General features: G+C 40.4%; 9 protein-coding genes and 2 long non-coding RNA genes across 14 annotated transcripts; 8 read left to right on the top strand and 3 right to left on the bottom strand.

Annotated features, from left to right (window-relative positions):
- The first annotated feature begins 6,362 nt into the window (after positions 1-6,362).
- LOC108008271 (uncharacterized) lies at positions 6,363-6,803 on the top strand. The gene has a single exon (XM_017072060.2). It carries the CDS (start codon positions 6,363-6,365, stop codon positions 6,801-6,803), a length of 441 nt encoding a protein of 146 aa, XP_016927549.2.
- A 662-nt stretch (positions 6,804-7,465) lies between these two features.
- LOC118876941 (uncharacterized) lies at positions 7,466-8,092 on the top strand. Its single transcript, XM_036813425.3, has 2 exons — positions 7,466-7,616; positions 7,675-8,092. The coding sequence occupies exon 2, from the start codon at positions 7,730-7,732 to the stop codon at positions 7,973-7,975; it is 246 nt and encodes an 81-aa protein (XP_036669320.2). The 5' UTR covers positions 7,466-7,616; positions 7,675-7,729; the 3' UTR covers positions 7,976-8,092.
- Positions 8,031-9,624, bottom strand: LOC108008742 (serine protease inhibitor 42Dd-like). The gene is made up of 3 exons (XM_017072640.4): positions 9,432-9,624; positions 8,302-9,264; positions 8,031-8,243 (listed from the first exon to the last, which is right to left on the bottom strand). Exons 1-3 carry the CDS (start codon positions 9,622-9,624, stop codon positions 8,125-8,127), a joined length of 1,275 nt encoding a protein of 424 aa, XP_016928129.3. The 3' UTR covers positions 8,031-8,124.
- A 709-nt stretch (positions 9,625-10,333) lies between these two features.
- LOC108008899 (uncharacterized) lies at positions 10,334-11,469 on the bottom strand. Its single transcript, XM_017072804.4, has 2 exons — positions 11,327-11,469; positions 10,334-11,196 (listed from the first exon to the last, which is right to left on the bottom strand). The coding sequence occupies exons 1-2, from the start codon at positions 11,366-11,368 to the stop codon at positions 10,645-10,647; spliced, it is 594 nt and encodes a 197-aa protein (XP_016928293.2). The 5' UTR covers positions 11,369-11,469; the 3' UTR covers positions 10,334-10,644.
- A 6,096-nt stretch (positions 11,470-17,565) lies between these two features.
- Fili (Fish-lips) lies at positions 17,566-111,185 on the bottom strand. The gene is made up of 5 exons (XM_017074057.4): positions 110,556-111,185; positions 48,127-48,193; positions 38,344-39,300; positions 33,691-33,851; positions 17,566-20,314 (listed from the first exon to the last, which is right to left on the bottom strand). Exons 3-5 carry the CDS (start codon positions 39,178-39,180, stop codon positions 19,087-19,089), a joined length of 2,226 nt encoding a protein of 741 aa, XP_016929546.2. The 5' UTR covers positions 39,181-39,300; positions 48,127-48,193; positions 110,556-111,185; the 3' UTR covers positions 17,566-19,086.
- On the top strand, positions 25,042-26,198 carry LOC139352481 (uncharacterized). 2 transcript variants are annotated; one of them, XR_011603690.1, is made up of 4 exons: positions 25,042-25,418; positions 25,656-25,826; positions 25,893-25,972; positions 26,027-26,198. It is a non-coding gene; the product is annotated as an uncharacterized lncRNA (long non-coding RNA). The 2 variants fall into 2 exon arrangements; XR_011603689.1 differs by having other exon boundaries at positions 25,042-25,826.
- LOC108009588 (uncharacterized) lies at positions 29,294-31,225 on the top strand. Its single transcript, XM_017074060.4, has 7 exons — positions 29,294-29,538; positions 29,594-29,639; positions 29,699-29,859; positions 29,915-30,403; positions 30,468-30,516; positions 30,594-30,721; positions 30,777-31,225. The coding sequence occupies exons 1-7, from the start codon at positions 29,331-29,333 to the stop codon at positions 31,142-31,144; spliced, it is 1,449 nt and encodes a 482-aa protein (XP_016929549.2). The 5' UTR covers positions 29,294-29,330; the 3' UTR covers positions 31,145-31,225.
- LOC118876929 (uncharacterized) lies at positions 31,361-33,430 on the top strand. Of its 2 annotated transcripts, XM_036813256.3 has the most exons (7): positions 31,362-31,599; positions 31,654-31,699; positions 31,759-31,919; positions 32,148-32,621; positions 32,686-32,734; positions 32,807-32,937; positions 33,000-33,430. In XM_036813256.3, exons 1-7 carry the CDS (start codon positions 31,398-31,400, stop codon positions 33,359-33,361), a joined length of 1,425 nt encoding a protein of 474 aa, XP_036669151.2. In that variant the 5' UTR covers positions 31,362-31,397; the 3' UTR covers positions 33,362-33,430. The 2 variants fall into 2 exon arrangements, with proteins under 2 accessions (XP_065719821.2, XP_036669151.2); XM_065863749.2 differs by lacking the exon at positions 31,759-31,919 and having other exon boundaries at positions 31,361-31,599.
- LOC108008270 (CD109 antigen-like) lies at positions 54,216-59,156 on the top strand. The gene is made up of 8 exons (XM_017072059.4): positions 54,216-54,362; positions 54,425-55,615; positions 55,679-55,940; positions 56,004-56,232; positions 56,290-56,370; positions 56,487-56,586; positions 56,643-57,738; positions 57,852-59,156. The coding sequence occupies exons 1-8, from the start codon at positions 54,301-54,303 to the stop codon at positions 58,905-58,907; spliced, it is 4,077 nt and encodes a 1,358-aa protein (XP_016927548.2). The 5' UTR covers positions 54,216-54,300; the 3' UTR covers positions 58,908-59,156.
- LOC139352480 (uncharacterized) lies at positions 62,342-63,505 on the top strand. Of its 2 annotated transcripts, XR_011603688.1 has the most exons (4): positions 62,342-62,725; positions 62,963-63,133; positions 63,200-63,279; positions 63,334-63,505. It is a non-coding gene; the product is annotated as an uncharacterized lncRNA (long non-coding RNA). The 2 variants fall into 2 exon arrangements; XR_011603687.1 differs by having other exon boundaries at positions 62,344-63,133.
- On the top strand, positions 99,476-100,673 carry PpN58A (Protein phosphatase N at 58A). The gene has a single exon (XM_017074061.4). The coding sequence runs from the start codon at positions 99,629-99,631 to the stop codon at positions 100,577-100,579; it is 951 nt and encodes a 316-aa protein (XP_016929550.1). The 5' UTR covers positions 99,476-99,628; the 3' UTR covers positions 100,580-100,673.
- Positions 111,186-115,475: the final 4,290 nt, after the last annotated feature.

Below are 115,475 nucleotides of genomic sequence, written 5' to 3'. Positions count from 1 at the left end.
AGTTTGTTGGGTAATCGTGGTCAGATAACTTTTCAAGCTGGAAATTTAACAGATTTAAAGGGTGCTTTCTAAATGAGCTTAGGCTTTTAATGGTTTCTAAAATATTTGAAGTTCAGATAAGCTAACTTAAAAATTTGGACCAACCTAAAACCAATTACGGAACTTAGTCATAATACCTAAATATATTATTATTAATTATAACTTTCTATAAGCAAAATATGATGCTTGCTGTTTTGATGTCTTGCCGACAGAGAAAAACATTTAATGAGCATATCTACTTCTACCACTTTTAAGCACACCAGAGTAAATACCATTTAAAGGTTATTTATGACACTCTCATGAATCACAGCCCCAGTTCTTACTCTCCGGGCGATAATCCAATCAATTTGATAACGCTAAATTAATCATATCCCTGCAGTCGATGGAAGCTGCCCCCGCACATAATTTCAACCGAAGAGCTCAACCACCCACTCCATTCAGCGATGTTTCAACATTTGGGTTCGATAATGGGGCAAACACACAAAGTTGGACCATTAGGGTGATCCCGCCCGTTCTTTGATTTTGCATTCAAGTTGCTTTCCCCGGGATGAATCAAAATCGAAGCTTCTCCGCACTGCAGCTGTATAAATTTTACATTTGTTTCCTTTCAATTTAACAATGTGTACTTTTGGTATTGTTTTGCTTTTTAGCGTGTAGAAAGTGTGGAGTGGTTCGGGGCTTTCCCTTGCTAGCCATTTCTCTTTTCGTTCGGTTTTTTCGCCTGATTTCGCAATATTTATGATTAGCAATTTATTATTCATCATTTTCGAGTGTGCAAACAGAGGAAAGAGGGCGGTGAGTGGAGGAGTGTAGCAATGATGGGCGCAATAACTCTTGTGAAAAGTATCTGGGGTTGGGGGCGGGCTTTGCTCCACCATTAACTTGCACTTAATTTGATTAACAAAAGCCGATGTTTACATGCGCCGAATGCGATGGAAATCTATCATAGCTCAACTCAATGGAAATTCTCAGGATTTCACGGGGCAGTATATTTATCGAGTTGTGTGCGGGCATTTTATGAGCGAGCTTAGTTTGCTAGATTTGTGTGCTTTATTTTTGGGGCTCTACAAGGAAAAAATTGGATTACTATAATATTTTTTGAAGCAGTTAGATGGAATAAATAACAAAAATTCTGTATCACAGATTTTTAAAATCAAAGAAAAAAGATCTTATAAATTTGCCTTTTTCTCGAGTGAAATTCATGCGAAATCCTTCTTCAGATCCCAAAAAACTGCAAACTGACAGATGCAAATGTCTCCGAAGTAGGAAAATGAGTAATACGAAAACTGGCTAAAAGAATCTGAAAGAGGGAAATCTGAATGACAGGAGTGGGAGTGGAACAAATCGCAGCACATGTTGGCATTAGCTTCGAATTACGCACAAGTGCAACAGCGGCACACCAGGACATCAGGACATTCAGACACCAGGACAAACGGGACGAACAGGACACCCAGCACATCCTGGCTAAGAAGTCCAGCCAGGGGCGGACTCTGGCAAACAGAGGCAACATTTTATTGATGTTAATTTAATGCAGAAGAAATAAAAAAGCCAACGGCGACGGCGGCCATGCAACGGAAATAAGAAATGAAACGGAGGCAACAGCGAAATAAAAGATTTGCATATAAACAGTTACTCACACACTCTCATATACGAGGGCAGATTTATGCAGAGAGAGAAATTAAGGGTACTTACGTAATTACGGAAAAAGAAAGAAATGATTTACAATTATTTAATGAGCATACAATGACTTATTGGAGTTTCATATTGTATTTCATGGGTTGCCTACATTGTTTATGTTCTTGGCTACTACTACTGTAAATCCTATGTTAATTATAATATTATATATTAATTAATTAATTATTTACAATTCGATTAACATAGTTTATTGAGCTTCTTTCCATGGAACTCACCCTTTTCTCCCAGTGCCCACATATTTATATGTAAAGATATTTGCATAACAGACGTAGACCGGATCGGAGCCCAAAAACTGTCATTGCCAAGGTTTTTACATCCGCTTGCCGCAATCATCGTCTGTTGCTGTTGTTGCACCAGAAGGGGCGGACCCTTGAGCAGCGGAATGGAGCGAAATACTGCGGGGGGCTGGAACAATTCAATAATATTTATAGCGTCGTCTCATTCTCGAAATGTCCGCGGCAACATATGCAAGTGGATATTGCTCTATTTTCAAGTGGGATTCCATTATAATATTGTTGTAAGTAGCGGAAAGAAAGGGCCTGCCATATAAAGTGAAAAGGGGATATGCGAATATATGCAAATCGGGGGGCTCGGCCGCGTTGACACTTTGTGCCTCGAAATTTATTGGCATGTGCGAGCAGACAGGGCCCGAGTGCAAGGATACTTTCGCAGACACCACCCACTCAGCAGCCTGAGATCCGAAATCGAAATCCACACATGGCCAAACATTTAAATGTAATTGCAAATATTTAAATCCAATGGGTCCCGTGCCAAAATATTGGAGCTCTCAATTTATTACCGCCGACGCCCGATTGGCAGCACAAAAATGGGGGAACGGCCGATTGATGGGCTCTTATGGGCGCTGTTTGGAATCCATTTAATAGATCCTAAAAGGGGCTAATTATTTAGCCACATAAATCAGGACGAACTTTTGGAGGAATTGGTCGGGGGAAAGGCAATCATTTCGAGTTAGCAGAGGGGAAAAATAAATTAAATCATTTGTAGTAGGGCTTCAGTAATGCATTCAGAAATTGTTTATTCATATCATTAAGATCCAGCCAAACTACTTTCATTTCCAGCAACTTCACTCTGTTTATAGGATATATCTTGTATATACCATACTACAACATTTTTGTAAGGGGGAATAATTGTACCAATTTTAAAAAAGTAAATATTTTATTTTTTTTTTACTTAAGCTTTACTGCATTGATTACTAATAATAATTCTTAATGGGAAGACAGCCATTCCTATATATTCAAAATATATGCGTGGTGAAGCTTGACCGTTTATATTAAGTGAATCCAGGATCTTAAATATGAGACTGTAACATCAGCTTCTTATCGATTCCAGCTGAAGAAACCCCTAGATCCTGTCTGGCCGGCAAACAAATAAAAATGGTCATGCAATATTAATATTTATGCACAAATATTTGTAAGAGAGGAAAGGGAGTACGAGTTTGCTTTATCTAAGTGAAATGCTGAAAGATTGATGACTTCGGCGCTGGGGTTTCCCTGTGTGTGTTTCTGCCACGCTTATAAGAATTTATGGCAATCGTGGGCAAGGCAAACGCTGCGTATACGCAATATTTATATTTATGTATTATGAATCAATGCGAAAGGGCAGCCAAGGCAATAAGAACAGGAGCAAAAAAATAGAAACGAGTATAAAAGATGCGCACTAAAACAAAAGGATAACAATAACTTTTCGCAGGATTCGTAAGGCGGAGAGCAGGGAAAAGTAAAGGAAAATAGGAAAAAAGCCAAAAGATTCTGGTTAGGGGAAGAGTAAATGGTTTTGCAGCCTTGCAGAGAAAGGTCCATTGGGGCGGATTATGAGTGAGATTCTCTCGACTCGCCCCCAAATAAAAAAAACAAAGTAAAGAACAGCGAATAGAGCCAGGTCATAAAAATTGCATGAAAACGGGGGCAGGAATTTCGGCCGCCTTCGTCCACTGACTCATACGTGCGGGGATTATCCTTGGATGGGATATCCTGGGTGCCCACCCCTTGTCTTGTTTATTTGTTTGGCTTTTACGCCAAAAATTATACTATTACAATCAAGTTTACGATTGCAATTCGCTGCCTCCGTTGAGTGCCAATGAATGCGATGATGGCCAAACACAAACATGATCATAGCCTCTGCGTTTATTCCCGATGATGATGATGATTGGTTGGGAATATACATAAATTCAGTGGGGAACGATTGCCTCGGGGACGTAGATCTGACCGGTTGAGACTTCTCGCCTTTTCGATTCCTTTCAGAATAATAATTTTGTTTAAATAAAATTTACTAAGGATTTCCCGAAAATGCTTAAATGTAAATTCCGTTTGTTTAATTTTATAAGTCTCCCATATTACATTTATGAAAAATAAAGAAAGGACCATACGTACTCCTACCTTACTTACATTGAATAAAAGAAAATACAGTCCTTTTTTTATTGACATATAAAATTATTAAACAAAATATATCAACCATTGAATATAGTTTTTTTTATCTTGATGAAAGTATTTTGATAAAATATCAAACAATATAAGTGTTTCGTGTTTATTATAAGGTTTTTTTATATGTAATCTAAATTTAATTTATTTTTAATTTTAATTCAATAGAGACTTTTTTATCAGTGTTGTCCTTTTGCCTTCCAAGCCAGCGTGTTTGCTGTGCCTAATTTCCCTCGAACTCATCTCTCGTCGAATTCTAATGTGCAAGTTGACTTTGTGCATTCGCGCATTGCTGCCACGCATTTACCCCTCAGCCCCAAGCCTTAACCCCCTAAAGCCCCACAGCCCTTGGAGGGATGCAACTACAGCCACCGCAGCAACAACAAGGACAACGGCAACGCCAACGACAGGATGTGGCAAGTGGGCAACTTTGGAGCATGCGAGTTTAAATTGCCAGGGCTAAAAGGGTTGCCAACAACAACGCCGGGGAAAACGCAACTTTTTTCTGGTTTTTCCCCTATGATTTTCTCCGCTTTTTTCTTTTTCTGAAAACATCGACAAGCGGCTCTTTTGACTGCCATTACCCCCCAAATGCCACCCCTCGCAACCTGTTTTTTGTGGCACAAAACTTTGCACTTTGACATGCAGCCACGTGTGGCATGATGCTAAGGGTTAAGGTGTGTGTGTGGGTGTGCGAATGAATGTCTGAGTGTGGGTGACAGCGCGATTGTGTGCGTGTGAGGCAGTGAATTGAATGAGCTTTCAATGCTGCCTGCCAATTGGCTGACAAACGTGTCTAATAGTTCCCAATCGCAATCAATGATTTGTGATTGAAAAAGAGAAGTGGATTGATGCCATCTTGGGAGCGTTTTATAAAGTTTTGACTTGGGAGCTCAAGTAACTGAGCTTCGAAGAAAGCTAGGACTGTAAGATTTGGTATGCTGCATTATAAGGTTTTTTAAGTCTGGATTTTCATACATTCGTTCTTGTATAAAGATTTTATTCAGTAATGTACTTCTGGTAAAAGATAAGAAGGTGAAATTTGGTATTCCCCCTACTAAGGTTCTTTAAATTGTAATATTATTGTCAAAGTATATTTAATATACCGAAATATATATCACACAAATGCTTCCCCTTTTTATTCGCGTTTTAGTTGTTGACTCATTGTCTTAATTTTCTCTGTGGAGTAATCAGCACACAAAATACAGTCATTATAATCAACGACCTCTTGGTACAGTAAACACCCCCGTGTAACGAACCCACGCGCACACGTGTGCACACTTGAAAAAAATCTTTCTACTCGCATGAATATTTTAAGGCTCGCATCACATTCAAATTATGATAATGATGACGAGAGGGGAGAGTGGGTTTTTGCATATGAGTTTCGGGGCGGGGAAGTACCCGAGTGGGTGTGTGTGGAGCGCTAACGAGCGCAGGTACACTCAGGGGCTCAGGGACAGGGACCCCAGATCCCCGCTCGAGGACTACCCCTCTCGCAAGCCCATTTTCCACCCCACCACTGCCCAGCCCCTCCGAACGCTTTCGTTAATGCATTTCATTAATTTTTATACAATTCGAAATCGCATTGTGAGTGCGAGGGTGTGTGTGGGTTTAATGAGCACTTTTGTGCGGAGCATTTTGAATGGGGAGGATCGTTAGAAGTCACTTAATGTGGCAATCCCCAGAGGAGTGACGAATGCACTTCTGGCCTTGAGCTGCCTAACTTTTGAAATTCAAGGGTGAGGTATTTAGATGAAGAAAATCGATTGAATTTGTATATTTTGTGTATTGGGAAACGCCTCTAAAATGTTTGATATTTTAAATAATACATGTTTGAGTTGTATAAGGTAACCCAGTTAAGAAAGACGCAGTTAAGAAAAAACGCAGAGACAAACGGTGGCGTGTAAAAATTCGTAATAGAATCTTACAATGATAAAAATAAGAAATACATCATGAATAAGAAATACATGATAAGAAATACATCCACATATGTATATATATATCACCATTATAGAACCCTCTGTTAGTTTAACTATGGGATGGCATTAGATAATAACAACAACCATAATGCTACATACAAGTATTGAGGTAAATTTGACATTTGTACAAAAACCTAGGTTCTGTGGGAGGCTTTGTTTCAAAGCACAAAATGTATTATTTGCTTTCCACTAATATAATCTCTGAGCAATAATGGAGGACACACTAGCACCAGAGGATTCTTCAGAACCAACGACCGTAGCCCCAGTCTATGTAGTCGACTGGGGGTCCTACTCGTGGAGCACCACCGTGGCCACCACCACCACAACCGCCGCCAGCAAGGGGTCCTCGGGCCCCATGGGTGTGGGGATCATCGTCCTGATCGTGTTCGTGGTGCTTCTGTGCTGCCTGTTCATCATCTGCCTGCCGCTCCTCTGCCTGTGCGGCTGCTGCGGACTGGCCTGCTCCGCCTGCTTCACCTGCGGCGATGGATGTTGTGGCGATGGGGGCGAGGGAGGAGGCGGTGATGGGTGCTGCGGCGATGGATGTGGCGATGATTGTTGCGGAGATGATTGCTGCGGCGACAAGGGCGGTGGCGGCGGGGGGGAGGAATGTTGCGATGGCTGCGGGGACTGCAACGTAGACGATGATTAATCAGTCAGAAAATCAATTTCCAAATTGTATGTACTAGTCCCATGTACGTTCGCAAGAAACCGCAATAAATTTAATATGTATAATGATAATTATAATTGCTTATAACAAGACTTTGAACTACATTTAACATCTTTCCTATCCACAGAATTTTTAACGATCACTTATTGAAAAAAAATTTTTATTTTTATAAATCTATAATTTTCTGGGTATATAAAATAAAAATATTGAATATATTCTAATCTTTATATTTATGTATAGATATAATTCAGAAAAACAGTTTTCAATGCAGACCCATTTCTGACGTTAATGTGTACAATACATATATGCATATTTCGTTAGGGAGTCCACGTAACCTTATAAGCCACAGTGCATGATGCACGTAAGTTATGATGATACTCAAAAACTCCAGGTGGTCGTTCATGAAAATATATACGGAGAATACCTATCAATCAAACCATTACGCTCAAATCTAACGTAATTTAATGAACCCAATCGAGACTTTGCTTCTCCCCTTTCTTCTCTTTAATATCTAAGTTTTTTACTTCCATCTTTACGGCCAAAATGGTGTACTAAATTAGGAATTCATTAAAAATTCAATTCACTTTGCACATAAAAAACCATGGTGAATCTAAAAAGAAACTAAATTCCTGATAATACAATGTGCGATTTAGTAAGCTGCGACTGACCTCTTAAAAATTCAAATAATTTTAAGAATCTCTGAATGTTTTACATAAAACTTTCCAACAACGGGCTGTCCGAAATTCATAATCTGCTATGCGAGAAACCAGAAGACGTCATGAATTGAAAATTGCAGTAAGCTGTGGTTCTTTAATATAAATCTATTTTCATACCACAATTTTCCATTTTTTAGAGGTGTCAATCTGGAACCGGAAATACCAAAATTGTCCAGTTACATCCCATAAGCTATGGACGAGTCGACGGCGATAACGATTATAGACTACGAAGATTTAGAAAGCAATGTAACAGTTGCGGCGATAAAAACGACCACTTATACACCGGCAACTACCATTGGCCTGTGGGGACTTTTGTTCGTATTCGTCATAATAATCCTCTTCATTGCCCTGTGTTGTACATGCATGGGACTTCTGGTCCTCTTCGGGTGTATTAAATCCTTTCTCTGTTTTCGCTGTCGACGTCGAGATGAACAGTAAAGGGAAAGAGGTCCCTGAAAAAGACTTGAGATTCCTGTAATACGCTCATCGAAACTCTGATTTGTGCTAATAAAATTATATTTTGTGTGTAATATCTTAAAGATTATATGTGGATAAAAGATAAAATTGTAAAATATTTTATAATACATTCATGTAACCTTCGGCACAGCCACATGACCAATGAAATAAATATGATTCGGGTTCTTGACGGCAAAGATAAATGGACGATTGGCCCAGAATTGAATGGGTTCTCCTCTGCCTTTAAATTCTGAAATTAAAGGTTAGGTAGATCCCTAAAAATGCATTAGCTAGTACTTAGTATATACCTATTTTTTCTGACTGACTGTCGAACTCGCTGATTTCGATAAAGCTACTGTGCAGCATAGTGTTGATTTTGTAGCTTTTGTCCTTCTCCCCAGTCAGGCCAATCAAATTGGGGTTCATAAAAAGGCTCCTAACCCCCAGTGGCTTGAGAATGGATTCCAAAGCGATTCTTGAGTGCACTCGAAACTTGGGAAGTAGCAGGTGTATCATTCTTTGCTCCAAATTCCTGGCCACCTTCATGAGATCCGTATTGTTGATGAGGTTGCTTAGTTCGGGAAGACCCTTCTCGGAATCGCGGGGCATAAGAATAAGCATTGAAAGCTGGTTGTTCTGGTAAGGCACTTCGACCACTTCCGCATCCAGATCTGAACTTTCACCCCAGAGGAATGTGCCAAACGTTTCCATGGTGTCCACAGGGATGTCAAAACCATTTCCCTGGTAAAATGGTCGTTTTCTGGTATTACTTATCGAAAAGACACTGGCCCACTTGCCGTGGAAATGCGCCGAATTGGCCACCACCATCTTGGTATTTTTCTTAATTCGCGTGTGATGGAAGAGATTATCCATTTTGTGGTTGGTTGTCAGGCGTATAAAATCATTGATCGCATCGCTGGCTCCTTGGGGATCTCCAAAGTGCACCCTATCCGCATTCCACTTGTTGATCTCGGCTGTTTTTTTCTGGTAGCCGCTAAGCAGCGGCACATCCCTATCGACAAAAATTCGATTGACCATGGTCACATCGTCTAGGAATATGTCTCCATGAGCCACCTGTTCCATCACAGCCTGCAACTCCTTGCAGTGTTTCATTCCGAAGTAAACGGAGCCCAAAGCCAAGTTGGTGGAAGCTGGGGATAGCACAATATTCCTGTGGAGGTTCTTTCTCGAGGCCTGGTGGTACAATTGGCTGGCAAATTTATTTGATCGACCCAGCTGAACTAGTAAAACTACAGTAGTCGAAAGGTAAACTGCAAAGGTGGGTGTTTAAAATTATTCCAGATTTCAATGGTATTTGAACCATTAAAAATTAAACTACCATATATATATATGAACGTTATTTATATTTCTTAATACAAATTCCAATTGATTTCTGTTCTCTTGAGGCCTGTTATAAGGAGGCACAGACACGACTCACCAAGTTTCTGAACAACTTGCATCTTTCTGCGAGCGTCTTTGGTCTGCAACTGGGATGTGTTTACTAAATCTTTGCCAGAGTGCCAGTGTGACAAATGTAAACCGATTAGCCACAGCTGGGCCCGATTATCAGATGGCTCAAAGAAAATACCCCAGGCCACATGGAAAATGCCCCAGGGCAGGAATTTGCCCATTTTCCTCTGAGGACTGAGTGCATAAATTCCGGGCAGCTCCTGCAGCTGCAGGAAAGACACAAGTCCAAGTCCAAGTCGTAAATGCACTCAGCACTTTGTCAGCTCTCAGACAGGAAATGCAGTTGCCATTTTTCTTTTATCCCTGCAAATCCCGCTCGCCCCTCCCCGGAAAGTCGTTCTCCAACTGTCTACATTTTTCACTTGCCATCCATAAAAAGTATCAGTTTTAGTTTCAGTTTTAGTTCTCTCATGGCTACGAGTCTCGTACGTCTTCTGCCTGTCCTGTTGGATCTGTTGTTTTGCTGTCTCAATTTCGCCGGCGCTTCCATATTCAGTTTCATAATTTTTCCCCAAGTTTATCATCCTTTTTGCGAGGCATGACAAAGTTTTCATTGCCGTCGACACAGGGGCTGGAAAAAAGTTTTCTCCAGCTGTGAAGTGCATTAAACAAAGCCCTCATACATGATCTGAATGTGGGTGGTGTGGAAGGGAGCGTGTTATGGAAAAATTGCATTTACCAGGGGGAAGTAAGTGGGGGGCAAGTAGATAATGCACTCACTTTTCGCAAGGAGCTGTACATATTAAATTTATATATCAATATTGTTTCGAATATAATCATAAAAGAAAGTCTGTGTTTATTTAAGTATTGCAATATATATATATTTTTTTATTTTATTTATATTTTGTTTATGAATGTTCTATAAAATATTGTAATCATATTCATTTTTTCCCTGGCGATATTGTTTTTAATGAAAGTAATACTGATACACATAAATGTGCTCTTACATTTCTTTATCTCCGTTTTTTATTAGGTAAAGATAATGGTTAGATTTCATAAGAAATTTACTTTTGCACAAAAGTAGTTTGCTGCCTAGGCTCGAGGTCATGGTCGGTTATAATTATACCACGAATATTTTATTTGGTTCACCCACCCATATGCAATGCTTATACAAAACTCTTCTTATCACTTAATGGCCTATCTTAAAGTCTAAAGAGTCGTTCACTTGGGATCGTCAGTCGCTAGTCTCTGAAATTGCCCAGCCATTTGACGAACTCCCTAAGCTTCTGCAATCTTCGGGGTCCCCCACGAGTTAAGATCCTTCTCCACCTGCGCTCCACAGCCAAACGATCCTCTTTATCTATGGATTCCAGGTGTTTCTTCAGCTTTCTGTATATCAACTTCTGAAGTTGGGCAGTTCGAGTTTGAACAGTTCGCTTCCATCGATCGAATCCATTGCGCTGCAGGCAAAGGGCAACCAACTGAGTCTCAATGCTGGAAGTTCTCAGGGGATCTCCTGAGTCTAGATAGTCCCCTACCACGTCATAAAAGGCATTCAGTTTTTCCTCTGTATAATTCGCATTAACGGCTGTAAAGGCATCGAAACGGTCCAAATAACCCAGGAGAACCGAGTTCTGGGAGTCCACGACAAGGAGATCTTCTACTACATAATCCACCAGTTCAATTGCCTGGGTAACCAGCTGACTGCTTATAGTTTGCAAAGCCTGATCCGATTGTAAAAACAATCTATAGTGACTTTGATCTCCATAAGCTTTTATCTTTGAAGGAGCAAGCTGAAACGATATTAAATTCCGAAAGTTTCAATGTTTATAATTTAAGAATAACTGTTTTATGGGTATATTTTTAAACCAAGCTATAAATAAATAAATTTAAAATTTTTATATCGTACTTCTCTCCACTTACCAATGCCAAGATCAAAATTCCTAGGTACTTCTGAAAGCTCATGGTGATCTTGCCCTGCCAAAAGTTGATCGTCAACTGAAAACCCTCTACTCAACTCAAAAAACTCGGAAGCATGGCAAATCGTAGATAGTCTTATCTCTCTGAAATTTCCATGTCGAATCGGCGCTTGTCCCAATGATAGAATTTATTAATATATTTAAAAAGATGATGGATGACGTCATCAAGTCAATGACGTTTCTTGGGTGACGAACCCTTAGATAAGAGATAGGCAAAGGTTTAAGGGGTTAAAATTTATGAATGGAGGCCCGACCGATATAACAATGATTGTGATTCAGAAAAGTTTCAGTGGCTCTTTATCTTACACAGAGAACAAATAACCCATCAAAAGCCGTGAGATATGTGGCCAAATCTAAATCGCTTAGCAACTGAGATGGGCAGCAGAAAAAGCCAAAAGCTCGACGGCGAAACTATTCATTGCGTATACGCCGCATGGGCCGTAATAATAGTGAAATAAAAGTCCACTTAGTCAGCAGTCAGTGGGGAAATGGAGGAAATGGGGAGGGGAATGGTATAGGATGGGATACGAGGAGGTCAGTCATTCATTGTGCTCGGGTTAGACCCTCAGGACAGTCGCCTGTATCTGTTTTTTTCTGTGTGTGCCGTTGTGATAAATGTCTGAACTGGGTCAGTGGCGTACGATGATGAAACTCGGCGGCAAAAAGCGGCAAATAAGACGCCGATTGCTCGTATCAGAGTTTCAAATGAAATCCCTTATCCCCACTATCCCCACTATAAATGCCTGGCATTCGGAGTTGAGTTTTCGAGTGGCCGACAAATCCCCAATGTGCGCTGCAATTTCAACTTTGATAAGCGAAGTTTAGTGGCAAAAACCCCAACAAAAAATAAAAATCATTTTCTCCCCCGCCATATGACAATGTTATTAGCGTAGTTTTTGCGATTTTCAGGGATTTGAACCGTTTTTTATGCCCTTTTTTGTGCGGTTAGCGTTGCGATGGCAACTTTTGAGTGCCGCATCCGAATCCTGATGGATGCGAAAGCGTTGAACCGGGCTAAAGCCTAATTGGGTATCTGCATTCGAAAGAGAATCACAGGGAATGTTTCAAATTCCGCAGCCAAAAATCAGGGAACATAATCAAACCGAAAGACTACCAAACAATTACGTCCTCTGGGGCTGGGAAGTCCCTTACATTTTATATGGCGAAACAATAACCGAGAAGTTTGCCCTCAGCAGAACAGCCCCCCAGAACACAAGTGCTATAAATTGCCTCAACAACGCCTGCTGTTCCTCCACATCCAGCCCTCCATTTACATTCCCCTTTATCACCCGCCCCTTTGCATGCAAATTTCAATAACTTGTATTCGGTAACCCTTTTTCGAGCAACTGACACTGAATATCAAATATGAGTTGGAGCCAAAAATTATTTGCATACTTTCGGGGATGCTTTCCACCACACCAAAAAACACGCAGAGCGAAACAAAAAAGGAACTGAAAAAATGAGATTGTATCTAGAATGGTTTTGACGAAGTTTCAAATACCCTGGGTCTTCATCTACAAAATATTTAAAGTGTATGTTATAACGAAATGTTTTTAAAATATTCTGTAAACATTCTTACCTATTCATTAAATTGCCAATGGAACAAAGATTTGTATAGGGTTTTTTAGCGTTTATTAAATCAGTCCTTTTTACAACAGGCCTATTTCTCTACTGAACCTAAAAATAGAATATTATTATGTTTATTTTTAAAATATTAAAAATGTAGTTTATACCAAAACATTGTTTAAAGTAATCTAAAAACATTTTTATTAGTCAAATTCTAGATAGATTTTTAGTCGGTTTTCAAACATTTTATTAAATTAGTCCTCTTCACAACAGATCCCTCTGAATCCATGATGTACGATTTTATGATTCGGTATTACAAATAATGCAGAAAAAATAATGTCAGAATAAGAAGGAATCTTTTTAGATATATCTTCCCGTTTAAAAGTAGTCAAGTTCTTAAATATGTTTAAAACTCCATAGAACTTATTTCTATAGAGTAACCCAGCCAGAAGAGTAGGAACCCACAGGAACTACAAGCAGACTCGCACATGTGGCGCGCTTTTGGTTTTTCCGGGGGGAGGGGAGTGAAAAACCTAAACAGGAGCCAGAAAAGGAATACGGAAACACAAAAAAAGGGGAAACGCTACATGCCTCTGAAAGGGGGTGTAAACGGCAAAAGCAAAACCCCTTTCTTTTTTTTACACCGAAACGAGTTATTTATTGCATTTGCAAATTTTACACAACATTTTGCAGTTACCTCAGTGCCGTAAAATCCCCGGCTCCTTCCACTTTTCTCCGCAGAAGGTGTAGCCGGAGTTTATCGCGGTAAAAATTGATTCAGTTTATACATATTTGCATGTGTATCGGGGTGGCAGACTTCTCCCCGGGCTCTTTGTAATGCCAAGCTGCAAGTTCAATGAAGCCAAAAGGTGTTGGCTCCCCGTTCCTCAAGCAGTAAAATTGATGTGCAAATATTTTCATAAATTTGTATGCCAAAGTTTCAGGTGTCATGTTTGAAAACATCCCGGAGAAACCCCGAATTTTCCATAAAAAGGAGAAAAATGCTGCTCCTCGCACTTTTCAAGTTCTGTAAATTTGATTTTTGCGGTGGCAATGAATTTTTGATTTGAAAAATTGCTGCGATAATTTTTGATAGAGCTGTAAATTTTTGTTGGATTTGCTCGAAGTACCTAGATTGTTAAATTGGAAATGTAATTTATTGAGTCGCATAAGTATCTTTGAGTTATTTTTGACATTTGGCTGAGTGGAAACGAAATTGGAGCAGTTAATATTATAGGAGCTGACGAAAAATATTTAAAAATAAATATTCTTTCACGTGGGTTATATATAGAATACTCTTATTTTTAGTCCTTGGCTTTCGCTTTCTCTGTTGTGCAACTCTTACTTTCTGAACCCTTCCCAAAAGCATAACTAATTCGCATGTCCTTCCGCTTGCCACTTATCTCAGCTGCTGTTATTCGGTGAAATATGGGGGATGTCATGCCAAATAAAGGCGACCAATAAAAAGTGTGGCCGAGATAAGCAAAGTGGCGCAGACAAAGCCCGCAAAATAGGAACCGGGAAAAAAGGCAACAGCAACCAGGTTGAAAAACCGAACAAAGCTGGCTATGATTTAAGTTTTCTTTTTCCTCCCTTTCGCTGGCCAAATTGATCAAGATATATAGGTGTATTTTGCGGGGTAACCTGGTTAAGTGCACAGTCCAGCTGTCAAGATAAGTTCCTTGTTTTAGGTTTTGGTCTCTGCACTTTAAGCCCCTTAATATGTGTGCCCAACTTTTGTTTAACTTTTGTGCGGATTTCTTTGACTATACAGGTTAGCATTTCTCCCTTTTCCCTTCGTTATTCTGTAAGATGAATGCGTTTGCTTATCTGGTGGTCAGTTTCCTCTGTCTGAGGATTCAATGTTGGGGATTCCTGTTCCAGGATTTGCGGTTCCCGGCTTTCGTTGCCTGTCAAACGGAGTTTTAGTGCCGGTTACGGGATACTCCTGTGTCTGCCCGATTATCTCCTAGACTCGCCCCTTTTTATCCCCGCTTTATGCCCGTGCTGAAAGCGATGTGTCTTGCCCTCGAGCCCGGGATATCTCCGGCTTGACAGCATCTTAACTAATATAATGCCCAATTTTCTGTGGTTTATGGCTTACAACTGTCAATGCCTCGTCCGACCATCCATCTAAGCATTTCCCTCAGCTTTTTACGGGACTTTTCAGGCCATTGAAAGGTCGTTATTTAAATGGATATAAATGATATGTCCTCTTTTTCGCAGGACCTCTGTTTGGTCAGTCCTTTGACATTGTGCATTCTGGGCTGTAAGTGAATTTCAAATCGACATCAACGCTAAGTGACTTTGATTTATCATGGTGCATGAGTTATTTGCCCACACGTTTGTGTCTCGACCATTATTTGAGCAATTCTCCTTGTCCCAAAGTGCAAACAAAGTGTCCTGTGTATAAACAACTGTTGGACCCGCATTCTCAAAGTGCACCACGCAAACAATTAGCTGAAGTGGGTTCCCGAATTTGGCCACTCACCCACACTCTTTTCAATCACATTAAAGCCACCATCGTCTCAGGGACATTTTATTGGGCAGTTTGCGCATCTTTTAACAAATTGCAGGACATTAAGTTTTTATGTTCGCAGGCACTTGGCCGCGTTGTGTCGAGTGTTTATCTCTGGATCTTAATGGCTTCTCTATATCTTTATAAGGAAATTTCATTTCGCCCGGGCAATTAAAATGCCACCGAAATCGCTATTCAGATGGCTAGCTGCATTTAATGGAACCCACTCATTCTTCGATTTCCTGCACTTTATGACTTATGCGCAAGTTTTTCCGAAACATTTTCCGAGCTAATTAAACCAGAGAGCGTACAATGTAGCTTCCTTGCCTCCTTCAGAAGAATAATGTCGAAATATTAATTACTTGCCATTATTTACACGCCTACATCTGGGAGGCTCTCGAGACGCAGACTCAGGTGTTTCTTTATTCCAGGGGATTTTCAGGTGGACCGGGGGTTCAGTGGGTGGTTCGGTGGTTGTTGCCCGGCTATATTTCATCCCACAACAAATGCCCCACAATCATTCAAACGCAGACACGGGGGATTTGTCGCCTTCTAAGCCGCGCGTTGAGTTGAACAACTCAATGAGTGGCGGGGACCCAGTTTAAATGAAAGTGAGCTATATCCATGTTAATTATTTAGAAAGCATTCAGATTTATTTACCTAATTCTTTTGTCCTTTTGTTTCTCTTTTTGTTTGCCACCCTGTTGTTCCACATTTTTTATTTGTTCTTGCAGGTGGGTTGGCCATTGTTTTATCACAGGGGTAACTATGGAACTGCTAGAGAGAACTGCAGCAAATGGTTGTAAATAAAACTAATTTATTAAATCAGGAAACTTTAAGATTAAACTGTGTTTAGATATTACATTATCTTCTAACTATGATTTTCTACATAAAAATATAAAGAATAGATAGATAGCTAGTTTCATTCTTAGGATACTCATCGTGACTATACCTCACTTATTACATAATGAGAAAGCATCTTCTGAAAAACTCGCTAGTTTACCAGAAAAATAGATATATCGAAACCGGCCTTTTAATTCCGCAGTTCATTGAACTAGCATTAGATGTTTTTGCATTTCTAGAGTCTGCAATTTCAGGAGTTGCATTTTCCACAACTTTTAGTTTTTCTCAGGATTGGAATTTTCCTGAGAAAATTCAAATTGTATCCCTCAACTGAATTTAACAGCTTTAGTGGAGGCCAACAATCCAGCACAATTGACTGGGCAGTAAATATTTTACTTACTTTGGTTTACTGAGCCACATATTTGCTATTTTTTTGCCTCTGCCTGCTGTAGGCGTTTTGGGTTACTTACTTATGTGGGCGGTGTGTTTGTCGAGCACTTGTTTCGGCACTAGATTTATGCCATTTCTCCACTGGGGCCACTCCCTTTGCCAGGATGTACAAGTATTTTATTTGTTTTACATGGATTTCAGCTTTGCTTCGTTTGCTGCCCAGCAGATTTGTCGTATTTTACCAGTTGATGGGGAAAAAAGCAAAGGAAACAAAGAGCGAGTTCATCTAGGTAAATCCTTAATTTATTACGGGCTGCACACAAATTTGCTGGTTCTGTTGGCACTTTGTTGCCTTCATTTGCAGTTGATTAGAGTGAAAAAGCGTTTTTAATTTCATGTTTCTTTTATTTTCCATCATCATTTTCTTCAGTCTTCGTATAAGAAATAACATTTTTTGTTGTTGCTGTGGGTGTGTCTATCATTTAATTAAATATTTTGCGTATATCATATTATTAGATTTAAACTTACGGTTGCCTGGCTTCTATTTGCCTTTCCCTTGCTCTTGTTTTTGCTCCTTTTATACACAAACCGGTTTTTATATTTATGTTCAGAGTTTATTTTCTGTTTTTTCAGCTTTCCTAAATGCATTTCGTGTGCACTGCATTGCTTGTCTGCCTTTTGATTTTGCTTATTTAGTATACTTTTATTTTCGAAATATTTTTACACTCGCTTTTTGTGTGCTCTGTGTGGCTATTTTATGCAAATACCGGCTAGTTTTGCCATTCGCTATTTGCCATGCTGTTGTCGCATTTAATTAAATTATTATTCGCAAATCAGACTCAACCGAAAAATAACAACAAACGAGCTTTGATTCTGAGTTATTGCTTTTGGAAATCATTTATTCTTAAATCAATAATCTATGCACTTGACTAATGTTTTTAAATGCATTCCATAAATTATTTACACATAAACGCAGAAGCACTTCGCAAAGTGCTCCATCATAGGGGGATATATATATTTACAAATTATATTTATCGTTTCGTCAACTTTGAGTTCGGGCTCACTAAGATACATATAAGTTAGTATAGGTGTTTCATATAATTTAATTTTTTAGTTTTCCTCTTAATTTTTGTATATTGTCATTCGAGATGTTTTTGCTAAAGTTAGGAAATATGGTTGGGAATACGGTTCAGCGGGCCAACGGATGGGAAAAGGACCTCTTTGGCAGCTGGATTCATTCAGTTAGTTCTAGGCTGGACTGGACTATTTGGTCCCCATTAGGTTATTTGTCTGCCAAAGTCTGTGTCTTTTCCAAATATAACCCAAGTGCTGAAGACATATTCGGTAATTTCGAGAACCAAATCAGGAAAACCCATAAACTCCTTTAGCTTGCTCTCCTCTCCGTAGTTAAACCTAATATATACTCATATATATATTTAAATTCACTTGTAAGCTTACTCACTAAATGCTATCTAGAGTATTCGAATGCTAAATGCCATTTTAACTATGAGTGGGAGAGAAAGATAGTGATTTGAGATTTTTAATGCAGCTTAGCTTAGTCGGGGGCCAGCAAAAAGGTTTCTTTGAAATCGTATTCGTCCTTAGTCTAGCGGTTAGTGTACATATCTAATATATCTGTTATCTGTTATCCGTAGGTCATTAAGAATATTTGTATGCTTGCTATACACGTAGACATATCCCTTGTTTCATTTGACGCTTGTTAAACTTTGTTGTATTTTAATCGAAAAAAAGTAATCCAACCTAAATCACTATGATGGTGTTTTAGCAGAGAATTTCGATGAGTGAGCAGTTTGCTTTCTACACAAAATAATTCTTTTAACATCCTGTTTTCAGTGATACTTGATTGGCCTTAAATGTTGTTCATAAAGTCCTAGTTAATTTTAATCCTAATCCAATCTAGGTTTTATTCACAAAATCTGACACCAGTCAAGGATTGCGATTTCAGAGCATTAAAATAAACTGTTAGTTAGGACCGATTTCTCAATGTCATGTTAACGGTTGTCATTTATCTTTATCTGACTGAAAGCTCTTAACTGACAGACTGTATAGATTTTTAGATCGTATTGTTTTTCTTTTAAATAAGATTTCAAATACCAACTCATCGAAATTCACCCCCAAAGGTCCAATTTTTAGTGGCTCTATCCTCCCTTAATCTCGTCTTAGCCTAACCTCTCACTTTCCCTGTTTTTGCTTGAGTAAACCCCCTCGATTTAGCCCGCTCAGAACTGACCACTGGCCTTGGCGCTCTGTACACAGCCCCTGTAGTTGTTATTGTTATTGTGGTTGGGGTAACCATGGTGGTTCAGTCCGACCATCTCGATATCCGTACCCTTGTGGGACACCCTTTCGCCCTTGCCACGCCCACGTCATACGTAGACCACGTGTGGCTTTCCCGAGGAGGGTGGCACGGGGGAGGGGCCGCCGGAGGAGGTGGTGGTGGAGTGGTTCAAGGCCGCTGCCTGCTTCAGCTTGCTCATGGTGTGGGTGTCCGGATACTCGTAGTGATCGAACCGCTCGTACAGATGCTCCGGCTCGTCATCCGCCTCCTTGACGGGAAGTTCCCAGGGTTTCAAGGCCCGGTACTCATTGGCTATGGTCTGGGCCGCCAGGTAGCGCTCCAGTTCCAGTTTGTCCAGTTGTGGCAGAGTCGTCTGCTGGTAGTCATGGTTGTTACCATGGGACCCCTGCAAGGGCATGGCCTGGTGGTAGTGGTGGTGGGCCTGCAGGGTCTGGGCGTGATGGGGGTAGTTGAGGGTCATTCCCAATCCATTGACGTGGTTGCCGCCGCCCAGGGTCATGCTCATGCCCATTCCCAGGCTGGCATTGTGACCCTGCAGGATGCGGTCGTGCACGTTGATGATGCTCTTGCTGGTCCTCAAAGGACCCCTTTCGTGGAGCAGCTTCCTCCGACGCTTCACGAACCTCAGGTAGTAGAGCACACTGACCCCGATCATGGTCACCAGGAGGCAGGTGATCACCGCGCAGACCACGGTCACAATGTGGGCGGGGCAGGTGATCTCGCCCTCGCTCATGGCGAGCAGTTGCCGCCTCGTCCTGACCTTGTCCCGCCAGATGTCGCAGCCGATCTGCTGGCGGTCCATCCGCAGGATGCCCGAGTTCCGGTTGGAGGAGGAGGTGGCCAGCTCGTAGGCACTGGGCTCGGTGGTGTGGAGGGCATTCACTATGTGCTGCTCAGCAATGTAGGCAGCCAGAGCCGCTACTCCGTCGTCGGTGGAGGCCACGGCGGTTGCCTCATCCGCCTGCTCCTCCTCGTCATCCGCCTCCTTGGCCAGGGCGGCCACTGCTCCGCCGGCTGCGTGCTCCATTCCCGGGTCCACTCCCTCGAAGTTCCCGGTCACCAATCGCCAGAGCCACAGCAGCGAGCAGTTGCACTGCAGCGGATTGTCCCCCAGATAGAGCTTCTGCAGCTGGTCCACTGGGAACTGGGCGGAGTACAGGGTCTGCAGGCTGTTGCTCTGCATGTACACCTCCAGGATGTTGGGGTTGCCCTGGAACAGGCGCATCGGTATGTCGCCCAGCTGGGGATTGTTGTTCAGGTGCAGCGTCTGCAGGTGGGTGTTGTCCACAAAGGCTCTAGAAAGACGGAAAAGAGGGAGTGTTTCAATTAATGGGAAACAGTTTAGAGTAGTATATACAAAGTTTTATCAATATCAGTTACCCTGAGACTTTGATTAAACTGATTTAAGCTTACTACCCAATCCACTTACTAATATGATTCCTAAAGATTATACCAGTCTGCTCATCAACTTGTTTCGCAACCCAAATTTACTAAAAGGTTACGGCTTTCTCGTCCGCATGCTAATCAAAAAAAAGGTGGCTCGCTACTTGCGCTTATTTCTCAATCTCATGTCAACTTTTGTAATTGAGTTAAATTGCTGCTATGGAAAATATAGTTTCCCAATACCATTTTACGTGTTCTTCGACTTCATGTTAGATCTTAAAACGTACTTTGGACATGCACTCAAGAAAATTGGTCTTTAAAAAATGAAAGCTGTGTCCAAGACGCTATGTAACTCTATGGTTCCCTGATGGACTTAACTCTTTTTAGAATATATACATAACACGTGTGTTATAAAAATTCAAAATTTATTTTAGTATTTTATTTATTTTTCCTAATTAAGGAATGCGGAGGAAACCTTCCCCAGTGACGGCTTTAATTAGCCCGACAGACTATCTTTCTGCGCCATTCGTCCAGCCTTTTTTACTGTTTTTCCCGGCTGCAGTGCACTGTTCGTTTTAATTATGCACACTGCACGATGCATCAGCGTTCAACTTAAATGCCAGGCAATGAAATACATGAATAACATACATACGCTCAGCAGTTTTCCCGGCATTTTCCGGCGACACACACACAGTCGCACTCACATGACAGCTCCGGAGCTTCGACTTAAGCGACATGGATTTATTTAGCCTGCGTCTATTTCAACTTAATAAAAGAGGAGGTGGATGGATGGGGGGGAGTACGAAGCACGAAGGACGAAGGACGAGGCTGACAAGGCTCCATGTTATTCGAGCTCCGTGGAGCGTTGTCGTAAATCCCTGCCAAGTTAAGTCAACGCGCTAAGTCGCCGACTCGGAGGAAAGGACGAAGGATGCAGGGCTGCCAGGATGCAGGGATGCAGGGAGTCTGGGACCCGAGGATGTGTGTGTGCTGAGTGGAGCAGTGCATTACCCGGTACCTAAGACCTCCAGATCCTGGCAGACAGCCTCAGATGTGACTGCAGCTGAATGAAACGAAATAAGTGCAACGTGGCGTATGAGCAACATTCGCCGACTTGACTTACTCCGCTGACACAAAGCGAATTTGTCGCTTTTAAGCGTCCCGCAGAAGGCCACATTTCATTTCAATACTTGCAGCTTACAGCTTGCGTCTTGCAGTCCATGTCAAATGAACGCATTTATTGCACAAGCTGCAGTTTGCAGTTGCAGTTGCAGTTGCCTTTCCCGAGCTCCCAAGGAGCCACATTGATTTGACAAGTGGCCACATTTTGTAAAATCCTTCGAGGCCATAAGTTTGCTGCGAACTCATTCGACTGCAACGGGTGATGAATTCGAATGGCAATGGCAATGAGAACGAAAACTGTTTGTCAGCTCTAAAGGGTGGAATTCATTAGGTTGACTGATGTCCTGGGGGACTTGGGGCTGGTCCTTCTCAGCGGGAATCTCAACAAACCATTTCTCTATTGATAATAAATATGGCTTAATTTAATATATATTTCGTATTGAAAAAAATCCCAGAACTCGGATATTTAAGATGTTTCTAAGTTTCTACTTAAGGCTACATGACACTAGGTTGTATATAAATATAATCAACAAAATAAAATATTGTTGAACTGTATTCTCTTTATTCATTAGGTATTTATAACTTATTAAAATAGCAATATGGCCATAGAAAATATTTGAGTAATTGAAGATGTTTTTGGTTGCTTGTTTTATAAGTTCATAAGATACTCAGACACTTTGTCAACTTCCCAGAATAATCTCTAACACACCCTTTTACCCCTGCTAAATCTTCAAAATCTACAGACCCAGCCAGACACACTTATCAGGCCCATTCAATTCCCACCAATTCGCAACCCTATTTACCTGAACTCCACAACTATCTTTCCACCTCTTGCACATTCAATTTCATGGCAAGTTTAACATTTAACTACGGTATGAAAAAACTTTGGAAAAACCTCAATTGCAGGCGATCAGCGTGGAAAAAATGGGTCTTTGCATTACCAAAACAAACTCTGTCTGCATACGACATAAGCCGAAATTTACCCAAAACAATTTAGCGGGTAGCGCACAAGCCGCACGAGCAAAAAATAAATTCAATTATTTGTGCAAATATTATGCAAATATCCCGGAGAAGGCGAACGTGACATCTAAGGCACTCTTTGGGGGCCCGGAACTCCACAGGTTGATGATTTTACCTCATCGACCTGTTGTTGTTACCTATCCCCGAAAATGCAACTGCCTAAAAAACCAAGTGACAGGACAAACAAAATGGCGGGAAAGGGTGCGGGAAGGATCCACCTTTTCCCTGTTTGGCTTTGGTTTCGGGTCTGTTTCCCGCGATTCAAACTTCATTTTGCATGTTCCATGTTTTCGACGGGGGCTTCCACCTCCCCGAACTTTGGGCTTCCTTTTTTCTCGACTATTTTGTCTGCGTTTGCCAACGTCAAACGTGCGGAAACGGAAATGGCTGCCATGTGTGAGTGTGTTTGTGTGTGTGTGAGGCATAAATGTTTGCCTTGTTCCGATCCTTCTTTTTCCCTTTTATGCAAATTGCTCGTGTGTGTGCGTGTGTCTGTGCGAATCTGAATTGGAATTGCTCGAAATCCGATTGAAATGTTTGCTGTCCATGTTCGCTGGGTTCAGTCACGACTCCCAGGACTTTACAGGGAATCAGAGTTCAGTCACATCGTCAGCTCGTTGCCGGGATGTGTGTCCGTGTGTCTGTGTGCCTGGCCAGTCAATCAGGCAGTCTGTCAAACAGTTTGTCAGTCAGTCATTCCCTTTTTGATATAGTTTTGAATGGCAGTCAATCCCTCGGTCGCCCGACCCCGCAAATCCCCTGTTCTCTCTATTCACTTGATTGACGTTTTAACTACATCAAAATGTGAAAGGATAGGCACTCGATAAGCTCGGAGGATCCCAACTCCTGAGTTCATTGAGCTCGCCGACAGTGGGCCTTACCTATTGAAATACCTTGCTATCCCTATCCCGAACCGATAATCAACTCATGCTTGGAGACACATTATCAAACGGTATGGCCGCGCAATTTGTTAATGACATTTTAAACGTTTTTAAATTACGTATACGCCCCATAAGGTTCTTTCTTTTCCACCCATGCGATACTCAAGTGGGCGTTGTAACAAGGAAGTGATGCATAGAAAATTATTAAACAGGTTCTCCTTTCGCCCCTTTAATTTAACATAATTGTAGTTTATTTGCAAACAATATTTCTTGGTCAACAAGTTCAGGGAAAATATTTAAGTTTTATTTAGGTACCTTCCTTATAGGAAGTACATTTAGAACAAAGCAATATTTTTCACTAGCAGTATAAATATTTGTTTAACTTTTTCAGAACACTACTCAATCGCTATAAATATTATTCATTCATGTATTATTAAATTACCAATGATTTCAATGCACGTAATCCCGTAAAAAACCACTGAGCCTTAAAGCTTCTCTGCCTGCTAATGATGGCAATTTGTCAGTGTTTTTTCCGCCTTATGAATATGTTATCTAATTATGTCACATAGAAAAATGTGTGGAGAGCTAATTAAGCTCGTACATCAAACGAGGACATTTATGGCCCACACACTGGGGTATTTCCCCGGTTGGTTTTTATTGCCGGCGACATTTGCCATGTTTCCCATTGAAAGACAAGAGGTCAACGAGTGGCCATTAAATGGAGCTCTCAATGCGATTATCAACCGCCAAGTCAATGACTGCCATTTGCAGGAGTTCCCTTTTTTGCATTTTGCACTGCCCTGATTAAACGGAACGTTGATAAGAAATATGTCAGCCTAATGAGCCAACAACAGAGGGAGAATCTCTATAAACAAGAGACGGGTAAATACAAACAGAGGGACGAGTCAAAAAGTTGGGACTTTTGTGAGCAAAAGAATGCAATGCATATTTTCCCAGGGACACTGAGTGTGCTAACAAAAAAGTGCAAACAACAGAAAGCCGGAGAAAAGACGAAGAAATGAAGGCAGGATGAAATTACGGAAACAGGAAAACATAAACATGTTGCGACCCCAGCCATATTTCTCCATAAATTATGAGCTGCGAAGTATTTCAAGGCGGCAGCCCAAGACCCGAGTAGCTATTATGCGTATTTACCATCCAGAGAAGGACGTCTAAGCCAGTCTGTTTATGCATATGCATGTTCCACCCCCTTAACCCACTGGTGCACTCGAATTGGCCAGGCCAAAACGGCGAGAATTTGAATTCAAATAAACATAAACTTCTGCATAATGAGCCAGCACTCGCTACAGGTGAGAACGATGATGGCTGAAAGGTGGGTGGGAGCTCCAGCTCCAGAGTAACCAACTTAATTAGCAGTGTTTTTTAAGTGATTCCGCTTAAATGAAAAACAAGACGAGTGGCAATTACCCAGAAATTAGACGGAAAACATTATGAGATGCAGAAAAGTAGCTAATGAAGAAGATGATTGAAGCTGCTTGGGGAAATAAATTATGTATATTTATGCAGGTCAACGAACAAACACCTCTTAATATTATTTCTAGTGTATTACCGTTTGTGTATTTGGCATAATGAGAAGAAGTTTCCCTAAATCCCCTTCAGTTCTGCAGTAGGGACGCGGTGACATGGCTCAAGGCAAAAAGCTTTTTTTGTGCCTAAAACGCTGTGCCGCTGTTGACGTCAGCAGAGCAGTCGGCGCAGCGTAGAAGACTGCCCACGAAAACGATCGTGCAACAAAGAGAGGCAGATATTCGGATATTTCCCTCTCTTTCTTGTCTTATAATCTGCTGCACTCCGCGCTCGCAGAGACAAATTTCGGCTGGTCCGTTATTTTTTTTTGCGTCTCTCCGTTATGTTCGGCTAGCGACTAATATTTCGGCGGAAAAATTTTCGTGGAGAAGCGACATGTGAATGCCCTAATATTTAAGGAGCATTATTGTGTATAGAAAAAAACAACTAATATTGTTTTATAAAAGTAAACTATTTGATTATAGTAAAATTTAGAAAATTGAATTTACTTATAATGTTATATTGTATTTACTTATTATACATTCTTATTACAATATAATTTTATAGTTAAGTTATAGAAATTTAGTCCGTTAAAATTGATTTAAGTATTTAAAACATTTAAGTATTAACATTTAAAAAAAAATCGTATTGTATTTTTTACTCAAGAAGTAAAAACTATATAGTCGGATATATTTCACTTTAGAAAGGGTATAGGTGCAGTGGCACGCGCCAACAGCGAAGAGAAAACAAAAGAAATCTAGTAAAGGGGTGAGAAGACTTGGTGCATTCTGTTTGAGTGATTGAAAGGGAAGCATCCATTTTAATGGTGCGCAGCAGAGTTACTTTAATCGTTTAGTTAATATAATAAACACAGGTAAGTGCTACATTAAGTTTAAGATGTTGTGCATTGATCTTAGTTTAAAGTACGTAAATTTTGAAGGTATTCAATGGGTTCCGTTAGCCGAAAGTGGATGACGAAATGTTTTGTGCCAATAAAAATTCTGCAACAAGCTATAAAAGGTAAATATACAATTAAACAAATAAAACGCATTTTTTAAACATATGTTTTTTCAGGAGCGTTGGCCAAGGATTCAGAGGACCCGGACAAAGGTTTAAGAACGGCGATGTCTAACGTTAAAAATAAGCTTACGAAGCAAAAAAACAGAAACAATAATTGTACAATTTTTGAAAATCTAAATAGTACCATATAATTAAAATGAATTAAAATAAAATGAATTAAATTCTATATTTTTTTAATTGAAAACTCAAGGAAAAATTCTGATTTTCACAAGTGATTCACTTGGGACGGGTCCCTTGCAAGTGATTTCACAAGTGAAAACTCAAGGAAAAATTCTGATTTTCCCAAGTGTTTCACTTGGGACGTGTCCCTTGCAAGTGATTTCACAAGTGAAAACTCAAGGAAAAATTCTGATTTTCCCAAGTGATTCACTTGGGACGAGTCACCGGCACGTGACAGGCCATACGAAAAATAAGTATAAGGAACAAGTGAAATCCCGTAGGACTTCGAAAAATTTTCATTTGAATTTTCACTTGTGAAAATGCGGACATCCCATACAATTTTCTATATGGAGCGTCACTTGTTCTTCACTTGTGCAAGAGGACATGTCCCACGGGATTCACAAGGTGATTCACAAGTGAAACTTTTTTTTTGGAACTGAAGGGTCGTGACCCATGTCCTTAATCCTTTATCCCTTCAAAGACTTTATTTCTAGCCCATTGCAGAGAGCACAGTCCATTACACTCAAATTTAATTCCCAATTGTCGCATTCAACTGCGGCATCCATCCTCATCAGAATTCCGAGCGCAGACAAGGCCCCAAAAATGGGGGGCAGCAACCCCAAAGCAGCCACAAAACAAATGTCACACATGACCCCCCGAACCCCCTCCGCGTAAATTTTAAAACAATTAGTTTCAATTTTGAAATCCACAACCCAATAAACCGGGCAACACCTACCGTCCTTTTTCCCGAATGACTTTCTGCTATTAAGTCGTGTTCACTTTCGCATTCCCTTTGAAATCCTGAAACTCCTGTTTCTGAGGGTTGTTTGTTTTGCGAAAGGGAGTGAAAGGGGTAAAGGGCGGTGAAAGTGGGTGGACAACGTGCTGCTGCCTAATGAATTTTGCAAGGACTCGCGCTGATTGTTTAGGTGTAAGGATTCCATAATGAGCAGCGATTCGAGGGTTTTTGGGAACGGGGAAAGGGAAAGCACACACGGTCTTTTTGGAAAATGTATCCTGTCGCCCCACAAAACACGACTATCAACGTGTCGCCATCGCTGGGAGTCCTTTTCCTTTCCCATTTTCCCTTTCCTTCGCCAACCTGTCCACATTTCAGATTTCCATTAACGCATTTGCATAAATATTTACATGTATGTCTGTCTCTCTATCTCTGTCTTTGGGGGTTCCTCTGTCTATCTCTCTTAAATTTAGAATGTTTTGGCTTTTCCTTGAGGGTAAATTGGTGGGGGTAAGGTAACAATTTGTCTGGCAACCCCTTTAATAATTTGCATTCACATACTCCTCTCTATCAACTAAAAAAATACACATGCATATCATTATCAGCGTGGAAAAATAAAAGGATAACATGGAATACCTTTGAAGACTTTAGTTACCTTTGGTTAGTAGTAAATATTATGTAGCCTCTTTTTATAGGATTAAAATATACACTTTTTATCGTTTTTAAATAAATCTTTAAGGGAAAATCATAAATTGTAAACCTAGCATACTTTTTAAGCCTTATATAACTTTAGTTTTAAAACGTTACCAATCCAGAAATTCCAAAACAATATAAGTTCTTGAGTAATTTTGTAGTGTATCCTTTTTTGATAGTTTCTAAATATCCCCCGCAAATTATTCCATTTCGGCAGGCACACTAAAATAGTAGAGAATTAGCATAAGAAAGCGGTATCCAGCGGATTGCAGTCATCTTTTGTTCCGTCAGTCAGTCAGTCGAGGCAAAGAGGAATCGAGTTTGCAAATCAGTCAACGCAGACAGACACACCATGTAGTATGTATAGGCAGGGCCATATGTAAATGTGTTTGTGCAGATTGAGCAACAATTTCAACAGTCTGCAAACAATGTGGAGGGAAAAGTTTGCACAAGACTGAGACAGGGGCCAAACAAAAGCCGAACAAAAGCAAAAGCAATTACAAAGGCCAACAAACGGGGTGGTGGATGGAAAGTGGGCGGAAATGGAAAGCGGCAACTGGGGGTGGTGCCGGGCGGTGGGCGGTGGATAAGCCTCAGCCAAACTTGGGCCAAGAAAATCAAACGAAAATTCCAAATTAAACTCATTTAAATGGCATACGATGCTGTCTGCTTTCCCTTTCCTCCGGGGGGAACCCCAGCCCCCGAAGCCCCCTCTCATCGCTTGTCATGTAAGTCATGTTAATGTCATTGTAAGGCGGCATGTCGCCCAGGGGGCGTGGCATGTGGCTGGATATATATCTGCCACATAGGAGCACAGAGCTACCTCTTCCACTGGCGGTGGTTGATTGACGTGGCCTCAACTCAAAGGAAGACGAGTCGTCGACGAGACTCGCTCATTGATTTGATATGAAAATTGCCCGGAATTATTGAATTAACATATGCTCGAGTTGAGCCCAGGCATTTCCCCTGCCACGCCCCCTCATCGGGCCGCCCCTTTCGTTGAGAGGGCTTGTATGTGGTGGCATCCCATTACCAAAAGCGTATTAGGCATGATTGATTGCATTGAGCAATAATGATTTGTCTGCCGCTTAGTTCCGCAGCTGAGTACACGAGGAAATTAATTCACCAAAATTGATTCAAAACTCGGACTTAGACGTTTAAAATGGGGACTGCAACTGTAGTCAGACTTTATGTAGTCACTAACAATACAAAAAATGTATTGCTTATAAGCATATCATCTAAACTTGAATACAATCACACACAATCAAACATAAAATTAGTAATTTTTTGAAACTCCTCTAAGAAAACATGGAATTATCTCGGATTCAGCCTTGAAATAATATTGGATTGGTATGTAGGAACGAATAACTTATATAAATATTAAATAAATCCGCTTAAGGTCTTTTTTGTAGTCTTTATGATGAGTTCTATAATCGTTCTGAAAAAAATAAGGCAGATAATCAGTTTTTCTTAAGTTTTCGCTTTTGAGGTTCACAGAGATGAGTCTTATCAAGTGCTTAGTTTTTAAGATCTCTCTCTCTCTCTCATTTAAAATATGTATGTTCTTGTGCTGAATGGGATGGTACACCTTATTATAAATGATCTAAGTGATTGGTAAAAGCTTTCGTGTGTTCTCGTCAATTCAGTTTTTAGGAAGAGAACAGGGCTCTATCAACTTAGTCAGTGATTATCAGTGGAAGGGAAACGATGTGCGGCTTCGCTTCGTTAGTCCTTATCGCTTTGGTGCTCTTTCAAGATGGGCACTCGCAGCTTCTCGACGATAATTGCGGTGGTCCGAAAATGATAACTTTTAGAATAGTAGGAGGGAGGATTGCCCCAATAAATACCGCTCCGTTTATGGCTAGTCTATACAATGGTACCGAACTTTTTTGCGGCGGATCGCTCATACACAAAAGTAAGGAAAGCAGAATTCAAATTGGGGATTTATATTAACTAATTGTTTTTTTCAGGACACGTTCTTACAGCTGCTCACTGTGTATATGGACTGAAAGAAGTGTAAGTACAATTTTGACGTTCTCTAGACGAAGTATAGATTGTTTTTCCAACTGTCATAGGACCCTCCGCTTGGGAGAACATGACCGATCATGTTCGCCAGTGAAGTGCCCACATGTGCAGCGTTACACTGCCAAGATTATAATGCACCCCGGTTATAAGAACAATATCCTCTTTGATGATGTGGCTCTGTTGAGACTGGACCGTGAAGTAACTTACAATGGTAAGATAATTGTGTAAGAAACAACTCATAAATGAAATTCATTTTGCGTTTGCAGAAAATATCCGGCCGGTTTGCATCATTTTGGATGAGGACGTAACTTCAGATGAGGTGTACAAATTTTCGGCCTTCGGCTGGGGTGCAACGGAACATAATGTTTCAAGCCAAGTACTGAAAACAGTCTATCTTTACCGATTGCCCCCAGACCAATGCTATGTAAGCCCCAACAAAATTTGTGCTGGCAGCGACTTGGGCGATACCTGTGGTGGGGACTCTGGAGCTCCGTTAGGATCGAATACCACATATCGGGGAAGAGACTTGTACGTCCAGTACGGGGTACTAAGCTACGGTTACACTCATTGCGACGGCAATGGCGTCTATACAGATGTCAATACGTACAGATTATGGATAGCCAATACGGTGCTGGAAACCGAAAAGAGGCTTTTGACTGAGAAATGCAAAAGTGATTGGGGTGGTAATGTTCTCGTCCGCCTATGGGAGATGTCACTGTTTGAGCACAATTTTGCTGGCGCCCTAATCACAACACGTAAGTAGAACTAGTAACCCAATATCACTTAGATCTCTGATTTATATCTCCTTAAATTTACAAGAGTTTGTCCTGACTGTTGCCAGTGCTTTCCCCTCAAATATCACTAAAATGTAAGTTCCAGCTTTCACAATGTATTTTCATTTCCCTAATAAATGTTAATGTATTTTTCTGTAATTGTGTTGTGCAGAACAGTGGAATCTAAATATCTTAACACCTATGATATAGAATGGTTTCACATACATCCCAGCTTCACATCTTCGCCAATACAGAATAATATAGCTGTGATAAAGCTGGATAGGAAACTGCCAATCTCAGGTATAAAATAAAAATATAAGAATGAGCTCTTCATTAAAATAACAAACTTCTTCAGTTAAAGATCTCGAAGCACCGATCTGCATGGGTCTGAATTTGAGTCCTCCAAAGACCTGGAACGCCTACCTCTATAGTCTCGACGCTAGTTTTTTGGGCACTAAAAGTGTGGATCTGAAGGGAATCGATAATTGCTCCACCAAAATTAAGCTGCCCGTAGAACGGGATCAGTTCTGCGTTGAGAAACCTGATCAACTAATGTATGCACCTTATGAAACACCTGGTTCTGTAATAGGCACCAAACAAACCTTTAGAGGCAGCGAAAAATATCTTATTGCTGCCTTAATAAGCCATACTCAGGGTAATGTCATTGTGCTCACAAACATTCAAGACCACCAAAAATGGATTACGGATGAGTTGAAAGGTTGATTACTGCTTATTATAATGATTATACTCAATAAGCATTTTGATGAAAATTTTACTGAATAAATGAGTCGGATGCGTATTCAATTTTTAACTTTTCTCTAATCAGTCTTAAGTAGATCAGTTTTCTTTGCAAGAGAAGCTTTGAAGATCTTGCACATGAGAGTAGAACGGAGAGGTAAAAGCTTTCGTGCTCTCCTCGGATTCTTTCGGGTCCCTAATAGCAACTTAGTCAGTGATTACTAGTTGATGGGAAACGATGTACGGCTACGTCTCGTTATTTCTTATCGCAGTGCTTCTCTTTCAGGATGGGTTTTCTCAGCTTCTGGATGATGCATGTGGTGGCCCACGGCAGTTGGTATATAGAATAAGAGGAGGTAGATTCGTAGATACTGCTCCATTTATGGCAGCCATTTACTATGGTACTGACTTTCTGTGTGGTGGAACCCTTATACACAACCGTGAGGAAAGGATAATTAAACTTATAAATGTGTATTAAATTATTCTTTTCTAAGGTTACATTTTATCGGCTGCACACTGTTTTACTGATTATAAAAATGTGTAAGTACCACTCTGAAGTTGTTAGGATTACGTCTAGATTAATGTTCAAACTGCATTAGAACCGTATACTTGGGAATGATTGACCGATCGTGCTCGAAACCGAATTGCCCACACGTCCAGTATCGCAATGTTGAAATTATCAGTCATCCCGGGTTTCAACCACCTGTCGTTGATGATGATATAGCTCTGCTGAAACTGGACCGTGATGTGATTTTTAATGGTAAGCTTATGAAAGTTCAAGTTCAAATGCCTTGCAGTGCTCAAAAAGTATTCAAAATATGAAGGTATTACTAAATGTGATGAGATCATGCAATTTTGTTAGTGCTTACAATAAAAACAAAGCAGTATTTAGCAAATAGCTTCTCATTTTCCGGGTGACTTAAAACTTTTGAAAGTGAAATCCCTTATCTCCCATTACACATCTCCGATTCTATTTATCTGACTTCAGACAACATTTATCCGATTTGCATTATCTTGGATGAGGAGGTAACATCAGATCCAATCAACACCTTTTCGGCCTACGGATGGGGAATAACGGAGAACGAAACGTTTAGTAGAGTGCTGAAAACCGTCACTCTCAACCGATTGGAATGCCCGATGTCCAATATTTGCGCGGGGGATAACTCGAAGGACACCTCAAGAGGCGATTCAGGAGGCCCCCTGGCAGCGAGCACCCCGTACAGGGGTAGAGCTAGGTTCGTTCAGTATGGTGTAGTAAGCCACGGAGATCCGGACAAGAGCGACTGGGGCGTCTATACAGATGTGAATAGGTTCAAACTATGGATAGCCAATACCGTGCTGGAACCCGAACAGAGGCTTCTGACTGAGAACTGCAAAAGTGATTGGGGTGGTAACGTCCTCGTCCGCCTATGGGAGATGTCACTGTTTGAGCACAATTTCGCTGGAGCCCTAATCACAAATCGTAAGTAGAATATATAAAATTAATATGAGCAGATTACTGAGTAATATTTTCTTACATTTACAAGAATTCGTCCTGACTGTTGCAAGTGCTTTTCCAGAAAAATTCAATGGAATGTAAGTAACTTTTACAGGGGTTAGTGCTCTAAAACTAATTTTACTACATCTCTCTACTTTTGTTGCACGCAGGAAAGTAGAATCCAAATACTCGTATATGTATGAAGTGGATTGGTTTTACCTGCACCCCGAATTCACAGCTTATCCATCTATAAAGAATAATATAGCTGTGATTAAGCTAAGAAGGAAACTGCCAAAGTCAGGTAAAAAAGTGTTTCCGAGAACTTTGTCGTAATACCTTCAAAATCAAATATTTTACTTCAAGATCTCGAAACACCGATCTGCATGGGCCTAAATTTGAGTCCTCCGAGGACGTGGAACGCCTACCTATATGGGAACGATGCTAATGTGTTGGGCGTTCAAAGTGTGGATCTGAAGGTAATCGATGATTGCTCCGCGAAAACTAAATTACCTGTAGAACGAGATCAGTTCTGTATCGAGAAACCTGATCAATTAATGTATGCACCCTATGAAACACCTGGTTCTGTAATAGGCACAAAACAAATCTTTAAGGGCACCGAAAAATATCTTATTGCTGCCCTAATAAGTCATACTCAGGGCAATGTCATTGTGCTCACTAACATTCAAGACCACCAAAAATGGATTGCGAATGTTTTAAAAAACTAAAGAATGATTTTTTTAATTGCCAAATAATTGCTATAATAAGCTAATACAATAAACTTAAATCCTTTCCTATTTTTGGAGTTTAAATTACAAAGAGGTTAGTTGACTGGAGGCGGAAGACAATATGTTGTAAATGGCTTTCTTTGTTCTTAGCTGCAAACTCCTAAAGGATCCCAAACTTTCCGACAGCTTGACAGCATCTAACGCTGGTGTCTTGTTTATTGTTAGCTCGTCCTAAAACAAAATAGTTTCGTTTTCATCTGACCCACTTTCACTCGTACTTGGGATCACCGAATTGAATTGTTGGGGGAAAGTTTTTGGCGAGAACTTACCTCGAATCGATGCGCTGCAAATAGTCCAGTCGACTCAAATGCAATTCGCGCAAATGAAACAAGTTGAGGAAGGCGACGGCGGGCAGCTGGGAAAAGCGATTTCCACCCAGGTTCAGATAGGTGAGGTTCGAAAGTTTCGAGAGCTGCTGTGTGGGCACCATCTGCAATAAAAAAGGAACATTTCATTTAGAGAGCATTCAAAACAAGAATGAAAAGTTTGGCCCAGCTAGAGCCAATCGAATATTAATGCAGGCCACTCAACTTTGAAAACGTTTTGTGGCTTGTAGGGAAGGCTGTCCTTCAACCCGAAAAAATGAGCACTAAACAGGAAAAAAGGGGAAATCAAAAGAAAAGCGTTGCTTAAGCGACTGCAGCGGAAACGGAAACGCGCGTCATGTACTTCCCCTTTTTCCCTGTTTTTCCTTTTTTTGCTTTGCTGGCCAGCAAATTCGTCTGTGTTTTTTCCCTTTTTAGGGGCAATAAAATCAATCTTGCAACGAATTTGTTACAACCACTGAGACAGCTTCGAGGAGAGTGTGGCATGCATAAAAGAAGAGGTTTCCTTCTTTTCGGAGGAAGGAGAGGGCCAAAAGCTTTTGGCTGTAATTTTGGCTGCCACTTATGTTCACCTTCCGCTCACCCTTGGCTCGTCATTCGTCTGCCTTTCTCCCTGCTTTCTCCTTTCTTCGCTTTCCCAGCTTTCCCCGAAATTTCCTCCCCTAGCGTGTCGGAAGCTACGTGCCAGGCGTCCGGACACGAACACACTCCGCGATAACGTAATGAACTTCGGGGTGGGGAGGGGTGGAAAGCCCCGGGAAAGCGGGAAAAATAAAGAAAAATTGGGGAACTGAGTGGAGGGGTGCACCAAGTGTGTGGCAAATGAATTCAAATGCTGGCCAAAAGCTCATAAGGCAGCTAAAAAGGGCTGAAAATTAAAAGGCATTACGCATACGCAATGTAGGCCAAGCCGGGCAATTGTTTAACCGAATGGCAACACTTTTTTAGCCCCCATTATTTATACTGCGACCCCCCCCCCCCCCCGCTTTTTTCCCTTTCTCCCCATGGATGTTTTCATGTTGGCACTGCACTCAAAGGAAAACCGGCGACTGCTGGACTAATTAAAAGGCTTTTCCTCTCCAGCTCCCAGTTTTCCAGCATTTTCTGGACCCACAGCAGCGTGGAAAAGGGTGTGAGTGCAAACTGTGAAAAAAGTAAAGGGTTGCACAGGACCCGGAAAGAAAGTGAAATTATATTGACTTTGATTTTTTCAATTTAATTTCCTTTCCTCTCACTTGCGAATGGCAAGCAAGTATTGGAAATGTGAAAATGAAAGCTAATTGCCAAGAAATTGGAAGGGGAATCGGTAAATCAATGGGCAAGCAAAATATTATTTGAAGAACACTGAAAAATTTACGTTTTTTGCAACCCACACCTGTTACATTTCTCAGTCAGCAAAACTATTTTGCAGTTGTTCATCCGTACGCAAAATTTATGCAACAAAACACAACAAAAGTGAGTGGGAAATGCAAATAAATAAATTCAGATACAACAAAAATTCGCTACAAAAATAAAAGGAAAATATTGTTTTTATTGAAGCTTTATGCGAATTCGTTTTTGAATATTTTTGCAATTATTCCTTTTAATCTGAGAGTTGAGTGCCATAATGTTTTTGTATATTTATGCACTTAATGCAAAATCAAAACCCACAACAGAAAGTACAAACAGACACATCCCCCTCTCTCCATTCATCGGCAAATATTTTTGTTGAAATATGAAAATATAAAATGGTTCATAAGTTATTTCAACGTGTGTTATTGAAATAAAATTAATTTGTTTGCGCAGAAGAAGGGGAGAGGAAAATATAGCTGAACAAATGAAAATGGGATATGCAAATGATTTTAGGAAGCACAGAATAAATGGAATTTTTAGAATGATCAGTCAATTGTGCGAAACATTTACATTTACTGATAATTTCGTTTTAAATTTTTCCTTTATGTGTTGGAAATTGAGCAAAATAATTGAGAGACTAGTTGGGTAATAATATATTTTATCGTTTAGCTGGGCAAAATCTAAGCTTGATAGTGAAATTGAGTGAGCTATATTTATATTGCCTTGTTAGGAGAAAACCCCTTTCCCCCGTTTAAACTGGCAACTGAACGCACTTCATAAATCATATTCAACCTTTGCATTTTACATGCTTCCCAAAACGTTCCTCCAGACTCCATACACTCTGCCCTTCGACCCCGTCGGTTTTCCGGAAAACTATGCAGATGCAGACAACAATTTCATGCACTAGCCGCATGCCAAAATGGGGCAGAATGTCCGACGATGGATATATATCCTCTGTGCATAATAAAACAACAATCTGTCCAATAGCAAAAAGAATGCCATTTGAAAATACCGGAAGAGGTTTGCAGCGGGGGATTTGGCTTCCCGGGAATAAAGGGCTGTGGGTGGCAGACCGACCGACCGACCGACCGTATTTCAACTACAAAATGCCAAAAGGTATTTTAAGTAGTTTCGAACTGATTCCGAGCGCCATAAATTCCTCCGCACCGTCAGTTGCCGTTGACTACGCGAGGCTGCCTTTGCCTTTGCCGGTGCTGCTGCACCTGCTTAGAAAGTCCTTTTTAGCCATCAGACAGGACACACACGCACACTTTATCCCCTCCTAACGACCAAAAGTATATACAGGTGGAATATGGCTGGGTTCCCGGCCAGGGGGACCGAAAGGGGGCGATCCGGAGGCCAGGACTCGGCTGCATTGCATCCATCAGTTTGCATAAACGGGTCCTGCTGCTGCAACTACAGATAGAAATATTTCCCTTTACCATTTTGTATTTAATTTTTACAAGGGGAAGCCTATTTTTGGAAATTTCAAAACGGATTTATGGTAAAAGAAAAAAAAAGATATTATTTACATAAATTTATATTATTTATTTCTGTTAAAAATTCTACAGAACTACAGTGAGAAATAACATCCCTGTACCATTTTGTATTTCTTTTTCACAAGGGTAATTTTAGTCTGGGAATTATACTAACAGAACAAAATAATATATACGTACATATAAATACAAATTTCATTGAAGAACCCTTTTTTATTTCATAAAATTTCATTTCCTAAAACATATATATCACAAAACTAACCAAATTGTTTCTCTCTGTCCACAGACTATCTGTGATTACGTAAAAACGCATTTCTGGAGACTGTTTTTCATCCCCGTTTCCATTCTCTGAATGTGGGATACCAACCAGGACTTGCAATTCCACCTTTGAGCAGGGATTTGCACAACTCAACTGAATGTTCCGCTCCCGTGGCAAACTCACACCCAAACTGCGTGTCCTAATGATTTGGTTTGGTCAATTTAAAGACGAAGTGAGGGCTTGAAATGAACCACTGCCTGGGTGAGTTTTGATTGCCAATATGGGGAAACAAAATTAAAAGGATTTCCTTGACAGTTATTTTGGGGGATAAACTATAGTAATCCGAGGATCCTTTTTTGTTTTTCATATTTGTCTTCCTTAAAATGCATGAAGAATTTTCATGTTGATAAATCAAACAGCAACTCTTAAAGTGATTACTTTACTTTCTTTAATTCTCAATTTACGTGTCTCTCAGTTAGCTTTAATTTTTCGAACTTCGAATCAATTTTCTAAGTAGCTGCAATGTGAAGAATTTACTATACCATTTATACATATAACATTTTTCTCTATTTTATCTTAATCTACAAGTCTTTCGCAATTTAAGCACTTGAGTTCAGGACTACATCCATTTTGCTCTTCTTTCCTTCGATTTCACGTCTTTGCCTCGGCTTTATCTTGACCTGGCTCAATTTAGGTTCACAATTTTTGCACAATTGTCTGCTCGTAAAGTTTTAAGCAGCTTTAAGCTGGCTCAGTTGCTGGGAAACGGCTATAAGTTTGGGTTCTGGGGGAAAGTGGGCAAAGCTGAAAGGCAGGCGGCATTTAACAAAACCCGGAGAAACGCTGGCCAAATGGCCGAGGGCCTAAGCAAAGAGTGCGGAGGCGGCAAAAATCAGGCAACACGGACATGTTTGCATGCATAAATAGCAGAAAGGACATGGCCGGCAGCAAGGACTCCTCGGGTGCCGAGTGCGTGGTGTATCCTTGGTCTATCCCCACACTCACATGGGTGTGTGCGACCGGACAGCAACAACGAGTTATGGTTATTAATTTTGCGTATGCAAAATTCAGCTAAACTCCAGGAAGGACGAACTTAGACGGGGTCCTTCGGGGAAGGATGGGAAGGGTGGGAAATCCGCTTTGGCAAAGTGTTGCTCACAGGATTTAGTCCTGCAAAGTGTCTAAATTTATGAGACCAGCAACGCTGGTTCCCCGTGGCCATGGTGCGAAAATGCTTGTCTAGGTTCACACTTAGCATTCGCTTAGAAAAGTGATTTTTTAGACTTTTCAAAAGTGGATTTATTTAACGCAGAAATGTTTGTAGTGCGGGAATAACTTAAATTGTTTTTAAACAGTTTAATAATATTGTTTTAAAAATGAGAACTAGTTTTCAAGTATACTTAGTTTTAAGATAGTTTTAGCTATCGATACAGGTTACTATCGATATTATCGATACTTTCAAAAATAAGGTACATTATAAAAACATGTCTCATAAAGTAAATCGCTCACCGTTAAATTATTATCCGAAAGATCCAGATGCTTTAAGGATATGAGTCCCTCAAAGGCACTCAGGTCCAGTTCGCTCATCACATTGCCCTGCAGGCTGAGGGCCAAAAGCTCCTTTAACCCCTCGAAGCTGTCGTTCCGCACAAACTCTACCAGGTTTAGGGACATATCGAGGCTCTTGAGGGCGTGCAGATGCCACAGATTGCTGGCCGGAACGTCGAGCAACCGGTTGTTCCGGAACACGAGGACCTCCAGGGTGTTCATACCCTTGAAGGAGTTGTCCTCTAGGCTGACGATATTGTTGTTCGTGAGATCCAGTTCCACCAGGGCGACCAGATCACTGAGGGCGGTGGGATGCACCGTCTCGATGCGATTGAAGCTGAGATCGAGGAGCAGCAGGTTGGTCAGGCCCTTGAAGGCGTGCTTGTGCAGGGAGCTGACCAGATTCCTGCTCAGGTTCAGGGTTCTCAGTTCCGACTGGTACTCGAAGTTCTTGGAGCCCAGCGTTTCGATGATGTTCTGTGAGAGATCGAGGATCTCCAGCTTCATGTAGAAGGGCAGCGAGAACTCCAGGTTGCGTATCCGGTTCACCGTGAGGTTGATGTACTTCGTCTCCGGATTCAGCTGGATGGGCACATCCTCCAGAGCGGCGTCCACACACAGAGCTCTACTGTTGGCCTCGCCCCCCAGACACTGGCACTTTGAGGGGCAGAAGGCGGAGGACTCCAGGGGCAGGATCACGAGAGCCAGGAGGAGGAGCAGCACTGGGATGGAGCCACCTCCACTCCGCCACGGCCTCCTCCGCCTTGTTGTTGTGGTCACTCCTGTGTGCTCGGCCATTTTGTGTTTGCTTCTTGTGGGCTCAACCTCGTCTCGTCTCGGTAATTATTTGTTGACCAGTTTGCGGTGCGAAGATGTTACCACCATTTGATGTCCGACATCTTGGCAACTGAAGAGGCTCTGCAAAAAGATAGGATGCAAAAAAACAGGCTTAATATTTTAAACAGTTTAAATCACAGCTGCTAGCGCTGCAAGAATTTCCTTAAATAAATAATGGCATATGGTTAAAATTCTGCAGTTCGATTACGGAAATTAATTTTGTTGTTCATGTCCATTAATTGAGTAAATGCATAATTAATAAAGCAATGCGTTATCTCTGAAAGGAAACTGTTTAAAAAAATTTCCTATGAAATTTTAAATCAATTAAAATAATACCACTCATATATTATATTCAATGAAATTTTCGTAACATAACAAGAAAATCATAACTATACTGTGCTGTGAAAACATGTTTAAATATAAATTTAAGAGCTCCAAGGATACCTTTACATGCCTAACAAAAACCACAACGAATATCTCATTCCGACTGCCAACAGCCAAAGTAACTTGAGATCTTGCAGGCAAATTAGCGTTTATTTTAATGAAGATACTTTGCATTTTTGAAATGCGATATTTAAAAGGACTCAGCGAGTGCTCCATTCTTTTCACACCTTTTTTGGGAGGTGCTCATTCTTTGGTATTATATTTTTTTGGGAAATTCACGAAAAACTTTTGCGGCAAAAGAGTCTCTCTACGACACTGCAAGATTTATGTGCATAAGTTGGTAGCTAATATTTCATAAAAGTCGAGACGCAGACAGAGAAATAAAGTGAGAGAGAGTTAGGTCTCCTGGCGTTAACTTTTTTTGTGCTGACAACTTTGCATTCGAAACTTGCTGACTTACCAGACAGGATCGCAAGGACGAGGGGTTTCCAGGGGCTAGGCCCAGTCGGCTGCATTTTATGGTTTATAAGTTTTGCATAATGCAGTCGGACCGTCTAATAGTTATGCCCATGATGAGCTGCCACCCCAGCCAACAAAAAATAATGGAATTCTAACTGCATATTCATGAAAATTTGCAGCCAAGAACTCTGGTTTAAATTCACAAAAAAATACATTTCAAATTTAAAGTAGAAAAAGATGGAAAATAAATTCATCTTAATCCAATAAAAAATCAAACATTTTAAGAAAAACGAGTGGTATATTTATTATTCTTATTGCACAGCCAAAAAGCTGGATGAAATACATAAAAACCCAAATACACTTTAAGCTGAATATAAAATCATCTTACAAAACCAAATAACACAATATTTTAAGAAACACAGATCCGAATATCTAATATTCTTATTGAAGAAATTAAACAGACTTATTTTCCTTATGGTATAGCTCGGATTAAACGAAGCAAAAATCAAGTGAGACTAAAATTATGATCCAAAACAGCTGATATAAATGAAACTGAATTTAAGCTTAAGTTTCAAAATGTAAGACAAATTGCTGCATCCACATATCAAGACCAAAATGCCAACCTAGTACAGATAATCTGGTAATAGTGTTTGAGCAAACATTTTTGGTAGCCCACAAATTCGGAATTCTCCCCACTCTCAACTAATCGCATATGGCCGACTTAAATTACATATTTGCCCAGTGGCAACACTCAATTAAGTAATTAACAAATTACGGGAATGTAGAAGGGGCAGCCATTCAATTCCACTTGTGAGTGTTTGTCTGTGCAACTCTGATTTGCATACAAAGCACAGACAATGGACCGAGAAGAAGCAGGGAAGTAGAGCCCCCCTTAACTCATTTTACCCCTCTAAAAAACACACACACTGGCAACAATAACCTTAACTAGCTGTAAAACAAATAATAAAGAGCAAAACGCAAACTTTTGAGGTTTCATAATGTCAACAAAAGTTAAAAGCTCACAGAGAACTCAAACCGCCCCCCTTCTCCACATCCTTTCATTCACTCATTCATTCATTCATTCATTCAGCTTGTGGTTCTGGTTCATATTTTACGCTTCAATAAAATTGGCAAAAAAGCCCCAACCCCGCGGTGGAAAAAGTGAAAATTGTGAAAAATTCACTCCCGTGTGAATTATTAAGTTTCACATGGCAGTTGCTCTTGTTGTTTTCTTCCTTTTGGCAAAAAGAAAAACCTGGTTTGTGTGTGCTAGTGAGTGTTTGTGTTTGTTTGCAAAAAGCACACAAAGTTTTTAATAAACTTTCGCACGCCAAGCGAACTCAACTTTGAACCCCTGCCAACCCCCACTTTTGCCATAAAAAAGTGTTTGAGCCAGGGGCGGAGGCCTATAAGTGGAAAGGGGGGTGGGGGTAGGTTCCACACACAAACAGGCATGATTTCATTGTGGCAAATATTTTGAAAGCAAACTTGGGGCCGGGGGTACAGTTGATTGTTGGAAATGCTTTTTGGGGCCTGTCAAAGGCCAACAAGTCGAAAGTTGTGGCCTGCACTTTGGATGCTCGCTTTTCACTGGAAGCCAAAGAGATCGAAGCGGGCTGCCTTTAATGGGTTAATTAAATGAGGGCTAACTAACCCTTGCAGGGAACTAACGAAAAGTGCAAGGGATATCGATTGTTTTTAAGAGTGTTCCATATTATTATTATAACATATAAGAATTCTAGTAAGCTTTTTCTTCAATTTTCTGTTACTGGTGCTTATTAATAAATTAATTAAATATCAATTCTACAAATTTAAGTATAGTCGCTTTAAGAACTTTCCTCCTACATGGCTATATACATTATAGTACTAACAAAAAATATCATATTTTTTATCAATTAATCTCTAACCCCATAAGAACAGTATTTTCAGGGATTACAGCCTTAAGCTCATCTCATTTAGGCCTGTCTTTCTCCCGGCCTTTTTCTCCCACTTTCCATTCAGTTTATGACTGCAGCTAAACCAAAAATCCAATCAACAAAGTTGTATGTGCTCCCCAGGACAGTTGCCACCTCCCCAGAATTTCGCCCTCCTCTTCAGTTTTATAAGCTTCATTTAATTATATTGACATTGTTGGAGTCTGCTTTACTTTTTTTGGCTCAGGTGGGCAAGCTTGTTTCCTGGGAAAATTTTCAGGCAGTGACACCCGAATCGGGGTGTCTTGTCCTTATCCCACGTTCCTCATTTGAACTTAAATGCCATAAAAATGGCAAAATAATGTGGAAGCGGAAAGAGGATCCCCAGCAACAAATGCTGATAATAGAAATAGCGAGAGTTCCCCCAGAAAAAGGAAAAGCAAAGGACCCTGTGCGCCACGCATAAAGTTTGCACATAAATTTTCCACGAAAAGAACCGCTGAGCATGCCATTGACTTTAAAGGCCACAAATGGCAATCGGGGTCGCGGGGTCCTGGGAATCTGGGGTGGATTTGAGGTGAGGTCAGGGTTCAGCGCAAGTAAGGAAATACAGCAGGCAAGTCGGGAAGCTGAAAAGCTGGGTGGCGACTCGAGCAATCAAAGGTGAAAAACTTTTGTGAACTATGCGGGGAGCACACAAAGTCAATATTAATATTCACTTACTCGGGAAAAGGGGCGTCGGGGGGCGGGGCAATCTGACTGACAATGGCCAGGGAAAAGGCAAATGCCAAGCAAATTGAAAATGCGACGAAAACGTGAGATGCCGTCTAGGCACTCCTCGCAGCCCCCTTACACTGGGAAAAAAAGTAAGTGGAAAAACATTGATGACAATGTTCACATAATCTTTATTGAAGAAAAACTGCTTGAAAAAATACTGAAGTAGCTTAGTTTGCTTGTAACCTCTTGAAAATATTTTAAATTTGATTCTGCATTTCTTGAATTTTTAAGAGATGGTTACTTTGTAATCCTATAATAAAGAAAAACAATACAAAATCCGTTTAATTTTTGACAGATAGTAAGAGAGTTTAAAAAAATATTAACAAAAAAAGCTGTAACACTTAAAATTAGATTGTTAGATCTTATCAAAATTATATGCAAGACATTATTCTTTAGAGTTGCATTTCCAATAATCATAATTTTTGTAAAGCTTAAATCCACATAAGAATTCATGAAAAGAATTAATGTTTTATTACAATTAAGTAAAGACATATTATAGTTAAAATGTATTACTTTCTTTTACCATTAATTTTGTTAACATATTTAAGATGGTACTGAAAAAGTTAAAGTTCAGAAATATAATTTCCAATTTCTCCCCGTGTAGCAACGTGCCCGAGTGCGTTTATTTATATCAAGATTAGCATTTGCTCCTCTTCACGGACTGGGCCTCTCCTGGTCGGATCCCCATTTCCATTCCCATTCCCGTTCCCGACCTCCTCTAGAGACTTATTGGATAGGCAAACACTCGGCGATGGCAAAACAAAGAAATGAATTCCCAGATTTTGCACGCACAAATTGTCTCCTGGGCCTGGGTGTTCATGAGATTTGCCGGCATCGCCATCAAAGATGAATTGCTGTTGTCGCCACAGTGCAGTGTTCCAATCCCCTTCCCCGATTTTCCCCCCTTTCCACCTTTTGGCAGCAGTTTTCCGACGTTTTCCGTCCGCATTTTCACTCCCAAAAAGATTTCACTGCACGCATAATTAATGCAATTGTTGGTCGCTTGGCAGGCAAATAAGAGTTTTGTTGTGTTTAGTTTTTTTGGCCAGTGGAGGGTAAAGTGAGTGGTCTTAGTTTGTTCAATTAGTGGCTGCCAAAGAACCGACAGAAATAAATGCAAAATGTGTCCTGACAAAGTAGTGCTTTCAAGAGGGGATGTTTAAAATCCCATTTTGTTGAACATTGTTGTTAAATAATTAAGGGGAACTCTTTTCAAATATTTTACTATATATGCACAATCTTTAAACCAACAACTTTTTAGATAGAAAGGAGCTGTGCAAATGCTGTCCTGGGAAAATGAAAAACTTTGCGCACATGTGATATGGCTCTCCGCTGGCCAAGAATTTTAATTTAATTTCGTTTTTTAACACTCTGCTTGATTTTGCAACAAAAAGAGGGGAATGAAAATGGCTTAATAACCAAGAGACCCGAGGCAGTTGCCAAACAAGCGGAGCCGAGCACACACACAGCATTATTTTATACGAGGGAACAGAAAACTCCCCTGTTGGCCCCTATTTGCCCCTATTTTCCCCCTTTCCACTGAATTTGCAGACGCCGTGGCAGACGCCAGACGAGACGCCATGCGGCAAAATAAAAACCAAAATACAGCAAAACCGAGAAAAACCGAGAAAAACCGAGAAAAACCACCAAAAAAAAACACTCTAGTGAGGTATTTAAAAATATATATATTCCTACCCATATATATAGGATCTGTCGCTGGGTATATATCATTTCGCAGAGTGTTTCGCCAAGTGGCCGGAGAAGCAGGGGAAATAATGCGACAATTGCATTAAGTCTACAAATGCTGGAAAAAAGAAAGCATGGTGAAAGGAAGAGGGGCTGGCAAATGAAATATTTTATCTTTATATGCAGCTCCTCTTTTTTTAACGCTGCGGTGCACTAAATGTTTAAAATGGTTTAGAGATCCTTAACTCGTTTTTATTGTGCCGTGTTATGGCCCGGATAAAGTTGAGTCAGTGGGAAGTGGGGCAAGAGCCGGAAGTGCAGGAAAAGCAACTTTATGCTCCTGAGTGTGTGGCCATCCGCTTAAGCTTCAGATGATATAGCAGCCGTTGCAGCACTCAAGACCCCAGATCTTTATGGCTGCGGAGATGGGGTGGAAAATCAAGCCGGCGCTGGGAAAAGTCCACGAAAATGAGGGGTGCCTGTCAAGCTCAAAGTAGAACCAGTGGAATAACTAATCTAAGTTAAGACCTTTTGGAAAGCCATATTAGAAGTTAGTATTCAATAAGGGGCTCATGAAAGGCATTGTTTATTATTATTAGTTAAATTGATTATAATTACAACTTAACGATTTCAAAAAACAGGAGTATTTGAAAAGGTGTAGTGATAAAACTAAAGCTGAACAAATTAAATTAAAAACCCGATAACATTTTTTCATAGGTTCCTACACCTTTAAATACCCAACCAATCACCTCTAGTTTCTATACGCCTCGTTGGACATTCAAAAAATCGATATTTTTTGGACAGTCAGCTCCCGAAATATATATGTGGGCCTAAAGGAAAAGAGTACAACGCACTTTCCGTTTTGGCTGCTGCCCCAAACTGGCCGAAAAAAAGCAGGAAACAAATGAGGCAGTTGAAATAAAAAAAGGGGCCAAAAAAGAGGGAACTTTAGGCCACTGGCACAATAATTTGGCACGCAAACCTTTTTTTCCCACTTGGGGAAGGGGCTTCCACACATATACACATAAATAAAAAATGAAGTGAAATACATTTTGGGAGCCAGAGTTCCGAGCCCCGCACATTAAAAAATGGCCAAAGTCAACTCGGAACGGGACTTTGGGGATATAGTACACACAAAAAGTCCTGAAAAAACAGATATATATCTAGATTTGGGGCAGGTCTTTCGCTTCTTAATGCGGTCATAGTTTGCTGTGCGGATAAACATATAACAATTAGAGACCCGTTTCGCACAGTTCCTTTGTTTTGTTGGATTGCCCACTTGGGGCTGCCTTTCTCACAGGACGGCATGAATGGGTTAAGGGTCACCCATATGACTTTCCATGCTCAGTTAAATATTTGAGTAGTTTTCATATTTAATTCACTTTAAGGGAGTACGTTTTTTTGGGAGCGAAGGACTATGCAAATGAGCTCCAAAATTTGGGTCAAAGTTCAGGGAGTGGGTGTGTCCTGGGTGAATATTTATGGGGCCGTATGTGAGCCCCTCTTTTCAAGTTGGTCTCCAGATAACGTGTGGGTCAGGTCGGGAAAATAAAATGGAAAAGGAAGCATCGCTAGTGGAAAATGTCGAGTTTAATGTGGCATAAAATTAAGTTTTAAACTAATAGCTTTTAGTACGAAATTATTTCTTAAGAAGTGACGTGCCCAACTTTTTTTACTTGCTCAACAGTTGTCATTAAGTTCTTGTCACAAATATACAAAATTCCCATTTTTCAAAAGGGTTAAGTGAGTTTACCCCTGCCTTCAATGCCCACGCAAAATATGTTGTAAAAATTTCACAGTCAACAAACATAAATTAATTTAACAAATGAACAGAACTTTACAAACACCGAAATACGACAAAAAAGAATCCCAGGAATTTAACCTGAGCACATAAATTTTGTTCATCCCCAAACATTTTCAGCCAAAGAAAACAAATGTTCATTAATATGCCAGACACATCTAGGGCAACTCAGCAGGGGGAAAATGGAAAATAAAGGGACGTGGAATTTTCGAAAAATTTATTAATTGGCAGCTAAATGAGAGGCAAGAATTAACATGCTCATAATTTTATTAGGCACTAAGAAAGGGGTTGGGAAATCAATTTCTAGCAAGAAATGTGGCAATAATTTGGTCAAAAATATGTAAAACGCCCTTTAAAAATGCACATCAAAAACAAAGGAACATTTTGCAAATTCCCCTAACCATTTAAATCAATAAATTACTTTAAGGGAGCCCAAAAAAACTGAAACTGACAACGCTTAAAGCCAGCTGTTGGCATACAATTTCGCCTAAGTGTTCCTCACTTTCCAAGGCAGTCGACAGCTGGCCACGCCCCCTGTCTGCCGCAAAGTGGGCGGAAAAGAGGGGGGATTTGGGGGAGTGAAAGATCTGAATTCATTGCCTTTTAATTGCAGCTGGCAGCGAGAAACGAGAGATTTTTCGGATGTCTGCCCATCGGTTTTGGGGACTTTTCCAACTGTTTTCCCCGCTGTTACACATATAAATTCAATTGTTAATTGAATGCTGGCCAACTTGAAAAATGGGGTTGACTGCGGCAACCTGTTGAGGCGGCTCGAGTGATTTATGGTTAAGAACTGGAGCCCCGAAAAGTTAATTTAAGCATGAAAGTCAACTTTTAAAATATTTCAGAGCTGGGAAATGGTATATTTCCTATTTACCTATCGATTCACGTCCATAAATACGAGCGTTTTCATCAGGCCTTTTCTCCTTATTTTCGGTAAAAATAAATCAAAAGCAAAATCAATGAAATTCAATGAACTGACTCCGGCAGGCCCGAAATGTTCGAGCAATTTATTTATAACAAGGGGCTGGAACCACAAAGAGGTTCCCTTGAAAAGGAAAGAAGGGAAAGTCGGGAAGGGGAGGAGAAAGATCCCCAAACGCACATGTGTGGTGCCTATAATTGAATTATTTTTACGCATAAAATTTATTTATTCATGATGCCCCCTATGTGATTCGCCTTGAATGCCGGAGAACGCCAAGGGAAGCACGTAAATGCAATTTAAATTTATTTAGTCAAACCAGTATTACCAAGGCAACAGGCATATTCTTTGTGGTGTAATATTTACCGACTGCAGAATTAAACTTTCTTTCACACAAATCGGCTTATTTCTGTTTAGTTTTCAGTTGGCTAGAAAACTGAAAACATTTCTGAGCGACTTGTTGCTTTTCGCGGCCCTTTTGACATTGAAGCACACGCACTTTCCCCCGGTTATTTTTCAGTCCATGTCCTGACTTTGACACGGATTTAATTAAATTTTTGTCAAAACTTTTGCCAAAGAACTAGAAAGAGGGAGAAAGCCAGGCAGTGGCAACAAACTGTTGACTGGAGTTTTTCCCCAAAGCGTTTTGGTCTTGGACTTTTACTTTTGCTTTTGCCTGGGTCCCTCAGCCATTTCCCCACTTTCCCATTTCCCTATTTACCTTGCGCCACCCCCTCCCCGTTGCTTTGCATTTTTTGCGGAAATGAAGAGAGCTTTTGGCAAATTTCAGAGCTCCGTTCCGGCATTTCCGTGTTGCATTAAAGAGTCCTGCTCCAGGAAATGTGATGGAAACTTCTTTAAACCTGCTCGCAGGCAGTGCGAAAAACTTCAACAGGTGCGAGGGCCACAAAATTGGTTTTATATGGCATTTCCCCGGTCCTGGGGAATGGGTAATTGGAACTCACCTGGCTGTAGATGAAGTGTCCTCCAGTGGGAGTCGTCCGTCTGCCTGATGGCAATTATAGCATCGTTCTGAAAGGAAAACATGGGAAAATCTAGGTCAGGTAATGTGTGGAAAAGTTGCATGGTGCATGAAAAACTCAGACTTGTCTGAGGGAAAATCGAAAAGAGTTGAGTTCCATGAAAATCCTAACCGTAAAGTTGGGCCTGATAGCCGATAACTTTATCGATGGCCCACTTGGTCGTGGCTTTTTAAACCCTGCCGTTGAGTTACCAATTTTCCTGGCAACTTTCCTTGGGGCTGTCAGCAAAGTTTTCATCACTGTCAGCGGGGCTAACAACTTAACTTAAGTCAGATCGGACATGAAGTTGCTGTTGCACATGCAACACGGTGTTGCACATCAACAACATGTGGCTACGTGGCGTCTTAAAATGCACGCATGCTTGGTTTTACAGGGCGGAAAATATAGAACTATTTTTGAATAAGGTATACCCCTAAGAAAATGCACCAAAACACATTTAACACTTGCTATAAAAGTCAAAAAATAATAATTCTAAAAATGTTTTATTTGTGTGTTTTGCTGATAAATGATTATGAGCCTTAAGTAAATAATCTTAGAAAATAATCAATGTATAGATGTGCTATAAAAAAACATTTAGTTGACTGAATCATATGTTCATTTAATGATATAAGAAACCATTTTATAAACGAAACATAAACTAATATTTCAAGCAAATTTAAATTTCTGTTGAGTGGATCTTTTTAAAGAATACCTTAAAATGCATTTCTCCACCCCTGCTTTCTACCCACAAAAAAGAAAACCCAGAGAGGCCTTTAGAGGCACAACCACAGCAAACAGGACACAATCAGGACACGAACTAATCGCCACATCAGGATGTCAGGTGGCATGTTATGGATTTCCCTGTGTTCCCCGTACTTGCAACACTTTTTGCTCTAAGCAGCAACATGACGTACATACTAGGTACACATGACCCTTTTGTCAGGGGAAAAACTTGGTTTGCTCTGCTGTCGGCTGTCTTTCCGCCTTGGAAAACGTTAGCAAAACACTGTGTGCCAATGCGATGGGGGCATGCAACATTAATGAGCAGCATATTCTCGCTCTGCCGCCAAATCAAAGTTACGACGTATTCGCCGGCGAGGCGACGTTGCGTATACTTGATCTTGTTACACGCACAGCTAAATGTCAATTTATTTGCCACACTCCAAAACACTAAGCCGACAACCATGGCCACATCCTCCCTCTCTTTCCCGGAAGAGCCACCCATCTCTTTCTCCGCCTGATGAGATGTAATCGATGAGCTCTGCGGTCCTTGACTGACTTACAGACTTACAGGCTTGCCGACTGACAGACGATGTCTGCGAAACTCTCTGGGCAATTTGATTAAAACTCATCGGGGCAATCGAATTATGGTGCAAATTTATGCGCTTGAGCGAAACTTTTTAATGATTTTAATCATCATTTATTCTAATTACATAAGTCCTTGTAATGAGCGGCAATTGAAAATGTAAGCACTTCAGAGTTGTTGGAATTGAAATGGGTTGATTTGAGGGTTTACTTTTTAGCACTATCATTATATTATAATCCAAAATGTAATCAGCCATTTCCTAGAAATAAATAATCACTACAGATAATGTGGAAATAATTTAAATAAACCTAGTTCAAGTGAAAAAACTGATTAGGGTAGCAATAATAAAAATGATTTTTGCTGAAATGAAACTGAAACCAAACACATTTAACCTTGCCCTCTATATTTTTTAATTACCTGTATTCAGGAGTGAGATTAGGTTTCGAGAATGAAATGGAATTCCCTGGAATTAATATTGCTCTGCTATGTACCAATACACAACCAACAAGCGATGATAAGGAAATGTCAATAAAGGCTTTTCATTGACCACAAAGCAATTTTTCATTTAACCTCGCTGTTATGTTCTTTTTTCTGTTTCACCTCCACTTTCATCTGTTAAAAAAGAGAACCCTCGAGCCCATTTATAGAGCCCATTGTCTGCAGTTCAGGTGCATTTTACACCCTGTTTATGGGGAGCCTTCTGAAAAGGGCAGCAAGAAATCCCCGTAAATTGAAAACGAAAGTTGAAATGCAAACACAAATGGAACGAGACACAAATGGGGGAAAAGCCAGTAAGCGAGGAATATTATTTTTATGTAACCTTCTATTTTCCTGGGGAAACCGCAGACGATGGGCTGCTCCTTCGTTTCCTTTCTATATTTTTTCCCTGCTGGCCGCAGCTGACGATGAGGGCCCCAAAGTCAATAATGCCGATAGACGGCAAATAAAAATTCCCTTTTTTATTGGGTGGCAGGTTGGGGACTAAGAGCACGTTTTTCGAATTCATTGCTTTGTTGTTATTGTTTTGGGTCAGACAAAAGGCGTCTGGGGCTACGAAATGAATGCCAAAAGCAGCCACGCTGCAGAAATTTTGATCCAAGGGCCGCCAGCCTTCCTTTTGGCTATTAATAAAATACCAACGATGGCTAAAATCCCTTTTCACCATTTGCCAGTCGCCAATTCACTCCTTTTGGCCAGTTTTGCCCAGCCAGATTTGCCAATTTCTCGCCTGGCTTTGACTTTGACTTTGGCTTTGGCATTGTGGCTTTGTTTTCATTTCAATGCCAGACACCGTATCCCAACAGTAACAGTTCCATCCCGAGTGGCCGTTGAAAAGTTGAAGTCGGTGGAACCGGAAACGGAAATCGCTGGACACTAACAAGCAGCGCGAACAATTGTCAAATCTCCTTCCCCAAAAGCGGAAAGTCAAAGTCGCCACGGCAGACGGAGTGGAGTCCCCAGCTCTTTGATTGTTTGATGTCTCGTCTGCATTGTCTTTTTGGCCATTCTTTTTCAGCGACCAATTGGCAATTATTTTAGACAAATAATTGCTCTAGCCAGAAATTGTTTGGGGAACGTGGCTCAACTCCCAAAGCCAGTTAACTGTGTCTATAAGTTGCGAGAAACTCCCATTTTCCCAGACTGATTTGTCAGAAAAAAAGCAAGCAGTGTTATTAATTTGGAATATATACCGACGGTATTCTAGAATAAATATTTCTTTTACAGAAGACGTTTAAAATTGCTTAGTACTAGAAATGATTTAAAGATAAATACTACCGAAAACAAAGATTTAAAATATGCCAAGGAATATACTTCTTTTTGATAATCAATACCTCACTAAGCATATTTCACATTACCTATTTAAACTCAAGGTAGGTAACATGAGATACTCTTTCGCACTCGCCAAAGTATTCGGTTACCCCGAGAAGTGAGTGTTTGTTATGTCGGAAGCCGCTCAACTTAATTCAAAGTTCAGTTCAATGCGGCGGCTAACTGGTTCGACTTGGGGGTCTGGTTCAGAGACCGGGATCCCTCGGTCATATGAGACACTTGAGAAAGAATCCGCTGCTCCCAGTCTTTCAACATGGGAACTTAACACCCGGCGTGGGTGGAATGGGCTTCTAGAGGGGATGGGGATGGGGCAAAGACGGGGGACTCTAAGTACACAGAGCTCGTATTTTCAGCTTCATTTGTGGGTCATTTGCTGTGATTGCTGTTGGCCAAAGCTGATGCTAAGCGGATTTTAAATGCCTCTCAAGTGGCTGGCTGCTTTGTTGATTTTAGATGAGTTATGAATGGCTAATTGCCCGATGAAAGCTTGGCATTAGGTGGAGAAATGGGTGCTAAACGAAAGGAGATTACGCAAGGAGCAGTACGTTACTTAATCTAGATTAAGAATAAATGATTCATAGTATAACTTAAGCTTAAACAGGTGGTATCTTCAGTTAGAAATTCAATTCTATTCCAATAATCCTTTACGAATAGGGTGTAAAGCTACATCTTCCACATTCTTTCCGTGGTGTAGATTTGTGCTAGGAATAAATATTTGATCCATTTGTATCTTCTGTATGAAAGTAAATTCAAAAAACGCAACTCCTTCCGCAGACATCTCTCGACTGACAATGGCTGAAGGGCTTTCTGGCTGCCATTAAAGATACAATATATCTGGCAAGGAGTATTCAATCTTTGGGCGGAGAATTCTGGATGCTGACAGTTGATTGAACACTTTTTGAAATGACAAAAACGCCCCACGGGTGACATTTCTCAAAACACTTTACTGCGTCTGCACCGGGTTCGCTTTTCCACCTTTTCCCCGCCCAGGGTTTTCCCCCGGGTTGGTTAGGTGTTGCAATCTTGATTTACGAGTCAGTTTGGGGAGGTGGTTGAGCTGGGCGTTGGGGACTTCGGGGAGTACAGAGAGTTAAGGGAACCAGAGAGCTGGAGGATACCATTTGCATAGCGTCGGTCCAACGGAAAGGAGCCAGCGGCCAATCATTAAAACGTCGGCATGATGAGTTCTCCCCGAGATCTCCTGCGCTGCCCTATCTGCCAAGTGTCCTGAGGCTTCTCTCGCGGTTTTAAATTACCATTTTAATGTTGCCCAGTGCCGTTGATTGATGTGGTATGATGCTGATGCGGATACTGTTTTCAGGGGCAGCAGCAGTCAAAATGTAAATGCTTCCTCGTGAAGTGAAGCGTTTTCCTGCTAACAAGCTTTTGGCATTTTGTCTACCGTTTTCGCTTTAAAGCCATAAAATAGGGAAAAGATTTTTTAATGCTGACCATAAAAGTGAGGCTTCTACGGCAGACATACCGAACCATATATATGTTTCTGTCTGAGAGACAGGCTCACCTATTAACAGATACTTTGGGACACTTCATTTGGACCCTGCTGCCGGATGATTTGAGTTATGAGTTTCCCCCGCCCCCTTTCAGCATAGACACATTCACAGGGACCCACCCACGCAAAAGTCCCCATTCTCCATAAGAATTTCTACCCGCTGATTGAGCACAAGTGCCTCGCTGACTGACAGACTGACACTTTGGGCTTTTAAATGCCTCAAAAATCCACTTATTTTCGGATTGGCTTTTAAGCAGCTCCCGATAGATGCACTTCCCCACCTTGAATTTCATTTTTTTGTCCCGGAGTGTGTTAATATGCTGTTGGCAAGACAGAAAGTAAAGTTGAAGTTGCTTTTAAGGACCTAAAAATAGTCTCATTAGCGCTGATTATTTGCAGTAGGCAACAAAGTAATTTACTATTTCGATTTTGGAAATGTTCATTGACTTGAATTAACCTCGGAAGCTTATCAACTTCCTCTGATTCATAATTCCAAATGAGACACAATCACGAATCCACACCAGGCCCATCACATGATCTAAAAGATTTTATTTTAAAAAATTCCCTTAAAAATCTCTTGGTTCTTCAAATTTAATGCAGTCACATCACATGTGTCACCTTAAAGGGGAATTCCCTCTGCAGCTGAGACATTTCACGCCCCCAGGCAGCCGACAAACAGGCATGAAACTTGTCTCCTCTTATTTCACTCACAAAAAATAAAGGAAATGTAAAAAAATAATTTTAATGGCGCCAAATACTTGTAAGTAAGGGACGATGGAGGTGGCAAGTTGACACTAAAGTGAAGTTGGGCCAAATGCATTTCCTGCTGGAATAGGAGACTCACACTTGTTCTTCCACTCGACTTCCGTTTCGATTTCGTGTTTTGCGGACTGCGTAGGTGTGATGTGAATTTTGTTCCTTGTGGCAAAATTACCCCCATTTCCTCCTCAAAGACTCCATGCACAGGAGGAAATCATCCTCACTATACTTCACACTTTGTGAGGGGGCCAAGGGCCATGTCTTTTTATATTTCTCTTGGCGTTGACATGATTGCTTATAAATGCAATTTTATACATCATATCAATCCCGAGAGAAGCAAAATTGGGGGCCCACCAGCTGAGGTTGTTGCTTTTGACGATTATTATTACAAACAGATTTTGGGTCTGCATGCACTTTTTGCATACCATACGTACTTTGCCCAGGGCTGACATGGATGCTTTTTACTATGGTGTCTGCTATGGGATTATCATTGAAATTTTCGTAGAATCAATGACAACGCCACTTGGTTTTTTTAAGTACACACAATAAAAATACAAATCATCTATTGATAAGGCAAATATTTTGTTTTGTGTTCTAAAATTCTTCTACATAAGAGGCTGCGTTCCCAACTCGCAACCTCATTTAGAATTGTCTTATTAGCAGAAGCGGTCCAGACTGCGAGTAAGCTGCGCTGGATAGATAAGTATTCACGATGTTGTGGTTATTTCTGTGGACATTTATTTTTCAATATATATTAGTAACAAATGCAGGCGGGTGAGTTGAATCTTGAATTATTTTTTTTTGGCAAACATAATATATTATCTGTTATTTTTCAGAATATATTCTGTTTCGGCGCCTGACACCATACGGTCATATATGAACTATAATGTGGCCGTTACCCTGCACAGTGCAGTTGGACGTTGCAGAATCAGGGTGACCCTTGATGGACCCTCGTTTACAAGGGCCGAGGAGGTCTATCTTGAGCCCATGTCCACGAATACGCTCTCTTTCGGTATCCCGAAAATCTCCAATGGAGATTACCACCTCACGGCCGAGGGTTTTTCGGGTATTATATTCAAGGAGACCTCCAAACTTTCCTTCTCAGAGGACAAGCCCTCTATCTACATTCAAACGGACAAGGCCACTTACAAGCCCGGCGACCTCGTGCAGTTCAGAGTTCTCTTTCTGGACAGGCACACTCTCCCAGCCAGGATAGACAAGCCCATATCTATCCGAATACACGATGGACAGAAGAACCAGATTAAAGAGTGGAAAGAAGTAACGCCCACCAGGGGAGTGTTTTCGGGAGAACTCCTCCTATCCAGTCGTCCGGTTCTGGGAAATTGGACCATTGCAGTCGCAATTGAAGGGGAGAGCCAGGAGACCAAGGTCATAGCGGTGGACAAGTACGTTTTGCCCAAGTTCGAGGTCCGGGTTGAAACGCCTCCGAATGTGGTGGCCACCGATGGCAAGATCACGGCCACCATTCAAGCCAAGTACACCTTTGGAAAGCCCGTCAAGGGAAAGGCCACCATCTCAATTGAGGGTGGTAGGACGGAGAAGACCGTGGACATCGATGGGACTGTCAATGTGGAGCTTCCCTACGAGGCCACCCTAAAATCACCCCTGAAAGTTCTAGCCACCGTTACTGAGGGGCTGACGGACCTCAAGCACAATGGCTCTGCCTATGTGACCCTTCATCAGAATCGTTATATCATGGCATCCGTCGATTGGCCCCAGAACTACAAGGCAGGAAAGGAGCACTCCTTCCTGGTGGCGATCACCAATGTCGATGGTTCTCCGGTCACGAACTCTAGGAGCAGTGTCAAATTTAATTTCATTTGTGGTCAGAATGGCAGAACTAAACAAGTTCCCCTAAAGGACAGTTTGGCCCTGGGCACAGTAATGTTTCCGGATAATACCTGCAAGAGATGCGAGGTGACTGCCTCATTCGAGGGCTCAGCCAACATAACTCAATCCATATTCAAGCTGCAAAGCACACTTAGGATCGAGGTCAATGCCAGAGAGTGAGTTCTATCAGTGGCATATATTTTAGTACATCTTCTCTGATCACGATTTATCCTACACAGGCACGACATAAAGAAACCCGTTGAGTTCGATGTGGTATCCACCGAGGTCCTGCCCTACTTCATGTTCACGATCGTCGCTCGTGGTAATATCATACTGAGTAAGTATGTTCAAGTCCCTACAGGAGTGAAAAGCCAGAGGATCTCCTTCACACCCAACTTCGATATGGTGCCCCAGGCCACGCTTTTTGTGAGCTACGTGGTGAACGGAGAAATGCGATCCGATGAGGAAACAATCGTTTTCCAGAAGGACTTCGCCAATTCGGTATGTGCAAACTCCATTAAAAAACAACTCAAACTTAATATATAGCTTCTTACTTAATTTCAGATTGAAGTCGCTGCACCTGCAACTGCAGAACCTGGGGATGTGGTTAGCTTATCAGTTAAGACCGATCCGCATTCCTTCGTGGGACTTCTGGGAGTCGATCAGAGTGTTCAGCTCTTAAGATCTGGTAATGACCTCAATCATGAACACATCCTTGATAATCTGAGCAGTTTTTCATCAAACGAACTAATGACCCTTACCAATGCCAACATAAACACCGATGAAAGCTTGGGTGAGTTGAATACTATGTATAAAACTTTATATCTGGCTAATACATATATACACCCAGGGGTAGGTAAAATTGGTTCTATGGATACGTGCAGTCCCACCGTTCTTTCTGTGGAAAAACCAGATCATTCTCCGAAAGCGGGTAAGTTGCATTTAATTTTAACTGTGTTGTGTTTTTGTTGAAAGCAATTGTTGTGTAAGATGATTGAAATCTTAAAATCTTGGTTCCATTAAAGACTTAATTATTGTTAAATCTAGGCAAATTATCACCCCTTTCAAAGTCGACCAGTCCCATAGATGCACACCCACCAATTCGTCAGAAGTTCCCTGAAACCTGGCTATTTGAGAATATAGTCGAGTAAGTGTCGTGCAATATTCCCGAAATTTAACCTATATCCTAAATTTTACCCCCAGCGTTGGAGAAAATGGTGCTGTACTCCGCAAGAAGATACCCGATACCATCACCTCCTGGGTAATCACTGGCTTCTCCCTGAACCTCAACTCCGGGTTTGCCATGACCAAGAATCCCTCCGCAGTCCGTGTCTTCCGACCGTTCTTCATATCTACCAACCTGCCGTATTCCGTAAAATGGGGAGAGATTTTAGCCATTCCGGTGGTGGTTTTTAATTACCTGGATAGACAGGTGGAGGCTTCGGTTTGGATGGATAACTCAGACCAGGAGTACGATTTCTCTGAGGTCATAAGCGAAAAGGTGGCGAGGAATCTGCAACAGGGTCGGCGTTATAAGCGAATTACCATACCGGCTCAAAGTGGAGGAAGCATCTCGTTCATGATCCGCACCAAGAAGGTGGGACTGACCTCGCTGAAGATCACCGCCCAGTGTCCATGGGCTCAGGACTCCATCCACGAAAGACTGCGAGTGGAGGCCGACGGTGTGACCAAGTACGTGAACAAAGCCATTCTGGTGAAGGTTACTGATAGAAACCGTCGAAGTCTGGGGGAGCCGGAAAAGTACATCACGGTGGAGCGTCCCCCAAATGCTGTCCCAGGTTCCGAGCACTCGGTGATATCAGTGGGTGGTGACATGCAGGCGTCCACTTTAACGAACATTGAGGACCTAGTTCGCCTGCCCCATGGATGCGGCGAGCAAAATATGATCGACTTTGTGCCCAACATTCTGGTGCTCCGATATCTGGAAGGCACCAACCGCAGAGATCCTGCCATTGAGCAGAAGGCCAAGGGCTTCCTGGCCACTGGCTACCAGACCGAGCTGACCTACAAGCACAGTGATGGATCCTACAGCACTTGGGGACCAACACGATACTATTCCCGCAGTAGCACTTGGCTAACAGCCTATGTGATCCGCTCTTTCCTCATGGCCAAAAGATATACACATATAGACCCCAGTGTCTTGAGGGATGGACTAAGCTTCCTGGCATCAAAACAAAATGGAAATGGGAGGTTCCTGTTGAATGGCGTCTATTACAGTGCGATGAAGAATTCCCTGGCCTTTAGCTCCTATGTGCTGCTTACCTTCCTTGAAAACGAGGTAAGTTTGTGGTCCCAATAAGCATGGGGAGTACCTGTGCTCGCTCTCCGCCGCCACACGTACAGTGTTTTTTATGGTAATGATAAAACTTTGCTAAATTGTTTACCTTCCAGGAGTACCTACGGGAATACCAGCGCGTGGTCGAAAAAGGAATTCGGTATGTGGCCAGCCATGTGGACGATTGCAATGATCAGTTCTCCTTGGCTGTTGCCGCCCTGGCTTTAGCCCAAGCCAAAAGTCCAAAGGCCGACCAGGTCTTGAGCCGACTGGACGGGATGGCCAGACGCAAGGATGACCTTAAGTGGTGGTCCAGCAATCCCGATACCATCGCTAACAGCGACGTGGAGCTCACCTCCTATGTGCTCCTCGCCATGTTGGAGAACGATTTCATAGAAGAGCCCATGCCCGTTGTGAAGTGGCTAAATGGCCAGAGGAACAGCCACGGAGGCTTCGGATCCACTCAGGATACGGTGGTGGGACTGCAGGCCCTGACCGAGTTTGCAGTGGAAGTTTACCAGCAACCGGGGGATATGGACATTGATTACAGTCTCACGAAGGACGGAGAAAGAAATAGCATCAAGGTCACCCCAGGGCAATGGACCCAAATGGTGTACCATGAGCTACCGCGGAAAACGAATAAGGTATATGTCTCGGGCCACGGCAGCGGAGTCTCCCTTGTCCAGCTTTCGTACCGCTACAATGTGGCCTCCGAGGAAGAGAAGCCCAGCTTTGAGGTGACCACCGCGGTTAAGGATGCTCCGAAGAACCGTCTCAAGCTGGAATTCTGCGCCGAGTACACCCCCATCGAGGCGGCTGATAGGGGAAAGCGCTCGAACATGGCCCTCATGGAGATCCAACTGCCCTCTGGCTTCGCTCTCACCGCCGAGGATCTGGACAAGATCCGCTCTTTTGCCGGCGTGAAGCTCGTCGAGGCCAAGAAGGAGGACTCCATGGTGGTGATCTACTTCGACAGCCTGAGTAAGGGTCATCCCAAGTGCGTGACCGTGACCGCAGCCCGCGCCCACGCCGTGGCCATGCAGAGACCCTCCTACGTCCTCGTCTACGACTACTACGTCAAGGAGCGCCGGGCCTCCCAGTTCTACCAGGTGGGCTCCTCCCTGTGCGACATCTGCGACGACTGCGACACCCAATGCTCAGGGACTCGATGAGGGATTACAGCTTGAGTATGAGGACCCTAACTAAGCAGATCCCAGCACTTTGTACATTGTATATACTGGGTTTTATAAGAAAATAACAATTTAAATAACTAAAGATAATTTTATATTGCTTAAACAAGCTACCACACTTCCTAATACTCCAAAAATCATTATGCATATATTTCTTAAGGCAGGAAAGTTCCAAATACGATATTCACATTCGATTTAAATAAATAAATTCTTTAAAGCTTTATTCCTTTATTTTATAAAGCTTACAAATTCTTGAAGCTCAGGCCCTCCGCTTTAGCGTTTTGCCAGCCCCAAATGCTAATGACCCACATAAGTCATTAACTTGGCCCCAATAAACGTTAAATAAAGGCTGGAAAAAAGTTGTGAGAATTTCCGCATCAAGGCGAGAAGAAAATTCCAAGGGGCAAAAAAGAAGGGCCAGGAGGATGGAACGGTTAGCAGCGTCGTAAACTTTTCACAGGACATCATCATCATCATCAGCAGACACATGCCGCCCCCACTTTTCCTCCCCGGATTTCGGCGGGGGAGGGAACGGCTGTCAGTTGCTCATCAAATTGCGTGCCGCCTGCAGGAAATTAAATAATTTTGTGTAATGAAAAAAGACCAGCGGGAAAAGGAAAAAGAGCGGCAGCATTAATGTTAATGCATTTTTTCCCTATCCACCCAGCGCCAAAACAAACACTTAAAATGATTGTTGTGTGTGTGCCACGCCCTCTGGCAAAACGCACATAAAACAAACAAATTATAGCATAAATTCTCAGTTGTTGGCTGGGTTTCATTGCAAATGTGGGCACATTTTCCAATTGAAATGCCAAACACGAAAAGCGAAAATTTCGCAGCTCCCATTTGTTGTTGCTACCTGATGGGCGATACAAGTACATATATTTGAACATCCATATAAAGGTGGCAACTGCAGAAGCCGAGTGTTCTGCCTCTGTCGCCTTTTTGATTTATGTAGGTAGGTGCCACCATTTTGCACTGGCTGGGTATTATTGGTATTGCCCATAGGCAGAGACACGCGAATAAACAAAGGAGGTCTCCTTAAACAATTGGGAACTGTGTGAGTTAAATACAGTATTTTGGGAAGACAGGCCAATCCATTTATTCAACTTAAAAGAATCTTTATAATTTATAATAATTTTCATAAAATCATTCTTTTTTTTAGGTTAAGATCTGTTTTAAGATCTGTAATATTTGATTCCGTTTTGTTTTGGCTTGCAACTACTTTCAATAGAGACTCTAATATCAAATTATTACTTGTGTATAATATTATATCTATTATCTTTTTGATATAAGACAAAATGTTAAAAAGGAAATGTATTGCTAGTTCATCTGAGTAATTATTGGTATATTATGTTCGAGGCTTCTTTAACCGTACCTTTAATATGAATTTCTGTTCCTTTGATATTGTTATCCAATTTTATTGGACTTAAATCCACTGCAAACGTTCCCATCACAATTTCGCAACTCAAATTAATTTTGACAGCCGACGCACCCAGACCATTTAACGCTTTTCCAGAAGGGCAACCCGCACCCCCCACTTTCCATTTTCCGGGGTCCACCGAGGGGGAAAAACCAACAAGAGCTGACCATTTGAAGGGCGAAAAACACGCGAGGAGTAGGGGAGATGGACACACACCTAAATTATGGCCCCAAATGATTTGAAAATAGCAGCTGTAATTTGTTTGCCAACACACAGACACGCACTCAAACCCACACGCAAGGTCCCCAGAATTTTTCCCCATTTGGAAAATCCTCCAGCTCTGGCAGAAAAACCCCCGGCAAGTCCTCTCCACTCCACTGAAAAGGCGCAACATATGCGAGCATTTTTCCATGCACTCCGAGACCTTGGGGACTGCATTATTATGATGGTGGGTGGTTTTTTTGGGTGGCGGAGCGACAATTAGACAAAAGCCGGGGACACGCAGACATAGCTTCAATTTCATGACATTGTCAGGTTTTCAGAACAGGATAAAGTACAAAACAGCGGGGGAAATGGAAAAACTGGAGCGGGTGCGGCAGCTTTTCATTATTATTTTGAAATTAAAATTCCCCACTCGAAAGTAAAGTCCTCGGGAGCACTGCACATGTGCATTTGGGACTTTGACATCTCATCCTGCGTTTTGGAGGACATTCCCCGATTTTTATGAGCGAGTCCAAGGGTGGGACAAAAAATATGTGCACGTACACACCATTTTTTAATTGATTAAATATGAAACAAGCAAAAAGCATATGCAGATGGGAAAATACAAGAGGGAAATCAGAAGCTGGTGCCATGAATATTAAAGCAAAGTGCATAGCATTAAAAAATAATATTTAAATTCTAAGGGGAAATACAAGGGAGTATTTAAGCTTTATTTTAAACCCTTGGAAGAGAAATTCTTTTAAAAAATCTTAAAATAAATAAATTACCTTCCCCGTTTCATATAAGCTGACTATTTTGTCGAAACTGACATGTACCTAAACCAATGTTCAGCTAAAATAAAGTAGAAATAACAAATGTGTAATTTTAACTGATAAATGCAGAGCATTTCAGTGCAGCCAGGAAATGTTTACCTAAAATATCAAAGTTTATTCAGCTGGAGTTGTAAAGTGATTGGGGCGGGAACTAACTCCCCTGACTAACCTACTCCATCGCTCGCTCAATCACCAACCCTTTTCGATCCCCGACTTCCGGATGGAGTGACAAATTTGCACTTAGTCCTGGCTTTTTGGCTCTGCACTTGTTGAGAATCGTGAGCTGCATTTATCTGCTATTGAATTTCAACCGAGAAAGGGCCATAAAAAATATCCGAATTTATAGCTTAGATTTGCCTTCCTCGTTTTTTCCCTGCTCACTTGATTTGTGGGTGGAGAAAAGTTTACGTCTCGCTAGTTTACACGAAAATGAATCGCATTAGTTGGGGTTGAGTGATTTGGATTGGGAAATTGTGGCAACGGCAAATGGCGCTAATTTCCCTCGCAACTTTATTTTCGTGGGTGAGCCTGTCTGCGGCTTAAAGTTTCCCTGACTTTGCTCACTTTAATTGAACTTAATTAAGTTTACCCCGAAAAGTTGAACGAGAAAGTAAGTAAGTGGAACTATATATAAAGATTAAGCAAAGGGTTGCTCGAGAACAGTTTGTATTTCTTATAGGACTCTTACTTTTATTTAGTATAGCTATACGTATAGCTAATATACGTAATATTTTTATGTTCCTTGCCTATGTAACAATTTTCTAATAACATAATTAGGGTTTACTTTCTGTTAATTGCTAGTTCGAGTTGGCTTACCCAATAACTTCCCATATTAACTTTCCCACACTCAAAATCAATAACTCTGTTACCCACTTCAAGCGATTAATTTCCAACCTCTCAACAAACTCTGTAAGCCAGCAATTTTATCTACTCTGAAATGTACATAATTCGTTGACAAAATACCCTTCAGTTCTGCAGTAGGGACGCGGTGACATGGCTCAAGGCAAAAAGCTTTTTTTGTGCCTAAAACGCTGTGCCGCTGTTGACGTCAGCAGAGCAGTCGGCGCAGCGTAGAAGACTGCCCACGAAAACGATCGTGCAACAAAGAGAGGCAGATATTCGGATATTTCCCTCTCTTTCTTGTCTTATAATCTGCTGCACTCCGCGCTCGCAGAGACAAATTTCGGCTGGTCCGTTATTTTTTTTTGCGTCTCTCCGTTATGTTCGGCTAGCGACTAATATTTCGGCGGAAAAATTTTCGTGGAGAAGCGACATGTGAATGCCCTAATATTTAAGGAGCATTATTGTGTATAGAAAAAAACAACTAATATTGTTTTATAAAAGTAAACTATTTGATTATAGTAAAATTTAGAAAATTGAATTTACTTATAATGTTATATTGTATTTACTTATTATACATTCTTATTACAATATAATTTTATAGTTAAGTTATAGAAATTTAGTCCGTTAAAATTGATTTAAGTATTTAAAACATTTAAGTATTAACATTTAAAAAAAAATCGTATTGTATTTTTTACTCAAGAAGTAAAAACTATATAGTCGGATATATTTCACTTTAGAAAGGGTATAGGTGCAGTGGCACGCGCCAACAGCGAAGAGAAAACAAAAGAAATCTAGTAAAGGGGTGAGAAGACTTGGTGCATTCTGTTTGAGTGATTGAAAGGGAAGCATCCATTTTAATGGTGCGCAGCAGAGTTACTTTAATCGTTTAGTTAATATAATAAACACAGGTAAGTGCTACATTAAGTTTAAGATGTTGTGCATTGATCTTAGTTTAAAGTACGTAAATTTTGAAGGTATTCAATGGGTTCCGTTAGCCGAAAGTGGATGACGAAATGTTTTGTGCCAATAAAAATTCTGCAACAAGCTATAAAAGGTAAATATACAATTAAACAAATAAAACGCATTTTTTAAACATATGTTTTTTCAGGAGCGTTGGCCAAGGATTCAGAGGACCCGGACAAAGGTTTAAGAACGGCGATGTCTAACGTTAAAAATAAGCTTACGAAGCAAAAAAACAGAAACAATAATTGTACAATTTTTGAAAATCTAAATAGTACCATATAATTAAAATGAATTAAAATAAAATGAATTAAATTCTATATTTTTTTAATTGAAAACTCAAGGAAAAATTCTGATTTTCACAAGTGATTCACTTGGGACGGGTCCCTTGCAAGTGATTTCACAAGTGAAAACTCAAGGAAAAATTCTGATTTTCCCAAGTGTTTCACTTGGGACGTGTCCCTTGCAAGTGATTTCACAAGTGAAAACTCAAGGAAAAATTCTGATTTTCCCAAGTGATTCACTTGGGACGAGTCACCGGCACGTGACAGGCCATACGAAAAATAAGTATAAGGAACAAGTGAAATCCCGTAGGACTTCGAAAAATTTTCATTTGAATTTTCACTTGTGAAAATGCGGACATCCCATACAATTTTCTATATGGAGCGTCACTTGTTCTTCACTTGTGCAAGAGGACATGTCCCACGGGATTCACAAGGTGATTCACAAGTGAAACTTTTTTTTTGGAACTGAAGGGTAGCTAAATTGAAGCCTACAAGACCTGCTAACTTTGTTAAAGGCCAAGGAAAACCTGGAAGGAAAATCCAAAGAGCCGAAAACGTAGTACCCTTTGATGGAGCTGTACAAATTCTAACCAAATGAAAGGATTTTCCTTATATAGGGTATACGAAGATCCGTCATTTTGGATTTTGGAAGTACTCTCGCCGAATTGACTGCCACAGTTCACATCATGAAATATTCAAGGCATCCAGCTCCTTGAAACAGGAACTGGGCAGCTCATCGCCCAATCGTGTGTAAAGTGGCAACTTTATTCCGGGGCTTTGGGATAGAACGGAAAAGCAACCAAAATGTCAACCTAGTCCGAAACTATTTCGTGTTCATTCGAATATTTAAAGCGTTTGCGGCTTTTTCGGCCGGCCAAATAAAAAATAGAAAGAGCCCCTCACCACCATGGATATTCGGGGTTTATTGGTTAGTTGTGCTGGTTTTATTGCCAACACTGTGTCCTGTTCACTTTGTTTATTCAAACAAGCCCAAGTTTGGGACTGCCCGGCTGCGGTTGCCATTAAATCCTCAAAAATACCTCAATGTATACGTATGTACCGGGTTCAAAAACGGGGATCCCACCTCCGTTGCTGCTGTCAATGCGCCTCATAAATTGTGTATAACATTCTGACCAGTTAATGGATTTAAATTTTCATGTGTGTTTTGCTGAGGCGGCAAACTAGCACACAAACTCCCTTCCATCAGAGGTTTTTGCGGCTTCCCACCGCACTTTTGGCCCCAACAAATTACATTCGGGTTTTCAGCAAAAATTTAACTAGATTTCTTAACCTAGTTTTTGACGGAGGAAAGTGCCCTTTGTCTTGACACAAATGTAATATACGTTTTTGGTGAAAAACCGCAGGAAAGGCATTTAGTTTTCATCACAAAGATGTGGCTTTAAGTATTTATTTAAAGTTGTCGAGGGATCTGTAAGCATACTTGGCATTGGACATTTTTATTTATCCTGAGTGACCACTAAAGTGCAGCTGGAATTAGCAAGCCAAATGTTTGGTCCAAAAAGGTCATCTCTAGACCTAAATGCCAGCAATCAAAAACTAATCAATATGACTGAATAAACTCGCTAGATCTGCCAGATATTTGAATGAATTCAGCAGTGCAGCCAAGGTAAGTCGAAGGCCCCCTCGAATTCAAAACCTCATAGTTCAAAACATTTTGTGGGTAAATGCAAATTTATTGCAAGTAGTTGTGGATAAAAAAAAAAAAAGAATTTGCGTATTCGAGTCCAAATCGAACTGTGAATACAAAAAGTCTCTCGGCTGCATGTAGTAAAATATGCTAAAAGTAAATCCAAGTTGAATTAATGGACAGCAATCTTTGGATAAATCTTATGCATTTTCAAATGCACACAAGGGGTATATGTGTGTGTGTGTGTGTGGGGTGGGGGTTCACCATTTGCATAACCGCAGAGCAAACCAGTAAACCAGAAGGAACTCGACTCCGGCCACAATTTATGCAAATTCAATTGCAACAACTTTAGCAGTCGCCACTTTTTCAGGTCTTTTTTCTTGGCCTTATGTATGTGATGGCCAGGCCAATCGATGGGCTGTAATCCCGATCCCCGAAGATAGCTTTGTCCGCTTTGATAGCCGGAATTTGTGGCTGCTTTTTGTTTGATTTCCACCCATTAAATTTAATGAATGAATATACACATTTCTTGCGTGATTTCTGCCCAAGAAAAATTCAACTTCTGACAGCTTACACTGATTACAGTTCAATGCCAACGCGAGAGTTGCCCCAGAGTTTAATCCACTTCCCATTCAATTGCCTTGAGTTCCACAGAGTTTCACAGAATTCTCAACTCAACGAGAAAATCAACAGACAACACAAATCAACACCCACACACTCCGAATGAAAATCTCTTGGGCTGAGGTATTATTATGTCTCCATATGCGAAGTCTGGGGATAATAATCACAACTAATGCGACAACTGCCTAAGTTGCTTAACTTTGATGTTGCTGCTGATTTTCCATGGTGAAGTCCATGGAGCGCAAGTATATATGCTCATAATGCCTCTGTCGAGGATAGGATTTTCGGAGGAATGTAGAACAAACCGAATTCGCCTTGAGCCAATGAATGAAAGTAACTTTGGTGGAGAAAAATGTTCCAATGAAGATGGGTGAATAGGGAAATCTTGGGAAAATTAGTTTCATAGTTAAGGGAATCTTGGAGTCTGTATGTATGTAGATCTTAAGGAGCTTTAAAAGTTCTCATTAAATTGTGTTTCCTAAATTACTAAATTGTGGGACTTCATATTTTATGTAACATTGGATTTTGAAAGCTTTTTAAAAGTGAAATAGTTTTTTTGAAGTAATTCTTCAAGAAGGAATTCATACTCTTAAAACTTTATCATCAAGACTATATTTCTACCTTTACTATTCTGACCCTATACTTAGGAAAAACTACTACAAAATATTCTCTGGTAAACAAAAGCTAAACCTCCTTCAAAATCAGCCCAAAATTAGTGGAGCAACCCTAACTACATAATTCTTGTGACAACTCCTTTCGCTTTTCACTTGCCGAACTTCCGCTTTCTCCTCGAACGCATCTGCTTCACTTTCGTTGGAACTTGAAGGCGCCTCATCGATGAGAACTCCATTGCAGCTCCTCCACTTTAATCCCGAGCTCCTTGTGGGCCAAATAGTTGGCAAAGAACCCTAACCCGGCACAGACATCGTCTTCCTGGATGGCAATCTTACACATGATTGGCTTCTTGGGGGAGTGGAAAAGCGGAGGGAACTTGAACTTCTTCCGCAACATGATTATTTCTTGTTTATTGTTATTTTGCGCTACTTTGAGACTCCCGACCAATCCGCTTCGCAGAGTGCAGACAAGCTCGAGGGAAATAGTTTTTTAAGACTATCTTGCCCAACTCCGTTTCAAGCCGTCATCTGTTGACGTTTTGCCATATCGGCGGGGCAACTTGGGTGGCGTTTTAAAGTCGCTTTCTGTGTCGGGCTTTTTGGGCTACTGTTTTCACCTTATCTCCCCAGAGTCGCAGACACGTTTAATTTTCCCTCCGACATCATAAATCGATTAACCAACGCTGCTCCGGATCATTAACAGCGAGCAGGCTAAAGTTTCAGACATCGGAACGCGACCCATTAGACCCTTTTCAATGTCAGGGCAGCCAAAGGCGCTAATTTGGCTACAACAGCTCTCAGCCAGTTAGACAAAGGGTTGGGCTGGGTTGGGCATCTCGAAATTAAATCGTTTTTGCACTGCAAAAAACTTTTTCAAATACATGTAGATTCTTGGAAAAAAATCCTTATCTTGAAATATCAAAAACTATTGATGAAAAATAAAGATATCTGTCTTAAGAAATAGATAGTTAAATAGATACTTCTTACAAAAATCCTTTAAAATATTAATAACGTAATATAGAGCTTTAATTATAGTTTAAATTTGTTTTGTATTTCCAAAGTTATTTGTCTTAAGCCATTATATTATATTGCCTAAACTTTAACATTGAAAGTTTAACCAAAACTATATTTTTTTCCCAGTGCATTGACTGCAGTGGACAGCAGCCGGAGTAACAAACATTTTGACGCAGATGAAGGCAACGGATTCCCCTGCTCCGCAAACATTTCACCGAAAGACATAGACATTTTCAGATAGCCAAGAGAGCAGCAGCTGTCATATCTGACATTCGGAGCTAATGCATTTGAATATCCACTCAGCCCAGTCAGTAACTCCAGCCAGCCCCAAGTGATTTGGTAATAAATAGTTAAGGTTTCGGTTTTTGGCACAAAAGGCGTTGCTTTGTGGCTGATTTGGTTTCCAGTTTTCCTCCGTCGCCGTTGATTTCGGGTTGGAAAATGTATCGCCTCGGGCGGTTAGCTGAAATTTCCCCGACTTGTTGGCCATGGTGGTGGAAAACATTAATCTGTACATCATTAAGACTGCTTCGGAAAAGGAGTTTGTCTGACTTTTGACAGAGGCGTGTGAAGAAACGATTTCGTGTGGGCTTCCCTGACTTTGGTTAATCACTGACTAATGGAATTTTTTCTCAAGATATGTGTGAGCGACAGAATGGGTGAGATGTGGTAAAAAGATAAGTGAATATATTTAATGTCTTTAAGGATTTAACTCTCCTTTGAGTAACTTTTATTATACATAGAAAATGCATTCCTTGTAAAAAAACAACGCGTCCTAACATTTCCCGAAAAGTTCGCAGAGCTTTCCAAATCATTTTTACCGCCTGGTAAATATATCTAGTAAATATATTCCAGTTATTTCTTTCCTCATTTGACACTCCACTCTGATTTCATTCCATCACTTATCTGATTTATGGCAAAGTCGAAACCAAATTGGATTGCTCGCATCATAACATGTCACAACACTCAAACAAACACACCCACACATGAAGTGAGGGAGTGGAAAATGCCAACTCGTAACATAATTCATGCAAATCACATTAAAACCCATTCAAAACTCACTTGGGTATCACAGCATTCGTAATTTCGATATTTTAGGCAGATAAATCCGGAAAACATACCTGTAACGAGAGAAAGAAAATGAAAATGAGTTATATATATTATTTTTTGTGCAGGAAACTACAGCTAATTATCATAATTTGCATCCCATTAGGTGATATTAGTTTTATGATGAGATTCGAGGTTTTGAGGATAGGAATAAGGGGCGTATGAGTAATGCAGCTGCTTTTGAAGGCAGCGCAGCGTGAAATTTCAACAGCCAAAAACAAAATGAAATTGGAACACCAAGCACTCCACTCATAGATTCTCGAATAAACATATGTGGGTGGACCCCCAACTGCGAATTATTTGGACACAGACGATACGATACATTTTAGACACCGCATGTTACAATCTCATTTGCATCACAAAAGTTGGCCAAAATAAAGTGGTGCTGGGAAGGGGCCAAAAACACTCCCCGAAAAGGGCGTGTTAATTATCCACTAATGCTGTCTGCTCCACAGTCCACTCTTTGACATATTATGTACTGTATAATGTGTGTATCATTTTGTACCCTACCGCCTGGCCTGAAAAACTAATGATGTGAGCTGAAACTGTGCCTAATTGATTTATTTTCTCTGGGTTAATGGTACCCTCAGGTTACGTAAGGTTTTTGGGTTACAAAACCGAAAGTAAATGATAGTTTGAAGTAATAATATATTTTTAAGTATGAAGTATTAAGAGCCATAAGAAGATGCCGCGTTTTCTGCAGGTCTCTAAAACAGTTTTCTGTAAAAGTGTATACATTTTTGAAGGAGATTGTTTTCTTTAACTAAATTTTGCTGATCTTTTAAATATTTTTATTAAACTTCTTTCGACAATTTAAGCCCCTTTAAAATCCCAGCTAAAATCTTCAACGGCTGGCCCTTACAAAATCCATTCAGGCCATTCCGAAAATGGCTTTATTCGGCATCTTACACTTCTCACTCCCCGAAAACAGAGAGTTGGGGTCAGGTTTATGAGTTGCTTTTAAATTTTACAACTTAAATAGGAGCATTTAGCCCTCGCAGTGACCAGCGTGTGTCCATCGGCATCTTCGGATTCTTCGGTTTCTTTGGCTCGAGAGCTTCGAGCAGATAATGACCCCCTAGTTCCCTGGTTCCCCGGTTCCATGGTGATATAATCAGAGACACACGCCGGGGAACAGTGACTGAAACAACAACTGAAATGCCTGGAAGCGAGTTAACTTTTTCTCATTACACGCTGATGGGTTTCGCTTGATGGCGATGGCGATGGCCAGGAACTCGGGACTCCTACTCCTCCAGCCGTAATCTACGCTTATTTTCATTGCCAATTTTAGTTGCGCCCCGAGCGAAACTCGCACATTTCCGTTGACTTTTGTCTTCGACCCTCATTGGGTGCTTCCCCCCAAGCCACTCTCCACTGTATTTTTCCCACTGATGACACCAAATTCACACTTACTAAACGTATCCTCGGGACACAATTCCCTTTACCCCCTCGCCGCCTTTTAAGTGGTAGTTCTCTGATTACAAGGCCTCACCTTGCCACGCATCTCGTTAATCGCAATCTTGGAAAACTTTGCTGAACACAGAACCTGATCCCGAACCGCAGCAGGAATTCAGCCAGCCAAGTCGCGTCCCACACATCCTTCTTGGAACTATCTTAATCCCTGGTTAGCCACTTTTTGATGTTCTTCGCCCTGGCTGCCACTTGCTTTCAGCTTATTAGCAATTTTCCAAGCAATTAATTTTTATTTAAAGCAAATTACAAGAATTACCAGGGGGAAAACGTGAACTTAAAGTTTGCAGTCAGCAAGGAGTAAGGGAATTTGCTGTAGCTAAGAAGAAAGATATTCTCTAAAGGTAACAATTTATGAAAGAATTCTGTTTTATGCTGGGACTTAATCCATTTAAATATTCGAGCTGGCAAGTCTGGAAAATATTTCTTATGTTGACTTATTACAAGGAAGAAATTTAAGGATTTAATTTGAATGACATTTCAATAGTAAGTATTTAAAATGTTGACTTATACCACTCCCAAGTAAAGGAAGTAGATATGATTTCTATAATATTTTTTAAAATATCATGCCACTGAAACTAAACGGTTCCCGAAAGCTGTCCCCTCTCCATCTGATAAGCAATGCAATAGGAATGCAATTTCGGTTTGCATCCCTCATCGTTTACCGATTACCGAATCGATAGCTATATAAATTCCCCTAAATAACCATTAAAGCCAAACCAACTCGTCGAAGTCATTGCCATGAACGGCTTTTGCACAAATGAGGGTTCCCCGTCCCGATCGCAATTTCCGCAAAGGCTTCCCCCGTTTCCCCCCGACCATTTCCCATTTCCCAGTACCCCTTTTCCGCAAAGCACTCCACAGGCCACATCGTTCACTCAGCTTGACCTCATGCATTGCATTCTGCAATTTTCGCTATGCCAAATGTGGCACTTTAAGTGGACAACAAGCAAACTACGAATTGTGGCGGCGACGGCGATGTTGCAGCTACACCAGCAACATCAACATCAACGGCAGCAGCAGCAACACCAACTTGCAACTGAAACAATTGCAATTGGCCAAAGGTTCAACGCACAGCTGCATTGCGACCGAAAACCGAAAACTGAAAACTGAAAACCGAAAACGAAACAAAAGAAACACATTAGAAGGAGCCCGGGAGCAAAGAGCCACAAACCGTCAGCGAGTTCATGGCCAATGGCAAATAAAAAAATATTCTATACCAAAGCAGGAAAAAAGCAAACCAGCCAACGAGGAAAAACAATTTTGCAAGCCGAATGAACGAAAATTGCAGCCAGGCAGCGGCAATGCGGACAAGTAACGCAACCGAAGGAAACCGACTCGAAAATCTATTATTGAAATCTATAAAGAACCAGCAGGGACCAGACCAGCAGCAGCAGTAGGAGGCGGATCAGCAGGAGCAGCCCTGCACTGAGAGAAAAATATGTAGTATACTTAAACTAGGGTAATAATAAAAGGGAATGAAATGGGATCTATATAGGCTATTGTATTAATTTAAAAGAATAAAATAAGGATAATAATATTGTATAATATTCCTATACCATAAAGTAATGCATATAACATATATACCTCACTATAAAAGAACTTGACCTTATTTAAATTTCACTTTATTATATTATTAGTATTATAATATATTCGACTATAATGTTAAATTTACAGGCGAACTTTATTATAATAAAACTTGATCCCATGTGATTTTACAATCATTACTATAAGCAGTCTTGGTGTTTATATTGTACTTTTCTTTAAATAAGATTTTAACTTATGTAAGATAATTGATTTATAAACTAACATATTTACAGTGGTTATCATATCATTTAAACTATTTTATTTTAATTTATAATATTACATTTACTAGCTTGTAAAATTAAATGCATATATAATCAAAATTGTTCTTTCTGAAATTAAAGTCCTGTGTTCTTGAATATAACTTCTTGACTTCTTCCTATTCAACATTTATTTAACAATCACCCTTAAATACACCCACTATTTTTTGGCAGTGCACAAGGGCAGGAGCCATTGACCATTGACCATCTCAGCTAGATTCGGTCGAAGGAAGGTTTGTTTAAGAGTTTTATATACATTTTTAATATGGCCAACGGAGGGAAGCCCCTGCCCCGCCCCGCCCTTGACCAGGCTAACTAACTTGGCCCATAAGGGGTCGAAACCGGCAGATTGCGGAGCGATAACAGCAACAACAGCAACTATTAAGTAGCAAATGCTGTTTTTTTATTTCGGGCGGGGGAGTGGGGCCTCCAGAGGTGGCAGAGGTGAAGTTCTGGGCGTTGTCAGTTGACTGATGCATCGGGCACTGAATGGAAACCGAGGAAGCACGCGCGTGGAAAATAGATTGAGCAGTGCAGGGAAAATCAGCAGAGTTGGGGAGCGAATCTTTCAACTCGAAAATCTGATAAAGGCGGCAAAAGTTCCATTGAAGCGGCATAAAAAGCAAATGTAGGAACACAAAGCCAGACACACACACAAAGGAAAGCGGTGGGGAAAAGCGGAAAAGTGCAGGGCTGGGAAAAGCGACCAGAAACCCTCAAAAAGAACCCAAGACATCTTCAAGCCAATCCATCCGTAGTTGAAGTCTTTTTGGCCAGGGAAAAGAGTAAGCAAGACTGGCTGGAAGAGAGGGAAATTGATGATGTGGATGAATGAACATTGAGCAAAGTGATTAAGATTACGTTAGAATGATAACAGCCAAAAGGTCAGGGCTCTCAAAAGTATATACAGACAATAAAGTAAAGTAAGCAGCTAAAAAGGGGGAATATGCTAAGAAATTGCATTTAAAAATGGAGTAAAACGCAGACGGGCAATCCTCAAAATGAAGATAAACTTAAATGCGAAATGAAAAACCCTTTGAGCTCAAAGAACTCCATTAATTTGATTTGAAAGTCAAGCACCTTGAAATGCATTGGCTAATAACTAGATACTTGGATTTATCCTAGGCATTGAATATTGAGTTACGTCTTAATCGTAAGTTTAAAATACATTTCAGCACATAATCCCCTGTCTATTAATAGCCGGATGTCCTTGCTTTAGAGCCCAGCCCCCATATCATTTTACACAGACCCACACAATCTGTTTGCAAATCCCACATTTCCCAAAGCCTTGCCAAGAAAGGAAATCCTTGGCCATCATCAATTCCGCATAAAAAGCCAAGTGAATGAATTGAATGAGTGACTGGCTGACTGACTGGCTGACTGACACAACCGTCGTGGCTTCTCCCCAGGCAGATTTTATGCACTTTTAGTTAACATAAACCCCGAGCGCTGCCCCTGTATATATATGCATATATATATATATATATTTAACACTTGACTGCCCCAACTGACACCTAACAAGAGCCTTGCCCCTCGCCCAGAAGCCATTGTATCGCACTCTGACAGGCAATCAACACAAATCGATCAAATCAACAGGCAGCGAGGGCCCCAAGTCTTCTCCGGTTCTTGAGTCTTTTGTGGCCACAGCCAATTTAGGAAGCGGGTTCAAGATCCCCATACCCATGCCATCCTCGATCCCTGAGTGACAAACAGACAGCCGGGGGAGAAATCCAAGACCAGGGGACACCAGTTGTCCGCGGACATTGTATGCCATTTTATACTGCCCTGCCGGAGACGCAGAGCCCCAGATCAAATAAATCAGCGTAAATTGCATGTGAAATTAATGCAAAAGCGGCGATCGCCTCCTCGGCCGCCCTATAAAGTGCATTTAATGAACGGAAAGTCGTATCGAGTGGCTTTTAAATCAAGTCTGCGATGGCCCCCAGCCGGAATCATTCAGCGATGGTGTGTTCTGGAATTAATGTAGGTCCCCAAAAATATATTACCATTTTAATTTGCATTTTTTTCGGGAAAATGTAAGGGAAGACTTTTACAAATTTTACAATGAATAATAGCAAGATTTTATATCTTATCAATAACAATTTATTCAAGGAACTTAATATTATAAGTAAAAAAAAAATATTACCATTTTAATTTGTTTTTTTTTTCAGAAAATACATGATGAACGATTTTTAAAAATAATTCTGGGATGATTTAGGAAATATCTTTTTCATTGGGATTGTAAAATGTAATATTTTAAAAAATGTAATTTAAATATCTCTGCTAGTGAAACCAAAACCAAAGACATTCTTTTGTCTGTGCCCACTCTTTATGCTTTCTTTCCTGAGAAATTCCTCAATTTGCGCAGCCCAAAAATAATTATTTCAGTTTTCCCTCCTTTTTTGGAATTTCAATTTTCGCTTTTTTTCCGCCCGTGGCGCTGATGAATGTTGCGTGCAACATGTTGCAGCAGGCTGTCCTGCCATCCGCTCTTAATTTATTGTTTTCCCCTGGTAGCCTGCGAGAAATGTTAATAAACATGTTTATTATGCGTTCAGTGACAAAAAGCGCAGACAGACAAAAACAATAATAACGACTACCAGCAGCAAAGATTCCTTCACCGAAAAATTCCCTTTTCCATAATTTAATATGAATTCTTTTTTTGGTTGTTGGCATTGCCAATGTCCTTTTGGGTTTCGCGGGTCTTAAACGCACAAGCGTTTATTCCACTGGAATTTTGATGAAATTTATATGCGTACGTGCTCAAAATTAGCCAGACCAGATCAATCCTTTGCGGAACCCCCTTAGCCACCCTATAGAGTACGTGCGTTGCGAATGCGCCTGCTTAAATTAGACTTTAAATTGGCTAAAAATGCGGCGTAGCAAAAATGTGAATTGTGCCTGCTCGGTTTGAGATGAGCAAAGCAGATGGAGATGGTGCTGGTGAGCCGGGGAGATGACCATCTTTGGGCCATCTTTGGTACATCTTTGGCCCATCCATACCATCCCCATCCTCTGCCTCCAATCTCCGAATCGATCGTTCAATGGCTCATTGACTTTTGGTATGCGCCAAAGCCTTTCTTTTGAGCCTCACGTATCTACTACGTTTGTTGGATTCCTGGCCACCGATTCGGTTTCGGTTTCGGTTTTTTATAGACTGGGTTCGGGCCCATAGACTTTGGAGCTCCTTGGCGGCTGTCACGGCATTTAGCGCACAGTTGCCGGGGCTAGAAACTGATTTATGTGGTTATGCGGGGCTCGTTGGTCGGTTGGATTCTGTCTTCCCATAGAATACTCATAAAGTCGCGGGTCTGAAATTCGAATTTCGATGCGTGAGTGCGGCTTTTGGTCAGCCGTTAACAAAATTTGTAAATACTTTTGGTCATTGCAGGATAATGAATCGAAGCTGAAGCAGAAGCAGCTAAAAAACCAAAGGGGACAAAAATTGACTTGCGATTGACTTTATAATGGAGCCCGAATAGTTAGAGAGCCATCCGATAAGGCAGCTGAAATAATTGAAATTACTATAAAGCATGTACAGTAAAGGCACCAAAGTTATTCTCTTTGTTTTGGTTCTGACTAATGAGAAGAATATTAAAGTGTTTATATAATGCCTGTGATCAAAAATATACCTAGGAATTCCTATTCATTTGATTATCAGAGTATAAGTGTATATTAAATCAAAATACAGCATGATATCACACTTAAAGCTGGTTAACCTATTACAAGTTAATCAATGTCCGTATTAAGGAATTTACCTGAAATCGCTTAAGTTTTTGTTCATAAATTTCTAAACCAGTACCCAAGTATTACTTTAACATGTTAAAGCGATTTAAGCTTCTTCCGACCTTCCCCGGGGAAATTGACAGCCAGACTATCCCCATCCATATCCCTCGGCACACTCAAACACACACTGTCCTTGTCTCTTGGTTTTTAATTTATGAGTGGAAATTTATTTAAATTAGGAACTCATTAGTTGTCGTTGTCGACGACGTCTGCGCAGGCTCCTCTTCTTCCTCGGGAGCCAGTCCACCTTTGTTTGAGGGGTTTTCGGAGGGGGTTTCAAGCCAGGAAATGGGGGATCTGGGAAAAGTTAGGTGGCAAAGGGACCCTGTAGTACTATATGGACTACTGTTTCGTGTTTATTTCTGTTTGCTGAGTGGCACGTCGGTTCTGGACTTTATTACATTGTAAAGTTGCGTTCGTTCTGGCAAATTGAGTGAGCGACTTGACTGCAATTGAGTCATGTCCTGGCATAAATTCCTTTCCATTTATAAGGATCTCGCCACTGTTTGTGCGCCTCTCGACGGACTTTAAAAGACCCAATCAAACATGTCATAAATAAAATTATGTAAGAAAAACCTAAACAAACACTTCACGAAGGCAGGGAAAAGCCCATGACAAGCTAAATGGAAATGGAAAGCGGTAAATGGAAAATGGAAAATCCTCCCGGGGGGAATGGAACGCTGAATGATGAATTAGCAGGGTCGAAGTTAAAGTGCCCAAAATACTAATTTTCAATTCAAATGCAAACAAAATAATGGAAAACAAGTGAAAAAGGCACAAGAGAACAGCAAACAAAACCCAAAACAAAGCGGCTAAAAAGGGAGAAGGCCAAAAGTTTTACAAACCGCAAAATTGTGGCGGTAAGAAAAGAATTTCCCCACAACCCAAAGAACCAAAAAAAAGTGAAACAATTTTTTTTGAGGGGAAGGGGACTTTGGCACCCTCCCTGTGTCAAGGATACTCGTGTTGTTGTGGTTGTGGTTAGCCTGTTTGACTTGAGTGTTTGCGATGGTCATAAAAAATTAAGCGCCGTTTCAATTGTGTGCTCCCATTCTGGTCGTTGTACAACATGAAATTTAACATAAATATTTGTTGGCTTGGCTTTAGTTTTCCCCTTTTTTTCAAGTTTATTTTGTTTTTGGGGGTTGCTTGGTTGGTCAAAAAAATTTGTTGGGCCAAATGAGGCAATTTGTAGGCCACCTTTTACTCTAGTAGGATGTGGCTTGAAATAATGTTAGAAAAGGAAAGTTCTAAAGGTAAAAAATTATTGTAGATTGTCGCAGGACAGATATGAAAGTAAATAGAGTAAAGTTGGATTTTTAAGGCAGATGAAATATAATGTTATTGGGATTTACCCGGCTCCAAAGTTAGAGTAGGAATGGTGTATTTGTACATTGATAAGATGGTGGTTTGTAAAGACGAGAAATATTGAAGAATGGTTATTTAAAGGATTCTAAAAATAAAACATGAATGGATTACAAATTACATGGGTACAACTATTCTGTAAGTTTTAGAAAATCCTTTAAAATATGAGAAAATCCCGCTCTCCGACTTTAATTAGACGTGATTTGTTGATTGCAATTATGCGAATTTTGCCGCCTTCAAAGACCCTGGCTCCATCGATTTGCTCAGACAGCGGCTATATCCGTAGCCCCCCAAAAAGGGGGCGTGTCTCGCCGTGCTGCCTATTTTGCATTTCAAATGCTCCGTCGCCGTGTCGTTTGTCTCGTCTACATCGTTGTCGCATTTTCCGTGCTCCCGTGCTTGTGTCGTCAAATTGTGCGACATCTTTTCAAATTGTTTAGCTATTTTCGGTGCCCGAGCCGTGGAGACATTTGTGTGGTTTTCCCCGTCTTTCCCCGAATTTCCCTGGTTTTCCCCGGCTTTCCCAGTTGTCGCCCGAGACGCCGCCACAAATTGCGAAAGCGGCACGTGACCGACAAGACTGCCTCCTTTGAGGAGGAGAAAGGAAAACTCCGAGGAAAACAGCATGGGGCTGAAGGTATTGCCAGGAAAATCTCTCTGCCTCACTCGCCTCGTCACTCCGCCTATATCTTAGCCTACTTATTAAGCCTCATTTATTATAATATATGGTAATAATAATTTTATTAGATAAATTACCTGCAGGCGCAGCATTTGCCAAATGTTCTTCATACGCTGTAACAGCTGCTGCGGTTTTATGTGGGGGAATATGGTGGTCTATAAAACATATCCATATGGCTAAAGACACAGTGTGTTAATCTTACGCCAGATATAGAAATTTGTATTCAAGTGGTGATTACTAATAAACAGGAGAAAAGTATGCCATCTTTAAATTTTATGGAAACATTAAAGAATGGTTACCATACCATCTTTTAATTTCATGAAAATATTAAAGAACAGTTCTCGAGGGAGATGTAGAAAGATGTTGAAAAAAGTATACCATCTTTAAACTTAAGGAAAACATTAAAGAACGGTTCCCGAAAAAAGAACCGCCTTTAGAACTTCGCTTACAAACTCCCTTTGAACTAATTGAAAGGCCGAGAGCGGAGTTCCCCTTCATTTCACAGCGAGTTGAACTCATTCTTTGGCTCAAATCATCTATCACCCAATTTGGAGCTGTAGCCCCCATTTTTTGTATTCCCCAGAGGCAGAAAATTAGGCAAACAATGGCCCGAAGAAGTCGAAATGGGAGTCAAAAAGAAGCGCACACCAAAATTGGTAAGGCGGGCACAGGGCAAAAATAAAGAAAAGAGTAGGAGCCAAAGTTAAATGCTAAAACACAATTATGCCAGACTTGTGTGAGTATATATATGTAGGTAGGATTAACTTCAAAGGCCGCCTTTGACGGCTGGAAAAGCGCTCAAGCAGGAAACTAAGCCAACAAGAAGTGGAAAAGGCGGCAGTGGAAAAGTACATTCCAACCAGCTCGCTAAAGTAGGCGAATTAATTCAGCCAGGCAGAAGTAATATATACACACATGGAGGATCTGTGGCAAAGGACATACATACATTGCATAATGAGAGGAAAATGCCTGTTAGGAGGTGGCAACAAAGTCGCCCTGTCGACCAAACAATTGGATTTTCCTCCTTTTTGCGATTATTCTGGGCAGATTAATTTTGGGTCAATAGCGGCTGGCCTTACAGGAAAATCAATAAATTATTACCTATACTTTATTGTGAGAGGAACTGAGTTTATTTCTGAAAAAGCCTTTCTTTTCAGTTGATGCCTTTATGAAGAAAGCTTATGGGATACTTTCCAAAGATTAGAAATAGTCTTGATTAAATGCTTAGAAATAATACAGGGTAATCAATCATTTGAATAACTGAATATATCTTTGGCATTACTAGCTCATAAATAGTGAAAGATATGAGCTTTCTATAAATTCCAAAGATAAAAAGTCATGGCTAAATAATTATATCCTTAAGCTAGCTGTTTTTTATCAAATTAATGTTGTTTCATCAAATTAAAGCCAAATAAACCCATTACGAGAGATAACCCAGAAATTAACTCTCTTTATCTAAATGCTGTTTAAATCACTTTTAATCTGATGGGAACTAATCTTCTAATTAACTATTGGCTCTTCTTCATTAAACCATCTTTCAATCAATGCAACCCACAGAGGGAAACGGCAAAAGAGTGAGCTAAAGTTGGTTTCAGATCCCAGATCCGGGGGAAATCGTTGGAAGGGGGACCCACAGAGAGACACCCACAGAGGACGATTTGCCAACGCTGATTAGGGGATTTGTTAATGCGCTTTTAATACACGAACCCCTTTTTCTGCCCAGCCCCGCCCCTCCGCCTTCTGTTCGGCATTATCGGCAAATCAGCAAAAACTACTCACTACTGGTAAGAGCTTAACCCCTCGCTGGGCGGACTGGATGAACGAGCCCCGCCGCCGACGACAATACAATTAATTATAAAAATTCGCTACAATTTATTTGCGTTGTCGTTTTTATTTATGAACGGGGCCGCGAGAAGGAGCAGAGTCGCCTTCTTTATCCGCAGCACTTTAGCCTAATTATGTTCGATTGTTTCCATTGTTCACGCACCTTCCGCTCGCGATCGCAATCAGTGAGTCACAGAGGGGTCTGGAGGGAAAGGGACGGAACGAGGCCATATAGACGGGGCCTGCTGCATGCCACACCGAACTGGATCCCCAGACGATCGAATTTGGCATTGTCGGTCGTGCTCCACACCGAGTACCATTGTTGTTCTGGGTGTGTTCCTGTTTCGGTTTGGGTTTTTTAGTTTTTTCTGTTTTGGGTTTCTTTGTCGCTCGTTGGCGTCGGCGTGTGTTTAAATTATATGCTTTTAAAAAACGTTTAAGGATTAATTGGATTATATCGTTTTTTTGGGTCTGGGTTGCCTACTCTCTCGGGTTTGTTCTGTTTCCCTCTGTTTTTTAATGCATTTTGAATGTAGTTTAGAAGGTATTTGGGATATTTAAAATGAGACTAATGGTGCAACATGTTCCTACTTTGGGATCAAAGATGAGCTAGATTAAGCGATCAATTTAGATCAAAGAGGTTTCGGTTTTAAGGTTATACAAGATAATTAAATCAAGAAACTCAAACCTAGTGATTAAATATTATGTGATTATAAGAAGTTTTTTTTTTAAACGTTGGTATTTAAAACATGTTTATAAATTTTAAAAATATGACTTTCAAAAGGCTCTGTAATTTTAAAACTCATCTTAAACCCATTTAAACCCATTGTTGTACCCCAGCATTTCCATCATGAAAACAAAAGCGCTCCGAACACGTTATTTATGATGCCATTTGGACCGCTATTGATACCGATCTCGGCCAGAGTTTATAACTCTTGGTGAACCGCAGAGTCGAGAACTGTAAAAATCAATTACAAACCCAAACAGACACTTACCATAAATAATAAGCCATGAAAAGCGAAAGAAAAGGCCATCTCGGCCTTATATTTCTTTGGGTTTCCCCATTCAACTCTCCATCCTCTGCGATAGAAATCTTTACGAGGCAGCAACAAAACTATTTGTGGTGGCCGGGACATAATCAAACAAAGTAGCCGGAGGAATAGTGAAGGGTATAGCGAAGGGAGGAGTTTTCGACCACGAGGAACCCGCACATTTTTGATTGCATTTTGATCGACGGCAAACAAGAAAAACAGGGCTAACGATGCGTTTGTGTCTGGTTTCTGTGGCTTATGCAGTCGTAAGAAAAGAAACGCTCAGCAAACCAAAACCGAATCAAAACCAACCGAAACCATATCCAAAACCCAAGCCGAAAAGCGTAACCAAAGCTCAACAAAGATGGAATTCATAAACCGAAACCGAATCGAGGGGCAATCTGTGAGGGGGAATAGGCCTAATCAGATAAAACTGGCTTTGCATAAGCCAAAAAAACACAATTTTTACAGTGGGTGCTGGGGAAATATTTAAATGAAAGTAATGTAAATATTCTTTAAAATTATAAAAAAGGAAAACATTGTTATTGTGTTCCTTTAAGGGTGGAAGTTATGACATTTTATTTAAGAAACTTTTATTATATTTCTTAAAAATTATTATTCATTTTATTGGCTTAAGAATACTTCTTAAATTTATTAATATGAAAGTACATACATATTTTGTCACTTGATACCGAAAATTGTCTAATTAATATTAAGGAAATTGTATTTTATATTTAAGAAATGATTCCTTATTACACTAACAGAAGAATTATTCTTCAGTGTGTTTATCATACTTTAATATCGCTACAACTCCCGAAATCGTTTCCAATTCCACATTTTCCCACTGTAAACTTTGGTCAAATCGATCCATTGAACAGCTTTTACCATTTGGCCAGGCTTTATCTGTCTACCTGCTGGCCAAAATCGAAATAAAAAGCGAGGCCCCGAACCCAGCCTAACCAAATGATTTGTGCGCATATTTCATCGTCTTCTCTCAATCTTTTCCTCTACAGCAGCAAAATTTAATGCATTTCTATGGAAAAAGCCCAACTCGAGACGGACAAACTAAGCCAGGCCAGCGATTCGTTTCATTTCATTTTGAATTTGCTACGCATTTTCCTCGGACTCGGATTCGGATTCGAACTCAGACTAAGACTCTCTTCAATTTCTGATTTAAATTTGCATTTATATTAAGTTTGGGGTGAAAGGGGAAGGCGTGGCCATAGTTGGGGCCCAAATTGATTGATTCGATTATGGGTATCGGGAACTAAAGTCAGGTTTGGTTAAACTAAGGGAGTATTTACGGGGGAACTTTAATCAAAAATGATAATCAGAAAGACATTTTTGATTATTATAATTTCAGAGTAAATAATATAGGCTTCTTTTGAGATTAAAGAACTGCAACGTCTGAATATTCCCATAGCGAGCTCTGCAGCAAAAACTTATCAAAGATGAAGACTACGCTCAAATTTTAAAGACTTTTCGCCACGGCTCATCACCATTAATGCACAATATTTATTTCCATATACGAAGCCGGCAAAAGGAGGAGTCATATATGTAGGATTTCTTTGATTATCATTTCGGGAAATCTCCCCTGGCTGCGAGGAGTACGTGCCATAATTTTTCATGCCTCGTGAGCGCGATGATCCTCATCAGACGTCAGACGGCTTGAAATTGCCATTGTAATCGACACATCTCGAAAAGCGGAGGGAAGTGAGCCGATGAGGGACTGAACTGCAGCTCAAAGTCAGAAACTCCGACTCAGAGCAACTCATCCTCAATTGCTGCCCACGGGCATCTCTCTATGAGTATATATACGTATGATTCTCTGGGCCTTATCAAAGTTTAATAATCTGACATTTTGAGTTTAAATGAGTCGTCGGCTGGGAGAGTGCCTCAATCGCCTGGCATTTAATATGCCGCTTAGGCCGTTGATCTGACTGCGGTTTGACACATTTGTGGGCCGATTCAGTGACAGAGCAGACAGATCGATGGAAAGGCGATTTATGGACTCAGTGAGAGACAGGAAACCATAACCATAACGTGTTCTTTAACTTCACTTGAACTCTGACCCATTTAAAGGACTCTCGGGCATGGGAAAGCCAGTAATCCGACTTCCTTAGGCTTTCATTTACTTGTTCCCTGTTCCCTGTTCTCTGTTCCCCCGATAAGTCGCTCCCTCAACTGGGAAAATATGCAAATGAATTCGTATTATTATACACCAGGGCCTACCTTCCTACCTCCAAGAGCGAGGAAGAAAAAAGAGCGCTCAAAATAATCAAAACGAAACCTATAATTTGTTTTAACAAGTGAAACGCCCCGAGTTTCATAATTTACCCTCGGCACATATTGAAATGAATCGAGCGACAAGCGCCACACGAAAACGTCGGAAAATCGGGGGGTGGGTCGGAAAAATTTGCATTTGCGTTTCGGATTTTTCGGTCTTTTGGTCTTTGAAGTGTTTCCGTTTAACCAGAAACCAGACAAGAGATTCTGCTCTCATCTGGGCCAAGAATCTGGCCAAGACTGACCCCGAAAGTCGGTCACAATTACCGGGTCTAGACTGTAGGGTATCAGGTATCACAGAAGCGGGTCCAAGTTGAATGGAAAACGAGGCGGTGGGCGTGGCCTTTCTGGGGGTGTGTCAACCGAGTGTAATTAGTGTTTCAATGCTACAATTTTTTCTCTTTTGGGCGGAGTTGTTGAAGGTAAATAAATGGTAGCATTCAATAGAAAGAAAAAGTACAAGTAAGGACCATACAGTCCGAATACATATTTAATTCGAAAGGTGGAATCACAAGGCTATTTTAGAATCCAAAGAAAAGTTATGGTAAAAACGATTTAGGTATTTTCCATACATTAATTTTAGCCTGAAAAGGAAACCCTCACTGGTGAAGAATCAAAAAAGAATTGTCTGTTTTTGTGATTCAAACCTTGTAGAGTCTGTTTAAAAAAAACCAACAATACGAGTGTACAACTACATACAAATCTAAAAAAACCTGCGTTTAACTGACCATCATTTTGATAAGAAAAAGTCACAAAAAGCCGATGCAATCGTATTTTTTCCCCCTATCCAACCCCTGTTAATACTTTACAACCACCCCTGCTGTTCATGGATAAAACCCCCATTCGTGTGCCAAGTTATCAAATGGCAACCATAAAACTTCAAAAGCTTCTCTCGGCTCAACGTGAATTGGGCCGGCCGAAACATGCAAATTTGTGCGATGTATCGAATAAGGGGCCTCAGCTGTTGGATGGTCTTTCGTGACCCCAGTTCCCCTGCTTTTCCTGCTTTTCCTGTTTTCCACATTGCCACATTTTTTAATTCTGTTGTGCGGAAAAGCGCTTGCACACGGCCAAGAGCGAGGACAATGGAAAGGCGAAACCGCACCTAAACACATTTGGCAATTAAGCCAAAGCCTGGCAGGGGAAATGGAGAAGGGGCAGGAGCACTCGGGGAAACCGGAGGACACTGGGGATACAAGAGCAGGAACAGGAGCTGAAGCCGAAACAGGAGCAGGATGCCAGGACATTGAACAGGCTGCCGCTTGCTTTCCTTTGCCGGCTGGCAACCGCACGACAGGGCTCAGACACATGAGCTGGATCGCTTGATATATGGCAGAGCTAAATGCTGGCGAACTGAGAACGAAACCGAAGCTGCCACGACACTGAGAGAAACCAGAAATCTTATAAAATATGGTTATACCAAAATTTCAACAAAGTTCCCCTTAGGTGCTTAGAGTTTTGAAATAGGATCACTTTACAGGAAATGTACAAAACACTTTCTTTAACTTAGAATCTTAGAAATATTTAAATGGGGTTTTGATTCTTAGAATATTTTCAAAAACAAATGAAAATTAAAAGAGCAACAGGGGAATAAGCGTCCTTAATATCTTATAGTCGCAAAGAAAGATCAATAAATATGAAGTATAAATGGTTAGTATACATATCGTATTTTAAAAAGGTCTTTAAAAATTTCTTAAGGAAATTTAGATGGTTTCTCTGAGTGTGTACCAGCCGAACGCTGTTTAGAAAACTTGAAATGGGTGGCAGATAAAAATGTAGCGCTGAAACGCTACAGGGGGACAATATGAGGACCTCCTCCCACTTCACCCAACCACCCACTACATCCCCCCACCCATTTATTCCCTGGCTCCTTGTTCGAACATGTTTAATAGCGTTATTTATGCGGGCTCCTTGGGCGGAGAGGGCAGGGAAATTAGTGGGTGGTGCCGAGACCGTGTAATTTGTGGAAAACGAGAGGGAGAGTAAAGGGAATTATATGGCACTTGAACCTGAAAATTATTTACTCCTGGATGCGATACACAAGAAAAAAAGGAAGGAGGGGCAGCACATTGGTGTGGCGATCCCAAAAAATGGCAACTATTTAATACGCGCCCTAGACATTCGTTGGCTGTTCTTTTTTATAGCCAGCTCTATACTTCTAATTCTGCCTCTGTTTTTCCTCCAAAGTGTGAGAAGTTTTTTCATTACACTGTCTGCCGAAGTTCGGATGGGGATTTTGGAGCATGTCCAGGACGCTCAAGTGGCGCCCTTGCGTGCCATTTAAATGAAGCTGTTGTGCTTTTCCCTGTTTTTCTTTATTTTCCGAGTGGGGAGCCCGGCGTTCTTTTTCTATTTTCGTTGTCTGTGCTGTCTGGTATTTAATTTAAAATTGTTTTTTATATCCGTCTGCATGCGCTGCAAAACTTTGGCGTTCATAGTTTCCATGGCAATTGGGTAGAGTCTACTTTTTTCGTGGGTTTTTATTTAAATTAAAACTGATATATGCATGTTGTATGCGTACTCGTATGAGCAGAAAATGCGCAATTTTAATTGATTTATCAGGCCTTTTTTGGTTAGTTGGTTAACCAGCAGGAAGTTAATAAGCATTAATGATAAGCGGAAGGAAATGCAGAACCTTTTGTTAACTAAAAATGTATGGAAATAAATTCAAGGCAAATAGTACTACTTTAAATACCCTATAGTTACTCATAAATTTTATAAATATATTCTTAATTTCGTACCAAAACATATAAGCCCTTTTAAAGGGTATCACAAAGGATGGCTAAAAGCTAAAATAAACAAACTACAGAACAAAGGCAAACAGAGAGGGTAAAAATATGGAAAATACAGCAAAAGAAGGTGATGAATTAGCGGGGTAGCTACGTGATAAACGCGACAATTTCGTGCCATAAACAAATTAATCGACAATTGCACAAAAAACGAACGAGAGGGACGGGGATAAAACATTAGATAGAGATAGGAAGCACACAAACGGGGTGACAGCGAAAAAGAGCACATCAAAATGGCCATAATAAATGATTAAATAAGCGTAATTATCACCTTTCCACTGAAGGATACTCCGAACCCGTGGCTAGGACCCCCAGCGCCTTTGTAGCATTAAACAAATTTTATTACTTTAATTACTTTATTTACATTTCGCCAAATGGCTGACACGAAACGCCAAAGCAACGGAAGTCAACATAAGGACACCCAGCAAAGGCGCCGGAAAAGGAAACAAAAATTACTCCATGTTGCGGAATGAGGAGATGGTAATGTGTGTGTGTGTTTTAGTATACTATAGCCGTGGCGATTTGTGGCTGATGAGCGGCGACATGCAAAGCCACTAAAACGGAGTGGGCCAGAGTGTAACGGTACATTAACGTAGTCATAATTTAATTAAGACTCCTACACAGAGAGGAAAAACCAAGAACATTGTGATTGAATTGATCACATTCGTTCTTAAAAACCGTGTAAGCACAAATGTTCTTATTTTGATCCGAATGTTCTTGATTCTAGAACGAAATGGTAGGAACTAAAAAAGTGAAATGAGATGATTTCGTTCTATTTTCAAGTTGATTTTGGTTTTAATTTAAGAACATATTTGGATCAATATAATAACATTTTGATATTGATTTTATTTGAATTTGGGATCAAAAGAAGAACATTTTAGACTTGTAAAAGGAAAAAATGAGCTCAAATCGTTCTTGAAATAAGCTAAATACTAGATTGAATACCCTTCCCAAAAAAACGCTAAAATAATAATATTTGGCTTGTAATAGTTTTTTACTTTTATTGAATTGTAATATATATGGGATATGTATATAATATGTGATTAATTACAGGCTTAAATCTCTTATAACATTAAGGTATATATACAGGCTTATAAATATTTAAATCTAAGGTAATGTTTTTTATTATTTAATAAGTATTTGTGTAAGGGTGCACTAGAGAAAGAAATTATATTTTATATATTTATTTATATACATACCATACATACATACATACATACGTACGTTTATTTTAGCACAAAAAATGAGAGTAAAAGAGCTGATGAACTTAGGAATTTATACTAACCTTCAAGGAATTTCCTTACGGACTCCATTTTAATATCCTCCAGGAACTTTGACAACTGCTCGCCACTTTCACTTTCCATTACTTTAACTTTAAACTTTTGCAAACCAATCGAAACGCTGATGAAATGTGCCAGCCGAATGGTTCAGAAGAAGAAGAGCAAAGTAGAAGGGTCTAACGCGTGCTTGCTGTTAACCGAAAGATACTAACGCGTTATAAAAAATCCGCAACACACCATTTCAAGTCGAAATGCAACTCACTTTTCGTTCTATTTTTTGTCCCTCCCGTTCTTACTTTAAGAACATATTGAGATTATTGGGTTTCTGAGAAGAAATTGAAATTGATTTAAGAACCACGTGATAAATGTATAACATTTCGTTCTTGATTTGAGAACAATTTTGGTTTAACCAAATTTTAAGTACAAATTCAACTTGATTCAATCACAAAGATAACATTTTGAGCTCAAAAAATGCCGTTCTCATTTTAAGAACATTTTCAACTCAGATCAGAACGTCAGAATTCTCTCTGTGTATGTACACGTAAACGCAGTAAGCAGGCTATTGTTAGCCGCGGCTAATGACTTTAGCCAAAAAGAATCCAAAGAGCTAACATGCCCACAGAGACTTTGTGGGGTGCTCTTGGTAATGCTCACAAAAATCTGGTATAACATAAAGCGGGGGTATTTCGCTTTACTTCAAGTTAATTCTATCTTTTCATCCATTCCTATACATAAACTCATACTTCTTTGTTACCTTTTATAACAATATGGGCTTACTATAAACTAAAGTATTAAGTTTATTATCAGATATCATATTATGCGGTATTTTGATTTCAGTTTAAAAACGTATTCTAATACTTAAATTTTGCCTAGCTTTTGATCCATTCCTTACAAAATTCTACGAAAAAAACTCATACCGTTCTTCATTACCTTTAAAGCCCTAATTTTTGTATACCCCTCTACTTTCAATTTTCTATAAATTTTAATTAAGCTAAGCTAATTAGTTTGTATAAATATTTAAACTTTTGGCAGCTCAATTGGCTTCAGTATTGCTTGGGACTGAAAATCAAAGGAAAAACGGAAATGAATTAGCGAAAACCCCCAACGTTTTCACAATCCTTTTTCCACCTCCACCCCACCCAGATTTAAAACGCCTCTCGAAAGTAAGGAAATCTATGTGGAGGTTGGGGAAAATGGAAAGAGAAGGGGAAACTGCAAATTAGTTCCACACGCATGTACTAAACGCGTTTTAAATGCGCTCTTAAATACCTTTAACCATTAACCAAGCCATCTCGATGCGATGTTGATGAGCCAAAAACAGGTGGCGGCAAATTTTCTTCCCAGCCAAATTGGTTTTTGTGCGACGGCTTTTGGTCTTTGATGTTTTATTGATGATTGGAGTAATTAGGGAATAGAGGAAAAAACGTGGAGAAGAGCTGGGAACTATGCAAAATGGTTGTATAATCATTAGCTGGAATTCGATTTGTTTTTGATAGTCTGCAAATCATCCGAAACCCATATGGAAGGCAAATCAATTTTAATTTGATATGTTGAACTGCAATTAAGATTTTAGATTCTGTTATTATCAGCCATAATAAGTCACTTAAAATTCCCCAAACTGTTTTAGTCTTTTCCAAAGCAATTTAAAATTAAAATTATTTAATTACGATTTAATGACAGCAATTATCGCATCTATCCGACAATAAAATGTCAACACTTCTAAACGATTTCAAATAATTGACAGCAATATTGATTTTAGAGAACACATTTAATTTCCTTTGATGTTATTAGCACATTTATAGATTTTTCCGGTCTGACTTCAAACAAATATGTTATTTAATTAGAGACCATTGTAATCAACAAAATATCTGACATTCTGGGGTTTTTCTGCAAACTTGACAAAGAATATTAATGTGAATATTTCAGTGGCTTCAATTTGGGGTCAAATACCGAATAATGAATCAAACAAATCTCCATTTTTGGAATGTTTTGTGTATAATTTGCCATTAGAATGATTATCGAATTCAAAATTCGACAAAATCCACTGATTTCCCCTTTATTTATGAATAATTTATGGGAATTCCTAACCTTTACCAGGGCCGAACGAGCCAAATCTTTTTGTTATCTGCGCTCATTTGGCATTGTTTAAATGCATAAATATTTTGCCCACATGCAACATTCAGTGCCCCTTCCTTTTCGCCCGATTTTCCCGCTGTTTGGCAACAATTTTCAATTAACAATTATTCAGACAGTGGCTGGCTTTTGGGGGGGTTAAGTATGGGGGCCTCGAGACTGATTTTGACATCAGCCAAATTGAAATGTAATTGTTTTTGCCAGGACCTCGATTGTCTGTCGAAGCGGAGCCCTTGACCCCCGGCCCCGCTAACCGATCCCCCTGCGGACGCCTCTGGCTTCATGCTGTTAATGATGCAGCCGCAAAATGCCGTTTGCATATGCTGCCACTCCCACGGGAGGCGAAGGAAATAAAACCAGATAGATGGGAAAGGCAGGGAAAATGGGAAAATCGGGGGCGCCAACGCAGACATCAAAGGCGCATTTAAAATCCGAAACATATTTGAAAATTGCATGGCAATGAATTGGAAATTGAATAGCATTTCCATAAACGGAATGCATCCGATATTGATTGCAGGGCAAATATGGTTTTTTCTCCCCATTTGTTTGTTTTGCCGTTTTCGCGGCATTAGCCAATCATTGGAATCGCGTTTTCAATGGTTTTACTTACGTGGGATGTTATTCGATTGTGCGGATATGGTTGGCGAAATTCGAAAAAAATGCTTACCTGAAATGAAAAGGTTTAGAAATTGGTTAATAACTTTGTTTAATGATTTGTAATATGTAGGGGGAATTTTTAAATACCCCATACTATCCTAATTTTAAAATGTTTCAGTTATTCCTAGCCCGCTTTCACACCTTTTCCTGCCATTTTGAGCAGCTGTAAAATTCATGCTTGACTTTCATTTATTCCAGAGACCTTTCTCCACCCAAAAAGCCCACATATGCTGTCATAAATCAACTCGATGTATATCGCCACATAAGTGACCACACTTGATTCAACAAAAGTAGGCACACACCCTTGTGACCTGTTTGGGTTTCCATACGTGCCATATGTTCCAGCCACACCTCCCGAGGGTCAAAGGGCACCCTTAGAATGGGCAGACAAAAATGCATTTAATTATCGCACCTAATTTCAATTTAAGCAGGAATATACGTGGGCAATTTGTAATAATTTTTCGGTTCTTTCTACAAAACGAAAGTCAACGAAAAATGTGGCAAATAAGTCAACGAGATGGGGAAAATGTCGGCTTAATGCTTTCAGGTGAGTGCACATTACTCATTACCCAAAACACACCCCTCAAATAGATGAGGGAATTCCATATGTGGGTGGATCGTATTATCCTTATGTGGGGGACCCCCCGAACAATCCATCTCTGGCCCTTTTTAAGTATTATTAATTGTCTTACATGTTTCTGCTCAGCCGCAGGATATGTTTTCTGGAGTGAGAATCTCTTTATCATTGCATCTTTGTGTTTTGGATAAGAATATAATTTGAATTCATATTCATTGCTTGATTACAGCGAATGGTTTTTAAAATATGCAAATGGATTTACCCAAAAATGTGTATTAAAAGCTGTACGGAAAGTAAAGATCTCCAGTCCCTTCTATTTGTTTTAATTTCTCGCACCTCCGACTTTCGCCTTTCCTTTGTCCTATCTATGACACCGCCCAAAATTATGACAGAGTGTGCCCGAAAGGCAGAAAACTTGAACTTTCCAATCGGAAAACAAAACGACAAAGTCGTGTCCAAAGTGAAAAACCCCCGGGCAAACCAACGGAGCAAATGGCTTGGAATTGCTGGAAAAGTCTAGACCAAAAAAAACAAAGCTCAGGAAAAGGAAAGGTTCGTCTCGGAGCCAAACTGAAGCCCAGAGCAATGTGACTGCGATTTACTGGTTCAATTAGCTGGCGAAGGATGATGGCTTCGACTTTTTTGGTTTTTATTCCTGCCCCAGAGCCCCGGGACTTACTCGATTTTTTCGAGTGTGGGGAGCCATAATTTGCGAAATTTATGCATGCAACCAATGTCGGTCAAGATTACTGGAAATCTTCGCATCGATTGCCGCCGCTGCGGTCCATAACTTAAAGTTTTTATTTCGATTCGGGACATCCAGGGGTTCTCTCAACGCTCGTCGAGAATGCTACCATAAATTTGGACATCCAATGGCCACAATTAACTATCGCCGCCACGATCCGTGGCCCCCATCTGGTGTTGTGACATCTCCTAAGTGGACACCACTTTGTGGGCCACGAATTTATGGCAACTTGTTTAAACCGGCCGAACCCAGTCCTATAGAGTCGGTGCGTTTAGCCGATAATATATGCCATGCGCTTTCCAATTACACACATGCTGACGCATTCTCATTTAGATTGCGCAGACCTTTGTCCCGCTAATGTCTTCATTTTGAATATCAAAGAGGGCTCAGCGAGGCTGGGGGGTCTTGAAAAGGGTTTTTATACGGAGCTGGGGATTAGAGAAGATCGGGTTTAATCGTGGGTAAGCAGGTACATTTGTAGGCTTATCTAAATATTTTAAAGCCTACATGTATTATGAGAGTAAGTTGAAGTGGTAGAACACATTCAATAGATTAACCTTCTATAGATAATTCACATGAAATATTCCTGGCTTTTTATTAAACCATAGCATATTCATAAAAAATAAAACTATATAACATATTTGATAGTATTAGGCTAAAGTGCCATAGAAATATTCTAAGCTCTGTCACACATTAAAAGTTATTTCACATAATGTTTTCCCTCATTAAATTGCATCATAGCAAGACCTTAAACTCTGCATTTCCATAATAATTTAACCTCTTCAATGCACTCCAACCGTATTTTAAGCCACTCAAAGGCTTCGAGTTACATCAGATGACTAAATTAATCCCTGTGACACCTGGAACAACTGCCATGTCCATCTTCCGTCAGACTTAATTAGTTATGCAAAACAGTTGTTGGGCCTGTACTCGGTGTACGAGGAATGTCACCGGCTGCCTTCATGATTTGTCACACGCAATAAATTATGCAATTTCGGATGCCAAAAAATGAAGATGAAGACAAAGTCGTTGCGTGCCATTGCTCAATCATCATCATCGTCAACATCGTCCACGGCAGAGGAGCCCCATCCTCAAGAAGTGGGATGCGGATGGTCCATGGCAAATGGAAATGGGAATGGGATGATGATGGGAACTTTTATGCTCACTTTTGCATGGTAAATGCCCACTGACATGTCTCTTTCTCGCTGTATAAATAAGTAAACACTATAGTTGGCACACAAAAGTTGACTTTTTATGTTGATTATAATGCTGATGAACCTGGAATTATCACATGTTGTTTGATGGACTGCAGACACGCACAGTGCTGTAGAGTGTACTATATATATATTTATAAGGCAGTCGGCAGAAGTCAACTCAAGTCAAGCGTGGAGGCTGTCTCTATCTCTATTCACTCGCCGTCTCTTTCGACGAGTTGATAATCCGCCTGACACTTTGATGAAATGCCCTCCTCTTTATTTATGCTGGCATTGATAAATCGTCACAAGTGACAAACAACAGAAGTTCTGACCCCCCGAAAACGGAACCCGAACCGCCCCCACCGCTAGATGTCGCCACTGTGGAGCTGCCCTATCAACGTGGGCCTCTTTTGACTTTCCGCTGTTGTTCAACGTGCTCTACATACTCGGACATTGATTAATTTCATAGTTAATTTGTCAGCATTAATCAGTATTAACTTAAATGGACATCAACACGTCGCTGGATCGTTCTTTCTACTCAATTGTTTTGTTCTTTTTGTTTGTTATATTAATTAGATTTCACTTCTGGCTAAGATCAAGTTCTCTTCTGGGATTATTGGGGACATGGGTCATGTTTAGCTCAATTAATTGCCACAGATCTGTGTAGATAAGCGAGTGATTAGCCTGGGTTAAGGTAGAGCAAGAAAAAGGCGTTTTTAAGCTTGTAATTCTCAATTAGTTGGAATGGTAAGCGACCTGGTTTTTGTACCCAAGATAAGAGGGGAAATCCTGTATCAAAGCCAGCCATCAGCATGGAACATACAGAATTTCTCAAGAATGAAACTAATTAGCGGGCTAATATAAATTTACAAGTAGTTCCAGCAAAGTACAGTCACTACAAAGGCCCAAAAAAACCACCGACCACTTGACAACCCTATGGGCTACGCAAACCAGAGTTGCCCCATTTCCCGTGTTTGCGTGCGTGTGTGCGTGACTCTTTGGCGCTGCAAAAAATGTTTGTCAAAGCCCAACTTGTCCACACACACCCAAACAAACACACCGTCTGAGGAAAGTCGCCGAGCGGTTAAAGCACGTTTATGGGTTAAACAGAGCAGAGCAAACATTTGCGACGGCGGCAGAGTTTCCCACTTCCCTCGACTTCCTTCCATTTCCCGCTTTTCCGACCTTTTCCCACCTTTCCTCACCTTTTCCCCCCTGAAAAGGCGCTTGCACTTAGGCGTTGTAATGGCCACAAACACATGCGGCGAACTAATGCAACGCGGCGAATTCAAGTGCCGAACGTACATAGCGGTAAACATGCTAAGCGGTTTTTCTGCCCACCTTTCAGAGAGTTCCTGCTGGAAGGAAAAGCGTGGAAAAGCCGGGAAAGTCGAGGAAAAGCGGCAGAAGGGCAGCAAAGTCAACGGTAAAAGTGTTTGCCCAAAGCTCTGGTTAACAAAAAAACGAAGCAAACGAAGACGAAGTGCAAAAAGGCGAAGACAAGGCGTCCAGGATAAAAATGCAAACACTTCAAGAACACTGGAAAACATTGTGTAGTGTATCAAAAAATATAGGGTAAAATATGTTATTGTAAGAAAGGAATTTCAAACGACTTTATTGTATACAATTTTAGCTTATTTAATGGAAAATACGTCAAAGAGTATCATATTTATGTATGATAAATGTATGGTATAATATCATACACGAACTAAATACCCAAAGATGGAAAAATTACCATTCCTTTTGTGGGTATATTTATTTGGATATGAAAAGAGAATACTAAATATGTAACATTATGAAGAGTTGAAATCTTTTTAAACAAGGACGCAGTAGTTCCTTTATTTGGTATCATATCATATCATGTTGAAAGTTTTTCAATACTTATGATTATAAGTATTTTTCATAATGTAGTCTTAGAGGCCCGTTTCTGGGTTCTGGGATCTGGGAGCTACCCATCCTGTGTGCCCAATTGCGGTTAACAAAACTGTCCCAGCTCACTGGCTCTTTGGGATCTGGCCCGAATGCCCCTTCTCTCCAAGGCAGCTTCTCCTTGGGCCCATGTCGTCCTGTCCAATTGACGGCTACTTGACATTTGGCGCTGCTCCCTCAGCTTTTGTTTCCCTTTGCTGTTCCTGCTGTTTGCACAGCCCGCACTCAAAGGAAAGAGAGGGGTTGTGGCTGAGAGAAAGAGACGGGTAGCGGGGTTTCGGCCAAATGGAGTAGAGTAAACACTTCCTCCTGAAAGTCTCTGCCCCTTCCACACCTCTTCCTGCAGCCTGCAAAAATATTATTTTAGCGTGTGAAAAGTGTAAAGTGCTATAATGTTTGGAAAATATATAACAGTTCCCCCAGTCGCGCACACAGAGACATATAGTATGGTATGGTACACCGACTTGGACGTTCAACGACCGCACCACGCCCACTTTTCCGCCCCTCTTCCAGCCCCCTTTTCATCCCACTTTCCACCCACCGACGTGTCGAGTTGACTTGACTTGTTAGCGAGTGAGTTGAAATGCGAAAAAGTGTGAGTGAAAATGTTATTCCTCATTTTGTTTGATTTAAGCTGATCAAGTGTTGCACTTGCTTTTATGGCCAGCGGTACTAGATTTCTTCTTCTTGGGTTTCTATTGTTTACACTCAGTTGGCTAAGTGCAAACAACAGAAGGAGGAGCCTTACTTTGATGGGATCAAGTAGAAAATAAAAGGAGCTATGTGGAGTGGTTCAAGAAAGGTTCCATAGAAGTAAGGGTTTCCAGAATAATGATTTTTGGGATAGGGGTCCGATTAACTGTAATATTTAAGACATGTTTTCCTTATAAGCCCTTTACTAGATAAGCACTAAATCAAATCAATTTTCTACACCCAATGCTATAACCAATGCTCTCCCCGCAGCGTGTGAACTTTTTTAGGAGTCAGTGTGGGATTTTACGATCAATTTCCGTTGCAGAACAAGCCTATAAAAGAGAAACTGTTTGAAGTGGAGGTGGGGATCGGAAACAGGAGATTCGTGTATAGAGTGGCAGTCAGACGAAACCACTAAATATGGAACATTAAAAACCATAAATATTAAAACATAAAAATAGTCATAAAACGAACGAAAGAACTCCCAACAACTGTAGCAACCACAAAAAAGATGAATATTAGAATTACAATGAAAATCCGTTTAGGGGAAAATAATTTCCAGCAGGCGGGGGGGAAAACAGCTGGAAATCAATGGGAGCTAAACAAAGCAGCTTCCAAAATCGAACAAGAAAATGCCACCCAACGTCAAACACATACACACACGCACGAACAATTAGTCGGAAAATGGGAATGGGGGAAGGGGTGAAAAGGTGTCGGCGGGGGAAAATCAATTTCCAATGCTTTATCGAAAACGCATTTCCATTTACAAGGAGTTTTTCACTCCCCTGTCCGCGGCAGTGTATTAAAATCAATGAACAAATAAACAAAACCCACCAACTATCCCCCACTCCCATTTCTTTATGTCGGGCGGGATCTTTTGTCTCCCGACATATAGTGGAAGGTGGTGGGGGATCCTCTGCCTCCGGAGTTGATTTATATTTTTGTTTCGGACCGCATTGTGTGAACGGCGACAGCTATAAAAGCTTTGGCGGCACACGTCTCGCTGTCCGTATTTTTGTCCGTATCTCGGAGTTGAACTCTCGACCTTTTGTCCGCCAGTCAGTGGGGCTCCGGAATTTTCTTTATTACATTTTGGACGTGGTTGTAGTTCTATATAAGTTTTATATGTGTTCAAAAATTAAGGTTTGATTTGTCCCTTAGTACCATCTTATAAATGTTGTCCGTTAATATTTACCCTTTAATAAAACGTCTATCCCAATCTAAAAACTCTTTCAAAGTTTCCCCACGGCCTTTCCTTGAAAAAGTTCATTACCAAAGCGACAACTATTTGATTGCTTAATTAGCAAACATTTTTGGGGTCGCAATAAATGAGGACAATTGAAAATGTCAACAGTTGTCCCTTTCGGTTTGCGCATAACTACAAACGCAGCAACAAATGTTAATGCTCAGGGTCATTCGAGTGGGTTTCCCTATAAGCAGGAACAGATCGTGTTTGCATATATGAGGGCTGTGTGTCTGTACATCATGTTTGTCACTCCATAAATGTGTTAATTAGTCGCAGCCCGCAAAAACTGCATCCAGCACCCTGGAAAATGTCAAAAATCGAAATTATGAAATGACATTTTCCCTTCGGTCCAATGTTAATTAAGTTTCCGATTGTATACAGATGTATTTAATGTTTTCCAAGGGATTCGATGTGGGGGAGAAAATTGCAAGGGAAATTCGATATTTATTTCCGAATATTTTCGTCAATAAATATTTAATTGATTCAAATTCTGTCACTTGGAATTGGTTAAAGGCTTTGATTGATGGTTTGTTATGAAGGCTGAAGGGGAACTATATTCGATATGGGAAAAAAATAGGTGGTTCGAGTCGAGAAAACTCAAGATTGAAGGACTACTTTTTAAAGTTTGTAAATTTTTAAAATGTAGAGCATACCGACAAACGATTAATCATATAAACAAATGCTTGCTCTATTTTTACCCTCTTCTTTTCAGGCCCTCCACAAATCTTAAGAACTTCAAAAGGCCAAACAAACAAATAATTAATAACAAAAGCTAAGAGGGCAAAAATCAAAAAACTTTTACCGTCACGCCCATTTAAGTATAAACAATTTCGAAATTCTGGCCACTCACCCACCCTTTTGCAAAGAGCACTTGTCGTTGAAAACATTTGTAAAAATTCCCATGGGTCTCGGAAAAGAAGAAGCAGCGACTCTAGCTAGATAAATAGAGGGAGATGGTTAGAGATATAGATATAGAATGACAGGAAAGATGAAGAGTGGTCAGCAGGGGGCATCCCTCATCTCGGTACTCATACATGCATAAACAAATAAAAACCCATTAAGCAAAGCCAACAACAACTACCGCATTGATGTGTGCAGTGATTAACAAAAGAAAGAGAGGGGGATGGAGCACTAGAAAGAGAGGGGCAGTGCAAGAAAGTAGCGGCCAGCAATTAACAACTACAGCGACAAACAAAAGGAGTGAGGGAGAAAGGGAGCTACTGCTAGGGCACTGAAAAAAAAGCAGTCACGTTAACACATTAATTAGATTGTTTAATTAATAAAATACTAAACAATAGATCGATTCTTTATAAATGGGTAAATGTCTTAGACATAAACACCTGCAAATAAAGTTGTTGCCTTTCAATAATATTCAATTTACCTTAGGATAAGAAGAAAATATATTGAATTTAAAATGCATAGTCTTGTTAATAACTACAGTAAGTTCTCAGTGCATTCCAAGTGCACTGGAATACTAAATCAACAATATCATCCGCAGAGATAAGAGCATCCGAAGAAAGAGATGACAAGAGTGTGCGAGAAAGGGAGGCAAAATGTAAGGGGAGAAGTGCATTAGATAAGCAAAAACTCAGCTGGAACCCACCAAAAATGGAAAATAAAGGGTCCAGCTGTGTTTACTATATGAAACAGAAGCCGCCCATCCAAAAATAGTAATCCCCATCCCCTTCTCCTGTTTGCCTTTTTCTCTAAATGCAAAGTGCAGAGATAATGTTTCGTGTGAAATACTTTCATATTTACTTGCACAAGACGAGGAGTGTTAATGTATGAAAGAAATAGGTATTTAACTCGAAATCCGACTAAGAAATACTCTTTTTACTATACCACTAGTATTCCAAAATACACGATAATTTTTCCAGTTGAATATATTAAAAAATCTTGCACTTAAGGAAACTCAATTAATTTTTGTTTAAATAAAACGAATACTACACACTTTTTATTGTGATTATAATTTCATTTGGTTCAACATTACAGTCCTGCTTTTAAAAATGTTTATTAAAACAGGAATTACCCCACTTCAAGACAATTTTAAATAATCCCAAGTGCGGGTGACTATGGTTGAAATGTATCAAGCAATGAGTCTGAGGGTCTGTGTCAAGGCGATGTGCAAAAATATTCCTCATCAAAGAACAAATGTTCATATGTGGGCAGATTTGGTCTTGTCAACTTGATGGATCAGGGATGAAGTTCAAAAGAAGAGTGGGTCCAAAGCTGAGTGCTTGGGGCTACCCCACCGCTTTTCCGCAGCGCCCTTTGGAATCCGTTACTAATCACACGACTTACATTTGTAGCCCGCTTCCGACTTTCCCTCCCCGATTTCCATTTCCATTCCTCGGTTCAGGGTTGATGCATTCGCAGAATCTCAGCCTGTCACATGCTCGCAAAGTCAACAAAATGCAGGCGACTGTTGTGACACTTGCCATGACAACAGCCCCGAACGGCAGCAACAACACTCCGGTTGCAGTTAGCAAAATGTGTAATGAGTGACGGAGATACGGACATGCACTGGGAGAAATATCTCTAGTATTCGCTCTAATAAGCCAAACATGCTAAGGAATTTTCACCTGTTATCTTAATATTTTGAGTGCCGATATTTTGAGTACCAAATAAATATTAATTTTATAAATACCAGAATATTCAGTTCTATTGGAAAGTTTTAATATATAACCCCAACTTTATAAAGATCGTATTTTTAATAATAATACCAAGAATAAAAAAATTTGATGTTCTGAGCTAAGGTTAACCAAAGATACAATAGACATTTATTATGGTTTACAGTGTTTAGTAACTCAAGATAGTTATACTATATTTATTTATATTCTAAAAACAATCTTATTAATAATATATTAAATATAGTACTTCTTTATTTATTGCAGTGCCTTAGAAAAAAGGACAAAGCATGGAAATTTGCATCTGCGGTAGGTTTTGGCTTAAGAACTGATTGTGGAAACGGGGGCTGGGGGCTTGATCCACCCCTAGAGGGGGTTGGCTGGTGGAGGGGGCTGGCCCACCCACTCGAAAATGCGTCGCTCTCTTTCTGCATTCTATGTCAGCTGTCAAAGCCCAAAAACTGAAGTTGCCTTTGTGTTTTTTTCGTTATATATGTATGCATGGACATGGCCGGAGGGGAGCTGGCCAAAAGGGGGTGGTAGGTGACTGGATGATGCTGCCGTCGGGCAAAGTGTCCATTATGTTGATTTGAAAAATAAAAGCAACGGATGCGATTGCTCACACAAAGATGAAGGGCGAACTGACAATGCAAAGGGAGTTTAAAAGGGGAGTCCACTGTGGGGGGACTTATAAGGCGGGCTTTTCCAGGGGTGGGGCAGGAGGAGGGGTCGTTTAGCAGGGGCTGGTGCTTCAAATTTAGTTGATTGAATGACAGTTATGTGGCTTTGTGATGGTTTACATTTTAGCTGAGATTGTTTGGGAGAAAAAAACTTAGGATAGCAGCATTAGTGATACACTTCAAAACAATAAAGACAATTAAACATAGAAAACTATACCCCTTTTTTAAAAATCAAATAAAAAGCATAAATATTTACACGAAAACAAAGATAAGCCCCTCTTAAACACAATCGAAATTCCAAATTGCCCAGGATTGAAAATGATGAAGAAGATATTGGGCAGGGCCAGCAAGAACCGGAGTCTTAAGTTCGATGAGGGAATGAATCTGGACCAGATTATCGCAAAGCTAAAGCTGGTGGGCGAACTGGGATCCGTGGTTCAGATTTCCGCCCGGGATATAGAGTGGGTGTGCGTTAGGGCGAGGGAAGTGCTCCTCGCCCAACCCACTCTATTGGAACTGTCAGCTCCCATAAACTTACTGGGCGACATTCACGGTCAGTACCTCAACCTGCTGCGTTACTTCGATTCGAATGGCTATCCGCCGGATTCGACGTATCTATTCCTTGGCGATTATGTGGACAGAGGCAAGCAGTCCATCGAAACGTTGACCCTGCTGTTGGCCCTCAAGGCGCGGCATCCAAGCAAGTTCTACTTACTAAGGGGAAACCACGAGTGTGCCAGCCTGAATCAGTTCTACGGGTTCTACGACGAGTGCAAGAGGCGCTATACGGTGAAACTGTGGCGCACCTTTGTCGACTGCTACAACTGCATGCCTCTGGCGGCGATCATCGAGGACAACATCTTCTGCTGTCACGGCGGCCTGAGTCCCAGTCTCTTCAGCATGAACCAGATAAGGAAGATCCAAAGACCCCTTGAAATCCCCGAATCCGGCTTGGTGTGCGATATCCTGTGGTCCGATCCGGATCTGAGGATCATGGGCTGGGGTCCCAACGAACGGGGCGTGAGTCACACCTTCGGTTCGGATGTGGTCAGTGCCTTCCTGCACCGCTTCAACCTGAACCTCATCTGTAGGGGTCACCAGGTCGTCGAGGATGGGTACGAGTTCTTCGCCAAGCGGCAACTGATCACCATTTTTTCCGCCCCCAACTACTGCGGGGAGTTCGATAATGCCGGGGCCATGCTGTGCATCGATGAAGATCTACTCTGCACTTTTCGGGTTCAGAGACCCATGGGCGCGGAGCGCAAGTGATGTGATATAATTTGTTAAGGGGGAAAGGTTTATAAGTCCCGTCAATTGTTACACTGTAAACTTGTGTGTTTTTATTAAATAATATACTATACCATTTTGTACGGCTTTATATTTTTAATGCTCTTATATTACCTTTATTTGGCTGTACAATATTATCACACTATATTATGATAATAGTTATATAAATTATGTATATTGAGCTGCAATATAAAATCACGAAATCACAAAGTAGGCATATTACCATTGCATAATTAACTGGTACAATTACAATGCAATTAATCGAAAAATGCATTAAACAAATATGCCCTAGTCTAGAAAAAGCCATACTGATTTCTTGGTGTAGTCCTATAAAAAGTAATATATATTAATTTGATAAATGACAATCATTAATTTCCATCTAGTAAAGTCATAAAGGCAATTAAATTATGGCAAAGTTGGCAAAGAATTTTGTTCAATTCCCCAGTCCCTCGTTGGCATTTTTCTAGCGCCCAGCTCAAATGTTAATGACTGCCCTCAACAAAAGTGAAAAGCAGCTAAAATAATTACTAAAATGCATTACAGCACGCACACTCACACAGTGGGAAATGCAAATTGGTGGGAAAAATAACAAAAAAGGAGCGAAATTAAATGACACTGCAATTTGCAAAGGGAATAAATTAATGGCAATCCATTTCGGAAAATTGGAATGATGCACAGTGGCCATTAAAGCCAATTTATAGAGTAATGAAAGGGAGAATGGGCGGGCATTATGTGACAGATAGATAAAGTCGGGCACCTTGAACTATATAGAGCAGGAAACTTATGGTTTGGCTGTTTATATTCATTAAAGAAACAAATATCTCTTTCTGAAAAATGTGTATAAAACAACCTAGAACCTCACCATGACATTGAGAAATCGGCCCTTAGCCAATTAAATTATCAAAGTTAAAATTTCGCTTTCCTCCCAACTTAAATTTAATGTTCTAAAGACCAAAGTTTGTGGAAAGTTGACTTTGCAACAGACATGACAACAAGGAGACGCCCTTGCATGCATATTTCCGATCCTACGATGTTGTTGACTAATGACAACACAAGCATATCAGTGTCGCAACAGCCAAGGAAACAAAAACAACCGGGCAAATAAGCAGATGTGTGGGGTTGAAAGGACCCGGCAGCATTAACCCCACAATGGCTGCACTGGATGTCCGAGGAAAAGATGGAGATGCACAGATATGGATGGGAAGACAGGGACAGGCGTAAGCTGAAATATCCACAGAACTAATCTGGGCGAAAGAGCAAGGGCTAGACGGTGGGAGAGGGACGGAGAGAGCTGCAGGATTTACATATTAAGCCATTTTTAATTTACGACTTGCCAAAAAGCTGCCAGCACGAAAGGAAAGAAAGACTTTCTCCCCGAAAACCCAGCCACCCACCGCCTGACTAAACAGCAGATAACAAAGAAGGAAGATGGAAACCGGGGAGCACAGATGGATGATAAGGCAGCCAAAGGGATAACGACGACCATGTATCCTTACGCAAAAGCCACATAACGGCAATGGGAGAAAGCAAACCACCCACCCTTTCGTCACCCCACAACCTTGGACCCAAAGGGGGGAGGGGGGACCGAGTGAGCTACAATGACAGTAATAAAATAAAAGTAAATCCATGCTCCGCTTTTTTCCCAGCTCCTTTCTCCGACGGCTGGCATCTGTCAAAGTTTGACATTGACGTACAAGTCTCGGAAGTAGAGAATCGAGAACTGAGAAATGAGACGCAGCTTGTTTAGAGATTTAGAGATGTATTCCATGTCGGGAGTAGCCCTTCAAAAAACTGTGAGCTTGAAGGGGGGGAAGTGAAAGTTGAGCTCAACAGCAAGAACATTTTTAAAAGGTTTTAAAGGTGTGCAAAGGGGATTTCTCAGAATAGGTCGGTTTAAATACAAATAGAGATTTTTAAATTTTAAACCATATGTGCTATATATTTTAGTATTGTTTTAAGGATAGTAAGGCTATTATAATCACAATCTCCATTTATTTTCAGGTTATTTTTTAAGATAAAAAAATCATACAAATATCTTTTGGAGAACTTACGATCCCAATTATTCTAAAAATAATAAAAGTATTTATAATTTAATTGATAATATCTTGATCTTAGAGGTTTTTATTACGGTTCTTAAGGATATTAGACCTTGTAGCTAAGCTGCTTTTTACCACCCCAATAATATAGAGCCATAATCTGCATTTCCTTGGGGTCTCTTTCTCAGGAAAGAAATATACCCAACTGGAAATGGCGATAATAAACATATAAGGGATATTTCCCCATGGGCTGTTCCATTTTTAAAGAGCTCCAGCATATCGGTGGGAACATCTTCGAGTCTCTGCCTTACTTTTCAGCAACTTTTCCAGTTTGCTGGTGTGACAACAGGTGCAGATGAAAGCCCAAGGAGGAGTGAAAAAGGGTATACACCATAGAAGAACCATCAATCACGTGGGGCTTCGAGAGCCAAAGCCAACTCAACCATATGCCAAAAGGTAGTTACCATCCCTTCCAACCGCAAGTTTTCCGTTTCGTGCCAATCCCCCTCTAATCCCCCTTCGATTTTTGGGTGGCGTCAAATGTTACGCTGGCAAAAAAAAAGAAAGAAAGAACTTCAGCCTCCACCCCCGAAAATCCCCAAATAAAACCTTCTTTAACAAGCGGAAGGAAACGTTGGGCTGCCTGATGCCGACGATGATGATGATGACAATGTTCCTGGCTTCGGTTCTTTAAAGTTTTCGGATTCGGGGCTCCCAGAGTGGGAAACCAGGGAAAAGTCAATGTCTGTTGCGGTTTTGTCACTCAAAACACACAAAAACCGCTTTGTTTGCCGGGCGAAAGTGAAGAAAGGAAAAGGAAAGCCCTCCCTATCCGGCATCGCCTCCGTTCCATTGTATCTTTGGGTGTGAAAAGATTTTCACTTGATTTGACTTTGCTAAACGAATGATTTTCTTTTTTTCAGTTGATTATAAACTCTGCTTACTTGCTTGTTATCCCTCCGCAAGGTTCACTCACCTGCAAAAAAAAACAGAGATAAGGTTAGGAGGGCCAAGAAAAGAGTTATGTTGGCTAATTAAAAGATTACAAAGACCAAACCCTTTTCAAATTGGCAAACTAGCCTGGCATTTAATTAACACAGAAAAAATCAACCGCAATCGACCCCGAAAAAAGGACCAAAAAGGCCAGCAAAATGAAAACACAAGTAACAACTCTATTAAAAATATGCCCAGGCGAATGATTTATAACATTTCTGGTTAGGTGAGACGGCACAAAATAAAACGTGGAAATTATAATGGTAGGACATGGACATTAGCTTGGTCACCTTTCTGCTCCTTTTTTAGGGGAATATTTAAAAAATAAAATAACAAACATTTTTTGACAGGAAAAGCGGGTGCCTTTGGCATGCCGTGAAAAATGATGACTCTGGCAATTGGTTTTTGGGGGAAAAGAAGGGATATTACACGGAAAAAGGACGCCAGATGATGATGAGTTGTCTAATATTGGTAGAACATCTGAGGGGTTAACGAGGAAATAGCGAAATATGCAGGTAGCGGAAAATTAATCGAAGCCAATTCGTTTCTCCAATTAATACAATGACTTTTAGATTTCGCTTAAGTTATAGGATTCTTACCAATAAAATAAAAAACTCTTTAAAAATTAGTTAAATAAATTTGAAGCTCTCAAACAAACTTTTTTTCAGGTTCACCCCTTCAAATTACTTACAATTAATTTTCCCGAACCCTAATTCACTTATCAAAATATAAGAAAATTAAGCTCGAGGCACTTTCACTGGCATAGGAACAGCTGCCAGCTAACCCAAAAAAGCATGATTAATCAGCAAAAAAATGAGGTAACCACAAAAAAACTGTAACGAGAGAAAGAACAAACAAAGTTGCAGTTATGGCTCAATAAGCCAACAAAGGAGATGAACCTCAGGCCTTGGCCTCCAGTCGATGATAAAGCATTTTCCCCTGGTTTCCTTCATTTTCAACGAAAAGCCGCAGACAACAACAATGGACTTGCATGATGAGCAAAGGAAAAAATGACTAACCACAATGAAAATTGAAAAACATTTATTAGAAGAGCGCACTGTGCACGGGTAAAAATATTACCAATGATTATTAATTAAATATTAGTATTAGTATTTCTTGAAGAAAGAGCAAAAATATATATATTAAAAGGTATGCAAAGTAAATAATACTGAAACAGAATTCTATTAAAATAATATAGTATAATAATAATATTAAATGCCAAAAGCATACTTCTGATAATATTTTTTATAAAGAGTTCTATAAAAATATGATTGTCTTACTATTCGAAATAAGATAATGAGTATAAAATTACACAGATATAATACAATACTTATAGATATAATACTTAAAATCCCATTCTCAGTGTAGGTTTAAGTAACAAGGAGATGAGGTGCAGAGGCACATGTTCATGAAAATGGAAAGACTGAGGGAGAAGGCTGTGGGTTAAGGCGCTTGAAGAGAGGGGTTAAGAGGGCTACTGTGCGAGGGCCTTATTTATGAGGGTTAATAATCGAACGCGATTGCCGGGACAAGATAAACTCCCCGGGATTATTGTAACTCTTATCGTGAGTCGGCAGAAATCATTTTTCAGACTTTAGTTGCTTTTGCGAATGCGGGCGCATCATGCAACTCTCCCTATATTTTTCCTCCGTCGCATTTTTTCCTCACGCAAAATGATTGAAATAATCTATTGACTATTAAAATATTCACAAAACCCATCTGTTTTGGTTACTCTTCTTCGAGCGTGGGTGTCAAATTAATGAATTATACGGCGATAATCAATCACGGAATGCGCTATTGTGTGGCTCGAATAAAGGGAAGATCACCCACGATGTGTTTGCTTATAAAAGGCAGAAGATTTATGTGCGAAAAAGTGAGAAAATACAGGTTGAAAAAAGAAGAATAAAGAAATCAAGGAGTGGGGATTTGATAAATATTATTAAAAAATTAAAAAGTGCTAAGAATATGGGTAATTTAAAGTGACTGGACTACTTTTTTCCTAAAATTCCCACAAATCAATCTAGTACCCCCACTGTTTTTGGCAAATCTAGCTCATTGCCGGTAAAAGCTGGAAAAAAGTCGGAAATAAAACCGAAAAACCAACGGCAGCTGGTCAATTACAAAAGAATTACCCGCCGCAAGAGTTTTGCATTGGCATTTTCCCCGACTTTTGTCAATTGCAATAAAAATAATCAACATGCATCGCCCGGTCTGCGTTGCATTTTGTACTTCGCCTTGGGTTTTTTCCCGGCTGGAAACTTTCAGACTTTCGGAGTCGAGAAGGAGTTGGAGTTGGATTTACGACCCGCATGGGCAACACGTTCAGCAAACCGAGAACTGCGAACTGCGAACTGCGATTGCAACTGCATTTCGCTGCCATTAACATAATAATGCTGCGGCTGCAGCCCGTTTATTTGCATTGCACAATTTGAAGCCAAAGTAAATAATCAACTCGCACTAATCTGCAGCCAAACTGCATTTAGCAAAATGTTTTCTCCATTCGGGCCATTTGGTCAGTTCATTTTGCGGTCGAGGCGGCTGGCAAGATACAAAACCGAAGAAAGACCGATGGGGAGAATGGGTTTTGTTTGCCGAGGCCCGGCTTTATCATAATTTAACGCAGTTTTCTATTTGGTTTCGGTGTAGAGTTCGGTTTTGCCTGGGTTTCGGTTTGGTTTTGCATTTGGGTTGGACTCCAGTAGCTAAACTCCCAGATCCTGACACTCAACTTGGACGTGAGGCGGATGCAAATTGTGTAATCGTTGTGGGCAGATGGGCGCTTTGAATGGCCAGTTTCTGATTACTCAGAAATTATATCTTTTTGTGCGGGGAGTCCATAAAAATGCAGTTAACTTTGATGGAAGGTTCTCAGTTTTCCTTCACTCGGGAGAGAAGTAGTTTGATAAACGCGCAATAGATCATTCCGACGGTTATTGGAAGAGGATGTGTTGGTGCTAGTTCTTCGTAATAGGTACTTTTAAAGGAAAGAATATCTCTTAAGTGGTGTGGGAATGGAGTAAAATAGTTAGTTAACCTAGGTAATGAACAGAGAGGTAGTAGAATACTGATTAAGTAAGATAGTGAGTAATACTAGGTAATGGATATGAGGGTAGTTGAATACTAAGCAGGCACATTATAACTAATGGAATTTTTGATGCAACTTAAATTTTCTTCAGGTTATGACTAGCATTTTTTGCTGTCTTAATTTTTTGAAACATTCAATCTTAAATGTAGTATTATCCTGTTTTCATAAGTTAATCAATGGGTCATTCTATTTTCTTTTAAGACGTCAACTAAAGTTTTATTTATATTATGACAACAACTCTCATCTAAAATTTTTACCATCTCGAACACCAATTTTATCTCTTTCATCTGAAAACATATGAAATTTGTAAACCAATATCACCCGAAATTTTAATTGTCCCCACGCACAGGCCCATAAAATTGAAAACCCTACGGCAAATGCCACAAAATCCCTTGAAAATCTCGCCCATAACTCAATCACTCAAAAGATGCGTGTCCGAGTTCCGTGGAAAATGTCACCAGCCTTGCTTTATTATTTATCTGCTATTTGGGATCTGTAACCCAATACAATGCCCCTTACTCCAACTCAATTATGCAAATTACCCAGACTCAAAACAAATTTGTTTGCCTGTCGTCATCTTTTCTATGGCCCTTGTTTAATGATTTCATATTGGTCAATTCTGGCCATAACTCTGGGTGTGTTTATGTGTATATTCGTATACAGATGGACCACATGTCATGCGATGTTTTATCTGCGAGATATAAATTAGTCGGGCGACAGGTGTAGGCATCTGTGAGATTGTTGGGCAACGGCAGGGAAAACTTCCCAGATGAAAGAAAATTTGTTTGGTTTTTAATGCCCACTGACACTGGGCAGACAGAATGACATCGAGAGCCGATGAAGATGACGATATCTGTGAGGTACTCCTCCCTTTCTGTCTTGTGTTTTCCCGATAAGTCACGTCTCTCGAGTCATCGCATATTTGTCACAGAGTCCGGATAATTGGAGTGGGCAGATACGAGATACATCCATCCCCATGTGGTGAGCATTAGTTGGGCCAATTAAATTCAACTGCAAACTTATTTAAAACTATTATCTGGGGGCAGCAACTCAAAGCAACCGCACCGAACATGCCCATAATCAGTTCAAACAAATCAACTTTCCCGAAACGAAACCGCCGAAACCACCGTTTGCAACCACCGAAATGCAACCACTTGCCTAGCAAAATGTGCACCACAAATGCAGCTGAAAAGCGGGGAAATGCGGGAAAATCGGGGGAAAATCGAGGGGAAGGCTAGCTTGTAATGTGGCGGAATTATTCACATCACAAACGGATTTCGCATTCAAATAGTTTCCGTACTGGGTGCGGCTCGCTCTAATGGCCAATGGCTAAGTAGATAGTCGTAGGTGAAAAAGCTTAGTTTGGTAATTTTTTACAGCCAGAATTAAGGCGAAACCATGACTTTGCTAAAGCTATCAAATACATTTTCATAGGATAAAAGAGGTAAACTGTATAGCCAAAGTAAAGTGTGAAAATTGAGAACACTTAAAAGTATTGTTTTACATTTCTATCTATAGGGATCTATAACGCACTTTATTTTTAAAATGCAAGGACTATAAAAAAGAATCAGTAAGTGTAAGCAATGGTTTGAAATTGTTCTATTATAAAATCGTATTGCCATTATTAACAAAAATATTTATTTAATTTATTTATAATTTAAATACTTAATTGAATTTAAAAAGAGGAAAAATAAACCATAAATGCTAGAAATACTTGTAAACGAATTATTATGAAAACAATAAATTGTAAAGTGTTGCTCTATTCTTAAAAGTATTTTTCAAAACGTAAAGAATTTTATAAAACCTTAGATTTCGAAGTGAATAGAAATGTAATAAAGGCGAGGGCTCTGTTTAATTCAACACCCACAGCCCTAGGTGATACGAATTTAGAATATCTTCTCCCGATAAAACGCAGCTGTTTACCCCCATTTTCCGGGAATAACCCATAACATCCACACCTTTGACACTTATCCCAAATGCGCGACACTTTGAGGGCCCAAAACGGAAGTGCAGCGGACAAAGTACTTACTTAGGTCGCCTTAACTCCATTTACTAATGCAGTGCACATCTCATTCACACTTTCAGTTGGAAATCGAAATTTTCGAAAGAGGTGGGTTAAGTTGTGTCAGCTGGCTGGATCCGACACACTTCCACAAACATTGCACAAGCCCAATCCCCAAGCTAAATATACAAAAAATACCAGACATATAAGAGGGATCTGAGGGAGAAGAAAGATCTGCGATGCGTAACGTGTGACAGTTGCTATCATCCGGGCAGAAAGAGAGGCAAGATAGCCAGGTACTTCTTAACCCCTGTCTGTCAATAAAAATGCGTGGGTACATGGTTTTCCCAGCTAATCTTTGAGTGGAAATCTGTTTAAATTTTGTTGAAAATATTAAAATGCAATTCCTGTGCTCCTGCGTGTTTTTTAATTAGCCCGGAATACAATATCTCTCCTTGATTTTCCTCAACCACTTGAGTGTCCACTTGAGGTAAATTCTTTTCGCTGCGAGAGAGCTGTTTTTCCTCTTGTGCGTAAATATTTGTTAAGAATGTTTCTTGCACAATTTCCCGTCGACTTGACACACACATGCTCACATTCACTAATTATTCTCCAAGCACTTGAACTAGATTTTCACCCCCATATGTTTTGAAGAACAATGTTCTTACTGTGGCCCGAGATTTCGAGCGACAGCTTTGGGTTAAGGTGAGAACAGGACCTTGCCTTAGATACATTTTGATGGCAACATAAAAACAATGGGGAAAGGTTTAAGCAAAGCATTTGTGCAAAAATTAAAAATTTATGATAAAAATATTTTGCATATGATGTTTAAAATATAAAGCTAGTTTAGAAGCTAGAAATTCAACCATATGTCTTTTTAAAATTGATTTATGAATTTGGAGGATAAAGATATATATTTTATCTTTCCCACATAAAAAACATAGGAATATTTTCTTCTTCAATGATTCTTGTATGTTCCCTATTTCCAAGATACCATAAACGAACTTATACCGAATGTTATGTCTGCATCCATCATTATTCCCCAAGCCCCTGTCTCCATTTTGTTTAAACAAATGGCTTGGGGCCTCTTGAAACTGTTTCAATAATGTTCGATTTGAGATCCACTTTAAATAGACGCACGTACCGAAAGGCAAACAAAGCCAGCAACTAGAAATTACTGTTAACAACTGCAGCAATAATATTTGTACATGCGTTGCATTTTCACGCCGCATAATTAGACAGCCGGGAAGCCTTACAACTGCCGCCAACTTCAATTTAAATTCAATGCAGCCAGCCAGTGCAACACCAACATTCAAATTAATTAGATGCCAGCCGCAGTTAACGAAAAAGTGCCTTTGTATACTTATGCAAATCAACATTGCAGGGTTGGGTTCTCTCGGAAAGATGGTATCCGAAAAACCGAAACGTCAAACATGGCTGGCATTCTGAAAACGCCTTTCTGACCCACTTCAAATTGACCATAAAGGTAAGGAAGTGAGGGGGAGGGGCAGGAAAACTGCTGGAAAAACCGCCAGTCTATTGACACTTTCAATGGTTCTTATGGAACTGGTAATTAATTTTATTTTTTCGTGGGCCTTTTGCTGCTTTTTATTCAGGAAATATCAGTAATGGTAATTTATTCAAACACTCAAAACAAACCAATATGGAAAGTCTCAAAGTTACTATGGAGTTTCAGCTATCCAACTACTATTTATAAACATTTTAGAATACAACCCAATTGTATTCCCATTTGAAAATTGCAGTCTACTTCAGATAAGAATGGAATGCGACTATAAGCACCACATTCAACCCCCATCAATGATATGTTTTTCCACAACTCACCTCTTTATAGATGAACACTTGCAACACAATTATTTCCAACTTTTCAGCACGGACCTTTGTCAAGGAATTTATTTCAGGCTCAATTAATCCTTTATGATGATTGCTTAATTTGCAGTGAGTGCGCACTTTGCAACCGTCTTTGTAATTATACCGATGCGGTGTGTAATATTAATTGAAAATTCCTCAATTTGCACGCTTGACAAAGCGTTAAAAAGTGGGGATGAGCCCCCGGCTGCTTCCTCTTCTTCACTTATCGAAATCTAACGCACTTTGGTCACACTTTCAGACAGCTTTCAATATAATTGCTGGAATTTCTTGGGCGGGGGTGCGAAAGTCGCTGTCAACGGCTATCAATCAAGGCAATTACACTCACAAAGGACCAATAAAATCTTTAAAGCTGCGTTCTCTGTTTGCATTTACATGGGTAACTTTGTTCACTTTTGTTTGCACTCTTAATTGTGTTTTATGGCCCAAAGAAAACTTTTAACTTCCGCTTTTAAAGCCAGCACGCGCACTTCCAATTGGCCAGCGAACTTTACGTAAATTCGTATCTCGGCGAGCGCAGATACTCTGTTATCCGTGAGGTGAGCCGCGTGAGAACCGCCTTCGTCGAACGAATTTTTGAAACTAAACGGCTGCTTTTAGGAAGCGAACCAACGAACCAACCACTTCTCTTCAAATTCGAATAAATTCAGGAGTTAACAGCAGCCCCGTTAACATTTACCGGTTATGGGTGCTATTTGTATGGCAAGTGAGCGGGTGGCCCTGTAGTTCCTATGGCGCTAGCAGAGGCAAGAGCTGTTCAAACCGGTTAACAGCGAGATAACATATCCCGCTCTCTGGCGTTCGGTTCAAATCGGGTTTATGGTGCGATTTCCCACAAAGTAGCATGCGATAATTGCTACACAACAATAACAAAAGCCGGTGCATGGGAATTTGTCTTTATTCTGTAGAAATTTATTCCATATTCCAACTGGACATTTAAAGAATGTATTTTTCCAGGTATATAAATTAAAATATACCATTGTTAAATTTACTGTTTTATTTTAAGTTGAATCCCTAAGAGATGGTCAGCTTTATTCACCATTCATTTTTATTCCTACAAGAAACCATTTAATCCAGAAAAAATATTCTATATAACAAATTAATGTAAGAGAATAAAATGTAAAAATATAAAATATTGAACCTAAAAATTTAGAAACATTTTATATTATTCTATGCAAAATCCTTCAACTTCTAGCATTAAATTCTCACTTGATACACGAAGTCTTGCTATAAAAATCCCTTTATCTGGTTTGGCTGCTTTTTATAGCAAACTTCTCGCTCTCTGCATTTTCCGACTCTCTTTTTGTCTTCGTTTGGCCATCACAGCTGTTTTTTGTTTATTTCAATAAATTCTCTCGCATTGTCTGATAAGCACGTGGATTTTTTCCCGATCCAACAGAATTTATAAAGCGGCCACAGGTAGCAGCCAAATTAACAGAGAATGTTAAGTGTTCTGATAAGACAACGGTCAACAGGAAATATGGTTGGGATTTTATGACAACCAAATATCTTATTAAAATAATTATTAATAAGTCAGTGATTTTAATAAGTGCCTTAAAATTTATATATTTTAATATATTCGTTATAATAATTAATTAGACATTGTAGCCTCTTAATTAAGTAGCATCCAATTAGCTAAATAAATGCAGCTTGCCACGCCTTGTTGCCCACATGAAATGGCTCGCAGAATCGCTGAAATCATCCGCACAATCAATTAAAATTTAAAAACTCACAAACTAATAAGTAGGCGCCACTCACGCTTAGAAAATATTAGATATTCTGGGGTGGAAGAACATGTTTACGATATGGCAGGGGAAAAGTATCTGCCAACTCCCCATATTTGCTAAATCAGCAAATGTGTCACCCAAGGAAAAGAAGGGTGGGCAAAAAATGCACGGGAATTCTGCTTGATGTAGAATGAAACGCATTAATTTGGCTCGTTATGATTATTGGCACGCCAGGCCACGCCCCCTCCAGGACGCCCCTGGTTCGAGGCTGAAGGAGAAGTAAATACACAGAAAAAAATGGATTCAATATAATACATACTAGTCTTAAAATTATTATTTTAAATTTGTTAAAAATTATATATTTGATTATTTTATATGTTTTTCCATATTGTCTTGTCTTTCTTTTCTTCGAAACCTTTGTTACTTTTAATGTAGGTGTTATTAATAGATATATTTATTTTTTTATTCTACTAATTCTGTTCTACTAATATAAAATACATGTAATGATTATTGTTATAAATTTAAAAGTGATATATAAGTTATTATGTCCCACAGCTATAAATATACTTTTTTAGGTGTAGGTTTCAAGTAGACCATATGGAAATGCTCTGAGTAATATGTTTGTCTGACTCTGCACAGACCAAACTCTGACCCTCATTCAGCGCCCCCCCCCCGCATCTCCCCTCGGTGAGCCCCTGGAAAGGGGGCTCGAGCAGGGGAACCACCGCCAAAGGCGCACGTTAAGCGAATCGTGCACACGCCCCATGACGATGATTAATTACCTTTTTGGCTGCTCCGCTCGGTGTTGTCTCGAATGTATCTTTGTATCTTGTATCTTGTGCACATTTCACTTATGCACGCCTCACGCTCCGAAGGTCGGGGGCTGTGGGGGGCTTTGGGGGGAGGAACTCCTCTCGGGGGGAGGAACTTCGCTTTTGGGGGTTCGTTTGTCGCTGATGAAGTTGTATTATTTATCGTAAAATGATTTTTCGCACTTTCTGCATGTCTTCGGCTGTCTCTCCTACGTCTTTTTTTCAGGAAGGAGTGTAAAAGGAACGAGGAGTACAAGAAGATATAACTAGGGAAACGGATGCTATAACTTAAGTAAGTCTTAAAATATTACTTGAGCAAGATGTTTCTTCCTTACTAAATTTAAAATTTTAATTTACTTTTGACAAGTACTATTATTTGTGTTTTAAAATATCTCTTTTTTAAAAATATCGTTTAAAAACATGTAAGTTCTCCCCTACTCCAATTCTATTATAAAATATTCCACCGCAACCTCTTAAAATTTACGAACCGTGCCGACCACAAATAAACTCTAAGCCCAATGATCTAAACAGACCCACTTCAGATATACTTTTAACAACCATAACTTCATGGAATAATTTTGGCTGGGCCAGCTCATAACTCTAGATTGCATTATCTTCCATGAGATCTGGAAATTTAAGAGACACATGTGTTGCACCCCTACTTTCGGCACTCCCGACTCCTTCGGAACCGAAGTGAGGACATATCATGTTGCCCTATCCGAGGACTGCAAATCGATTGAGGACCCCAGAGAGGGAGTTTCGGGGCAGGGGGCTGGGTATTTCACAGAAATTCGAGACCGCGCAAAGTCAATGAACCAAAACAAACGAAAACAAAAGGGGCCACCACCAAGATGGAAAGGAAAACAAATACAATGGGAAAGGCAACAAAAAACACAAAATGCACAACAATTTGACATCTGTTTCAACAATTTCGTAGAGCGAAAAGGAGTAAAAAGTGAGGATGAAAGGATGTCGCGTAGATTGACTTGTACTGCAGACAAAAGCAGCCCGAAACTTCAACTTCAACTTGGGATCCCATTGAAGACTCCTTCTACTTGAAAAAAGCAAAAGAAATTCCCCCGAGTTCGTGTGACAAATGTCAAGGGTTAATGAGATCCCTTTTCCAGTACTGTTCGGAAATGGAGTTGTGTTAATTATCATCAGCGAACGGGAGTTTAAACGCTTCATTAGACAAAGCATTGCAACAGAAGACAAAGAACCACGGGGAACGGAGTATCTACAGATACGAGGGTGAAAGCGATACCAGAAGGGAAATGAGTTTAAACATATTTAGTGAAAAATTTGTGGACAACGAAAATATCAAATTACCAAAACCGGGAGTTGCCTCCTAGTCTTAACGGGAATGGGTTTTTTAGAGCACAAGCGATTGAGGGTCAACAAAAAACGGGGGGAGTATTAGGCATTCAATTAGTCACTTCGAGCATGGGTGAGAGATTGTAGATAAAGCTGGGAGATATTTTATAAAGATACATTTTCGGTTGAACTGATTTTGTTCTAGGAAACTTAATACAGTGCCTCTTGGTTTGATAAATCATTTTGTTTTTAATAAATTCTCTAAGAACTATCTTTATATTTCTCTTTCCTTAACCCATTTCACATTCATCTTTCCCTAAAGCGATTCCCAGAAATCCTTTGCCTAATGAACTTAATTATTGTAAACTCTTTCAATATCTTTAATTATGGTGTTTCTCAAGAAACAGATCAGTCGGATCATTAATATGCATTGTGTTTTGAGAAATGATTTTCTGCATGCTATATGGCAAAGTGATATTTTAGCCGCTAATTGTCAAATTCCCCGGCACTTTGGCCCTTAATATGCAGTTCCTAAAATTATGGAAAATATATTCATTTATTTTAATTAGCTTGAGCTTGAGGCGAAGAAAAGAAGAGCAGTCAAACAAGTTCAATGGGACCCCAAGGCCTGCCTTTTGGCATGTGAAATGATTGATGGATTGAAACTCCATTGTCTCCACATGAGTCATTAAAAAACGAAAACCCTATAGAGTGTATCACTTGCAGCAGTGACTCACTTCCGAAGAAGGAATGTAATCGAACTGGAAATCGGGATCGTAAAAATGCAATTACTAGGGAAAGGGCGGAAAACAGCTGAAAAATTCGGGGGTTGAAGGTCGAGCTCAGCCTTCCTCTTATTTTATTGCTTAGAAAACAAAGACCTAAAAGGAAAACCGCTGGAGTAGCGCCCCATAAACCATAAAACTCATAATCTACGACCACTTGACACGCATTAAACAAAAACAAAACTAAATTGTGGTGGCGGCATCTTTACATTTATTTTGAATAAAAATATTCCTTAG

Source organism: Drosophila suzukii, chromosome 2R (assembly GCF_043229965.1).
Source record: "Drosophila suzukii chromosome 2R, CBGP_Dsuzu_IsoJpt1.0, whole genome shotgun sequence".
Taxonomy (NCBI): domain Eukaryota; kingdom Metazoa; phylum Arthropoda; class Insecta; order Diptera; family Drosophilidae; genus Drosophila; species Drosophila suzukii.
The sequence above is the reverse complement of the archived record's forward strand: the minus strand, read 5'-3'. Positions and strand labels throughout refer to the sequence as shown.

Excerpts from the sequence above, each read along its gene's own strand:
- LOC118876929 (XM_036813256.3), top strand. The coding sequence starts at position 31,398 with ATGTACGGCTACGTCTCGTTATTTCTTATCGCAGTGCTTCTCTTTCAG. Across the intron at positions 31,920-32,147 it reads CCGTGATGTGATTTTTAATG|ACAACATTTATCCGATTTGC; the intron begins GTAAGCTTATGA and ends ATCTGACTTCAG. Across the intron at positions 32,622-32,685 it reads TGGAGCCCTAATCACAAATC|AATTCGTCCTGACTGTTGCA; the intron begins GTAAGTAGAATA and ends TACATTTACAAG.
- LOC108009588 (XM_017074060.4), top strand. The coding sequence starts at position 29,331 with ATGTGCGGCTTCGCTTCGTTAGTCCTTATCGCTTTGGTGCTCTTTCAA. Across the intron at positions 29,860-29,914 it reads CCGTGAAGTAACTTACAATG|AAAATATCCGGCCGGTTTGC; the intron begins GTAAGATAATTG and ends TTGCGTTTGCAG. Across the intron at positions 30,722-30,776 it reads TAGGAAACTGCCAATCTCAG|TTAAAGATCTCGAAGCACCG; the intron begins GTATAAAATAAA and ends AAACTTCTTCAG.
- Fili (XM_017074057.4), bottom strand. The coding sequence starts at position 39,180 with ATGGCCGAGCACACAGGAGTGACCACAACAACAAGGCGGAGGAGGCCG. Across the intron at positions 33,852-38,343 it reads TTTCGGATAATAATTTAACG|ATGGTGCCCACACAGCAGCT; the intron begins GTGAGCGATTTA and ends TTTTTATTGCAG. Across the intron at positions 20,315-33,690 it reads TTGCAGCGCATCGATTCGAG|AGCCTTTGTGGACAACACCC; the intron begins GTAAGTTCTCGC and ends CCGTCTTTCTAG.
- LOC108008271 (XM_017072060.2), top strand. The coding sequence starts at position 6,363 with ATGGAGGACACACTAGCACCAGAGGATTCTTCAGAACCAACGACCGTA.
- LOC108008270 (XM_017072059.4), top strand. The coding sequence starts at position 54,301 with ATGTTGTGGTTATTTCTGTGGACATTTATTTTTCAATATATATTAGTA. Across the intron at positions 55,941-56,003 it reads AGAAGGACTTCGCCAATTCG|ATTGAAGTCGCTGCACCTGC; the intron begins GTATGTGCAAAC and ends ACTTAATTTCAG. Across the intron at positions 56,371-56,486 it reads AGATCATTCTCCGAAAGCGG|GCAAATTATCACCCCTTTCA; the intron begins GTAAGTTGCATT and ends TGTTAAATCTAG.
- LOC108008742 (XM_017072640.4), bottom strand. The coding sequence starts at position 9,624 with ATGGGCAAATTCCTGCCCTGGGGCATTTTCCATGTGGCCTGGGGTATT. Across the intron at positions 9,265-9,431 it reads GCAAGTTGTTCAGAAACTTG|TTTACCTTTCGACTACTGTA; the intron begins GTGAGTCGTGTC and ends CCACCTTTGCAG. Across the intron at positions 8,244-8,301 it reads CAGTCAGTCAGAAAAAATAG|AATTTAAAGGCAGAGGAGAA; the intron begins GTATATACTAAG and ends CTTTAATTTCAG.
- PpN58A (XM_017074061.4), top strand. The coding sequence starts at position 99,629 with ATGATGAAGAAGATATTGGGCAGGGCCAGCAAGAACCGGAGTCTTAAG.
- LOC108008899 (XM_017072804.4), bottom strand. The coding sequence starts at position 11,368 with ATGAGCTTTCAGAAGTACCTAGGAATTTTGATCTTGGCATTG. Across the intron at positions 11,197-11,326 it reads GAATTTTGATCTTGGCATTG|CTTGCTCCTTCAAAGATAAA; the intron begins GTAAGTGGAGAG and ends ATATCGTTTCAG.
- LOC118876941 (XM_036813425.3), top strand. The coding sequence starts at position 7,730 with ATGGACGAGTCGACGGCGATAACGATTATAGACTACGAAGATTTAGAA.